At 40.5% G+C, this 120,666-nt stretch overlaps 1 protein-coding gene across 8 annotated transcripts; it reads left to right on the forward strand.

Moving 5' to 3' along the window:
- Positions 1 to 31,195: 31,195 nt before the first annotated feature.
- On the forward strand, positions 31,196 to 114,454 carry prpf4bb (pre-mRNA processing factor 4Bb). 8 transcript variants are annotated; one of them, XR_009507119.1, is made up of 18 exons: positions 31,196 to 31,345; positions 56,690 to 57,910; positions 59,803 to 59,973; positions 66,598 to 66,759; positions 68,891 to 68,972; positions 70,072 to 70,282; positions 74,045 to 74,118; positions 80,816 to 80,906; positions 91,799 to 91,946; positions 95,657 to 95,794; positions 100,109 to 100,262; positions 101,296 to 101,410; positions 102,816 to 102,967; positions 106,295 to 106,381; positions 108,469 to 109,195; positions 109,716 to 110,838; positions 111,146 to 111,199; positions 112,024 to 114,454. XR_009507119.1 is itself a non-coding variant. In XM_059945662.1 (15 exons), the coding sequence occupies exons 1-15, from the start codon at positions 31,245 to 31,247 to the stop codon at positions 108,670 to 108,672; spliced, it is 3,111 nt and encodes a 1,036-aa protein (XP_059801645.1). In that variant the 5' UTR covers positions 31,196 to 31,244; the 3' UTR covers positions 108,673 to 114,454. The 8 variants fall into 8 exon arrangements, 1 of the variants encoding a protein (XP_059801645.1); XR_009507120.1 differs by having other exon boundaries at positions 108,469 to 108,736; positions 109,067 to 110,838; XR_009507122.1 differs by having other exon boundaries at positions 108,469 to 108,688; positions 109,067 to 110,838.
- The last annotated feature ends 6,212 nt before the right edge of the window (positions 114,455 to 120,666 follow it).

Raw genomic sequence — 120,666 nt, forward strand, 5'->3', positions numbered from 1 at the left:
GTGGTGGTGGTGGTGGTGGTGGTGGTGGTGGCGGCGGCGGTGGCGGTGGTGGTGGTGGCAGCGGCGGTGGTGGTGGTGGTGGCGGCGGTGGTGGTGGTGGTGGCGGTGGTGGTGGTGGTGGTGGCAGCGGCGGTGGCGGTGGTGGTGGCGGTGGTGGTGGCGGCGGCGGTGGCGGCGGTGGTGGTGGTGGTGGTGGCAGCGGCGGCGGTGGTGGTGGTGGTGGCGGTGGTGGTGGTGGCAGCGGCGGCGGTGGTGGTGGCGGTGGTGGTGGTGGCAGCGGCGGCGGTGGTGGTGGCAGCGGCGGTGGTGGTGATGGCGGTGGCGGCGGTGGTGGTGGTGGCAGTGGTGGCAGCGGCGGCGGTGGTGGTGGCAGCGGCGGCGGTGGTGGTGGCAGCGGCGGTGGTGGTGGTGGTGGTGGCAGCGGCGGTGGCGGTGGTGGTGGTGGCAGCGGCGGTGGTGGTGGTGGCAGCGGCGGCGGTGGCGGTGGTGGTGGCAGCGGCGGTGGTGGTGGCGGCGGCGGTGGTGGTGGCAGCGGCGGTGGTGGTGGCAGCGGCGGTGGCGGCTGTGGTGGTGGTGATGGTGGCAGCGGCGGCGGTGGTGGCAGCGGCGGTGGTGGCGGTGGTGGTGGCAGCGGCGGCGGTGGCAGCGGCGGCGGTGGTGGCAGCGGCGGTGGTGGTGGCGGTGGTGGCAGCGGCGGTGGTGGTGGTGGCAGCGGCGGCGGTGGTGGTGGCGGCGGTGGTGGTGGTGGCAGCGGTGGTGGTGGTGGCGGTGGCGGTGGTGGTGGCAGCGGCGGCGGTGGTGATGGTGGTGGTGGTGGTGGTGGCAGCGGTGGTGGTGATGGTGGTGGTGGTGGCAGTGGCGGTGGTGGCGGTGGTGGCAGCGGCGGCGGTGGTGGTGGCAGCGGCGGTGGTGGTGGTGGCAGTGGCGGCGGTGGTGGTGGTGGCGGTGGTGGTGGTGATGGTGGCGGTGGTGGTGGCGGCGGAGCCAATCCGGATTTTCCTTCCACAAGGTGTTGCATTTTGTTGAGTTAAACCAAGGGAGGACTTATACAATAAGTGGTAGGGTCCTGGAGAATAGAGAACAAGGGTACAGGTACATAGTCCCTGAAAGTAGCAATATAATTAGAGAGGGTGGTGAGGAAGGTGTTTATCATACTTACTTTCATTGGCAGAGAGTGTAGAAATTGGGATGTCATGTTGCAACTGTACCAGTTGATTATGAGACCATACTTGTACAGTGTGCAGTTCTGATCTCATAGCTATAGGAAGGATATTATTAAACTATTGTATAAAGGAACACTTAGGAGGCAGTGATCATAATATTATAAAATTCACCCTCCAGTTTGAGAGGGAGGTGATAAAGTCAAATGTATCAGTATTACAGTTGAGTAAACGGAATTATAGAGGCATGAGAGAGAAGGTGGTCGAAGTTAATTGGAAGGGGACACTAGCAGGGATGATGGCAAAATAGCAATGGCTGGATTATCTGGGGGCAATTCGAAAAGCGCAGGATAGATACATCCAATGGAGGATGACAAAACCATGGCTGACAAGGAAGGTCAAGGACAACATAAAAGCAAAAGAGAGGGCAAATGACACAAAAAAATAGTGGAAAGGTAGAGGGTTAAGAAGATTTTAAAAACCAACAAAAGCAATAAGGAGAGAAAAGATGAAATATAAAGGTAAGCTAGCCAATATAAAAGAGGATACAAAAGTTTTTTTCAGATATATAAAGAATAAAAGAGAGGCGAGGGTGGATATGTGACTACTGGTAAATGACACCGGAGAGATAGTAAATGGCGGGGGGGGGGGGGGGGGGGGGGGCAGATCGATCAAAGAAACAGCCGATGAACTTAATAAGTATTTTGCATCAGTCTTCACTGTTGAAGACATTACCAGTAGGCCAGAAATTCAAGAGTGTTAGGGGGTAAAAATGAGTTAAATTGCTATTACTATGAGAAGATGCTTGGGTAGCTGAAAGGTCTGAAGGTAGATAAATCACCTGGACCAGATGCACTACACCCCAGGTTCTGAAAGAGGTGGCTGAAGAGATTCTGCAGGCATTAATAATGATCTCTCAAGAATCACTAGATTCTGGAATGGTTCTGGAGGACTGGAAAATTATAAATCTCACTCCATTCCTTAAAAAGGTAGTGAGGCAAAAAAAACAAAATTATAGGCCTGTTAGCCTGACTTCAGTGATTGGGAAGATATTGAAGTCCATTATTAAGGATGAAGTTTCAGGGTGCTTGGAAGCACATGATAAAATAGGCCATTGGTTTTCTTAAGGGGAAATCTTGCCTGACAAATCTGTTGGAGTTCTTTGAAGGATTTTTCTAAGGTCTTTAACAAGATGCCACAAATGAGGGTGCTTATCAAGAGAGGAGCATATGGTATCACAGGAAAGATATTAGCATGGATGGAAGATTGGCTGACTGGCAGAAGGCAAAAATTGGGAATAAAGGTAACCTCTTCTGGTTGGTCTGCCAATGAATAGTGGTATTCAACAGGCGCCAGTTTGGAGACCGCTTCTTTTCACATTATATGTTAATGATTTGGATGACAGAATTAATGGCTTTGTGGCCAAGCTTGTGGATGACACAAAGAAAGGTGGAACCGTTGATGAAGCAGGGAGTCTGCAGAAGGGCTTAGACAGATCCAGAGAATGGGTATAAAGGTGGCATATGGAACATAGTGTAGGGAAGTGTACGGTCATGCAATTCAGTAGAAAAAAATAATAAAAAATCAGAGGAACAAAGGAACTTGGGAGTCCTTGTGAAGATTCCCTTAATGTTAACGTGCAGATTACTTTGGTGAAAAGAAAGCAAATACAATGTTAGTGTTTATTTAGAGAAGACTAGAATACAAGAGCAACACACACAAATGCTGGAGGAACTCTGCAGGTCAAGCAACATCTATGGGAATGAATAAACAGTCAATAATTCAGTCTGAGACCCTTCATCAGGACCGGAAAATAAGGGGGAAAATGTCAGAATAACAGATGGGAGGAAGGGAAGGAGGACAAGCTATAAGGTGATAGGTGAAGCCAGGTAGGTGGGAAGGGGTGATGAAGAAAGAGGCTAAGAGGTGATAGGAGGAAAAGGCAAAGGGTTGGAAGAGAAATAATCTGATAGGAGAGGAGTGTAGACTATGGGAGAAAGGGAAAGAGGAGGTACACCAGGGGGAGGCAATAGGCAGGTGAGGAGAAAAGGTGAGAGGCTGAAGTGGAGAATAGAAGAGAGTAGGGGACATATAGTCAAGATAGCCATGGGAATTGGTTGGCTTATAAAATATATTCTTAGACAGCTTCTCTCTAGAGATGGAGGCAGAGAGATTGAGAAAGGGGAAGGAGGAGTCAGAAATGGACCAAATGCATTGAGGGTGGAAGCTGTAGACAAAGTTGATGAAATTGACAAGCTCAGCATGGGTGCATGAAGCAGTGCCAATGCAGTGCAGAAATACGTTCCTCATGTGTTATCCCTTTCATTCCCAGGATCATTCTCATGAAGCTTCTGGGGACCCTCTCCAATGCCAGTACATCCTGTCTTAGTAAGGGGCCTAAAATTACTCATAGTACTCCAAGTGCAATCTGATCAATGTCTTTTAAAGCCTCAGTATTATATCATTGCTTTTATATTCTAGTCCACGCAAAATGAATGCATTTGCCTTCTTTACTACTGGAATGCTGTTTCATTTGACTGTATTCATAGGCATTCAAGTATGGTTGAATGACAAGCAAACTTGAACATGACTCAACCTGCAAATTAATTTTTAGGGAATACTGCACTAAGACCCCCAAGCCCTTTGCAGCTTTGATTTCTGAATTTGCTCCTCATTTGGAATTAGTCTACACCTTTCTTCCTTCTATTGAAGTGCATGATCAAACACTTCCCAACACTGTACTCCATCTGCCACTTCTTGACCCATTCTGCTAATCTGTCGAAGTCCTTCTTCACACTCCCTGCTTCCTCAGCACCACCTGGCCCTCCACCCGACTTCATATAGTCTGCAAACCTGGCCATCAATTCCTTCATTCACATCACTGACATCTAACATGAAAAGAAGTGGTCCCAATAACAACCCATTGGTAACTCCACTAGTCACTGGAAACCAACCAGAAAAGGCTCTATTTGTTCACAATATTTGCCTCCTGCCATTCAGCCTGAGAACATTTGCAAGTTCTGTGGGAATGGAATAGCTATATTACTACTGATTCTTCAGCAGACAGAAAGCTCTGAATGACCTACCAGTAAAATCACACTGTGTGCACTTAAAAGCTCCCTTGGTGTGGCAGGCAGAATGTAAATCTCTCATGATCTCTGACGTATAGAAAGATGGACACTTGGAGCAGTAGAAAAGGCAAGGTTGCTGCTTGTGTCTGACTTCATGCAATTTCCACGATTTTTGCCTAGTGAATACTTTGCTGCAAAATGAGCAATGGTATTTCCTCCTGTCAGCATTGTGACTCTTGAGGTGCTTCTGCATCATTTTCCACTCTGTTGTGCAGGAACAGCAGTGGATGCATTTAAAGGATGCAACTCCATCATGACAAGTCATGTGAAGGTTATAAATGTCTTTTGACTTCAAGTCTAACTTGCACAACCTGCAAGAATAATGTTCAATTCTCAGCTTGGCTTGGGAGCTTCCAGCATCACTGAAGGGTCTGATTTCACTCCGCTTCTTCTTCCTGAGCTTCTTACGAATCACACGATCACTGTCAACATTTTGGTGATGGCTTCTTGAATTAACTGCGTGAACTTTGTTGCTGTTGGAAATCCGACAGAGACCCAATGACATAAGATGCTCTGACTGAGCTTCATCATCATCTTTACATATGCTGGGCACAACCGGAGATGACTGTCCCTCTGATGCAACAGAGTGTGCTCCGTCTAACTGGAAAGGTGCAGACTCCCCTTCAAATAATGTGCTGACCTCACATGTATCAGGAGCATGTAGGTGGTCACTGCGGCCCCCTAGTCCCATATCACAAGACACAGGACTAATATTGTGAAGCATCCTATACATGGGAAGAAGAAAAGACATCCTGTCTAAGTTGTCCACTATAATGTCCTCACCCGCTTTAGTCTCAGAATCCATGTCTAGCTCAGCATTATACGAGGTGTCATCTTCAGTGTGACATGGATCAGTCATCATCTTAGAAACCTGATGATTCACTTTGGGTTTGTGACGGCTTTCCATGTGAGAGTTCATTTTGATTTTTAGGCTGCTGGTGAATGCACAAATCTTACACCTGTAAACCTTGACGAGGAATACTTCCACAAAGCTTTTAAACTCAGTCTCAATTCCTTCCATATTGCTTGTGCATAAGCTTGTTGTGGTGGTCTCTTCCGACAAATGTAATGGTACTGGATGAATGTTGTGAAAGGCAAATCCTGCTTCAGTCATCTTCTTTAAAATAATCATACCTGCAAGAAATTTGAAATGGAAAATGGTCAAACACATTACATTACCCTTCAAAATGTGTAGCATTTCTCATTGATTAGCAAAAAGCAGCAGAATTTACCTCCCAAACACCAATTCAAAAGAGTACAAACTACTTCTGAGAAAAGGCTTACTGCAACATTGATTGAAGCATAATTAACTCTGCATTTTCAGTTTGCAAAATTGATCATTGGATACGGCTGGAAGCCAAAACACAACTACAAGGAAACTGAGGACTGAAATTCTCACCAATAGTAACTTTGTGAAGAAACAAGACACCCAAGAACAGTAGAGTTAGAAGCAGGATTATGACTGAGCGAATTCCACCATTGAATAGAATCATATACTGATGCTCTCATATAGGTTCCACCACATTGCCAAATCATCTTTACTGCTAACTTCCACTTCTTCAAAAGGCAGTGCTTCTGGAAGGCAGCATTCATCATTAAGGACCCTCACCGTCCAGGACATGTCTTCTTCTGATTACTACCACTGAGGAGAAAGTACAGGAGCTTGAAGACCCACATTCAACAACTTTGGAACAGCTTCTTCATCTCTGCCATCTGAACAGCCCATGAACACCACTTCACTAGTCCTCTTTTGCACTACTTATTTATTTATTGTAGGTTTTACATATTGCATTGTACTGCTGCCACAAAACAATAAATTTTATTATGGATAATGATGATAATAAACCTGATTCTGATTCACTCTGCTTTCATTTTCATCCAATCCATTTCTAATATTTGCTGTCCTTGATTTAGCTTACTTCCACAATGGAGGATAAACTAGTCACCAATTTCTACTAGAAGCACCACAGCTACATTGACTATACTTCCTTCAAACTGTTTTCTTGTCAACACCCATTCCATTTTCTGAGTTTTTTCCACCCCTGTGCATTTGTAATAATATCATTTTCTATACCAGGGTTTCCCAATGTTTTCCTCCATCATAGAGTTTTCAGTGCCATAGCCAACAAGAACTTGATCACGCCTATTCCATTTCCCCTGCTTCATATTCTTTTCTCTGATGGAAACTTGTCCTTACCTTCCAGTTCATCACCGTCCATATTCAATGGTCAATACAATTTCCAACACTGCCAATCCTTCCAAACATGATTTCCCCACAAATATAATTAGATATTCATGACCGCCACCCCTACCACCACCACCACCCTCCCCTATCAGAAAGTAGATCACTCAACTGCTCTGGAGATAATTGTGGAGTATTTTAACCTGCATATACACTATTTTGGGGATAATTTCTTACAAACACATGTTCTGGAGCTAACCAAACAGCTGGCTATATTGGATCAGATACAGTGATTTAGGATTAGTTAATGACCTCATTGAGAAGGTGCCTCTGGGAAGCTGTAATCATAAACTAATTAAATTTTACATTCAGTTTCAGCAAAACTTGAATGGGTCTGAAACTAGTATTTTAAATATAAATATAATTAATGATGTGGGAGTGAAAGCGTAGCAAACTTGTAAATTAAGGTAAGAGATAATTCAATATTGTGTAAAATGCTTAAACGGATCTTTTGGATAAATAGAATAGATATATTCCATGGAGAAGTATAAACTTCAAGGGGATACCCATCATGTGTGTTAACTAAAGGAGTTAATCAATGTATCAAACGTAAAAGCACATAAATTGTAGAAAGGTAGGTGGCAGAGCCAAAATTAACAAGGAAAAACAAGAAAATGGCAAATTTTGCCTCAAGTATTTTGTGTGTTTTCATTATTGAGGGCACAAGTAATCTCCAGAAGTTACTGTAAATTAGGGTTTGGAAAGGAGGGAAGAACTCCGGAAAATTAGTCACCAGGTAAGTGGCACTGAGCAAATTATTGAAGCTACAAGCTGGCAGGTCTCCAACCCTGATGGACATCATCCTAGGGACTCTAAAGAAATAGTTAATAGGATAGTTGATGCACAGGTTCAAGGAAGATTTCATTAGATTGAAATGTAATTCCAAAGTTCAAGAAAGGAAAGAAATGAAGCAGGAAACCACTAGCTACATAGTTTAGTATCTGTTAAAGGAAAATAAAAGAAGTTATATCAGAACACCTTGACAAACTCAAGATATCAGCTGAGGTAAATATGGTTTTATGAAGGGGAAATCACATTGTTTTCATATGCATATGCTGTGGATAAAAGGGAAGTGGTAAAAGTACTAATAGATTTCCAGAAGACACTTGATAAGGTGCATCAGATATTATTGCAAAAAATAAGAACAAGTTGGGTGGGTGGTAACATATTGTGCTGGAGAGAAAGTTGACTAGCTAACAAGAAACAAGGAGAAGCATAAGCAGGTCTTGTTCTGGTTGGAAGTTGTAACGGGCTGGTGATGGAGTCTCAAGTTTTTGCAATTTATTAATGACTTGAATGAAAAGAGTGTGAAGGTGTGTTTGCTACATTTATTGATGATGTGAAGATAATTGGGAAAGAATGGGTAACAATCTGACAGATGGAGTGATATGTGGGAAAATGTCAAATATAACATAAAACAGAACACAGAACAGGTCCTTTGACCACAATGTTGTGCTGATCTTTTAACCTGCTCCACGATCAATCTAACCCACCCTCCCATATAGCCTTCCATTTTCTTTCACCAAGTACTGACCTAAGGAGTCTCTTAAATGTTCTTGATGTATGTGCTCTACCACCACCCTGGTAGTGTGTTCCATGAAGTTACCATCCTTTGTGTAAAAAAACCTACCTTTAATATCCTCCCCCCCATAATTTCCTCCAATTATATCTACTCATATTTGCTACTGCCAGCCTTGGAAAAGGTGCTGGTTATCTGCTTTGCGCCTCATCATTTTATACACCTCTATCAAGATATTCTCATCTTCCCTCACTCCAAAGAGAAAATCCCTAGCTCGCTCAGTCTTTCCTCATAAGACATACTCTCTAATCCAGGTAGTATACTGGTAAATGTCCTCTGCACTCTCTCTAAAACTTCCACATATTTCCTAAAATGTGGCGACCAGAACTGAAGATAAATTGCTAAATTAATTCTAACATGTTTGACAATTGCGCAAACACTGGTGCAATTTAACGATGTGTGCTTAGCTCACTGCTCCACTCTCTCTACACTCATAATAGTTTAGCTAGGCACACTCCCTCTGCAATTGGATCCTCGACTTCCTAACTGGAAAACCACAATCTGTGCAGATTGGTGATAATGTCTCTTCCTCACTGACAATCAACACTGGTGCACCTCAGGGGTGTGTGCTTAACCCATTGCTCTACTCTCTATATACCCATGACTGTGTGGCTAGGCATAGCTCAAATACCATCTTTAAATTTGCTGACGATACAACTGTTTGCAGAATTTCAGATGGTGATGAGAAGGCGTACAGGAGCAAGATAGATCAGCTAATTGAGTGGTGTCACAGCAACAACATTGCACTCAACATCAGTAACACGAAACAACTGACTATATACTTCACAAATGGTAAGACAAGGTAACACACACAGAGGGTGTGCTCACAGAGGGTTCAGAAGTAGAAAGAGTGAGTAATTTTAAGTTCAGGGGTGCCAACATCTCTGAGGATCTATCCTGGGCCCAACATATCGACTCAGTTACAAATAATGCACAACAGCAGCTATATTTCATTAGGAGTTTGACTAGATTTTGTACGTAAGCAAACACACTTGCAAATTTCTACAGATGTACCATGGAGAGCACACAAACTGGCTGTATCACCGTTTGGGGGTACTGCACAGGATCAAAAGAAGTTTCAGAAAGTTGTTAACTCAGTCAGCTCCATCATTGGCTACCGGTGGCTAATTGTGTTCCACAGGGATCAGTGCTGGGATCCCATTTTATCATGTTAAATGTCAATGATGATGGAATTGATGGATTTGTAGCCAAGTTTGTGGACGATACAGAGATAGTCAGAGGCTTTTTCCCCACAGCTGAAATGGTTGCCACAAGAGGATACAGGTTTAAGGTACTGGGAAGTAAGTACAGAGGAGATGTCAGGGGTAAGTTTTTTAGTTAGAGAGTGGTGAGTGCATGGAATGGGCTGCTAGCAATGGTGGTGGAGGCCGATATGATAGTGTAGCGGTGTGCTACACGCAGCTCTAAAATTACGACACGGAGTCGGTAACTGCAGTCGAAGGAAAAAACTTTATTCGAAATCCTCAGCCTCACTTTTAAGCCTCCCTCAACCTGCCCCCTGTGGCGTAGAGGCTCCAAAGCTCTGTGCTCACAAACCCCCGTAGGCTATCTAATTGTGAGCCGGTTCGGATGTGCCAGGAAATGGGTCGCCACATAACCCCCCGCCCCCAGAACCGGCGATACACTCCCCAATGTCCACAGTCTGGGCCGGAACCTGCTTGGGAGTTCGGCCTCTGCACCGAGGTGCCAGAAACTTGGCCGGTTGCGCCAGGTGCACATGGGCCGGTTTGAGGCGGTCCATCATGAAAACCTCCTCTTTCCCCCCAACGTCCAGCATGAACGTGGACCCGTTGTTCCGGAGCACCATAAACGTCCCCTCGTATGGCTGCTGCAGCGGTGGCCGATGCCCGCCCCTTCGTACAAACACAAACTTACAGTTCTGCAGGTCTTTGGGTACGCAGGTCGGGTGCCGCCCGTGCTGTGAAGTGGGTATGGGGGCCAGGTTACCGAGCTTCTCACGTAGTCTGCCCAGGACTGCTGCGGGATCTTCCTCTTGCCCCCTTGGGGCTGGTAGGAACTCCCCGGGGACGACCAGGGGCGCGCCGTATACCAACTCGGCCGACGAAGCGTGCAGGTCGTCCTTGGGCGCTGTGCGGATGCCGAGTAGGACCCAGGGAAGCTCGTCCGCCCAGTTGGCTCCTCGCAGGCGGGCCATGAGGGCCGACTTCAGGTGACGGTGGAAACGCTCCACTAGCCCGTTCGACTGTGGGTGGTAGCTGAGTCCCCAAAAGGCTGGCCATAGCTGACCACAGGCTGGAGGTGAACTGGGCGCCTCTGTCGGAGGTAATGTGGGCCAGTACACCAAAGCGAGATATCCAGGTGGTGATCAGTGCTCGGGCGCAAGATTCGGAGGTGGTGTCGGTGAGCGGGACTGCCTCTGGCCATCTTGTGAACCGGTCCACGATAGTCAGGAGGTGCCGCGCTCCTCGCGACACTGGCAGGGGGCCCACGATATCCACATGAATGTGGTCGAAACGCCGGTGGGCGGGATGGAACTGCTGCGGTGGGGCTTTGGTGTGCCACTGCACCTTGGCCGTCTGGCAGTGTATGCACGTTTTGGCCCATTCACTGACCTGTTTGCGGAGTCCGTGCCAAACGAACCTGCTGGAAACCATCCGGATAGTCGTCCGGATGGAGGGATGCACCAAGTTATGAGTGGAGTCGAAAACGCGGCGCCGCCATGCTGTCGGGACGACTGGACGGGGCTGGCCGGTGGTGACGTCACAGAGTAGGGTTCTCTCACCCGGGCCTACGGGGAGGTCCTGGAGCTGCAAATCGGAGACTGCGGTTCTGTAACTCGGAATCTCCTCATCTGCCTGCTGTGCCTCTGCCAGTGCCTCAAAGTCTACCCCTTGGGAAAGGGCATGAACGGTAGGGCGAGAGAGCGCATCTGCCACGACATTGTCCTTACCCGAGACGTGCTGGACATCCGTCGTGTATTCAGAGATGTAGGACAGGTGGCGTTGCTGGCGGGACGACCAGGGGTCGGACGCTTTCGTAAACGCAAAGTTAAGCGGTTTGTGGTCCGTGAACGCGGTGAAGGGCCGACCTTCTAGGAAGTACCTGAAATGCCGGATTGTCAGGTAGAGCGCCAACAGTTCCCGGTCGAAAGCACTGTACTTGAGCTCGGGTGGCCGCAGGTGTTTGCTGAAAAACACCAGGGGTTGCCAGCGACCTGCGATGAGTTGCTCCAGCACCCCACCGACTGCCGTGTTAGATGCGTCCACTGTGAGGGCGGTAGGGGCGTCCATTCTGGGATGTACTAGCATTGCGGTGTTCGCCAAAGCTTCCTTCATTTGAACGAAAGCGGCGGCGGACTCCTCGTCCCAGGTAATGTCCTTGCTCGGACCCGACATCAGGGCAAACAGGGGGCGCAAGATCCGGGCAGCTGAAGGGAGGAAGCGGTGGTAGAAATTGACCATACCTATGAATTCCTGAAGGCCTTTGATCGTGGTGGGTCGGGGGAAGTGGCGGACCGCATCTACCTTAGCGGACAGAGGGGTTGCCCCGTCTTTAGTAATCCTGTGGCCTAGGAAGTCAATGGTATCGAGTCCGAACTGGCATTTGGCAGGGTTGATTGTAAGACCGTACTCACTCAGTCGGGCGCAGAGTTGACGGAGGTGAGACAGATGTTCCTGACGACTGCTGCTGGCTATGAGGATGTCGTCCAAATAGATGAACGCGAAGTCCAGGTCCCGTCCCACCGCGTCCATTAACCGCTGGAACGTCTGTGCGGCATTCTTCAGGCCGAACGGCATGCGGAGGAACTCGAAAAGGCCAAACGGGGTGATGAGAGCCGTTTTGGGGACGTCGTCAGGATGCATCGGGATTTGATGGTACCCTCGGACGAGGTCTACCTTGGAGAAGATCCGTGCGCCGTGCAGGTTTGCTGCAAAGTCCTGAATGTGCGGCACAAGGTAGCGGTCCGGTGTGGTAGCCTCGTTCAGCCTGCGGTAGTCGCCGCACGGTCTCCAGCCTCCTGTCGCTTTGGGCACCATGTGCAGGGGGGAGGCCCATGGGCTGTCGGACTGCCGGATGATCCCCAATTCCTCCATCCTCTGGAACTCCTCCTTCGCCAGTCGGAGCTTGTCCGGGGGAAGCCGCCGAGCGCGGGCGTGGAGGGGTGGTCCCTGGGTCGGGATGTGGTGCTGTACGCCGTATCGGGGCATGGCCGCTGTGAACTGTGGTGCCAGAACCGATGGGAAATCCACCAGGACCCTGGTGAAGTCGTTGTCGGACAGCGTGATGGAGCCGAGGTGAGGGGCTGGCAACGGGGCTGCACCCAGGGAGAATGTCTGAAAAGTCTCGGCGTGTACCAGTCTCTTCCTGGGCAGGTCGACCAGTAGGCTGTGAGCCCGCAAAAAATCCGCACCCAGAAGCGGTTGGGCTACGGCGGCCAGTCCCACGTGAACTGGCTGGAGCCGAACTGTAGCTGCACCTGACGGGTGCCATAGGTCCTTACTGTGCTGCCGTTCACGGCCCTCAGGGGGGGCCCCGGTGCCCTGCTGCGGGTGTCGTAACTTGTCGGAGGTAAAACACTGATCTCGGCACCAGTGTCGACCAAAAACCAGCGTCCCGACCTTCTGTCCCACACATACAGGAGGCTATCCCGATGGCCGTAGCCATCAGCGGCGGCTGGCCCTGGCGTTTCCCGGGAACTTGCAGGGTGGGCGACAACGGCGGGCTTCTGCGCCCCACCGTTGGTGGTAGAAGCACCAGTGTTCATTGGGCCGGGGGTTGGCGGGCTCTGCGGCCGGGCCTGGACTGGTTTGCTGCCGGGAGCGTGGCTGGGAGATCCGTGCGATGGACGCCCCGCTCACCTTTTTGGCGTTCCACAGCAAGTCCGCCCGGGCTGCCACCTTCTGGGGGTCACTGAAATCCGCGTCGGACAGTAGCAGGCGTATGTCCTCGGGCAGCTGCTTCAGGAATGCCTGCTCAAACATGAGGCAGGGTGTGTGTCCGTCGGCCTGAGACAACATCTCATTCATTAAAGCCGAAGGAGGTCTGTCGCCCAAGCCATCCAGGTGCAGTAAACGGGCAGCCCGCTCGCGCCGTGAGAGTCCGAAAGTCCTGAGGAGCAGGGCTTTGAATTCCGTGTACTTGCCGTCTGCCGGGGGCGACTGTACGAACTCCGCGACTTGGGCCGCTGTGTCCTGGTCGAGGGAGCTCACCACGTAGTAGTAGCGGGTGTCTTCTGAGGTGATCTGGCGAACGTGGAATTGGGCTTCGGCTTGCTGGAACCATAGGTTCGGTCGCTGTGTCCAGAAACCCAGCAGTTTCAACGAAACCGCATGAACAGAGGCAGCGTCGGTCATTTCTGGTCCAAAAATCGTTTGGACTGTCGGGGTCACCAATTGTAGCGGTGTGCTACATGCAGCGCTAAAATTACGACACGGAGTCGGTAACTGCAGTCGAAGGAAAAAACCTTTATTCAAAATCCTCAGCCTTACTTTTAAGCCTCCCTTAACCTGCCCCCCGTGGCGCAGAGGCTCCAAAGCTCTGTGCTCGCAAACCCCTGTAGGCTATCTAATTGTGAACCGGTTCGGATGTGCCAGGAAATGGGTCGCCACAATAGTCTTTTAAGAGGCTTTTAGACAGGTACATGGAGCTTAGTAAAACAGAGGGCTTAGTCATTTTTAAGGTAGGGACATTTTCGGCACAACTTTATGGGCTGAAGGGCCTGTTTTGTGCTGTAGGTTTTTCTATGTTTCTATGTTCTATGTTTGAGGGGCAGGTAGTGCTGAAGAAGCAGAAGATCTGCAGAAGGCTCTAGCCTTTATCTGCTGGTGTTTAGAAGAGTGAGGAAGGGGTCTCATTGGAATCTATTTAATATTGAGTAGCTTAGATAGAGTGGATGTGGGAAAGATGTTTCCAATAGTAGGTAAGCCTAGGATCAGGGGACACAGCCTCAGAACAGACAAACTCCAATTTAGAATATGGATGAGGAGGAATTTCTTTAGCCAGAGGGAAAGGTTATGGGAGAATGCAGCTGAGTGGGATTGAGAGCGGTAATAAATCGGCCATGATGGAATGGCAGAGCAGACACAATGGGTAACATGGCCTAATTTTGCTCCAATATGTTATGGTCTCAAGGTCCAAAAAAAGCATGTTAAATAAGTGACAGGAGATTTCAAAACTCTGATATTCAGAAAGATCAGTTTGTCCCAGAGAATGATTCATAACTAATGTGTGGGTACTGCAAGTAAACATGTAAGTTAATAGAATGTTTTTGTAGCTTGAAACATTAATTTTGTTCCTCTTTCCACAGATACTACTCTACTTGCTGTTTCCTACACTGGACAAACGGCACAAAGACAGACCTCTCAGGCCTATTGAGCACCTACTATAATCCCATTTGCCTAAATTAGGCTCATATCTTTCAACAGCCTTCCTATTAAAATATCTAACTGTCACTTAAACACAGTAACTGTAAATGATTCCAGCACCTGGATGGGAGAGGTGGAGGCTTTGAGCACATGAGTGGAAGAAGGATGGCGGTTGGCTAAACAACTAGATTGTGAATGGATGGAGAATGGCAGGAGGAAGTGACGATTTGGGGAGTGAGTTAGAGATGGAGGTTGGCGGGAAAGAGGAATGGAGTGGAAAAAGCAAGAAAACAGAGGTATGAGATGTCAAACTCTGAGGAGTCAGGGGATGACCAAAGTAGGATAGCAAAACAATGGAAAGAAGATGAGATTAAAGCAATTATAACACTGAGCGAATACTTTTGGTGATTAGAAAACGATTCGTTTGATGAAGGTAATCAACAAACTTATAGGCCAGGTCAAAAGAGCAAAGGTGTTAGGAAACGGATCTCTATCAGTGATTTGTCAGGATAGTGCTCAGCAAGGCAAAGTGAGAAGATTAAAATAGACGGAAGAGTACAATGTTCAATACCCAACAATAGAAAGTGGACTAGAGGAGCTATTTCCGGAATACCAACAAATGTTACTATGGACGAGATTAAACAGAACATAAAAGCAAAAATTATTGAGGCCAAACGTTTGAAAGTTACAAGAAACAGAAAAAAGTGTGATAGTTTATCGGTTATGATTAACTTTGTTGAAGAAAGATTGCCGACTAAAGTTTATTTAGGGTATATGTGTTATGAGGTCGGAATATATATTCCACCGCCTTTAAGATGCTTTAAATGTCAGAAATTCGGGCATATTGCGGCGGTCTGCAGAGGGAAACAAAGATGTGGGAGATGCGCTGGAGAACATGAATACGTGAAATGTGAGGCGGGAGCTAGGCTGAAATGCTGCAATTGTGGCGGGGAAAACAGTGCAGCTTATTGAGGGTGCATTAACAGCAAGGAGGCAGCTGAGATACAATATGTTAAAGTAACTCAAGGGATTAGCTACACAGAGGCAGTGAAAGGAATCACTGAAAAGGAGAAGGCTATCAATATATAATAAACCAGTGAACTATGAGGGCTGTAATATGATAAATAAGGATACACTAATAATGAGTAGAAAGGATTTCGTACTGTTTATGGTAGATGCAATTAACTGTTCAGCACAAACAGACAAGAGAACAGAGAAAATAAAAATTATAGTCAAGTCTGCAGAAAAATATCTTGGTATTACAGGGCTTAGGTGGGAAGTAGTTAAAGAAATGCTGAATGGAGGATCAAACAGTTCATAGGCAGGGGAGGTGGGATCTTAATGGCAGTATATATTTTACAATGGAATGCAAGGAGTCTTATCGCAAATGGTCAAGAATTTAAGAAATATGTATCAGAACTTAAGGAAAAACCTCAGATTTTATGTATACAGGAAACGTGGTTGAAACCACAATTAGATTTTGTTTTACAAGAATATATAGCTATTAGGAAGGATAGAAGTGATGGCAATGGTGGAGGACTAGCAATATTTATAACCAGTGGGATGAGGTATAATATAATGAACAGGGCAAAAATATGAATCAATAGCAATCAAAATTTGGATAGGCAGAGAAAGCTTGGTAATAATAAATTACTATAATCCATGTAGAAGATTAAGCAAAGATACATTAAACACAGTGGGTGGTGGGATGAAAGGGAAAATAATATGGTGTGGGGACTTCAATGGACACAGTGCACTATGGGGATGTAAAAATACTGATGAAAACTGATTAGTGATAGAAGAATTTATAGATGACGAAAAATTGGTATGTATAAATAATGGAGAAGGTACGAGATATAATACTTCCCAAAACACAGAATCCACAATAGATCTAACATTTGTAAGTAGAGAATTAGCAGGGATCAGTACTTGGAACGTATTAAAACAATCTGCAGTGGGAAGTGACCACTATCCCATACTCACAAAGATTCAGATTAAAACAGAACTAAATAAAGGAGTGTCAAGGTGGAAAGTAAATAAGGCAGATTGGGAGATATTTCAAAGAAGAAGTGAAGTAAGATGCATAAAGATTTTAGATGAAAATATACTGGATATAGAAGAAATGAATGATAAATTGGTCACAGCAATTATAAATTCAGAAGAAACAATTTTGAAAAGTAAAGGTAGAGGAGAGGGGAAAAGTGTTCCATGGTGGAATTGTGAATGTAGTAGAAGTATAAAAGTAAGAAATGAAGTGTTTAAAGTGTTAAAAAGACAACATTCGGTAGAAACATTAATACAAAATAAAAGAGCACAAGCAGTAGTTCGGAAATTAATCAGACAAGCAAAGCGAGCATACTGGAGACAATATTGTAACAAAATTGGAAGAAAAACTCAACTGTTTGAAATATGGGGCACGATAAGGAAAATGAATAATATAAGAAGTAGCAACGAGATTCCTGTGCTAAAAAGCAAGGACAATAAGGCAATTAACAATGTAGAAAAAGTAGAACTATTGGCAAAAGCTTTTGTTAGCATACATAGCTCGGAAAATTTGACAGTTGAGGCTAGACAGTAAAAGGAGGAGGGGCTTAAGGAAAATTCAGGAATGACGGACAAAAGAGCAATATCAGAAGAAGTGCTGGAGACACCTATTAGCAAAACAGAAAGAGAAAGAGCCATTATAGATGCGTGGCCAACTTCTCCTGGGAAGGATCAAGTATGGAGTAGAATGCTGAAGCAATTATCAAGAAATGCATTTCTAGTTCCACAGAGGCTGTTTAATAAAATTTGGGAAATAGGTAAAATACCATCTGCATGGAAACATTCCGTTATTGTTCCAATACTAAAATCTGGTAAAGATTCATCAGACCCAATAAACTATAGATCAATTGCATTAACTTCTCAGCTAGGTAAACCTATGGAACGAATATAACCGATCGGCTTACATACTTTCTAGAAAAAAGAAGTCTTATTTCTCCCTACCAAAGTAGTTTTCGCAAAGTAAAAACTACAGTAGATTCAATACTTAGCTTGGAATCTGAAATTAGCAAGGCTCAAACAAATAAAGAAATGGTCCTGGCGGTATTCTTCGACATAGAAAAGGCATATGATATGCTCTGGAAAGAGGGAGTGTTAATTAAATTAAAAGAATTAGGGGTGGAAGAAGAACATTCCAGGACATATTTGGTTGAAAATGGAACACCACAATGTAGTGTCTGCAGTCCATTACTATTTACCATAATGATAAATGACATATTTGTGCAGTGTGGGGAAATCCTTATATGCAGATGATGGGGTTTTATGGGTCAGGGGAAGAAATTTAATTTATATACAAAGGAAAATGCAGGATGCAATGAATAAACTGGAGGAGTGGGCAAATAAATGGGGTTCCAAATTGTCTATGAGTAAGTTGCAAGTGATAGGTTTCTCAAGAAATCACAAACCAGTTTCCGTGAAATTACATGAACAAAAATTAGAGCAGGTAAAGGTAATTTGGTTCCTCAGTTTGCTATTTGATAAGAAACTTACATGGAAACAGCAAATTGAGAAAATTACAAACAAATGTAAGAAAATAAACAACATTGAGGTGTCTGGCTAGACATGATTGGGGTGCGAGCAGGTTATCGCTATCAAGTATGCATCAAGCTCTAATGAGGGATACATTGGATTATGGATGTGTAGCATACATGCCAGCTGCAGAAAGTAATTTAAAAATGCTGGATGTTGAGCAAGGCCCTCAGGATATGTAATGGTGCAGTCAGAAGATCACCTGTATCAGCTCTTCAAGTTGAAATGAGGGAAATGCCATTAAGGCTTAGAAGAATAAAGCTAATGCTATATTACTGGGTTAACATCATGGGACATAACTATTCACATCCAGCTAAAGCTATATTAAAAGACGCTGGGAACATAATACAAATTATAATAGCTTTGGATGGATCGGGGATGCAGCAGCACAAAAATATAGTCTACACGAAATGGAATATAGCCCTACAGTTCCATTATCTGATGTTCCTCCATGGCTCTTTACAATACATACAGTGGATATAAACCCGCAACAACTTTTAAAAAGGAAGTCTAACTGTGGAATCAAACTGATAGTACAAGAATATACAGACCTGCATTTTAGAAACAAATTAGTAATATTTACGGATGGATCAAAAGACCCTAGCTGTGGCTACACAGGTATTGCAGTCTACATTCCTCAGTGCAAAACCAGTATTAGAAAAAGAACATCAAACCATTTATCAGTGTATACAACAGAATTAATGACAATATTGAAAGCATTATCTTGAATAGAAGAAAATAATGTCAAAAAGGCTGTAATTTGTTCAGTTTGTCTGCATTAACCTCTATCAAATCAAGATCATCATAAAGTACAAAGTGTAAAAAGGATATTTTATTGGAGATTCTAAGTTATATACACTGACTGAAAATGGGGTAGAAGTAAGCTTCTTTTAGGTTCCTACTCATTGTGGTGTGGAGGGTAATGAAAAAGTGGACATTATAGCTAAACAGTCACTCAAATCGTCTATAATAGAGGTCCAGATCCCTCTAAGAAAAGTGGAAGTCAAAAACATTATAAAAACACGTATTGAGGAGACATGGCAGAAGCATCGGGATGAGAGTGAAACAGGGAGACAACTGTACAAAATACAAAGGCAAGTCAGATACAAAAGAATATCAGGTGGGCATGAAAAGATAGAAGTGATCATCAGTCGTTTAAGAATTGGTCACATAAGTCTTAATTACACATTATACAAAATAGGGAAACATCCAACTGGGTTGTGTGAATACTGTAATCAACCAGATAACAGTTGAACATGTATTGATAGAATGTAAGAAGTATGAAAGAGAAAGAGTGAAGATGATAGGAGCGCTTAAGATAAACAAAAAAATTGCTGTGGGTACAGAAGACATTTTAGGTGGGAGTTCAAGAGAAATACGGATCTATATCTGAAAGACTCTGGCTTATTATATAGAATTTAGGGAATGCAATTCTTTTCTTCCTCCTGTTTATCAAACGATCCACACTCCAGTCTAGTAGGTGGCGGTAATGCACCTTAAAGCTGGTTTGTCAACCACCATAAAACAAGAAGAAGATTCCAGCACCTCCTTTTGTGAATGCCAGATATCAACTATTCTCTGTGTAAATGAACTTATCTTTCAGATCTGCTCTTGTGGGAGAACCTAGAACTAGGCCAACATTTAAACATGGGGTTTATCCATTTAAGACAGAAGAGGCATTATTTTCTCCTCTTCATGAGTTTTTAAAATTCTCTTCCTCAAGAGCATTTTAATATTTTAAGGTGGATTTTTGTTAAGCAATGGGATGAAAAGTTAGATGGAAATGTAGGGTTGATGGTTGCAATCAGATTAGCCATGATCTTATTGAATGTTAGAGCAATTTCAAGGGGGTGACAGACCAACTCATGTTCCTAAACTGGATGCTTGTAAACATGAACCCTTCCCAATACTGTAAGAATCACCCACCCATCCCATTATGTGACAGAAATCCAGGCGCGAATCTACAAACCCCATTTCCAGAAAAGTTGGGATATTTTCCAAAATGCAATAAAAACATAAATCTGTGATATGTTAATTCACGTGAACGCTTATTTAACTGACAAAAGTACAAAGAAAAGATTTTCAATAGTTTTACTGACCAACTTAATTGTATTTTGTAAATATACACAAATTTAGAATTTGATGGCTGCAACACACTCAACAAAAGTTGGGACAGAGTTAAAATAAGATTGAAAAGTGCACAGAATATTCAAGTAACACCAGTTTGGAAGACTCCACATTAAGCAGGCTAATTGGTAGGAGGTGAGGTATCATGACTAGGTATAAAAGTAGTGTCCATCAAAATCTCACAGTCTTTGCAAGCAAGGATGGGTTGTGGCTCACCCCTTTGCACCAAAATTCGTGAGAGAGTTGTTAGTCAGTTCAAAAGGAACATTTCCCAATGCAAGATTGCAGAGAATTTAGGTCTTTCAACATCTACAGTACATAATATTGTGAAAAGATTGAGACATCTCAGTGTGTAAAGGGCAAGGTTGGAAACCACTGTTGAATGCGTGTGATCTTCAAGCCCTCAGGCGGCACTGCCTAAGAAACCGTCATGCTACTGTGACAATTATAGCCACCTGGGCTTGGGAGTACTTTGGAAAACCATTGTCACTTAACACAGTCCTTCGCTGCATCCAGAAATGGAACTTGAAACTGTATTACACAAGGAGGAAGCCATACATCAACTCTATGCAGAAACGCCGGCGAGTTCTCTGGGCCCGAGCTCATCTAGATGGACCGAAAGACTGTGGAACCGTGTGCTGTGGTCAGATGAGTCCACATTTCAGCTTGTTTTGGGGATAAAAAACGGGCAGAGTTCTCCGAGCCAAAGATGAAAACGGCCATCTTGATTGTTATCAGCCAAAGGTGCAAAAACCAGCATCTGTGATGGTATGGGGGTGCATCAGTGCCCACGGCATGAGTGAGTTGCATGTATGTGAAGGTACCATTGACTCTGAGGCGTATATTAGGATTTTAGAGAGACATATATTGTCATCAAGGCGATGTCTGTTCTTGGGACATCCATGTTTATTTCAGCAGGACAATGCCAAACCACATTCTGCTCGGGCTACAACAGTGTGGCTTTGTAGACACAGAGTGCATGTGCTTGACTGGCCTGCTGCCAGTCCAGATCTATCTCCTATTGAAAATGTATGGCGCATCATGAAGAGGAGAATCAAACAACGGAGACCACGGACTGTTGAGCAGCTGAAGTCTTATATCAAGCAAGAATGGACAAAATTTCCAATTGCAAATCTACTACAATTTGTATCCCGAGTTCCAAAACGATTAAAAAGTGTTATCAAAAGGAAAGGTGATGTAACACAATGGTAAACATGCCTCTGTCCCAACTTTTGAGTGTGTTGCAGCCATCAAATTCTAAATTTGTGTGTATTTACAGAATACAATTAAATTGGTCAGTAAAACTATTGAAAATCTTTCCTTTGTACTTTTGTCAGTTAAGTAAAGGTTCACATGAATTAACATATCACAGATTTTTGTTTTTATTACATTTTGGAAAATATCCCAACTTTTCTGGAAATGGAGTTTGTAGTTAGTAACACTCAGTTCCACCCCCTCCCCAACAAATGTAGTGAAATCTGACAATAATAACCTAATACTAAATAAAGACCACCATTAATTGTTAAAATTCCTACTTATTTAAAGTTTTCCATCTCTTTTACCACCTAGGTACGAGAGTTTCTGTAGATGCTGCAAATCTTGAGGGGAATATCGACATTTCAAGCCCAGTCCTGATGAAGGGTCTTGGCACAAAATGTAGACAATTAATTTCCCTCCATTGATAAACTGCCTAACCTGCTGATTCCCTCCAGTATTTTGTGTTTGTTCTTTTATCACCCAATCCATTTTCTGTTTGTAGCTAGTCCAGATAACATAAAAGGTGGAAAACAAAGTTAGCTACAAAACCTTCTCCACTGAATAATTTCTTATAGTAAATATTTTATCCTTCTTTCTAAAATCATGTTAACCAAAATAGTCATTTTGCAAACAGACTGTGCTGTAATTCAAACAATTGTTTTAAATCAGCAGCTCCAGTGGCTTCCTATTAGCAGGTAAAAAAAAAATAAAGGCATCTATCACCAGGACTGGGTGCTGGAACCCCCTTATGACCAAGGAAGATGGTAAAGCCTCTCATTACCAAGAAAGGGAATTTATCGTTTTAACCAAAGAAGGCAGGGAGAGAGTTAACCCGTTTAAGCAAAGAAGGCAGGGAGAGAGTTAACCCGTTTAAGCGAAGAAGGCAGGGAGAGAGTTAACCCGTTTAACCAAAGAAGGCAGGGAGAGAGTTAACCCGTTTAACCAAAGAAGGCGGGAGGAGATTTAACCCGTTTAACCAAAGAAGGCAGGGAGAGAGTTAACCCGTTTAACCAAAGAAGGCGGGAGGAGATTTAACCCATTTAACCAAAGAAGGCGGGAGGAGATTTAACCCGTTTAACCAAAGAAGACAGGGAGAGAGTTAACCCGTTTAACCAAAGAAGGCAGGGAGAGAGTTAACCCGTTTAACCAAAGAAGGCAGGGAGAGAGTTAACCCGTTTAACCAAAGAAGGCAGGGAGAGAGTTAACCCCTTTAACCAAAGAAGGCAGGGAGAGAGTTAACCCGTTTAACCAAAGAAGGCAGGGAGAGAGTTAACCCGTTTAACCAAAGAAGGCAGGGAGAGAGTTAACCCGTTTAACCAAAGAAGGCGGGGAGGGAGTTAAACTCTTTAACAAAGAAGACGGGGTAAATCCCTCAGTTATTACGCCATTGCACGATCCACCGGCCGTCCACCACCACTAGCTCACCCACCTGAGTGAACCTTCCTTGGATCCGGCTGCGTCACCAGGAAGTTCACGTGACCCATTCGATCCTGGAAAACGTACAGCTCTGCCTTCCGTAGGGCATTCTGGGAATTGTAGTTTCCACTCTGCTCCCAACTCCTTTGTCGGAACGAAGCAGGCCAGGCAGCATCTATAGAAAGAAGCGCAGTCAACGTTTCGGGCCTATAGATGCTGCGTTCCACCAGCATTTTGTGTGTGTTGCTTGAATTTCCGGCATCTGCAGATTTCCTCGTGTTTTTGTTGGAACGACACGTCATAAAGACCAACGTAGAAAGTTCTGCTTGCAGAAGCTACTTTAGAATTGAGTTTAACGAAGCACAGCAGCACGCGTTCCTACAATTGATGTTAGGTTAAACCTTTCGTATTAATTCCGAGGGTTTAGTTTACATCATTGGATCGCATGTATTAAGTCCATCAGGAAGGTTATTAGTGTTCCCGTTGGTTACACTGCAAAATTAATTATTTACTTTTAGTTAGGATGAGAAGGGGAATTGATATTGGGTAATGAGGAAATGGCTGAGGCTTTGAATGACTAGTTTGTGTTAGTTTTCGTGGTGGAGGACACGTCTAACATGCCGAAAATAGATGATATGGATGCAATTGGAGGTGAAGACCTCGATACAATAACTGTCACTAAAGAGGTGGTGCTGAGCAAACTCATGGGCGTGAAGATAGACAAATCCGCTGGTCCTGCTATAATGCATCCCAGGGTACTGAAGGAAATGGCAGAGGTTATAGCTGAAACTTTGGCGATAATTTACCAAAATTCCCTGGTCTCTGGGTAGGTCCTAGTGGATTGGAAGGCGGCGAATGTTACACGCTGTACAAAAAAGAATGTAGGCAAAAGGCAGGTAACTATAGGCTAGTTAGTTTCACATATATAGTTTGGAAAATGCTTGAAGCTATCATTAAAGAAGAAATAGCAAGGCATCTGGAAAGAAATTGATCCATTAGACGTGTACGGGGCAGAACCCCGCCCCCACCTCGGATACTCAGACCACATCTCTGTGATGCGAATCCCAGCATACAGACCGCTCGCCAGGCGCTCCAGACCAGTTCTGAAGCAGGTGAAAACCTGGCCAGCAGGAGCCATCTCTGCTCTTCAAGACTGCTTTGAGAACACTGACTGGCACATGTTCAGGGAGGCTGCAACCGATGATGACTCTACCAATTTAGAGTACACAGCATCAGTGACCAGCTACATCAGCAAGTGCACTTTATGCAGTCCAGTGCAGGTCTGTAGTCTAGTATAGCTTTCTCTGATTTTTTTTTATTACGTAGTTCAATCTAGTTTTTTTTGTACTGTTTCATGTAACACCATGGTCCTGAAAAACGTTGTCTCATTTTTACTATGCACTGTACCAGCAGTTATGGTCGAAATGACAATAAAAGTTGACTTGACTTGAATTGCCACATGGAATTTCCAGGTGTTCAATAAGGTGCCACATAAAAGACTTGTCTGTAAGATAAGGATGCACAGAGTTGGGGGTGATGTATTAGCATGGACAGTGAATTGGTTAACCAATAGCAAACAGAGAGGTGGTATACATGGGTGTTTCTCTGGTTGGAAATCAGTGCTGAGCGGTGTGCCACAGGAGTCTGTGCTGGGCCTGCATCTGTTCACAATATACACTAACAATCTGAAAGAAATGACTGAATGTAAGTTTGCTGATGACACTAAATTGAGTGGAAAAGCAAGTTGTGCAGAGGATATGGAGTGTCTGCAGAGAGATATAGATAGGTTAAGTGAGTGGGCAAGGGTCTGGTAGATGGAGTAAAATGTTTGTAAATGCGAGGTCATCCACATGGAAAGAAAAATGAAAGAACAGATTATTTAAATGTTAAAATATTGCAGCAGGCTGCTGTGCAGAAGGACTTGGGAGTGCTTGTGCATGAATCACAAAAGGTTGGTTTCCAGGTGTAGCAGGTTATCAAGATTGCCAACGAAATGTTGGCCTTCATTGCTAGAGGGGTTGAATTTCAGAGCAGGGAGGTTATGCCGCAACAGTATGGGGTAATAGTGAGGCTGCATCTGGAGTATTGCATGTAGTTCTGGTCTCCTTGCTTGACGAAGGATATACTGGCAATGAAGGCAGTGCAAAAGGGAGTTCATCAGGTTGATTCAGAGATGGGGGAGGGGGGTTAAACTATGAGGAGAGATCGAGTCGCCTGGGATTGTACTTGCAGAAATTCAAAAGGATAAGAGGAGATCTTGTAGAAAGGGATAAGATAGAGGCAGGAAAGTTGTTTCCATTGGTAGATGAGACTAGAACTAGGTGACATAGCCTCAAGATTTGGGGGAGTAGTTAGGACAGAGATTAGGAAGAACTACGTTTCCCAGAGAGTGGTGAATCTGTGGAACTCTCTGCCCAATGAAGCAGTGGAGGCTGCCTCAGTAAATATTTAAGACAAGGTTGGATAGGTTTTTGCATTGTAGGGGAATTAAGGGTTATGGGGAAAAGGCAGGTAGATGGAGATGAGTCCATGGTCAGATCAGTCATGATCTTATTAAATGGTTGAGCAGGCTCGATAGGATGAATAGCCTACTCCTGCTCCGATTTCTTAAGTTCTTATGTAACTTTACAGGATCTTTCTACATCAAATAATTTTATTAATGTATGTGTTATTGATATATATGTAAATGTATCAATGTAACATCACAGCACAATTCCTTCATTACAAAATGCATTTTATCCATAACATTTAAATATATAATACATATGACAGTATAATTTATTTAAAAGATGTCAAAGTTTTGGTTTTGACAGACATACTTTATTGATCCTGAGGGAAATTGGGTTTCGTTACAGGCGCACCAACCAAGAATAGTGTAGAAATATAGCAATATAAAACCATAAATAATTAAATAATAGGTAAATTATGCCAAGTGGAAATAAGTCCAGGACCAGCCTATTGGCTCAGGGTGTCTGACACTCCGAGGGAGGAGTTGTAAAGTTTGATGGCCACAGGCAGGAATGACTTCCTATGACGCCCACTGTTACATCTCGGTGGAATGAGTCTCTGGCCGAATGTACTCCTGTGCCTAACCAGTACATTATGGAGTAGATGGGAGACGTTGTCCAAAATGGCATGCAACTTGGACAGCATCCTCTTTTCAGACACCACCATCAGAGAGTCCAGTTCCACCCCAACAACATCACTGGCTTTACAAATGAGTTTGTTGATTCTGTTGGTGCCTGCTACCCTCAGCCTGTTGCCCCAGCACACAACATCAAACATGATAGCACTGTCCACCACAGACTCATAGAACATCCTCAGCATCGTCCGGCAGATGTTAAAGGACCTCAGTCTCCTCAGGAAGTAGAGACGGCTCTGAACCTCCTTGTAGACAGCCTCAGTGTTCTTTGACCAGTCCAGTTTATTGTCAATTCGTATCCCCAGGTATTTGTAATCCTCCACCATGTCCACACTGACCCCTTGGATGGAAACAGGTGTCACTGGTGCCTTAGCCCTTCCTCAGGTCCACCAACAGCTCCTTAGTCTTTTTCACATTAAGCTGCAGATGATTCTGTTCACACCATGTGACAAAGTTTTGGTACCGTGCATTCTCCAAGCGAATAGCCTGCAGGAATCTCACTGCTTTAGCAACTGGGTTTGCCTTTCCCTGTAGAACTACCAAACTTCAAGACATCCCTTGGCAAATAGTTGCCCTTGGAGAGAGCCAGTCAGCAATATTTAATTGTGAGCAACTCCTTACACTGGAAGATCAGCAAGTGTCGATACCTTCACACAGTTAATTATCTTTCAATAGCAGTTACTGTGTGAATCAATGCGTGTCATGGCAACAGCCCATTGAGCACAGTTCTATATTACACAATCGTATAAAATGAACGTCAGCAAAGGTGAATGGATCGCCTTTCTGTCAAATGCACATTCCTGAATATGGATGATAGCTTATTGCCTGATACAGCATTTGTGAGGCAACATGCAGTACAGTGAGGTTCTAACTGTGGCAAGAAAGATCTGACAGAACCGCTGCTACTAAGTTAACAAATTTCATGACACATGCCAGTAATAATAAGCCTGATTCTGATTCTTGCTGAACCTCCTTCCTCAACTACATTGTGCCAGTAGTTTCTCACAAGAGCTCAAAGAACGTAGCTTACTGCCACCAACCCAGCTGCAATTAGGGATGACAAATATATGTTGGGCTTGCTGGCATTACCCACACTTGACAACTTAATTACGTATCAAGTCTGTGGTCAACAAAATTCACCTAAATATCTACACTGTGGGCAACTTTCTTTTTTGAAAATTTTCCTCCCATTTTGATGTACTAATATAGATAACTTTTTCCTTTTTTCCCTGTCTTTGACCTGCCCTCATATATCATACACTGTCGTCCACCTGGCCTTCATCTTTCAGCCTCTGCTCAGACCAGCAATCACCCAATGGTCCAGTCTCCCTCTCCTTTTTATACCGACTAGTTCCCCTCTCAGTCTTGTGCAGGCTTTTAACCAAAAGATGACTCCTTTCCTCTTGTAGATGATGCTCAACCCTCCAGCATATTTCCAGTATCTGCAGTCTCTTGTGAAGCAATTTTACCTTTTTCCAAATCCTACATATCAAAGTTCAAAGTACATACATGTCACCATAAGCAAACCTGAGATTCATTTTCTTGCACATACACAGTAAATCCAAAAAGCACTATAGAATCAATGAAAGACCACACCCAACAAGATGGACAAACAACCAATATGCAAAAGACAACAAACTATGTAAATATAAAGGAAGGAAAGTAATAAATAAGCAATAAATATCGAGAACATCAGGTGAAGAGTCCTTTGAAAGTGAGTCCGTAGGCTGTGGGAACAGCTCAGTGATGGGGTGAGTGAAGTTATCCCCTCTGGTCCAAGACCTGAAAGTTGAGGGTTAATAACTGTTCCTGAACCTGGTGGTGAGTCCTGAGCAATGTTCCCTCTAATTTTTAGTAGTCAAGTGTGCGCAAAAATCTTATGTTGTGCAAATGTTTTTCCTGTGACAAAAGTATGTGCGCACTGAATGCACACATGGCACAGTTTATGTAGGTTTACAAAATATTTAACATAAATCTGCACAGAACAACAAAATAACATACATACTTAAGTCACTCAGTTATTTTTTTCTCTCTCGTCTTTGGCATTTACCTATTCTTCGTAAACTGTATCTAGACTAATAGAACTTACATCCAATTGATAGCTTTTGATTCTCATTCCCGATCTTCACGGTGTGCTACACAGTGTTGCTGAACTAAGTGTGGAATGGCCTGTTTCAGTTTTGCTGCAACAACATTAACATTACTGATGCTCCATCAAACGTAAACATCACCATTTTATGAAGGTCAAGTTTCTTCTCTTCATAAAACTGCTTGACCGCTGAAACAATAGAAGAAGCATCACATGCCTGCAGCTGAACGATTCCGCCAAAAAACGTTTTATAAACAGTACAATCTTTAGATCTGAATTTGAAGTACAGAATGAGAAATTTGTTGACAGATATCTCTGTGGTTTCATCAACTGCTAATGTGTGAAAATCTGCTGATGCTATTTCTTCAAACATGTTTCTGAACAATATAGTTGAGTCTCCAGAAATTCAAACGCATAATTTTTGCTTCGCCAGCTGTCTGGGAGTTGAACATACATTTCCATATGTTCATTCATGTGTTGAACCTAATGTAAAGAGTTATTCATTTTAACAGCTAACAACACACTGTCGATAAGAACTTTGATCTCCTCTGGGTTTGATCATTTTCGCTCTTGCTCATCTGCACTCAACCGTAACATGTGTAACACTCCTGTAACGGGTAATGACGGATTCTGTTGCCAGAGCTTTTGTACACTGTCCAAATGCGATTTACTTGCCAAATGATGCTTCAAAAAGTTTCCAAATATCATCCCACTTCTTTCCACTAGCAAATTCTGCAGCAACTTTCGCATCACATTACAAACAGGTAACTCCAGTTTCCGAATCATACATAAATATTTCTCGTAGCTGAACGTTCCTGACCTCATGAGCTTTTGGTGTAGCAGTTTCTACTATTTTGTTAAGGCATTCAATTTTAAACAGATTTGCAGTTCTTCTGCGCTTCACACCCTTTGCTTCTATTTTGAATTCGACATAGTGAATCAATATTTTTTTCAATAAAAACTTAGTTAGCTATCATGAGGAAATCTGCAGATGCTGGAAATTCAAGCAACACACACAAAATGCTGGTGGAACACAGCAGGCCAGGCAGCATCTATAGGGAGAAACACTGTCGACGTTTCGGGCCGAGTCCTGATGAAGGGTCTCAGCCCGAAACATCGACAGTGTTTCTTCCTATAGATGCTGTCTGGCTTGCTGTGTTCCACCTGCATTTTGTGTGTGTTATTTAGCTACCTACAGGATTTGAAACAGATCTTTGTAAACTTTACGATATGAACACTGTCTGCCACCGTGATGCGGCTGTACAAACCGGAACAGGAAAGGTGAGGTGATGTAGTGACATGCATTGTGGTATTTGAAAAACCGACTAAGTAGTTAACAGAAACATTTAGCTAAAAGATTATTTTCATTAAGTATAATTATTAACTACTACATTATTTTAGGTAACTAACCTAATGTGCGCACATTAATTTCCTTTGTGCACTGGTTGAAAATAGTGTGTGCAGAAGCACACAGCTTAGAGGGAACATAGGTCTTGAGGCTCCTGTACCACTTTCCTGATGGCAGCAGCGAGAGCATCACCTGAGTGGTGGGGGACCTTGACAATGGATGCCGCTTTCCTGTGACAGCACTCCATGTAGATGTACTCAGTGGTGGGGAAGGCTTTACCCCTGAAGGACTGGACTACTTTTAGTAGCATTTTTCATTCAAGAGCATTGGGATTTTCATACCAGGCCATGATGCAACCAGTCAATATAGTCTCCACTATACATCAATGGCACTTTTTCGTAATGGTACTCACATGCTGGACACTGAACAAATGCTCTGAAATGATAACCCTGAGGGATGTAAAGTTGCTGACCTCTCCGCCTCTGATCCCCGATGAGGACTGGCTTGTAGACCTCTGGTTTCCTCCTCCTGAACTCAATAATCAGCTCCTTGGTCTTGCTGACATTGAGTGAAGGATTGTTGTTGTGGCACCACTCAACTAGATTTTCAATCTCCATCCTATATGCTGATTTGTCTGCATCTTTGATTCAGCTTATAAGTGATGCTGTCAGCAAACCTAAATATGGCACTGGAGCTGTGCTGAGCCTCACAGACATAAGTATGAAGCGAGCAGAGCAGGGGGCGAAGCACACACACAGCTTTGTGGTGCACCTGTGCTGAAGGAGATTGTGGAGATATTTTTGCTAATATGAACTGACTGGGGTCAGCAACTAAGGAAATCCAAAATCCAATTGCTCAAAGAGGTATTGAGACCAACCTCTTGAAACTTATTGATTAGTTTTGAGGGGATGACCGTTTTAAATTCTGAGCCATAGTCGATGAAGAGCATCCTGATGTATGTACAATACCTTCACTGTTCAGTCATTCAGGGTTAAGCCAACGAAACTGCATCTGCTGTGGACCTGTTGTGACGGTAGGTAAATTGGAGAGAATCCAAGTTGCTTTTCAGGCAAGAATTAATATGTTTCATCACTAAACTCTCATAGTACTTCATCACAATGGATGTAAATGCTACTGAATGAGTCATTGAGGGATGATGGCAGCACCATCATGACAAAATATTAACTCAAGCATGTTCAGAAATAACTTTAAAAAACAAGATATTTCAAAACAAGATAAATCGCGTTTATCTTCGCCTAATATTCGCTCATTACTGCTTTCAATGAGAATTTTCAAACGTTGTAACCTCTTACTCAGGTGTCAAGAATGTATTTAGCAGATTGAGCATTAACTAAGCCTCACTACCTGGACCTCAGCAGCACCACTCCCTGAACATGAGAAACAAAACAAATAGATTAACACAAACATTGTGCTAACTATGTCCTCAGTTCCAAAGCCAGGAGATTATCGATAGAGACATCTTCATGTGCCTTGCACGTTACACGCTTGGGCTATCATGGCTTTCCACGCAGCGTCAATGATATCTCGCACACGTAGCTCTCTTCGCTCATTCACATTGTCCGTATATTTTCTTCTTTGCCTTCCCCTTCCGCGTTTCCCAGGCATACGGCCTTGTAGTATAAGGAATTCTATTTCTCCGTTTCTGATGACATGGCCTAGGAATTTAAGTTTCCTCTCATTTAATGTTCTCGAGACAGACATAAGAGCAACAACGATCACCTCACTGAGCACGCGCAGTTTGTTAGTTGTGGTTTGGATTGTGGGATACTGGAGGACTGTTTCGAAGCCTTATGGGATAGTGGAGGATTAAAGCTGATGGTTAGAGACGGCCCCGGTGAAATGGCGGATGTTCAGAGCCAGGAGCAGGAGGCGGACTGGAGTACGAATGAACGATTAGTGGCCGCCGCGCAGGAAGAGTAAGCGAAAGCCAGATCTCTTTGTTGATAATGAGAGTCAGCGGCGAGTGAGCTCGATAGAGAATTTAAATAAATAACAGCCGCCAAACCTCGTGTGGGAGTGAGCCGCGCTGTTTGTGGTTTAAATAATAACGTGCGGCCTGGTGTAGTAGGCGGCACAGCACGCTCCCCACTACCCTCCCCCTGCTATCGGGACCGGGCTACGTGCCCTCTGTTGCCCGCAGTTGTTGTGTTGTCGGCGCCTTTGAATCTTGCTCGGCGCGTACTGATAGCGTTTGGAGCGCAAAGGATCAGAGCTAATTCTCTGTCCTTAATCTCAAGGCACCTCTATCCTATTAACTTCAGTTTTGTTGGTTATTCTTTCTCTTTTCATAGAAGCCGCCTGACCTGCTTCAGCAATTTTGGGTTTGTTTAATTATTACTACTTAATTATTACTTTCTACTTGGGTCGTTTTGCAAATCCCCCTTCATTTTGAGGTCGTGCCCGCCTCTTGTTTGTTTGCTATTTGACAGCTAACTTTTTGTTTAATTCTCAAATAAAATATCTCAGACATAAGAAATAAAACAAAATGCGGGAAATGCTCAGTGGGGCACGGTATCTGTGGACAGTAATTTTTTTCAGGTCAGTAACACTTCAATAAAGTGACCTGTTTCTTTTTCTTGCTTGACCAGTGTCCATTATGAACTAATTATAGTCTTATGACTTATAATTGGAGTAGACGTTGGCCTCTCCAAGTGTGTAGGAAAAAATGACATTGTGGACATAATGTAAGCAAAAGCAGCATTTATTTAAATTTTGTACTACTGCCTCAAGATATTCTAATAAGTTTTCAGAAATTTAAAGGTGTTGATTCAGAATTATATTTGATGGTTTAAGCACAAATGTCAAATAACCTACATTTGTGATTGTTGAAAGAGAAATCTGGAGCTCCCCAGCAGGTCGGATGGCATTTGTGGCAAAAGAGAAAGTTAATATTTTAGACCGATAGTTGAAAATGGATTGATTATTATAGTTAGCAAGCAAACAAATTAATGTGTATGAAGGCTGGGCCCCTTGGTATAATACTATTTCTGTTTTGTGTTGGATGGTGTTGCATTTGAACATCTTGGATTCTTAACCACTGACTGAGTGTATTATACTTAAGCAGGTCCATTCTCTTATACCACTTTCAACTAAACCAGTCAGTGTGGTATCTTTTTTAAAGCTGAATTTTTAAGCTTGTTATCATAGTTTTTTTAAACGTTGGAAGTTTTGAGGATCTTTCCCCATGTGACCACATTTGTATATAATGATATTTTTGTGTGTGCAGAAATAGACTGCAAATCTGACAACTCTGCTTTTATCCTGTGTATTTGAAAACTGATTCTGAATCCAAGCCTGATAGAAACAAAAATTGCAATAAGTATTTGCTTTAAAATGAGTTCTGGCACATCGAACATTGGCAGTTTTGAGAGGATGGGATTTTAATCAGGTTTACTGCTAGAATACAAAAGGCTGCGGTGGGTCAGTACAGCGAAAGCTTTGACTAGCGACCAATCACCGTTTGCAATTGATGTGCAAGAGCAAATTATAGGAAGACGGGCAAACGCAGCGGCCAATATCTGAGCAGACAGACTCAGTGGTAATAATGAGGCTTTAGCTCTTTTGAGGCTTCAGAGAAGAGGGGCTTCGGTCAGAGAAAGCAAAGGAAAGGAAAGCTCTAGATAAAATTTTTATTTCCTCCCTTTCCATCTGCTCAGCCAGATAGTAAAAAGCCCAGACAGGATTCTCCTGTTGCGGGATGTGGGAAGGCAGGGAGACCTGTGTCCCTGATGACTACAACTGCAAGAAATGCATCCAGCTGTAGCTTCTAACGATCTGCGTTATGGGATTGGAGCTGGAACTGGATGAACTTCAGATCATTTGGGAGGCTGCAGCATGATAGATAGGACATAGAGAGGCAGTTACACCCAAGGTGCAGGAAATAGGAGACTATATGACAGTCAGGAAAGGAAAAGGGTTTAAGGAGCCAGTGCAGTGTACCCCTGTGATCATCCGCTTCAACAACAGGTATCACTTTGGATACTGTTGGTGGTGGGAGGGGGGGTGGGTGATGAGGGGAGATGGTAACCTAACAGAGGAAAGTCTCTGTTATCCCTGTGACTCAGAAGGGAAGGTAAGAGAAAAGGCATTCTGTGGTGATAGGGGATTTGTTAGGGGAGTGAACAGGCAGTTCTGTGGGCTAGAATTAAATTCCCGGATGGTATGTTGTCTCCTGGGTGCCAGGGTCCAGAATATTTTAGGTCCAGTCCTCAGTATCCTTAAGTGGGATGGTGAAAGCCAGAAGTTGTGGTCCATGGAGGTACCAATGACATGGGCAGGATGAGGGATGAGGTTCTGCATAGGGAGTTCAAGGAGTTGGGTGCTAATTTAAAGGGAAAATCTTGTCTGACAAACCTGTTGGAATTATTTGAAGAAATAACAAGCAGGATAGTCAAAGGAGAATCAGTTGATGTAGGGTACTTGGATTTTCAGAAGGCCTTTGACAAGATGCCACACATGAGGCTGCTTAAGATATGAGCCCATGGTGTTACAGGGAAGATTCTAGCATGGATAAATCTGGCTGATTGGCAGGAGGCAAAGAGTGGGAAGAAGGTGAGCATTTTCTGGTTGGCTGCCAGTGACTAGTGGTGTTCCATGGGGTTGGTGTTGCGACCAATCCTTTTTATGTTATATGTCAATGATGGAATTGGTGGCTTTGTTGCAAAGTTTGCAGACAATATGAAGGTAGAAGGGCAGGTAGTTTTGAGGAAGTAGAGAGACTACAGAAGGACTTAGATTAGGAGAATGGACAAAGAAATGCCAAATGGAATACAGTGTTGGGAAGTGTATGGTCGTACACTTTGGTAGAAGAAATAAAAGGGTTGACTGTCTTTTAAATGGAGTGAAAATACAAAAACTGAGGCGCAAAGGGATTTGGGAGTCCTTTTACAGGATTCCTTAAGGTTAATTTGCAGGTTGGAAGGCAAATGCAATGTTCACATTCATTTCAAGAGGACTAGAATATAAAAGCAAAGATGTGATGTTGAGACTTTATAAAGCATTGGTAAGGCATGCCTTGGAATATTGTGTTTGGGGCCCCTTACCTCAGAAAGATGTGCTGAAACTGGAAAGGGTTCAAAGGTTCACAAAAATGTTTCCAGGATTGAATGGCTTATCATATGAAGAGTGTTTGATGGCCTGTATTCACTAGAATTTAGAAGAATAAGGAGTGACCTCATTGAAACCTATCAAATGATGAAAAGTCTTGATAGAGTGGATATGGAGAAGATGTTTCCTATGGTGTCTAAGACCAGAGGAGACAGCCATAGATGAGGAATTTATTTAGCCAGAGAGTGGTGAATCTGTGGAATTCTTTGCCATGGGCAGCTGTGGAGGCCAGTTCTTTATATTTAAGGCAGAGGTTGATAGATTCTTGATTGGCCAGGGCATGAAGGGATATCGGGAAGAGGCAGGATACTGGGGCTGAGAGGAAAAATTGGATCAGCCATGATGAAATGGTGGAGCAGACTTGATGGGCCAAATGGCCTAGTTCTGCTAATATATCTTGTGGTCTAAACTATTCATTTTTAGCTTGATTTATCCAGGCATCAGTGCATTACAGTTTTTTGTAAGGTAGACTGATTTTATGAAAAATAACAGAATTTATCATGCTTGGGCAAAGGTTTGTTGGTGTGAGAGAAACTGAATTTTACATACATTCAATGTATATTATAGCATCCAAGTTGTACATCTCCAGTATTTTCTTGAGTTCATAGAGCAGGATTTTTAGCTCAGCCATCTGTGCTGATTGAGATGCCACTGAAGCTAATATTTGTTCCTGCTTTTGGCCTAAATTCCTCTAAACTAGGCGTTCTCAGTCTTTTTTATGCCGTGGACCCTTGCTATTAATTGAGAGGTCGTGAACTCCAGTTTCCTGCTCTAAACCCTTCCAATCCATGTACCTGTCTAAATGTCTTTCAAGTGTCTTTTAAAAGTTTTAATTATACGTGCCTCTACCATCACCTCTGGCAACTTGTTCTATTTGCTTACCTTCCTCTGAGTGGAAGCAGTTTCCTTTCAGATCGGCTTTAACTCTTTCTCCTACCTCCTTAAACCTATGACCTCCCTGGGAAACAAGTCCCTGACTGTCTACCTCATCAATGCTCCTCATAATTTTATAAACCTATAATTGTCACCTCTATGCTTCCTCTGCACCAGAAGAAACAGTCCCAACCTTTCCCGTCTTTTCACTCATCCCCTTCAGTCCCAGTGACATCCTTCTGAATCTTTTCTGTAATCTCTCTAGCTTAATCACATCCTTCCTAATCAGAACTGCACTGAATACTCCCAACTACATCTACACCAATGTTTTGTAAAATGGTAATGTGATAATTAAACTTTTGTATTCAGTGCCATAGCTGAAGCAGGCAAGCATCTTTATTCACTATCTGGCCTCCCTGTGCAGCCACTTCGATGTAAATATGTATGTACTCTCACCCTATTGTCTGTTGTTCAACAACATTCCCCAAGGCCTTGCGATTCACTGTGTCTATCATGGCCTGGTTTAACTTCCCAAAATACATCACTTTTTGCTTGGTTGAGTTAAATTCCATGTGCTATACCTTTGCCCACTTTCCTAGTTAATCAGTATGTTGTTATAACCTTCCTTGCTGTTCACTAGACCACCATTACTAACTATGCTTACATTCTGATCTAAATCATTAATATATATATTACAAATAATAGGACATCCAGCACTGAACCCTGTGGCATGTAACTTGTTACAGGTCTCCAACCTGAAAAACAGCTCTCCACCTCCAAACATCAAGCCAATTCAGAATCTAATTAGCTAGCTTACCCTGGAAACTACATATCTTAACCTTCCAGACCAGCTTGTTAAGGGCCTTTCCAACATCTACTGCCCTGCTAACATGAATCCTCTTGGTCACCTCTTCACAAAGAAACTCAGATTTGTGAGAGGTTCCATATAGAAGGTGGCATCATTTATTTGCAGTTACAGTGTTTGCATTGAGACCATGTATATCTCTGGTGTTAATATTTTTCAAAAATGCATATTTGAGACATTTTAGGAAAATTGCCAACTAGTTCTGCTCCTATACCTTATGGTCATAGAGCATGATAGATTGTTGATTGATCAGGGCACGAGGGATACAGGGAGAAAGCATGAGATTAGGGCTGAGAGGAAAATTGGATCAGCCCTGATGAAATGGCAGAGCAATAGGCCAAATGGTCTAACTCTGCTCCCGTATCTTATAGTCTAATGACCAAAGAGATTGAAGTTCAGTCCTTCTTTATTCCTTCATGAGATGTAGACTTTGCAGCCTGAGCAATCATTCAGTTGCCCCTTGAGAAGGCGGTGGTGTGCTAGCTGCCTTCTCGAATCACTGTATTCCATGAAGGGTGGGTCTACCCAGCAGAGAGAGTTTTGACCCAGCATCAATAAAGGAATAACACTATATTTCCAAGTCAAGGTGGTGTGTAGTTTCCAGGTAGGTGTTGTTGTTCTTGTCCTTCTAGCTGGTAGAGGTGATGGATTTGGAAAGAATCTCAGTGAGTCACTGCCGTGCATCCCTCATGTTGCTGGTGGAGTGAGTGAATAATTGCTGATGGGACACCTATCAGACAGGATGATATGCCCTGTTGGCATCTTGAAGCTGCTTGAATATCTTAAATCATTCATCCTGATTGATCTGTACATTTTCCCGTTTAGTAACTTGAATTACTCAAGGAATGTGTGGATTTTTCTTGGTCACTCTTAAAGGAATTGTCAGGTGCCCTTTGTGAAATGTGCTTCCTATGTTGCAGCATGTTCTATTTCCACAATTGAATATGTTGGGTTAACCCCTAGTGACTCCCAACAAAGGGAGCACCCTCCCCCCAGGGGGGGGCATTTGAGTGTCCTAAGGGGATGTTGAAGATTCTTTTGGGGAGGGGGGGATTAAGTGGCTCCCTAACCTGAGGCACTGACCGTGTCAACTCACTACCATCATCGATATCCGATAGGATTTCCAATTTGTGTTAATTTTTTAAATTTAGTTTAGCCCTACTAATGATGGATAAATGCATACAGCATGATCTGTGTCTGAAGGTGATTAAGCTTTGAATTCTAATCCTGCTAAGAAACAGAAACTACCGAAAGTGTATCAAATCAATGTTATGTACCTTGAGTATGGCTTTATTCCATTCCCATCAGATAAGCGACACCCTGTGTATTTGTAATACTGCATTGTCTAATGAAGCCGTGAAACCATCAATATAGCAGCAACACTTCTGTAAAAGACACCCTGAAAAGACTTCTTATGGTATTGCTCAGTTCCAGATGATGAAGTATTTGAAAGGCATTGCACACTCGAAACATTTGCTAAAAATGACTTTGATAGTGGCCCCAGACCACTTCCAGGTGAGGCGATACTTCATCTGTGAGTCTGTTTGGGTCATATACTCTGTCCGACGCTCCTGGTGTGGCGTATATCAGTGAGACCCAATGTATTTTGGGGGACCGCTATGTTGAGCACCTACGATCTGTCCACTCAAAAAGGCGGGATCTCCTCATGGCCACCCATTTTAATTCCACTTCTCATCCCCATTCTGATATGTCTGTCCATGGCCGCCTCCACTGTTGTGATGAGGCCTCACTTAAGTTGGAGAAACTGCACCATGTATACTGCAGGCCAGGCAGCATCTATAGGAAGAAGCACTTTCGATGTTCTCTGTCCGAAACGTCGACAGTGCTTCTCCCTATAGGTGCTGCATGGCCTGCTGTGTTCCACCAGCATTTTGTGTGTGTGTTGCTTGAATTTCCAGCATCTGCAGATTTCCTCATGTTTACCATGTATACTGTTTGGGTAGCCTCCAACCTGATGGCATGAACATCAATTTCTTGAACTTTCGGTAATGCACCCCCCCCCCCCATCCCTCCCCTCTCCTTTACCATTTCCCATCCCTTTTTCCCTCTCTCACCTTGTCTCCTTGCTTTCAACCCCCCCCCCCCAATTCCCTTTTCTTCCATGGCCTTCTGTCTCTTGCCCCAGTTTACTTCCCAGCTCTTTACGACATCCCCTCCGCCTTCTGGTTTCAGCTGTCACCAGGTGCAGGTCAATGGGACTAGGCAGAAAAGTGGTTCGGCACAGCCAAGAAGGGCCAAAGGGCCTGTTTCTGTGCTGTAATGTTCTATGGTTCTAAGAGATTGTTTTGCAAAAGGTTTAAAAACAAATATAAATCTCTGGCAATCTCAAAATTGTATATTGAGGATAAAAGTATTTTGATTAGGAAAATGATTTCTTGTGCAACAGATGGAGCACCATATATGATAGGTCACCATGCTGGTTTCGTTGCATTTATTAAAAAAAAGAATTCCAGGTTCGTTTGCAATCCATTGTGTAATTCATCATCAACATCTTGCAACTAAAAAGCTCAGCCGGCAACTTTTTTCAAACGTGACTCTTGTAATATCTGCACTCAAAATTAAAACTCATCCATTAAATAGCAAAATATTTAATCTGTTATGCCAGTATAAAGATGAAGAGTTTAATCGCTTCTTCACTCTAAAGTACTTTGGCTGTCAAAAGGCTGCTGCTTAAAATGTTTCTTTGATCTTTTTGACACTGGTTGGATTTTTGCTCAAAGTCGACAAGAGCTTGGGAAACAAGATTGAACTTCTACATGGAGATGTGGCATACCTATCCAATCTGTATGACAAAATGAACATTCTAAATATGAAACCACAGGGTGAGAATTTCAATTTAATCCAGGCAAAAAGAGCAGTGTCCACTTTTATCGGAAAATTGGAAATGCATAAACAAAACATTGCAAGAAAAATATTCTCAGACTCCCTGCATGGAAACTACGGCACTCTCTTTCACAGCTGGTGATTTGTTGGAGTATTATTTATACCTGCAGTCACTGAAGAAGGATGTTCCGAAGCATTTGAACGATTTGGATAATGAACCCATTTCTTTGCAAGGTTAAAGAACAGGAAGAGAGTTTGTAAGAAATTATTGAAATTCAGAATGCTGAAGAAGCAACAATGCTATTTAAACCTGTCGGCTTTTGTGGTATGTGGCTACATTGTCATACAGTTTCCTGGTCTTTGCTCTTCATTGCCTTTCCATCCTCCTAACTTGTTGAAAGAGACTTCAGTGCAGTGAACCAGATACTCTCAAAAAACCAGAAACAAGTGAGGACTTAAGACTTCTGCTGTCACAGCTTGAACCAGATATTTCAACTCTTGCTAAAAGCCATCAAGCTCAAGAGAGACATTGATAATGAAGCTGTTGTACAGTGCTCAGGTACTGTGTAAGATAGGGTGAAAGACGGATTAAAAATTTAAAGCAGAAACTGTACATTATGGGGCGGATGCCAGAAAGTATATTGTGCTTTGGGGGTGTTGGCGAGTATGAAGGTGCTTTAAGTTTAAGGGCTTAAAAAGTTTGGGAAACACTGAATTAACCTTTTGTGTACCTGTTAATAAAGTCTTATCTCCTTTCCAGACTGAGATTTTCAACATTATTGGTAACATTGAAAATAAGTTATGTAGCTCTTCCTGGCATTTTGTCAGCGAGAACTGATTGAAGTTGTTGAAGTTTAATCTTAAAGGTGAATGGTAAAGTTTTTTTCACTACTTGTACAATTTTTTATGATGCCCTGCTATATTTAGACACATGGCTTTGACAAATGGCTGTTGCCTGCACTGCTACAGTTGTCCCAAAATGTTTTGAGACATGAACAGTATTGTAATAACTGTTTTTATGAAATTGAGTCTAATACAACTCACAGGACTAATCGGTATCCATTAGCAGCATAAATAATGTGTTCCTTCAATATGTAATATTGTATATTTATTTGTATTAAAGTTCTTCCACCATTGCGCTGGACACTCCTGTTTTATAACATCTAATTTGTTTGAACTGCTTTCCCAGATTTCCCCTGTATCTTGTTTAGTATTGTGCTCAAACATGATCACCTTGTATTATGCTTACAAATCCAGAGTATTTACTTTCTTTGCCCTGTTCTCCTCACCCTGACATCACTTCTAAAAATACTGGCCTAAACTACACTATCCATTAGCAGGCCATGTGAACCCATGTGATTTTTGATATCTAATGGATATTGCGTGTGACTCTCCAACCCATTTTGAATTTAATGTGGAAATTTGCACATCTCTTGCTCTCCTCCACACCCCCCACTTCCTTATTGCTGACCTCAGGTTGGCTGTACAGGTTTCAAACTAACCCTGTGACTCATCTTTAAGGATGACATTACGGAGTGCCTGGGGGTACATGACAAGATAGGCCTAAACCAGCCTGGTTTCCTGAAAGGAAAATCCTGCCTGACTAACCTACTGCAGTTTTTTGAGGAAATAATAAGCAGGGTAGTCAAAGGAGATGCAGTAGACACTAACATGGGTGGAGCATTGGCTGATCGGCAGAAAACAGCGTGGGAATAAAAGGATCCTGTTCTGGCTGACTGCTGGTTACCAGTGGAGTTCCACAAGGTTTGGTGTTGGACTATGGGATTAATAGATTTGTGGCTAAATTTGCCTATGATACAAAGATAGGTGGAGGAGCGGGTAATGTTGAGGAAATGGAGAGCCTGCAGAGAGACTTTGATGGTTTAGGGGAAAGAAGTGGCAAATGAAATACAATGTTGGAAATTGTATGCTCATGCACCTTGGTGGAAGAAATAAATGGGCAGATTAGATGGGGAGAGAATTCAAAATGCAGAGATGCAAAAGGGATTTGGGAGTCCTTGTGCAGGATACCCTAAAGGTTAACCCCCAGATTGAGTTGGTGGTGAAGAAGGCAAATGCAATGTTGGCATTCATTTCTAGAGGTATAGAATATAAGAGCAGGGATGTGATGTTGAAGCTCTGTAAGGCACTCATGAGACCACACTTGAAGTATTGTGTGCAGTTTTGGGCTCCTTATTTCTTTACATTATCTTTAAGGATATATTGACATTGGAGAGGGTTCAGAGAAGGTTCACGAGAATGATTCCAGGAATGAAAGGAACATATAAGGAATATAAGGAACATTGGCAGCTCTAGGGCTGTATTCCCTGGAGTTCAGGAGAATGAGGGGGGAATCTCATTGAAACGTTCTGAATGTTAAAAGGCCTGTACAGATTAGATATGGCAAAGTTATTTCCCATGGTAGGGGAGTCCAGGACAAGAGGACACGGTTTTAGGGTTGAAGGATGTCCATTTAGATCAGAGATGTGGAGAAATTACTTTAGTCAGAGGGTGATAAATCTCTGGAATTTGTTGCCACAAGCAGCTGTGGAGGCCAAGTCGTTGGGTGTATTTAAGGCAGAGATAGATGGGTTCTTGATTAGCCAGGGCATGAAAGGGTATGGGAGAAGCCAGGGGAGTGGGAATGACTGGAAGAATTGGATCAGCCCATGATTGAATGGCAGAGCAGATTCGATGGGCCAAATGACCTACTTTTGCTCTTATACCTTATGTTCTTGTCACAGACAGCCACAAACCAAAGAAAACCATGGGATCTGTTCAAAGCAAAAAACATCACCCCACCTCATATGCAAAAACAACCACTATAATCACGCAAACAACAAAAAAAAAGTGAAAAACGCAAAATATAAAACACCAAGGGTTCAGGCATGTTCAGTTCAATCTAGCGATGTATTGTTCATTATCCGCAGATTATCCCTATCAAAATCGCACAAAGTAGCAACAAAAATGGAGCGACGGATACACATCATAAAGTGAACTTCAGAGTCTAATCCTCAAACCAAGTTGATTGAACCATGTCCGAGATCCAGGACTATGACAGTATCGAGGGAGAGAGAGACTACTTGAATGCTGGGACCTTCCCCTGGAGTAGTGAGAGAGAGGGAGACAACCAATCACAGATACCTTCCAGCAGCAGTGAGCAGGAGGTTGGTAAATGCTGCTGAACACTCATTCATTTCCCACACTTGCCTCTGATTTCAACCTTCTTTGATGCTTTGATTGGCAAGAAATGGGAGTCAATCGTGAGTTCACACCCTGTCACCAGGCTTCTTGGCATCAAGGCCATATGCTACACTCAAAACATCACTGAATACCGTCGGGAACAACAAAATACCAGATTGCTCAATCAGCCTGAAAACACTACCAAAAATGTACATCACAGGCTCCAATAGTAACAACCACATTTGAACAAAAAAGACGTGAAAGAAGTAAATTGGAATTGCTGGGAAGTGGGAGCAAGCTGAAGAGATGGAGGAAAGGGCAGTTGGCTCACAAATTGAGAAAGCTTGTAGACAGTGTGAGAGGGAGGATAGGCAGGTGATGCACTCAGACTGATAGTTTGAGATGCGTCTATTTTAATGCAAGGAGTATCGTGAACAAAGCAGATGAGCTTAGAGCGTGGAACAGTACCTGGACCTATAATGTTCTGGCCGTTACAGAGACTTGGTTGGCTCAGGCAGGAATGTCTTCTCAGAGGGCTAGGCTTTAGATGTTTCAGAAAGGACAGGGAGGGAGGCAAAAGAGATGGGAGCGTGGCACTGCTGATCAAAGATAGTGTCACGGCTGTGGTTAAGGAGGAAGTCCTGGAGGGATTGTCTCCTGAGTCACTGTGTGAAAGTTAGGAACAGGAAGGGGTCAATAACTCTATTGGGTGTTTTTTTAATATGTATAGATCACCCAATAGTAACAGAGACATCGAGGAGCTGATTCTGGAAAGATGCAATAATAATAGGATTGTTGTGGGACATTTTAATTTCCCCAATATTGATTGGCATCTGCCTAGAGCAAAGGGTTTAGATGGGGTGGAGTTTGTTAGGTGTGTTCAGGAAGGTTTCTTGACACAATATGTGGATAAGCATACAAGAGGAGAGGCTGTACTTGATCTGGTATTGGGAAATGAACCTGGTCAGGTGTCAGATCTCTCAGTGGGAGAGCATTTTGGAGAAAGTGATCATAATTCTATCTCCTTTACCATTGCTTTGGAGACAGATAGGAACAGACAAGTTAGGAAAGTGTTTAATTGGAGTAAGGCAGCAACTTGGAAACATCATTTGGGAACAGATGTTCTCAGGGAAATGTACAGCAGAAATGTGGCAGATGTTCAGGAGATATTTGCATGAAGTTCTGCTAGGTGCTTTCCAATGAGACAGGGTACAGATGGTAGAGTACAGGAACTGTGGTGTGCAAAGGCTGTTGAAAATCTAGTCAAGAAAAGAAAAGCTTATGAAAGGTTCAAAAATCTAGGTAATGATAGAGATCTAGAGGATTATAAGGCTAGCATGAAAGAGCTTAAGGATAAAATTAGGAGAGCCAGAAGGGGCCATGAAAAGGCCTTGGCGAGCAGGAGTAAGGAAAATCCCAAGGCAATCTACAAGTATGTAAAGAGAAAGAGGATAAGATGTGAGAGAATAGGACCAATCAAGTGTGACAGTGGAAAGGTATGTATGGAACCGGAGGAGATAGCTGAGGTATTTAATGAATACTTTGCTTCAGTATTCACTGTGGAAAAGGATTTTGGCAATTGTAGGGATGACTTACAGCGGATTGAAAAACGTGAGCATGTAGATATTAAGAAAGAGGATGTGCTGGAGCTTTTGGAAAGCATCAAGTTGGATCAGCCTCTGGGATTGAATGAGATGTACCCCAGGCTACTGTGGGAGGCAAGGGAAGAGATTGCTGAGTCTCTGGTGATGATCTTTACAACCTCAATGGGAACAGGGGAGGTTCCAGAAGATTGGAGGGCTGCAGATGTTGTTGCCTTAGTAGAGGTAGCCCAGGAATTACAGACCATTGAGTCTTACTACAATGATTGGTAAGCTGATGGAGAAGATCCTGAGAGGTGGAATTTATGAATATTTGGAGAGGCATAATAGGATTGGGAATAGTCGGTATTGCTTTGTCAAAAGCAGGTTGTGCCTTATGAGCTTGATTGAATTTTTTGAGGATGTGACAATACATTGATGAAGGTAGAGCAGTAGTTGTAGTGTATATGAATTTTAGCAAGTTCATTTGATAAGGTACCCCATGAAAGGCTTATTGAGAAAGTAAGGAGGCATGGGATCCATAGAATATAGAATAGTACAGCACAGTGCAGGCCCTTTGTGCCAACCCTTAAACCCTGCCGCCCATATATCCCCCCACCTTAAATTCCTCCATATACCTGTCTAGTAATCTCTTAAATTTCACTAGTGTATCTGCCTCCACCACTGACTCAGGCAGTGCATTTCACGCACCAACCACTCTTTGAGTAAAAAACCTTCCTCTAATATCCCCTTTGAACTTCCCACCCCTTACCTTAAAGCCATGTCCTCTTGTATTGAGCAGTGGTGCCCTGGGGAAGAGGCACTGGCTGTCCACTCTATCTATTCTTCTTAATATTTTGTATACCTCTATCATGTCTCCTCTCATCCTCCTCCTCTCCAAAGAGTAAATCCCTGGCTCCCATATCTAAGAGGACCATGCTTTGTGGATCCAGAACTGGCTTGCCCACAGAAGGCAGAGTGGTTGTAGGTGGGTCATATTCTGCATGGAGGTTGGTGAACACTGGTGTGCCTCAGGGATCTGTTCTGGGACCCCTTTGTGATTTTTATAAATGACCTGGATGAGGAAGTGGAGGGATGGGTTAGTAAATTTGCTAATGCAAAAGGTTGGGGGTGTTGTGGATAGAGTGGAGGGCTATCAGAGGTTACAGTGGGACATTCATAGGATGCAAAACTGGGCTGAGAAGTGGCAGATGGAGTTCAACCCAGATAAGTGTGAGGTGGTTCATTTTGGTAGGTCAAATATGATGGCTGAATATAGTGTTAATGTTAAGACTTTTGGCAGCGTGGAGGATCAGAAGGATCTTGCGGTCCAAGTCCATAGGACACTCAAAGCTGCTGTGCAGGTTGACTGTGTGGTTAAGAAGGCTTATGGTGCATTGGCTTTCATCAACCGTGGGATTGAGTTCAAGAGCCAAGAGGGAATGTTACAATTAATGTTACCCCACTTGGAGTACTGTGCCCAGTTCTGGTCGCCTTATTACAGGAAGGATGTGGAAACCATAGAAAGGGTGCAGAGGAGATTTATAAGGATGTGGCCTGGATTGGGGAGCATGCCTTTTGAGAATAGATTGAGTGAACTTGTCCTTTTCTCTTTGGAGCGACAGAGGATAAGATGTGACCTGATCAAGGTGTATAAGTTGATGAGAGGCATTGATCATGTGGATAATCAGAGTCACTTTCCCAGGGCTGAAATGGCTAGCGCGAGAGGGCACAGTGGTGCTTAGTACAGAGGAGATGTCAGGGGTAAGTTTTTTTTTAAATGCAGAGAACGGTGAGTGCATGGAATGGGCTGTCGGCGACTGTAGTGGAGGCGGTGCAATGGAGTCTTTTAAGCGACTTTTGGATAGGTACATGGAGCTTAGAGAACTAGAGAGCTATGGGTAACCCTAGGTAATTTCTAAAGTATGTACATGTTCGTCACAGCATTGTGGGTTGAAAGGCCTGTATTGTGTTGTAGGTTTTCTATGTTTCTAAGTAGTTTTGTGAACTGTCTGAAGGAAGTTGCCCTTGGTTGCAATGTTCGCTGGTGACATTTTCTTCCAGTAGTTGGTTTTATCACTTTGGCATAAATTTTAATTAATTTACAAGTGCTAAATAAAAGGCATTTATTTCATGTGTGTTTTGTCTATGCTCAAGCTAATAAGAGCTTTTGGGTAGTCAAATTCAATCTTGTAAAATGTTTCTGAAGAAACTTTTTTTTGTATTGTGTTACTGGCAATAGTAATGCAGTATTACTGAACAAAAGTTATGCCATGGAACTGAAACTTATAAGTTTCTTTTCCTGAATGGAAAGTGGGGCAAAAAGTAAACTGCAGGAAGAACTTGGCATCTATGGAAACAAAGGAATGATAGATATTTTGGGTTAAGACCCTGCATCACAACCAAGCACGGAGGGAAGATAAACAGTACAAAAAAGTGAGGAAGAGGGATGAGACAGGCTAATAGGTGGGGGAGGGTAGATTCATGTGCTTAATGGACAGATATTGGGCAAATGGAACCAGAGGGGGCTCTGAGGAGGAAAGGTGAATCAAGAGAAGAGAAACCAAAGTAGATGGGCATGTAAGTGATGGACTGACCTGAATTGTTGACCATCCTTTTGCCTCTGCAGTTAATTAACTTTTTCCACTGCAGATTTTAGCATCTGAGGTTTCTTGTGTTTCCAGTGAATGCAAAGTGCAACGAATGCAAGCTTGTTTTTCAAAGCAGTGAATAATATCACAATCTTTTTCTTTGTAGAGGTTATTTGAAATGGTTATTACTTGTTGCTGTAAGATTACTTTCAGAAGATGAATTGGGAACAGAAATAGGATTTTCATTAATCAGTATGAAAAATTTTGCAAGGCATGCATTCATTTCCTTATACAAGTTATTTCCATAAAGTAATTTCTAATAATAAAAAAATACAAGTATCTCCCATATGTTTCCTGGAATAAAGACCAATATTCCCTTTGCTTAATTGCCTGCTTGGATGTTAATTCTTAATCATTTGTCTGCAAGGATACTAGCAATTGTATTTGTCAACAGCAATACCTTACAACCTCTTGTCATTTGTTAAAAATCTCCTCCTTTCCATCAAAGTGGATAACCTCACAGTTTTCTATATTCTATTCCATCTGCTATTTCCTAGCCCATTCACTTCACCTGTCGATATCCTTAAAGCCTCCCTACATTGGTCTCTCAGTCCATATGGCTCATTTAATGTGTTTATTGGCACTGCTATAAGCCCTTTCTGTTGATCTGGCTTTGGATTAAAAGGAAAGTCAACAACTGGGCTGCAAGATGAAGACAGGAGGGTATGGAACTGAGCAGGGTGTATCTGGGACGCCAGGTAGCACCGTTGAGCCCTCTGGAGATGTCATGGGCTTATCAACGAAATGTCAAAGAAGGAGGGTGCCCACCTGATGACCCCGATGAAGTAGCTACCCTCCTCGTCACCACTCCAAGCCTACTGCCAACATCGAAAGTGCCGACTTTATCATTGGGATTGAAACATCAAGTCCTAGTAGCTCTACTGGTGCTATCTATCTTAATTACTGTTGCTGGAGCTCTTTTCCTGTTTTATTCCCTTAAGGATATTTATTACTTTAAAATTATTTCAATGTTATCATCGCTTATTTAATGTGAGCTTTTAATTGGTTTCCCAAACTGCCATAGTCCAATGCTCAGTTTATATCTTCATAGCTTTTTGTTGAACTAATTTTCATATAAAATTCATTTCATATAATTATTGTTTCAAATGGCCCCAAATCCATTCTCATGTAATACCTGTTGTCCTGTCTCTTATTTTCAATGGTGTCTCGTTAATGAAGAGGGAAAAGTAAGAGCATTCTCAAACTTTGAGATGCGGAACCTAGTAGTTGCTGGAAAGCTGAAATGAGTCTGTTGGAAAGGCCCAACAAATCCAGCAGCATCTATGGAGGAAAAATGAATTAAGTTGATTGACTTTGCATCAGTAGTAGTAGCCTTGATACAAATAGCAAAGGGCAATTATTTGAAATTGCTGGGTTCGGTTTTGGGACCCTAAGGGCTGCAATATGCCTAGATGCAAGATGTTCTTCAAGCCTATATTGGGCTTTGTTAGAATTGTTTGAGAGGTTAGTGTGCAAGTGGGATGGAGAAGTAAAGTGATAGGCTCCTGCTTACCCTTATTTCCAGCAACCTATGTACTCTGCCTAATGTCACCAAGCATGTTTTCCCCCTCTGTAATTGCTTTCATTCACAAGTTAACTAGAAGGAACAAAGCATTTTTTCTTCCAGTTGGACAACCATAGTCTCCACCCTACCATGGGCATTTCATTTGTTCTCTTAATCTCTTTCTCATTGCAACTTAGAATGGATGGCACAGCTACCAGAACTACTGACTCACAGCCCCAGTCATCTATGTTCAATCCTGACCCTGGAAATTAACTGTGCAGAGTTTTGCATGGTATCCCTGTAACTGGTGGGTTGTCTCCAGATGTGCAAATTTTCTCCCACGACCCAAATATGGACTAGTTGTACAGTGGCCAATTAACCTAACACTGTAACTTGACTTTGGTGTTAGTATCTGAGAAGTTGGTAAGAGTGTGGGGAGGATAAAATGGGACTAGTGCAGGATTGGTGGATGACAGTCAGTACAGACTCAGTGGGCCAAAGGTTTCCACTAAACAATTTTTTTTTGTTATCAGTCACCCTGGTAGACCATATCATTCGTGAATCATTATTAATGATTTTTTTTAATCAATTATGAAGCAGATTATTAACAATTTAAATTCTGTAGCTTTTGTTGCTAGGATTTGAATTGCTAACCTAAACCTGTTGATTACTAGTTTCATAACTACTATGCTACCATCATCCCCATGTTGTGTTCCATAGACTTCAACCTTGACACTCTAGATATATATTAGTGCATTCTGTTCATCCCTTTAATATATTAGTCTCTCATTGAGGAAGCATCAACCATTGACCATCTACAGGCTGCCCCAGCTAATGATCTGGTTCTGTTTTTACAAATGTCCATAAGTTGAAAATACATAAAATTCACTCTTATGGTAAGCATATCTCCCCAATTTTAGCATCAAAGACTGATGTTAAAAAATAACAATTATAAAAAGTGGAGGAAGGTGAAATTAATTTTGCTGTTCATAGGAATGAATGGTTTACTTCTGAATTTAATAATTGTGTGTAGAGGTGTCTATAAGTTGGGCACTTCTAACACAGGAACAACCAGTACTTAAACTAATTTTTCACGAGTCTCATTCTATTCTTCCCCATATCCCCATTAATTTCTCCCAGGTGGGGCAAGTTACAGTGGCCAATTCACCTACCAGCCCACATTAATTTGGGATGTGGGAGAAAAACCCACATGGTCACAGGAAGAATGTACAAGTTCCACATAGTTAGTGTCCTGAGGTCGGGACTTTATCCAAGTCGCTAAAAACTACAATGCCACTGTTCCACCCAGTATCTTTCCATGTGATCTGGACATCAGAAATATTTGTTACTAGGTACTTGGTAGTTGCTTAGCTTTGCTACTGTTTGTATGAACTTTTACTTTGATTGTGTTTGCGGTAGTAGAGGAGCACCGTTCCTGTGTTCAAGGTACTTCAAGTATAGGGCTCAAATGAGAAGAGAAACTAACATTCACAAACAAAGTTCTTCAGGTGCAGAGAATCTAATTAAAACCTGATGCTGCTGCAGGTCAGGCAGAATCTGAAGAGAGAAACAAAAGAAACAGAGTTAATGTGTATGATAAGATTAATGACCTTGTGTTGCCTTTATGGCATTTGTTTAGTTTATAATATTTTCACTTTAGTAATTCATTTGTTAGCATTTTTTAGTTAAAGTTAGGATTGTTTAAAGTAAATTCATTGTCTGTGATATATTGCGGCATGCGATGACATCACACCCGGTTTCGCCGCATCTTGTGGGAAAATACTGGTTTGGAGAAGCGGGAAGGAGGGGGCTCACATGTGCAGGATCAGCTCAAGAGAAGTTTTCTTTCTACGCACTAGAAACATCAGTGAAGCAACGCATAAGTTCATGAGATAATCGATGTGTTGAATTAAAAATGTTAACGCTGATTCTGTTAAAGGTAATGACAGTTGATAAGGTTTATGTTTTCGTTAGTTAAAGAGTTGCGGATAGTTTGTGTTGAAGTGTATTTAAAGCAGTCAATGGCGTAGGTAGATTCTGACTATGTTGCATTTTAATGTAATGTAGTTGTAGTTTTACTTTTGCAAGTATTTACGATGTAAATGTGATATCAAGAAGGAAACGAATACTGTATACATTTTGTATTGTTTTATCAACAGTTTTCACCATACGTTTATGTGGAAGAGTGAACAGTAAACGGTTAATCTTACTGTGATCCTGTTTTCATTGACTACGGTTTACCTCAGTGTTTAGTTCAGAGTTCTCTTACACCTGAGCGAGAACTCTACAGACCTATTAACTGTTTTTCTCTTCATAGATGCTGCTAATGCACTGAGTACAATAATAGCATTTTCTGCTGTTTAAAAAAGCATTATGGTTGGAGATCATGGTTTTTAGAGTTTTGCTCCAGGAAATTATAATAATGCAAATAAAATTGTATTAACTTCATTCGTTGTGAAGAACATTTCCTTTTAAAAGTGCAAATTCAGCCACTTGTAGCAGGTCTTTTGGACATAATGATTATGTAAAGTAAATGGCTTGTATAATTTAAAAAAAAATTGACAAGAATTAAACTATTGCCCAACAGAGATGCCTTCTGAGATCGTGTGAATACAGATCATTTCCCAAAGGTAAAAATAATGTAACAATAAAAGAATGATTTGCTAAGACTGCATTTCTGAGTTGACTTATTCACACATTAATTTTGAAGTATATCTAATAGATACAAACTGCCTTCTGATCAGTTCATGCTAGAAATAACTGAGATGTTGATAGCAATTATTATGCAATCCATATTAAAATTTGCTTGCTGTTACTTTAAAATTTAAATGTGTACTTTTTAATGTAGTACTACAGATTTAAACCTGTTGAAATATAATTATGTCAGTGAGATCTTAAAGTATAATTTGTAGAAAGCATCAGAGCAGGCTAAGAACACACACAAAATGCTGGTGGAACACAGCAGGCCAGGCAGCATCTATAAAGAGAAGCACTGTCGACGTTTCGGGCCGAGACCCTTCATCAGGCTAAGAGAGCAGTTTGCTTTCTTGCGTGATAAATCTAACGTTTTGTGAGTGGATTCATTTACAACTTAGCTCCATTTGTTTTTATTGCCTAATTGTTAATGCAGTTGAAGCTGATTTTTGCATTTTGCAGGTTTGACTGAGGTATAGATGTGTAGATTTGTTTAGTATTCCAAAATGATGCATTGAGTCATGATCAAACACGAGGAAATCTGCAGATGCTGGAAATTCAAACAACACCCACAAAATGCTGGTGGAACACAGCAGGCCAGGCAGCACCTATAGGGAGAAGCACTGTCGATGTTTCGGGCCGAGACCCTGATCCAGCATTTTGTGTGTGTTCATTGAGTCATGATGTTCAGTTGTTAGAAAACATTATTTTTAGGCATTATGGGCATAAGAAAGAAGGCCCAGCTTGCCACTATCTAAAAGAATTATCAGAAATTCTGTTGCTGAAGTACTAATAGGTCATTTCCAGTGATGCCATACAACAGTTCAAGGACAATCCTAGTCTTGACATTACCATTTTCTCATAACTCAGACTCTGGAAAATGCATTGCAGGTAGACGAAGTAAAAGGGCATGCAAAGGTAGATTAGAACATCAAGAACTCATCAAATGAATGAGAACCTACTAACAGTTGGGGTAGAAACTCCTTGAATCTGGTGGTTATTGCTTAAAGCTTTTATACCTATTGCCTGATGGGATAGAGGAGAAGAGCGAATGACTTGGTGGGAGGAGTCCTCCCACTTTATATTCACAAGTATATTGAATTGCCTTTTAAAATTGCGTAATTGGATATGCTTTTACCATCATTTGAGGCAGTGTTGTGGAGTACAGCAATTTTCAAAAATTTTCCTTGGCTAGTATCTAGAACTATGTAAAGTAATTAAAATCAATATGATCTTGGAATCTGCTGGTGGAAATTGTTTCCACTTATACTGTCAGCAATTCTATAACTTTTTAGAGCTACTTATAAAACTCCCCAATGCTGCCGCTATTCTAGAGTGAATAATCCCAGATCTTCTGTTCTCCATTAGGCAAATAGCATCAGAAATAGCATTCATAGATTTCTGTTAAGTTCCTAGTTCATTTTCATACTTTGGCATCCTGCCTAAAATGTGCTGTTATAAAATGAACTTGGTATTCTGGTCAGGGTGCAGACCAATGATTTATGCAGGTTATACATTACTTCCTTGTGTTTGTGCTCTGTGTCCTATACCATATGCTTTAACAGCTTTATAAGCTTATCATGTAGCATTCAAAGACTTTTCACACTGTTTTCATGTTACTTCTGCTTTGGTTCCTATTTTCCATCCTTTATAAATGTAAACAGCAGTCAAAAGTTCTCTGTCCAAGTCACCTTTAATCTTGTCTCATTGACTTGTCATTCTTTGGCTCAAATTGTTGAAATCATATGGCTTAATATCAGAATGTATACAGTATAAAGCTGAAATTCTTGTTCTTCACAGAAATCCACGAACCAAAAAAACCCATAGAATGAATGATAGAAACATAAGAAACTGGAGCCGCCACTGCCGCAGCCTCCTCCCCCGCCCCCCCCCCCCCCCCCCCCAAGAGATCTTGATCCAAAGTAACTCAACACTTCAGTATCTCAAACAGGCTCTCTTTCCATTGCGGGAGAGAGTTACTCCTGCAATAACAGGAGGAGTGAGCAGCCACGTCACTTCTACAACCACCCCCACTCTCCCCACCAACTCCAGGACTGACAGCCTCACTCACCATCAAGAGGGGCCTCCTTCCGACAGCAGCACACACCGCCTGCTGTCTCCTATGATGCTTCAGTCAGCGAGGAACTATGGGGCTCCTCCCTGAAGGTGCATGCCTTCCAGGCAGATTCTGGAGATCAGGATCAGATTTAATATAACCGGCATATGTTGTGAAAATTGTTAATTTTGCAGCAGCAGTATGACGCAATACATGATAAATATGGGGGGAAATCTCAATTACAGTAAGCATATATTTGTATATTCAGTAGTTAAAATAGGTAGTGCAAGAACAGAAATAACTATGTTTCTAAATGGATTCAATGTCCATTTTGAAACTGGATGGTAGAGACCATAAGATATGGGAACAGAAGTAGGCCATTCAGCCCATCAAGTCTCCTCTGCCATTCAATCATGGGCTAATCCAATTCTTCAAGTCACCCCTACTCCCCTGCCTTCTCCCCATACCCTTTGATTCCCTGGCTAATCAAGAATCTATCTGTCTTTCCTTAAATGCACCCAGTGACTTGGCCTACACAGCTGCTCGTGGCAACAAATTCCACAGATTTACCATCTTCTGACTAAAGTAATTTCTCTGCACCTCAGTTCTAAATGGATGTCCTTCAATCCTGAAATAGTGCCTTCTTGTCCTAGACACCCCTACCATGGGAGATAACTTTGCCATATCTAATCTTTTCAGGTCTTTTAATGCTCGGAACGTTTCTATAAGATCCCCCCCCCACCACCCCAGTTCTGAACTCTAGGGTATACAGCGCACGAACTGTCAGACGTTCCTCATACAGTAACCCTTTCATTCCTGGAATCATTCTTGTGAATCTACTCTGAACCCTCTCCAATGTCAGTATATCCTTTCTAAAATAAGGAACCCAAAACTTCACACAATACTCCCAAGTGTGGTCTCGTGAGTGCCTTAGAGAGGAGAAGATGTTCCTGAATCACTGACTGTGTGCCTTCAGCCCTCTGGACTTCCTTTCTAACAGTAACAGTGAGAAGAGCACATGTCCTGGGTGATGGGAGTCCTTAATTATGGACACTGCATTCCTGAGGCACTATGGCAATACTCTTTGAAGATGTATACTACAGAGGCTAGTACCCATGATGGAGCTGAATAGTTGTACTACTAGCAAAGCACCAGGTCGTACAGCCAGTCTGAAAACCCTCCACTTGTGAAGAACCATAGTTTGAACTGTAGATCATGAACTCTGATGGAACCCCAACCACCTTGAAAAGGCATGAGAAGAGGAATAAGCTGTTCTGTGGTCGAACTGGAAGTGGGCACCTGGGTCTCTCTTTTAAAAAAAAGACTGCTGGCTCATTCACTTAAAGCGCGTGTTACTATGACTCAATTTAAAAAAAAATCCACCATGACATCCCCCTTCCTGTCTCTATTTTAGCCTTGACACTCTCAAAGTTAGCTCTTATTTTGGTCTATTTGTGTATCCCTAACTTCATTTGCTCCCCCATTGGTTGCATTGTTTACAGCTACCAATGTGCTACACTGGTTTTGCCTCCTGTAGTCATCAATTTAACTGAGATGTGCGCAACACATTTTAAGTTAAGTATTTTAGGAGGTTCAAAAAGGGGAAAGCTTACATAGTAAGTGAGTGAGCCTTGGGATGTGCTGTGAAACCAAGAAATCTAGGAATAAAAGTACATAGCTTCCAAAAAGTGGCACCACAGTTGGACAAAGTTATGAAGAAAGTGTATGGCAAGGGTGCTGAACACTTTTTGAGAGAATGTGCCCAAATTGACAATAATCTGCAAAATTCTCTTGTGTGCCATGATATCTTGTTAATATCATTGCTCAATGAATTACTAACAATATTTATGGACTTTAAGGAAAAATAATGAATCCTGTTGCTAATTTACATGTATTCATTATTTTACTGTTAATAAAAGTATAATGGATACAGTTTGAAATTAAGCATTTTAAAACCTGTTCAAAAATTTAATAATCTTTAAAAAAAACATTGAAAATTGCATTTCTAAAGAAAATTGTTATTGGCCCTCTCACTTAAGAATTGTGAACATGAAACTATAAGCTTTGGTGGATATTCATAAAAGATTAAGGAAGGAAAAGTATACACTTTTAGTGTGTCTTTTGTTGTTGGCACTAATGACAAGAAATATTTTGTATCTAGCTTGTATTTGGCTGTTTTGAAGACTAATGCATGTAATACTAGCTTCATCAGTCAGTCTACTCCTTTAATTACTCTTAACTAAGTACATCACTTAAAACAGTGACTCATATGAATGTTGGTGGTAAAAGGCTATTAATATTGCCATTACAAAATCTTTCAGATAGTTGTTTCAGGAATGTAATTCCAGAATTTCAAAATTTTATCTGGATTTCTTTTGGTTTGATCCAGTCACTCACTTGATCTCTTTCAATATTTTCTAGTTCATCTTTTAAGTAGACAAATTTTTGCCTCCACATTGAACCCCACTGTAAATCTGTCAATTGTATTTCAAAATTATACAAATTAATCCACTGCAACATTTCTGAATTCAGTTTGTCTAATGTTACTTTCTGCACGGTTTATGAACTCTGTGGTGTCTTCAAATGATGAACTTGGTGAATCTAAAATAAAATTGTTTAGTAGTATTGGATCTGACTTTAATTCTTAGACTGAACTGTTTAATTGTTATTCTCTTTGCAGTTCAGAGTAAATTTTATTATCAGAGTACATGTATGTCACCACATACATTCCTGAGATTTATTTTTCTGTAGGCATACTCATCAAATTTATAGAATAGTAACTATAAAAGGATCAATGAAAGATCAACCAGAGTGCAGAAAACAACAAACGGCAAGGATATGAGATAATGAGAGTCCTTAAAGTGAATCATTGGTTGTAGGAACATTTCAATGATGGGGCAAATGAGTGTAGTTTATCCCCTTTTATTCAAGAGCCTTGTGCTTGAGGGATAGTAACTGTAATTGAACTTTGTGTTGCGCACCTTCCACCTGATGGCAGCAGCGAGAAAAGAGCATGGTCTGATGATGGATGCTGCTTTTTTACAGCATGTTTCATATAAATGTGCTCAGTGGTTGGGAAGGTTTTACCCATAAGACCATAAGATATAGGAGCAAAAGTAGGCCAATTGGCCTATCAAATCTGCTCCATCATTCAATGATGGGCTGATTCAATTCTTCCAATCATCCCCCTTCCCTGCCTTCTCCCCATACCTTTTGATGCCCCGGCTAATCAAGAATCAATTTATCTCTGCCTTAAATGCACCCAATAACTAAGCCTCCACAGCCACTCGTGGCAACAAATTCCACAGATTTACCACCCTCTGACTAATTTCTCCGCATCTCTGTTCTAAATGGACACCCTTCAATACCCATAATGTACTGGGCCAAATCCACTACCTTTTTATAGGACTTTCCACTCAAAGGAAGAGTGTTCTCGCCTGCCAGGCTATAATGCAGCCAGTCAGCATGCTTTCCACCACACATCTATAGAAGTTTGCCAAGGTTTTTGATGACTTGCATTCCTATTATACACATCCAATGCCAGAGAGCAGGTCAGTTGATGTACTGTTAAATTCTTAAAAGCTGATCATTGTAACCCTCATCAGGAAGCATTTGCCACGCTCCCAAACATTTGCTAGGTTATTTGAAATGTCACTATAATATTTTCTTAAAAAATTAATTTAAAGTGTATTGAATTATTAATGATATTCAATAGTTAGAAAAAGTGCTAGTCTGAAACTAGGATGTTCCTTACCTTTGTAACTGCCTTTTCTAACAAAGGAAGATTAGTGATTCTGCAAAGATACTAATTTATTAGCTTCTCTTTTGGAAGACTAATTGAATGATACACTTTTACCCTTGGTAATTCTTTTTCTCATGGTATCTCTCTCTTCTCTGTTTGTAGCCAAGATGCTGCAGATTCATCTGGGAAAAGTGGCAATGAAGAGAATGGGGATGTGTCAGATGAAAATCGAGATCCAAACACTGCACTTGTCAAATCCATGAAACACAAGAAAAAGAAGCACAAGCATCGGAGTAAACATAAGAAACACAAGCATTCTTCTGAAGATGACAAGGAGCGGAAACACAAACATAAACACAAGCATAAAAAGCATAAAAGGAAAGAGACTGAGGGTTTTGAGAAGGATGACGATCACTCAATCAAAAGACCTAAATTTGATGATTATGCTCTTCTGGAGGACTTAGAGAAACAGAGGGCACTAATAAAGGCTGAATTGGACAGTGAACTCATGGAAGGAAAAGTTCAATCTGGCATGGGCTTAATTTTGCAGGGTTATGTGTCTGACTCTGAGGAAGAGGGGGAAATTCATGAAAAAGCTCATAATGGTGAAAGAGTTGCATCCAGCCGTGACGTTTCTGAAATATTGCCTGTTAGAGACAACAAAGTGAAAAGGGAACCGATAGAATCTAAACCTTCTTCAAAGAGGAAAAGTAAAAGCAGGTCAAAAGACAGGACTAAACATACTAAATCTGAGAAAAAGAAAAGTAGAGTGAGTTCAGAACACCGAAAGGAGAAAGAGAAGGCAAGAAGTAAATCACATGAACGGAAGCGTTCAAAGAGTCCCATCAAAAGCAGTAAGACTGGAGAGAAAAGCAAGTCTCCAACATTGACTAAAAGACGATCCCAAGAAAAGAAACGAAAGGCAACTCCCACAGAAGATAGCTCCAAATCAAAAGATCGAAAAATTGTAATTGAAAGCAAAACAAGGGAGCGAAATAAAAAATCTAAGTCTCCTGTGATGAAAACCAGTAAGTCAGGAGACAGAAGTCAGAAATCTAAATCCAAAGAGCGTGAGAAGAGATCAAAAAAATCTGAGATGGAAAAAGATAAAAAATCTGCAAAGTCACCTCCTAAAGATGCACCTTCTGGAAAGGAGAATCGATCTCCTTTAAGGAGGTCTGCACTTTCTCCTAAAAGGAGAAGCCTATCTCCAAAACATCGGGAAAAGTCATCTAAGCATAGTCGCTCACCGATTATTAATGATCGTCCACCTAAACCAAGTCGGTCTCCCTCGCGGAATATGTCCCCACCCAGAAGAGCTAAAAGCAGATCTGTAGAACGAAGGAGAAGAGAGAATGAACGAGCAAGAGCTTTATCTCCAAGGTAATGAGCTCTTCCTATGTAACATTTATATTACAGAAAATTGATGAATTTCACTGATAGCTGTGCTAGAATTTGCCACACAAAGTTCATTTATTAACAAAGTATGTACACATACTACATACAGCTAAAGATTTATTGTCTTGCAGGCTTGTTTGATCTCCAGTCACAGCTTGCCCCTGTGATCCACTTCTATACACTACTTTTGTTAATTTCTGACTGAGGAAGTGTTTGAATTATGAATGGATCTCGGGAATGGAGATCTGTTGTAACCTGGGGATTATTTGTAGTACTCCAATAGAAATATATCATAATTGTTGTGCACAATCAAGCTAAATTCTAACTGATGTACCAACTGGTTCAACTCCTTGAAAGCAAGAGCGAACACCCATTCTAAGCCTCACTGACCTCTGATACAAAACTCATCAGCATCAGAATGTTCTTGAGCTATTTGGTTTAAATTTGTTTCCCATGTTTTTTGTCTATTGAATAGAAACTATTAATAGGCATGCCATTAATTATTTCACTAATCTCATCAGGCCACCAGGGAATTCCTTTTGCTCTCAATTAAAATAGATCATGTCCTTAAATTATGAACACCTAAGATGAAATTGGAAGTCATTCTTGTAGCTTTATGTTAAAATTCTTTGCCACTGAAGAGGGAAGCCAAAATTAAGCTCTATACTCTGGATGTAATCTGAGAATCGGCCTTCGTCTTTGTTTTGTATTGATCAATTCTGTGTAATGACCTAGTCTCCATTTCACTCATGAACAATAGAACAAGGAAAATGTATTTAAACCAATAAAGAGTATGTGAATTTTGATATTGGGGAGCTTGTGTTATAATATACTTAGTCCTTTTACCCATGATCCTTCAGCCATAGCCCTTAGGTCTTTTACTTTACAAATCTTTTCTGGATTCTCTGCAAATAATTCTGTTTTAGAGCCAGACATTATCATGATAACATTATCTAAAGAAACTGCAAATGCTCGGAACAGTAGAAAAATGCAGCCCGGGTACTGGCCCTTCAGTCTTTAGTGTCTGTGCCAACCATTCCAATCTACCTTAAGCCCAATTGCTTGCATGACAATCAGGCAGTATATTTTGAAAGTAAAACAGTTAGCGTTCCAGGTCCTTGACCCTTCATCAGAACTGGTAAATGAAGAAAACAGAAGTTAGTTTTCAGTAGCAAAGAGGGGAAATGGATTGAGCAAATGAGCCTCCAAGAGGTGATCAAATATGCTAATAGGGCCATTTGAATCAAACTATACAGCTTTAAAAGCAAAATGCTCAAGGAACTCAGCAGGTCAGGCAGAATCTATGGGAATGAATAAACCATCGACGTTTTGGGCTGAAACCTAGAGAAAACCCACACATTCCACGGGGAGGGTATACAGGTGGCGTCAGAATTGAACTGCGAACTCCAACTCCCTGAGCTGTAATAATATGGCGCTAACCGCTATGCTACCATGGCATCCACCCTGAGGTGACTTTTGTGCCTTGGTATAATAGTGCAAGCAGCCACAGACAGGTTAGAGTGGGAGTGTTGGTTGGGTCAGGGTAGAAATTAAAAGAGCAGAATAAACACAAATCTAGGGAAATCCCATGATTAGGCTAGGTTAAATGGTTACTGGGAGGCATCAGTCAAAGGGTCAGTAGGGTATATTCCACTCTGTATCTCAATAAGTAAATCTGTTGTGGCCTGAAGCACTCAATATTTGATTCTTCAACTCTTAACTCACTCCATCTTTCTGCTTGCATCAGAACTGACCATTTCTGCAAACCATACGATTCCAGGCTAATTTTGGAAATCTATGGAATGATAACTATTGAAATTGTGTTTGAATGCTGTTATTCGAAATATGTTACTGAAGTATGTGTTTGTAAACTTTAGAACACGGTCTCGTGATGAACCAGCAAGTAGGCTAGAACGTTCCAGAGATGTCAGCACATCTCGAAGGTCTCCAGCAAGACGAAGAGCCAGCAGGTCCCCTGTTCGAAGGCGATCACGTTCACTCCTCAGGCGAAGTCGTTCTCCAAGGAGGAGAAGCCGATCTAGGAGGAGGTAAACATTTTGCATCTTGTCTGAAAATAATTAGCTGTTGTAGATTATATTCTTCTTTTGCCATTAGGCTGCTAGCTTTTAGGGCAGCAATGAAGGTCCTCCATCTCTTTTGGCATTCAAGGCTTTCTTCATGGTGTCAGTAGCTTCCTCTCGGTTTACTGTCAGTCATGGAGGATTAGTAAGCCACTCTTAGTCTGGCCTCTACCTTTTGACTTGTTTGGCATTTATGACCCCACCAAAAGCCAAAGCATAAAGCCCAGACTCCAGCAAACATAGCTCTCTGGATCATTGAGGCACGCAAGCTGCCAAACCACAACAAGGTTGTTGTCCTCTTGGAGGAGATTATATTAAAATTAAGGAAAAGTTTAATTTGAAGAGCATATTTAACAGTACAGGAATACTGTGTTGATTTGATTGTTTTTTCACTTGGTTTCTTTGAGGTTAATTTCATTTTTGTCAAAGTGTGATGTGCTTCATTGAGAATTGTTTATTTCTTTAGCAAGTTCTTTGCAGGATTATCATAATAAAATGTTGACCAGGATAAGTTTGAACAGTTTGAATTCTGCTGTAATTTCCTATTTTGCATCCGTCATTGTGTGTGTGGTTGAATGTTTTCATAATCCTCCTCCATAAAGCATAACTTTTTCATTCTTTAATTCCTTAACAATTTTTAGACTTCCAGGACTAATGAACAATTCTTACACAATGAACAAAAGGAATTATTTTCAACCTAAAGCTATTTTCCAGAAAGTGAAAGTGTGAAAATCCTTGGCAACTCCAGTGTTTCCTGCGCTTTGATAGCTTACAGAATTTTAGCTGTCTTCTCTTTGACAACATCAGTCTTAGATTGTTTAGAAATTGAATCTGAGAACATTTCTTTTATAAAGTGTATTGCTTTCTTTGCATATGAGGCTTCAAATGGAAGTTAAGGTATTTACATCACAACTGGAGTATCTGTGGTATAGTCTTTGACCCTAGATTAAATGTTTGTTAAGAATTCCCTGGTTGATGAAACATATTTTCTATATGCACTTAAAATTACCAGTACCTTGCCTACTTCTGCCATGCAGGGCATTAATTCATTATGTGCCTGGTCTTGAAGTTCAAACATACAACAACAATACACTTGGAGTAAATGAGGTGCTCGAGGAATATAAAGAATAGAAGAAGAATCTTAAGAAAGAAATTAGAAAAGCTGAAAAGATATGAGGTTGCTTTGGTAAGTAAGGTGAAAATGAATCCAAAGGGTTTCTACAGTTATATTAATAGCAAAAGGATAGTGAGGGATAAAATCGGTCCCTTAGAGAATCAGAGTGGACAGCTGTGTGTGGAGCCGAAAGAGATGGGGGAGATTTTGAACAATTTCTTCGGTATTCACTAAGGAAAAGGATATTGAATTGTGTAAGGTAAGGGAAACAAGTAGGGAAGTTATGGAAACTATGACGATTAAAGAGGAGGAAGTACTGGCGCTTTTAAGGAATATAAAAGTGGATAAATCTCCAGGTCCTGACAGGATATTCCCTAGGACCTTGAGGGAGGTTAGTGTAGAAATAGCAGGGGCTCTGACAGAAATATTTCAAATGTCATTAGAGACGGGGATGGTGGTAAATCAGATTAGTAAGTATTGTTACGGATTCAAGCAACGATAAATATATGAGTCAGGCAGGAGTTTTTATAACAAATAACACATCTATTTAACACTGAAAACAAACCCCCCAAAAGTAAACAAACCACTCACGTAACCGGAAATCAGCTGCGGTGCGGCAGCTTAAACAGTTCTTAAAGCAATGAAGCTTAAACAGTTCTTAAAGCGATGTTGCCAAAACAGTTCTTTAAAGTAGTATTGCCAAAAGTTCAAAATACTCACAGTCCATTTAAGGGAGAGACTTATTAAGATGATTTAAATTCTCTTTCACGTCATGTTGCTTCTGTTCCCAAGATTGAACTTTTCCCACGAAGAATTTATGTAACGAAACGGCATCAAGGCACTGACCTTTCCTTTACAGAACTATTCCCAATCCTTTCTGCTATTTCGTAGGGATTAACACGAGAACAGTCAACGAATTCCTTCCGAATAAGTATCAAACAAGGTCGAACCTGTTTCACCTTGAAATCGATTCTCCTTGATCTTTAACTCCCGAACTCCACTGATTCTCAACTAGCAGTATTGTAAAGAAACTGCTGGCAATGACCTTTTACACTTTAGGCATTAGATAAAACTTCATCTTTCAACTAAACTGTGTCATCGCATTAAATCACGCAGTGGCATGAAGTCAACATGGCAAATCCAGCCACGAACTGCCCCTCCTCACAGGGAGGGGTCCTCCTTTCATACCCTGTTTAAAAAAACCCTGTCACATGACCTCTACTGGCGGGAAAATGACATCACTCCACCATCACAAGACCATTACCTCAAGTCCAGTATAGCTTCAACCCCAGTCATGTGACAAGGGTACCACTGTCACTTGTCACGAATACGTAACAGTATGCAAATGATACTAAGGTAAATGGCATTGTGGATAATGAAGTAGGTTTTCAAAGTTTGCGGAGAGATTTATGCCGGTTAGAAGAATGGGCTGGACGATGGCAGATGGAGTTTAATGCTGATAAGTGTGAGGTGCTACATTTTGGTAGGAATAATCCAAATAGGACATACATGGTAAATGGTAGGGCATTGAAGAATGCAGTAGAACAGAGTGATCTAGGAATAATGGTGCATAGTTCCCTGAAGGTGGAATCTCATGTGGATAGGTTGGTGAAGAAAGCTTTTGGTATGTTGGCCTTTATAAATCAGAGCAATGAGTATAGGAGTCGGGATGTAATGTTAAAATTGTACAAGGCATTGGTAAGGCCGAATTTGGAGTATTGTGTACAGTTCTGGCCACCGAATTATAGGCAAGATACCAACAAAATAGAGAGAGTACAGAGAAGATTTACTAGAATGTTACCTGGGTTTCAGCACCTAAATTACAGAGAAAGATTGAACAAGTTAGGTCTTTATTCTTTGGAGCGTAGAAGGTTGAGGGGGGAACTTGATAGAGGTATTTATAATAATGAGGGGGATAGATCGAGTTGACATGGATAGGCTTTTTCCATTGAGAGTAGGGGAGATTCAAACAAGAGGACATGAGTTGAGACTTAGGGGGCAAAAGTTTAAGGGTAACATGAGGGGGAATTTCTTTACTCAGAAAGTGGTAGCTGTGTGGAATGAGCTTCCAGTAGAAGTGGTAGAAGCAGGTTTGGCATTGTCCTTTAAAGTAAAATTGGATAGGTATAGAGTAACATTGGACAGGAAAGGAATGGAGGGTTATGGGCTGAGTGCAGGTCAGTGGGACTAGGTGAGAGTAAGCGTTCGGCACGGACTAGAAGGGCCGAGATGGCCTGTTTCCATGCTGTAATTGTTATATGGTTATATGGGATGTAAAAGCCCTTCGAGTGTACCCTGCCATTCAATATCATAGTGATGTATTGATCACATTTCATCTTTTGCAGTATTTCAGCATAGCCCTTGAATTCCTCAATCTTTCATACATTTATCAATCTCCATTCTAAATATATCTAATGATCTCAGGGTAGCAGATTTCTGAGAGTTACTATTCTCTGAAAGGAGATTTCTACACACCTCATTTTAAATAACTGGCCCCTTGTAACCATGTTCTTCTTGTTTGTGGAGCAGAAAACAATTTGCTGGAAGAACTTAATGGGTCAAGCACTATCTGTAAGGAAAGGAATAGTTGACACTTGGGGTCAAAACATTGTTTCAGGGCTGATACAGGGTTTTGATCTAACTGTTGACAATTCCCTTCCTTGCTCAGATGCTGCTTGACCTGCTGAGTTGTTCCAGCTGATAATTTGTTGCTCCAGATTCCAGCATATGCAATCTCTAGTCTTGTTTCTGTTAGCAGGAGAGTCACAAACATCCTAAGATTTTATCTGTTTGATTAACGTTACTTTCATTCTTCTGAACTCCAAGGAACGCAGACCCAAATTGTTAGTTTGTCTTGATAGGTTAATCCCCATCCCAGAAATTAGCTTGGTAAAACTCCTTTGGCCTCTTTTCAAAGTTCAAAGTAAGTTTATGATCATAGTAGATATATGTTCCCATATGCAGTACAACCCTGAGATTCATTTTCTTGCGCACATTCACAGTAAATACAAAGATACAATAAAATCAATGAAAGGCAGCATCGAACAAGATGGACTCACAACCAATATGCAAAAGACAAATAGCTGCACAAATACAAAAGAAAAACAATAAATAAATAAATAAATAAGCAATAAATATCAAGAACATAGGAAGAAGAGTACTTGAAAGTGGGTCCATGGGTTGTGTTCAGTGCTGAGTGGAGTTATCACTTTTGGTTCAAGAGCCTGATAGTTTAGGGGTAATAACTGTTCCTGAACCTGGTGGTGTGGGTCCTGAAACTCCTGTACTTCCTTCCTGATGGCAGCAGTGAGAACAGTGCATGGCCTGGACAATGGGGGCTTCTTGATGGCTGCTGCTTACCTGCACAGCACTCCACAGGGATATGCTCAGTGGTGGGGAGGGCTTTTCCCCATGATGGATTTTGTAGGTTTTTCGTTTCAAGGGCATTGTGTTTCCATATCAGACCGAGATGCAACCAGTCAATATACACTCCACCGCACATCTATTGAAGTTTTTCAAGTTTTAGATGACATGCCAAATCTATGCAAACTTCTAAGAAAGTAGAGGCATGTTGGACCCATAACAAGTCCTCTCAGATGATAACAGTGATGAATTTAAAGTTGCTGCCCTCTCCCCCTGTGATCCCCCTGATGAGGACTGACTTGTTTGATGTATTAACTCTCCAGCCTTGTTCTCAAGAGGCCTCACTGCCAACTTCCCCCTGTTTATGTAACCATATGTCCTCTTCCTGTTTAATTTTTACATGCAAGTTTCTATTGAAATCAGTTTTCTCCCTTGTGATCTTTTTAGACTCTCACTGCCAGATCCTAAAAGCTTCCCAATCTTCAGCCCTAGCACCAGCCCCTACTATTTTATATTCCCCAATTTCAGTTTGATCTGCTTTTATTAACCACAGATTGTTCCTCTTTCTAATGGAATCCTTTTTACCAATTAGAATAGAATCCTGCTGAGTTTTATGGGCTAGCAGTCTGAATATATATCTCTGTTCATCTACTGGCATGTCTCTTATATTACTTTCCTACTCCACTTGAGATATTATATTTGCCCTTATTTCTCTTGAAGACACTAGATTATGTCTGCCGTTCACCCTCAAATTACATCTGGAATTCTGTTCTGTTGACTTCCACCTAAGGATCATTAATCAAAAAATCTCTTACCACACATGACAGGTATAAAATGTAAAGCAAATAAGCCCCTTTACTTTTAAAAAGGCCTCTTTGGAGAAATCTTCAGGCTGAGGAAAGCCATGCAATCAAAGAGATGGCAAGAGAGACAAGTTTTTTACCCCATTCATGAGGAGATGATGAGAAAGATTGACAGATCTAAGCGGTTTCTTAACCTAGGATGCAGCCTCTTCCAGCAATGGCCCTGCCAGCCACGGGTCCCACATCTCAGTGCCTTGCAGCCCAGGCCAGCTCAACATCAACTCTTAAGTGTATCCTTGGCACATAGGTGCCTCACTCCACACTGAACCATACAGTGGTAAGATTCTCTTAATCCTTTCATTGCTTTTGGAGTGCTTGCAGAGTTCTAATCTCTGAACTATATTACTAGCACATCAGCAGGGAGGACGGCAATGTCACTAATGGATCTGTATGTTATCCTTTATTACTGCACTGTTCCTTAGAAGGCATTTCTTGCTTGAATGATCTGATCTGTCAGTGATGCACCATTATAGTATACTTTCCAGTTCACCATATTAGGGAAAACTCAAGAAACAAAATTAATGGTGAAAGCCCATGTCTTCCAGAGGAAATGATAAACAGATACACTTCATCAAATCTAAAATGTTAACACTTTTTCTGTTTCCGTAGACATACTATTTTAATTTGTTTATAAAGCCAGAAAGATCAAAAAGCTAATTTAATTCAATAGCCTCTGTTCTGCTCATCTTGGGATTTTAATTTTGATTGGAAAATCTTTCTAAAAGTTGTATTTGTTTATTTAGAACATTTTTAGCATGGAGATTTACTTAATTGTTTCTGTGTATGTTCTCTTAAGACTTCAAACTACAGGGTGGGTGCTTCATAAGAGTTTAAATCCTACAGACCTTTGTTGATGCGGAAGTAAAACCCCGCAACCTGGAAGTAGAAATAATGTATAAACACCGGGGGTACCCACCCTTTCTTTGCACAGCAGACCAGTTTAATATTGACAATATTCTTGCGGAACAGCCGACCGGAGTGGGGAGGGACGGTGGTGTTAAACACGACCGGTATACAGTGATACTCGAAGCAGGTTCCTTATGTCCAATTTAGTTTCCACAATTTAGTGACTCACACAAAACTTAATACACAGCATTCTTTACTTGGCTCACTTAGTGAAAGCCTATCTTAACTTTACTCCTAAATTCATTTGGTGCCTCAGAAAAAAATAACACCATACTTCATACATTCTTTTAGTGGCTTCCAGAGAGAAAGTTGGTTCACACCATTTTTTCCACTCTTCTCTCCCAGGTCTTTGGATAGAGACTGGAATAGGAGAAGCAGATCTCGTAGAAGGCGATCTAGGTCACGAGGTCGGCGTAGACGTAGAAGTGGAAGTAGAGACAAAGAAGATAAATTTAAAGGAAGTCTTTCAGAAGGCATGAAAGTTGAACAGGAATCTTCTGATGAAAAGTAAGAAGCTGATTAAAAGTTTCAATGATAAGGAAAAGGACAATGTATTTAAGACGTCAATTTAATCTATTAGTAAGTTGAAGTACCAGATGTGTCAACAGGGAACTACATTAAGAGTAATAGTCACTTTAGGAAAGGTCACCACCTGCTGAATACAAAGCTTATACTTGTGAAATGCTAAATGTATTGCCGTGAACTTTTCCCATTTGATTTTTCCTAATTTCATCACTTGAAGAAGAGAGAAGTTGGAAATAATATAGTCTTCAGTTTTAAATAAAAGAAGCAAATGTGATCATACACTATAAAGGTTAATGTATGTGAAGGAGCAAATTGTGAGAATTATTTGGTTGTAAAATTATAAGCATTGATGCACAAGTGAATTTTCCATAGGTATCAACCACTTCTGAAGGCAGTGGGAACTAAAATTGTTCAGATCTGGCATGAACCTCAAAAAAGCGGTTGGGAGGTTGTTGCCAGAGCTAGACTATTTTAACTATGATAAATGATTATGAAACAGATCAAGAGAAGATTTAGTAAAGATTTATTATAAAATTGCTAGGACTAGACATGGTAAACAGGTATGATATACATGGCCTAATTGAGGAGTCAATATCTAGGTGTTATAGATCTCAAGTTAATTAACTCAAAAATTAAAGAATAATTTAAGGAAGATTTATTCACAGGTGGAGAATAATAGGGGTCTGTAACTTACTGCCTGTAAGGTAGTGGTCACCAACCTTTTTAAGCCCAAGATCCCCTACCTTGGCCTGAGTAAAGGCCGAGATCGACCCCACATCAATTAGTTACGTGCACGCGCACTGGGGCAGAAAAGACCGGAAGTAAAACCCCACAACCTGGAAGTAGAAATAATGTATAAATACTGGGGGTACCCACCCTTTCTTTGCACAGCAGACCAGTTTAATATTGACAATATTCTTGCGGAACAGCTGACGGGGGGGGGGGGGGGGGGGGAGGGTGCGGTGGTGTTAAACACGACCGGTATACAGTGACACTCGAAGCAGGTTCCTTATGTCCAATTTAATTTCTGCAATTTAGTTTTCACGGCTCTCGGCTTTTGTCCCGCTTGCTCGCATTTTTTTCCGCTGAAAAAACTCAGTGGGTTTGTCTTTAAGCGCTGGGTGCTTGGACTCAGGGTACCAAAGCAGTTTTGAGACATTGCCTCATTAGACAGCCTCCGGGCCCAAGCTCCAGCTTCCCACCCACCTGCTGCCAGATGCCTTGGCCAGGTGCGGCTGGTTACGGGTGAGGTGAGAGGATAAGGTCAGTCAGGGCCGGAGGTCCCCATACTGCGACAGTCGCAGTCCGGAGCAAGCGGCCGACTGAGTGAGGAGTGCGTCAGAGCGCCCCCCCCCCCCCCCCCCCCCATAGAATCTATCAGCCAACAAAAGTTTGTTTCACTAGATCGCAGCGCGGTAGCTGCTCTGCTACTTACGAAGCGCTGAGCCCGAATTAGGTCATCTGCGAATATTTTAGCACCGGGTTCCCCACGAACATTCGGTGTGGTAAACAGGTTCAGAGGCAGCGCTCCAGGCCAGTAACAACGACACTTCACACCGGCCGCCCGAGGCCAACCAGTGATCCCTGGCGCGAGGGTGTCACTGCGGTTAGGCGACTGATGACCTCAAGTGCATTCAGGTTCAACAGTGAGCGTGACAGGGACTGAGGGAAGGTGCAGCTGACTCATATTGTTTCCTCGCGGCCCGGTGGTTGGGGACCATTGAAATACACTGTGTAGTATGGGGGGGGAGCTACAAGCATGCGCACTGGGCAAAAAGAACGGAACTAAAACCCAGAAACAATCTGTCAACAGTATTTGTGTATTTATTTTTCTTTTTTTTTCGGGATCAACTGGGAAGACTAGTCGACTGCGATCGACGGGTTGGCGACCACTACTGCAAGGGAATTGCAGGCAAAATGTCTCCGGGCGTCTTTAAACTATTGTAAGATGAGATTGTTCGATACACGGGAAAATGTTTCCAGTTTTAGACAAACGACCGTCAGGATTGCCACCAATAAGTCAATAGTAGATTTGAAAACAATTCATTTACCCAATTTTAAGGCCATTTCATTTGTGACATCTGATTAAATTTTTGTACATTTTTGACTCTAGTCTGGAAGATTTTGATGTAGAAGAAGAAGATGAAGAAGCTGTTATTGAACAAAGACGCAAAGAGAGACAGGCAATTGTTCAGGTATGGTTTTGGGTTTTAAATTCAAATGTGAAATAAATGCTTCAATTATCAGATGAATATTGGCTAGCAATGGTAAATAATCATAAAAGTAAGTTATTTAAAACAACACCCATGTTTTAGTAATGTAACATCTTCTAGTGTACAAGCTGCACTGATTTGTAATCATACCAAGTACTCCTCTGAGCTCCTTCAGATAAGTTCCTGAAAAATCAACATACAATGGATTTTTCTCTTTTCCTGTGCCTTATTTTATTCATTGAATTACTCCACAATTACTTTGCTTTATGGGTGTGGGTGAATTGGTATGTGGGGAAGGAATTGTGAAACACTATATTGAATGCCACATTCAATGTGAATTCAACCTGCTCCTATGCTACAATAGGCCATTCAGTCCAGCAGGTTTATGTCTGCTTCATCTACATGTACTGAGGTCTTCCTCTAGGTTTCAGCATAAGTAAATTTCTTTTGATAGCTGTGGAGACCACTGGAAACAAATTCTGACTCTAAACCCTTTCAAAATTTTAAACTGTATCAGATCAACGATTATCCAATATGTTAAGATTACAGATGTCCCCAGGTTTATGAATGTTCACTTTATGCCACTTCGCTTTTACAAGGACCTACATTGATAACCTGTTTTTGCATTACGAAGAGGATTTTCGCTTTTACGAAAAATTTTCCCATATAAATTAGTGATTCCTTGCTTTACACCATTTCGACTTAAGAAAGGTTTCATAGGAACACTCTACCTTTGTAAAGGGGGGGGGGGACGCCTGTGCATTCCTAATTTGTTCCATTTTCTCAAAACTGTTGATATCATTGAAAGATTTTCCTGCATTTTCTCAGTGTTACAGTGTCCTTCCTGAGAAATGTAGATATGCTTACCATTTATGTACTCATGTCTCCATATCAATAGTCTAGCCCTTTGGATGTTAGTTGGAGTAATGCAAAGTTTTGTGTAGAGTTGAGACCCTGAACAATTTTATATTATGCATTAGTATTGAAGTGATTGTGACAAATCTTGAACAGGAACCAAGCATGAACATTAATTTTTTTTAAAGTGTATTGAACTGAAAATAATTCTTCATCTGTATTGCAGAAATATAGAAACCCAAATGAAGACAGCAACATGTCTGGATTGTCTGAACCAAATAGTCCGCAGAGTAGTACACGGAGCCGCTCCCCCTCTCCTGATGATATTCTTGAGCGAGCTGCTGCAGATGTCAAGGAATATGAAAGGGAGAATATTGATACCTTTGAGGCTTCTGTCAATGCCAAACGAAACCTCATGTCACTCGAGCAGAAAGAAGGTGTGATTCTGCAATTGAATTATTATAGTACCAATTACCTTTGTATGTTTGAATATTTCCTCTTTTAACCATTTTTGATCCTAAATCTGTAGAGTTGCTGGCCTCAGCTAGGGTTGGGTAATAGAAAACAGGACTAGAATTTTCATCTCAATACTCCTAGACTAGCGAACAGAGAATTATCTAAGGCGTTCTCAATAGCGTTCTATAAACAATTATTTAAAATAATATACAACTTTGAAAGTATTTGGGCTGGCAGTTACCTCAGCCTGTAACAACATTCCCTCACTGTCCCAGCTGGAGTGTAATGTCATTCAGGTGTGGCCCTAAAACACATTTTGTCCCTTTGCAATCAGTGCAAATAGCCAGCATATTTTCATAACGAAGAGTTAGATGTCAAAATATAATTCAACAAATGAAAATTTAATTTGAGAAGTGGATAGTGTAGTCAACATTAAATCCAAATTAAATCATTTTTAGTTATTATGAATCTGTTAATGCTGTTCTCCCTATGCCTCATCCATGTCCTTGCCACTTTTAGACATGACTACCCCAACAATCTTCTGGTAGCCTTCCATTTAACACAATCCAAAACATTTGTCTCACCTAATCCCTATTTGTCCATTGTCCCTCTACTTGCTGACTTATTCTGGTTTTTAATCTGGTGAATTTAAAATCTCATCTTCATGTTCAGGTTTCTCTGTGATATCCTTCCCTTTCTCTGAGATATCTCCCAAGAAGATAAGAGATTTTGAAGAATTAAAGTAAATTTATAGCATAGAAGGATCTCGCCTTGTTTGGTGACAGTGAAAAAAGCTTCCTGGTAGCATAGCAATTGTTGTTGTTCGTCCTTCGGAGTCGAAGACGACCATGACTTCTGTCGGGTGGAGGGTTTGTGACTGTGGGTCCAGAGGTAACTGGTGAGGCCAATCCGGGCCCTGAAAGCTCGCCCACATGAGGGTATGTGGGACACATGAGGGTAGGTGCTGCAGTGGAAGTGGAGGTAGTTTGAGCCTTGCGCGCAGCGCGTTTCCTCTGAGCCTTTGTGGTGTGTCTAATTTCTGCTGCATATGCTCCTTTAGTGGTCCTGCTCCACCAGGTTGGGTGGTCCAGAGCAAGCGATTCCCAGCTACTGGGATTGATTTGAGGTCTTTGAGGGACACTTTGAGGCAGTCTTTGAAACGTTTCTTCTGCCCTCCAACTGAACGACTCCAAAACCTCCTTCCTCAGATCAAGTGGATTTCCTCTGAGTTCTTCCTACATATGGATTACCAAGCTACATTGGTGTCGGATGCATGGTGACACTTGCTTGCTGCCTCTTGCACCTATTCAAATTGTGTTGGTCGTTGACGCAAACGATGCATTTCATAGTATCTTTCAAATAAAGCTAGTCTTCAATTCAGCTTTCCCATATTGGGTCCAATACTCTCATCTTAGAGATCATCAAGTTAACATCCCAGTATTGTGGGAAGGCACCATTCTTTCATGCAGTAATTTCCAGACCTTTACCAGTTCCAACAAAAGTCAATTTATCATTTAGTTTAAACCATCTGCCAGTTACTTTAAAACTATGCTTCATGTTATAGACCTGCTAGTAAAGCGTACAGGGCTTATTTCTTTACATGAATCCTCCATAGTTTTACACACCTCAGTTAAGTCTCCCTCAACCAGTTCTGTTCCATGATGAATCCTTGCTTATCCAGTTTTTCCCTGAAACTAAATACTTCCCAGTCTTCCCGCTGTTTTCATAAATACATGTGTTGTAATATGCATTGTACAGGGAATTTAGACTATGGTATCTGGAACTACAGACTTGCTTTTCATTTCATGGTGGTCTGCACCAAATAAGGTATGAGAGAGGAACTGGTAGGTCAGTGTACAACACTGGCCTAGTATCCAGGGATTACACAAACTTTACACTGCCACTGATCCTTGGGTTAAAGTAGCTTAGTTATGTTGGTGGTTAGGGAGGAGCTCTGGAACAAGCAATTGACAGCAGAAGAGGCCAGTGGTAGTAGAAGGGGGTCTGAAGTGGGCAAGGGAGATCCAAGGAAGTAGGGGTTTAGAGCAGCTGGGTGAGGGAAAGGGACATAATTTGTGTATACTATCATGATTGGATAGTGGACATCTAGTTAAGGTAAAAGAATGTGTTGAGACTGTGACCTCCAACTATATTGGAATTCCTTGCCATTGGATCAAAGCCAATTTAGCTGCAAGGCAATATTGCACATTTAAAGAATAGCATATTGGCATCTTGCACTGTATGAAAACAAGTTATCCTCGAAATTGTGTTTAATTAAAGAAAAAAGTGAGAACTCAGAATCAGGTTTAATATCACAGTCATATATCCTGAAATTTGTTGTCTTTGTGGCAGTACTATAATGCAATACATAATCTAACTATAAATCTGTTTTTTAAAATTAAGTAAGTAGTGCAGAAATAGAAATAAAACTGTAGTGAGGTAGTGATCATGAGTTCAGTGTCCGTTCAGAGATCGGATTGCAGAGGGCAAGAAGCTGTTCCTGAATTGTTGAGTGTGTGCCTTCAGACTTTTGTTTCCTTCCTGATGGTAGCAATGAAAGCAAGGCATGACCTGGGTGACGGGGGTCTTTAATGATGGATACTGCCTTCTTGAGGCATTGTTCCTTGACGATCTTCTGGATACTATGGAGAATAACATCCATGATGGAGCTGACTTAAGTTTACAACTCTTGGTAGATTATTTCAATCCTGTGCAGTAGTGCCCCCCCCCCCCCCATACAGATGGTGATGCAGGTAGTTAGAATGCTCTCCAAGGTACATATCTGCACATACATGGAATAAGATGCACACCAATATTTGACTTCTAAACCTAACATTTTGGTTTGAGCTTACAATTCACCTAAGTGTCTAATTTACTAAGGGTTAACCAGGGACCAAGGTGGATATCAGCAGTCAAACACCAACATGGATTGATTTATCAGTCATGGATGTTGTTGAAGGACCAAGAGAATTGTCCAGGCTATCACTCTCTGCCACATTATTCATCCTCTTGGGTGATTCGGTGAGCTGTGTTGGATGTTTCATGAGGTATCAGCAAAGCAGTTATTTAGGATGAAACTACCCATACAGACTTTAATTAAATCTCTCCTCCCTGTCCAAGCCACATTTAGAAAAAAACTGCTTAAATGAAGTTTATGTAAAATTGAAATGGAATTGATTCGACACTTCAGGAATTAAACATTACAGTCAATGTTCCTGAGAGCATATCAATGAAATTTCAGTGAAAATTATGACAAGATTTTTGCTTAAAGACATTGTTTTTAACCAATTGCAGTGTAAATGTATCCATTTTTTGTAATCAATTGAAAATTGACATCTGCAACGTAACACTGTTTTCATTTTCTAACAAACACGAAAGCAAATAATAATCAAAAACCTTCAGATGCTGTAAATCCAAAATAAAAATAAAATTCTGGAAATGTAATAGTCAAGTAACCGTGGAAGGAAAATAAAGTATTGATGAAGGATCTTTCACAGAGTGTTAAATTCCCCATTTTTTTTTATGCTGCCTGACTAGCTGAGCATTCCCAGGAAAGTATGTGTAATTTTTTCTCTTTGTGTACTTCAAAGTGTAGTGGAGAGGTAGGAAGTGGAAGCATCGGTGTGTAGTGTATGGAATCCTGCTTTTCCTGTGCCTAATAGTGATTTGTACCTTTGTGAAATGCTTGTTCTATTTAAGGTTCTGGATAATGGTGACTGAAATGAGTTAATTCTTTCATGCAGGAGCTGCTCTGAAGAAACCGACAGTTCCAGATATGTTTACAGAATCCGATGACATGTTTGCTGCCTATTTTGATGTATGTATATTCTATAAAACATCACACGTTAAAGACAGTTTAGGATAACTTAAGTCTTTTGATTTTACTCAAAATGAATACGATAAACTGCCGTGCTGTTTTGTGCTTAATTTGGTTGTCAATCCCAACCTATTGCTTCAAGTATTAAGATAGTTAAGTTCCTTAAGGTTGTCATAACTGGGGCTAGCAGGGAGAAGCTCCTTCTACCTATTAAATGTTCCCTGTAGCATGCATCTCAATTAACCTCAGACAACCAAGTCCAATTCCAGCCCTTGGCCTTCACGTGCAGCTTAGCTACTAAGCCCAGGAGAACAGTTTCTACTGACAGGACAAGGGGCAAAGGTGGGTTACTGGCACCTTAAAAGCAGTCACTTTGGGCAAATGAAGCTCTTCAGTTGTGACTGGAGAATGAAAACTCTCGTCTTTAACCTTTGCTGCTTTGCAGCTGTACGCAATAATGGGAGAGTTTTTGGGAGTAAACCCTGAGGAAAAAGTCCTGAACTGGAGTCCCTAAGCTTAAGTTAGACCTGTTTTGAGTTCAGTGCTGACTGGTGACTCCTGCAGCGCCACTGCATTGGTCTCTGTTGGTCCTTTGAATTTATGAGGTGTGTGGAGAGGAGGAGCCGACTGCACGGGAAGTTGCTCTCCATATTGTAGTGCCCGAGCTTGTGTATTGACAGCCAGCACTACATCAGCTAGAACATCCATGGTCAACCCTGACCAACAGAGGGCTTCTAAAGATAGTAATAGCTATTTTGTTCAACAGACTCTTTACACAGAAGACATTCTGCCAGTGGAGATGGTGGAATTAGATACAATTGCTATATTTAAGGGCATTTAGACAGGCACTGCCATATTGTGGGTAGATGGACAAAAAGGTTGGCATCAACATAGCTGAAAGCTGTAATGTGACCCTTTGTAACACAAGAATAAATCTGTAGGATAGCAAGTTTTGTATTATATTTAACTTAACTCTACTGAACAATAATAAAAGGGTTTTAGCTTAATTTTTATGCTCTGGCCATTTTATTAGGTACAAGAGGTAAAATGGTCACTGATATATTTCTGTATGTTTGTGGTCTACTGCTGTCAACTTCAAGGTTCTACATATGCGTTCAGAGATACTCTGCTACACACCACATTTGTCATCTATGATTATTTGAGTTACTGTCACCTTGCTGCCAGCTTGAATCAGTCCGGCATTTCCCTCTGATCTTTCTCATTAACAAGGTGTTTGCCTTCAGAGCTGATGCTCACTGGATTTTTTTTTTTGCGCTATTCCTTGTAAACTGCAGATACAGTTATGTGTGAAAATGCCAGGAGACCAGTTTCTGAAATATGCCATCAAGCAACAACAATCAAGCCACAGTCTAACTCACTGGATCACATTTCTTCCCCATTCTGATGTTTGTTCTGAACAACTGGAACTCTTTACAATGTATGCATGCTTTTATGCATTTACGAGCAGATGTGCAGGTGTATCAAATAAAGTGGCCACTGAGTGAATCCACTGATTTTGCAAAATCTTTTAATATTTATCCACAGCTAGAGAAAGAGAACAATATTGGCAGTTTCAAATCTAAAACTACCTTTCCTCTGCTTTAAGCCTTCTATAGTATATATACGTGGACAACTGCAAATAGCTTGTCTGCTATTTGGTATGTACTTAATACAATACAAAAGGTTTTGCACAATAGTAGCTGGTGAAATCCCTGGCTGAGATGTTTTAATATAAAAAGAGCAAATGCTAGAAACATTCTACAGAACACATTGTATCTTTAAAAAGAAAAATAGCTAACATTTCAGATCACAGGACTTTACCTGACAAAGACGCTGCCTGATCTGCTCTGCTTCCATCACTTTCTGTCTTTTATTTCACAATTTCTACGATCTGTTGTTTGATTGTTTTCAAAATAATGCTGAAAAAAATAATAGTTTCTTGGAATCATAGAATCTTACAGTGTACAACGAGGCCCTTTTCCCCACCAAACCAAGCCAACCATTAATCACCATATAACAATTACAGCACAGAAAGAGGCCCTCTCGGCCCTTCTAGTCTGTGCCGATTCTTACTTTCACCTGGTCCCACTGGCCCGCACTCAGCCCATAACCCTCCATTCCTTTCCTATTGATATACTTATCCAATTTTACTTTAAATGACAATACCAAACCTGCCTCTACCACTTCTACTGGAAGCTCATTCCACACAGCTACCACTCTCTGAGTAAAGAAATTCCCCCTCTGTTACCCTTGAACTTTTGCCCCCTAACTCAAATCATGTCCTCTTGTTTGAATCTCCCCTACTCTCAATGGAGAAAGCCTATCCACGTCAACTCAATCTATCCCCCTCATTATTTTAAATACCTCTATCAAGTCCCCCCTCAACCTTCTATGCTCCAAAGAATAAAGACCTAACTTGTTCAACCTTTCCCTGTAACTTAAGTGCTGAAACCCAGGTAACATTCTAGTAAATCTTCTCTGTACTCGCTCTATTTTGTTGATATCTTTCCTATAATTTGGTGACCAGAACTGTTCACAGTACTCCAAATTCGGCCTTATCAATGCCTTGTACAATTTTAACATTACATCCCAACTCCTATACTCAATGCTCTGATTTATAAAAGCCAACATACCAAAAGCTTTCTTCACCAACCTATCCACATGAGATTCTACCTCCAGGGAACTATGCATCATTATTCCTAGATCATTCTGTTCTACTGCATTCTTCAATGCTCTACCATTTACCATGTATGTCCTATTTGGATTATTCCTACCAAAATGTAGTACCTCACACTTATCAGCATTAAGCTCCATCTTCCATCGTTCAGCCCACTCTTCTAACTGGCCTAAATCTCTCTGCAAGCTTTGAAAACCTACTTCAATATCCACAGCACCACCTACCTTAGTATCATCTGCATACTTAGTAATCCAGTTTACCACCCCATCATCCAGATCATTAATGTATATGACAAACAACATTGGACCCAATACAGATCCCTGAGGCACACCACTAGTCACTGGCCTCCAACCTGACAAATAGTTATCCACCACTACTCTCTGGCATCTCCCATCCAGTCACTGTTGAATCCATTTCGCTACTTCAATATTAATCCCTAACGATTGAACCTTCCTAACTAACCTTCCGTGCAGAACCTTGTCAAAGGCCTTACTGAAGTCCATATAGACAATATCCACTGCTTTATCCTCGTCAACTTTCCTCGTAACCTCTTCAAAAAATTCGATAAGTTTTGTCAAACATGACCTTCCACGCACAAATTCATGCTAACTATTCCTAATCAGACCCTGTCTATCCAGATAATTATATATACCATCTCTAAGAATACTTTCCATTAATTTAACCGCCACTGACGTCAAGCTGATAGGTCTATAATTGCTAGGTTTACTCTTAGAACCCTTTTTAAACAATGGAACCACATGAGCAATACACCAATCCTCCGGCACCATCCCTGTTTCTAATGACATTTGAAATATTTCTGTCAGAGACCCTGCTATTTCTACACCAACTTCCCTCAAGGTCCTAGGGAATATCCTGTCAGGACCTGGAGATTTATCCACTTTTATATTCCTTAAAAGCGCCAGTACTTCATCCTCTTTAATTGTCATAGTTTCCATAACTTCCTTACTCTTTTCCCTTACCTTACATAATTCAATATCCTTCTCCTTAGTGAATACCGAAAGAAAGAAATTGTTCAAAATCTCCCCCGTCTCTTTCGGCTCCACACATAGCTGTCCACTCTGGTTCTCTAAGGGACCAATTTTATCCCTCACTATCCTTTTGCTATTAATATAACTGCAGAAACCCTTCAGATTTATTTTCACCTTACTTGCCAAAGCAACCTCGTATCTTCTTTTAGCTTTTCTAATTTCTTTCTTAAGATTCTTTTTACATTCTTTATATTCCTTGATCACCTCATTTACTCCATCCTGCCTATTTTTATTATAGATCTCCCTCTTTTTCTGAACCAAGTTTCCAATATCCCTTGAAAACCATGGCTCTCTCAAACTTTTAACCTTTCCTTTCAACCTAACAGGAGCATAAAGATTCTGTACCCTCAAAATTTCACCTTTAAATAACCTCCATTTCTCTTTTACATTCTTCCCATAAAACAAATTGTCCCAATCCACTCCTTCTAAATCCTTTCGCATCTCCTCAAAGTTAGCCTTTCTCCAATCAAAAATCTCAACCCTGGGTCCAGTCCTATCCTTCTCCGTAATTATATTGAAATTAATGGTATTGTGATCACTGGACCCAAAGTGCTCCCCAACACATATGTCTATCACCTGACCTATCTCATTTCCTAACAGGAGATCCAATACTGCCCCTTCTCTAGTCGGTAACTCTATGTATTGCTGCAAAAAACTTATCCTGCACACATTTTACAAACTCCAAACCATCCAGCCCTTTTACAGAATGGGCTTCCCAGTCTATGTGTGGAAGATTAAAATCTTCCACAATCACAACCTTGCGCTTACTACAAATATCTGCTATCTCCCTACAAATTTGCTTCTCCAGTTCTCGCTCCCCATTAGGTAGTCTATAATACACCCCTATAAATGTTACTACACCTTTCCCATTCCTCAATTCCACCCAAATAGCCTCCCTAGATGAACCCTCTAATCTATCCTGCCAAAGCACCACTGTAATATTTTCTCGGACAAGCAATGCAACACCTCTTGCCCCTCCGACTCTATCACACCTGAAGCATTGAAATCCAGGAATATTTAGTTGCCAATCACACCCCTCCTGTAACCATGTTTCACTAATAGCTACAACATCATATTTCCTGGTATCAATCCATGCTCTAAGCTCATCCACCTTTCTTACAATGTTCCTAGCATTAAAATAGATGCAATCAATTTTATTATCTTTTTCTTCCTTCTCCCCTACATCTTTCGTCTGAGCCAGGGGTGGGCAAACTTTTTGACTTGAGGGCCACAAAGGGTTCTAAAATTTGACAGGGGGGCCGGACCAGGAGCAGATGGACGGAGTGTTTTGGTAATACACCTCATAAGAGAAAATAAAATATCATGGGATATGTAGAAAACATGTGCTTTAATTTCAATTGAAAATGAACAAATGCATTACAACAAAATATCTGTCTTTGAAGTCCCATGGTATTTAGCTATTTATTGAAATGACTTTTAAGACACTGAAAATTAAATGAATAAAATACAGCTTTTTTAATAGTAACAGTTACTATTTTAAAGCACTGAAAATTCTGTTATCCTTCAAGATATTATCATCATCACTCTCCTCCTGACTGTCTTTATTTCAAAAACGGTAGGAGATGCAGGTCTACTTGTCCTGCTCCTTCTTAGTCAATTGTCCCCGTGCCAAAACTCAACAACGACCAGCCAGTATGCGGAGCGCGTTATTTGATCTGGAGCGCATTTTTTATTTTGAGAACGTACGTGCACCTGCGCACTACTCATGTCCATCACTTAACAGAAATGACATGTAACATGTAAGGCTTATTGAAAAAAATATTTTCAAATGCATTTTTTCCATAACACAACAAAGAAACTTATTTTTAATTTCAGTGGGAACAGTGTTGTTGGTCTCCCTTTTTAGCCAGAGCATCAAAGTCTGGATTTAGTTTTGTTGTGGCGATTCTCAGGATGGACCTGAGGTGTTGGTCAGTTAACTTGGATCTGTGGCTGGCTTTGTTAATGTTCATGACTCTGAACACCTGTTCACACAAATAAGTCGAGCCGAACAAAGAGTAAAGCGCAAATGTGGAGTAATACACTGCACCTCAACAAAGGTCAATGTGTAGCGGTGTGCTACATGCAGCGCTAAAGTTACGACACGGAGTCGGTAACTGCAGTCGAAGAAAAAAACTTTATTCGAAATCCCCAGCCTCACTTTTAAGCCTCCCTCAACCTGTCCCCCCTGCGCAGAGGCTCCAAAGCTCTGTGCTCGCAAATCCCCGCAGGCTATCTTCCGTAGCCGGAACGCTGGCTAATTGTGAGCAGGTTCGGATGTGCCAGGAAATGGGTCGCCACAAATGTATATAGAGTGCGTCATCTATTGGGAAAACGCCAGAATTGTGGGGAGAAAACGTTAACAAGATTTATTAATATAATTTCATCAAGTTCTGCGGGCCGGATTAAAAAGCTTAACGGGCCGCATATGACCCGCGGGCCGTAGTTTGCCCATGCCTGGTCTGAGCACTCCCCTTCTCTATCACCTGCCTATCCTCCCTCATGCACTGTCTACTAGCTGTCTCTATTTGTGAACTAACCTCCTCTCTCCTAGTCTCTTCAAATTGATTCCCCCCCACCCAACCATTCTGGTTTAAAGTCTCCCCAGTAGCCTTAGCAAATCACCACTTGTAAAGAAGATACTAGCAGGGTAGTGAGATAAGCTGGGTGACGTATAGCTCTGACTCAGTGAAATGGCCTAGTACTTTGTTCTATCATTCCTAAAACAGCTGTCCCAGTGTAAGCATACTTTCTGGGTGCAATGACCCACACAGACCCATTGTTTTTAATTTTACCTGCCATTCCTTCTAGTTGGTGTTTTATGATAGTTTTGGAAAAACTACTGTAAAAGGTTAAGCAGTTAGTCTAAAACAACATTTTGAAAAGGTATTGCAGAATGGCCAAATGTTATTTATTATAAGCAAGCCTAGTGAACAATATTTAGAAATCTGGTCTGTATATTTGTTTCCAGAGTGCTCATCTGAGAGCTGCTGGATTTGGAAAAGATTTCAAAGAAAATCCCAATCTCAGGGATAACTGGACTGATGCAGAAGGCTATTATAGTAAGTATTTGTATCTTTTAACCTATGTCCTTTAAATATCAAAGCGGCATGGGAGGGTTTGATAAAAAGGTGTTTTGTCAACTTCAGCCTCCATAATCAAGTTGGTTACTTTATCATTATTCTGTAGAACTGTTGGAGGAGTGTTACTAAGCTCTTCAAATACTATTTAGCAGCTAGAGAATTCTTGCTCTTTGACCAGTATTTATCTCATAATTAAAATAATGGAGTATTACCCATAGTATCAAATTACACTGAAGTTTCCTTGTGTCACAATCAAAGGCATTTAATTAATTGAAAGGTAGTCTTTAACTGCTTAGGGCTCTAGTGAGACCACACCTAGAATATTGCATGGTTTTGGACTCTGTATTTAAGGAGATGCATATTAGAAGGCAATGTAGCATTGATAGGCTACGTCCACACTAGACCGAATAATTTTGAAAACATCAGTTTCACGTAAGAGCGATAGGCATCCACATCAAGCGTTTTTGAAAATACCTCTGTCCAAATTAAAACGGGTATTTGGGTGAATCTCCTACTGTGCACGCGCAGGACACATCTACAGAAAACAAGCGACATGTTTGGGGTCAAATCTCACAGTGAAAGTGCGCATTTGTGCAGTTACAGACGAGAAAAACTTAAAAAGAAATTGCTATATGACAGACAGCTGTTGGCTCTCTCGCAGGAGAACTTAAATTTAAAAAAAAACAAATACTGGAGTGTATGGAGGCAACCGATAGGGAGTTCACGGACAGTATGACCTGGCTGACGATGAACATTGAAAAACTGACTAAGTCTATTGTATTAATAAAGCACCTTGTTAAATGTATAAAACGTGTCTGCATCACTGTTATCTTGTATTTCCATACAATGTTACATTAGGCTGTTACACATCTATTGTCAGAGAAATACTTGCATAAATAGGTAAACCGCCTTCATCCAAGCAAGGACAGAAAACAGGAAAGTGAGTATACTTATTTATTTAGTAAGTTATGGGTCAAAGTATTTGGTGAGTACATTTCTATTTCTTCTGGCTTCAGTCTCGTTGCTGTCTGTTCTGAAATTGTTAGGTTGTGTGGGGGTTGCGTAAAAGAAAACAATGAAATGCCGCCATCTGTTCCGGCACGTCATGACAGCGTTTCTAGAAATCTCCGGTTACCCTGTCCACACTACTCTTGCCCAAATGGCGTTTTCAAATTTACACATTCTGGAGGGCGTTTCAGAAAAGCTCCGTTTTTGGGGGAGGAAAACGCCTTTTCAGTGTGGACAGAGGGTCAAAACCAAGAGAAAAGGCTTCGGTTATCCGGTCTAGCGTGGACGTAGCCTTAGATATCTGGAATTAGTATGTCTTTAGAAAAGTCCAAGTTATCTTATTGAGGCAGTTGATTGTGATGAGATTTGACAGGGTAGAACTAATCTTTAAAATGCTGTAGGCCACTTGAATGAGAAAAATGAAGATCAGGTGGATTCTCTTTGAGAGGGTTGTAAATTGCCAGAATTTCACACTTCAGAGGCCAGTGTGGTTGAGGGTGGGGGTGACTAGAGAGGAATTGAGGGTCATGAGAACTGTGTTTGCAGATACCAAGCTCGGATTAGGCATGATCATATTAAATGGAAGAGCAAGCATGAAAGGTCTTCTATTGTTCTTATTTATGTTCCTTCTGTAAATTTTATTTGATTATTAAATGGACATGATGCCAGAGGAACAGAGAAGATTAGAAATTCATAGAGTGAAAACTCCTTTCAACTATTAACTTCAAACAGTGACTTTCTATCAATTTCTAATTTTCTCTGTTCCTCTGGTGTCATGTCCATTTAATTGTGAACATAGAACAGTACTTTAAAAACAGGCCCTTCCACCATATTGCAGTGACAATGACGCTAATCTTAAAGTCTGTGTTCCCTGGCTGTCTATCTGTTTGTTTAAATTCCTCTGTTCTCTTGTAACTGCTTCTACCAACTCATCTGGTAGCACGTTTCAGGTATGTGCCCCCACGTTTCAGGTTTTCCTTACAAATCTCCTTTAATCTTTCTCCCTCCTTAATCCTTTGCCGTCTTCTATTTGATATTTCCAGCAATGGGAAAAGACTTTGACTAATCACCAATCTATGCCTCATAATTTTATGTACTATCATTTACCTCTCAGCCATTGACACTCCATGGGAAACAAACCAAGTTTGTCCAACCTCCCTTATACCTATGTATATTCTTCAATCCAGGCAATATCCTCTCCAAGCTCTTCTACGCTCTCTTTCCTGATATGTGACCAGAAGTGTGAACAATGCTCAGTGACCCAAGCAAAGTTTTTGACAGCTGCTACATGATTAGGCAGCTTTTATACTCAGATCCCTGACCAGTAAAGACATACATGCTGAACGTGTTCTTTACCACCATGTCCACATGTGCTGCCATCTTCAGGGGCCTGTGAACTAGCACCCCAAGATTCCTCTGAGCTCCGAAGGGTCCTGTCATTTACTGTACACTTCGTCTTGCTTTTGACCTCTCAAAATGTATCACTTTACACTTGTCAGGATAAAATTCCCATCTGGCATTTCTCTGCCCAAATTTTCAGCTGGTCTATATCCTGCTGTATTCTTTAACACTTTCCTCCCTATCCATAACTCCACTAATTTTTGTGTAATCTGCAAATTTATTGCTTAGAGCCATTTACATTTTCACCCATATTATAAACATCAGAGATCCCACACTGATCCTTGCAGAACACCACTGGTTGTACAGAGCTGCAGTTAGAAAAACAGTCCTTCCACTACCTTTGGATCCAATTTAAACAACTCATTGTGGATCCCATGTGACTTAGTTCTGACTGGCCTACCATTTGTCAAATGCTTTACTGAAGTTCATGTAGAGAACACCCTACCCTCATTAAGTCATCTTTGCCACTTGCTCAAAAACTCAAATTTGTGAGTCTTGACTTCCCCACGTGCTGACTCTCCCTAACAAGCTCATGGTTTTCTAAATGCAAACAAATCTTAAAAATCTTCTCCAGTAATTTCTCTATCATAGATGCAGGGTTCATTGATATATAATTTTCTGATTTATTCCTATTGCCCTCCTTAGGCAAAGTGACAACTTGGTTATACTTGTCTTCTAGCATCTTGCTTGAGCTAAAGATTTCTGTCAGGGCCCAACAATTTCCCCTGCTTTCCTCAGTATCCTAGCTTAGACCCTATCAAGTCCTGGTGACATAACTATGTTAATGTTTTTCTTACATCTAACATCACCTCATCCTTAAAATAGACAAGACATAGAATATCAGTTTATCCCTCCATGACTTCACCATCATCCATGTCCTTGATGAATACCAATGTGTACTAATCATTAAGGATCCCAGCCACTTGCTCTGAAGTAACAGAAAAAAAAAACTTAATTAGGGAATAAGAAGGCCTAAAAAGGATATTTATATGTTTGATTTTTATTCCTTAAGGACTTTGTCTGATTTCAGCTTCCTAGCGTTTACGTGCTTTAAAAAAAAAATTAATTGTATTTGTAATATCTCTTGTATTCCAAGGTTCCTGAACCTTTGCCATCTTTGCCTTTCATGCTCACCGGAGCATGTTGGTCCTGAACTTTTATCAGCTGGCCTTCAGAAGTCTTTTATGTCAGATGTGGGTTCCCAATTTACTTTTTCAATTTCCTGTCTAATATTATAATTAGCCTTCCCCCAATTTAGCAGAAAAGTGAAGCAGGAAAATCACTCAATTCTGGGACTCACTTTAGGCAAAGATAAGTTTGTTTTATTCTGTATCTGAGCAGAACATTAAATTCTGTAGTTGCCATGTATTCTGTTACTAGTACTGTCCTTGTTGAAGAACAGTGCAACACACTGGAGTGACAGGCAGCAGCTGTGGAGTAGAAGACAGTCAAAGTTTTGGGTGAAACCCTTCATCAAGACTGGAAAGGAAGGTGGGGAATGGGAAGGAGTAAGGATGGAGGGGGACCTCCGAGCAGAGACCTTTTAGATCTTCAAGAACTGAACAGGGCATGTTCAATTTCTGTCCCCTGCAATTGCCAATGAATTTCAGAAATTGTTCTGAAATTCTAACTATCCTTTAAGCTAAACAACTGCGATACAGCTGGCTGAATTTGACACTCCTGCATTTGAGATTTTGCCCCTCTAGTTTTGTTTCTGCAGTATTCTTGATGTGGGTCCATTTCTGTAACTTATGGAAATACTCATCTTTAAATAGCTTTTCCATTTTAAGGATGTATACAATGGTTAGAAAGCTTCCTGTGAACAAATTAACATCTTTCTGGATTTATTTGACCTAATAGATGTAATAGAGGAGCAGCAGTATTAATAGTTTTTCACTGGGACGATGGGTGGGGAGGGTGAGAGAAGTTGCTCCAAGCTATTATTTATCTTATTATTTCCTCTTCCCATATTCAGCTCTGCAAGTCAAACACCAATTCTAGCCAGAGGTGGGAGGAGGGGAAATAGTGAACTTTCAGACATCTGCCAGTACTGCTGGCCTTCAGGAAGCATACAAGAAGAATCCATGGTGATTTTTCTCTGGCACAAAACCAAATTTGTTCATGATGATGAGCATTGAACCTCAGAAGTTCTATGATTCTCTATTGCAAGTGTTTTTGAGGAAATGGAATAGATTTATAGATCTCTGATTAAACTTAGACTTCACTAGTTACATCAGTAAGCTGTATTATAAAAGACTGCAATATCTGGTTTAATGAACCTATGTGGGATTACCATTTGAATGTGATAAAATGTTTGGATTTGGTACCTTAACAAATAGCAAAAGTTTATATTTGATACACTACATGATTTACTCTGGATCTAACACTGCACATTAAAGTTGCTTCTGAAAAGGGGAAAAAATTAAATCTAGGAATTACTTACCTGGGAAACATGGCGATAGGGGACAACATAGGAGAGAAGATGTTGGTAGACTAACTACACGACAAGTAATTCTAATATTCGGCAGAACTTTGGATTAGGATTCCGGTGACGTCATCATCCAGAATGGCAGCTTAAGTAAATACCTCCTCTGGAAAGACCCATATTTTGCCCCATTAATCCATCAAATATAAAATCTTTCGAAGATATCTGAATTGGTAAGGGGAGCAAGAATGGGGAAAAAGAATGGAGATAAATAAAAGCATCACTGCAGAGCCTGTGGACGAGAGGTGTGCAGTGAGCGGCTCTCCTATCCAAAGGCGAGACTGACGAGGGGCCTCGTTCAGGCAAAGTGGCAAATATGATGAGAATTCTGGAAGATACATGGGAATTCCAAAAAGATATAAAACAGCAACTGAATGATATCAAGTCCGAGCTCGCCAACGTTAATCAAAAAAATAGCAGTGGCAGAGACGCAAATTGAGATGGTGGAAGATCGCATGCAAAACGTGGAACAGATACTAAGTAAGATGATAAAAATATTAAAGCAACAAGAAAGTAAACTGCTTGACCAGGAGGGAAGATCACGGTGGAAAAATATCAGGATATACAATGTTCCCAAAGGAGCGAAGGGCTTGTCTATGATAGGGTTTGTACGAAAGTACAAACCAGAGATTCCTTCAACTATGGAGCTTGAAATTGAGGGTGCATAGTGCGCTTACCCCACAGCCTACTGGAGACAGAGAAGATAAGGCATGCTCAATAGTAATTAGATTCCTTCGATACAATACCAAGGTGGAGATTCTATGAAGGGCCTGGATTAAGAAGAGGATGTTTTTGGATGGGAAGTTAACATATTTCGATCAGGATTACCTCCTGGCATTTCTGCAGAAACATAAAGAATACTCTGCAGTAAAACGAATATTACAGCAAGGAAGAATTAGATTCCAGACTCCATACCCTGCTAAACTGCGAGTGTTTTATGAAGATGGGATCCAACTGAATCAGACAGTGGAAGAGGCGACTACAGACATGAAGGCCAGAGGGTTGCCTGTCAGCGTGATCAAACCGAGGGAAAGCCTGGCTGAGCAGATATCCCGCTCTGCTTGGGAAATAATGAGAGAATCAAGAAAGCAGGGGACGGGAGGAGGGTGAGAGAAGTATATCAGGAAGAGACTGAGTTTTCTGAAGACAGCCCTCACCCCCTCCAGAAGAGCCATAAGGTTTGGCTAACTTTAAAAGTGTTGAGAAGCTAAACAGAAGCAAAAATAGACGGTGATATACCTATCGAGAAATATTTATTATAATGTGGATTTTATATTACTCAATTCTTTTTTTATTCCTTTTTCCCCACCAAAATGGGGGCCTTCAACTTACAGGAAGGAGGGGCTATCCCCCACAGTTAGACATTTTCTCTAGCTCAACCCAGGGTTATCTACTAGAGACCTCAGCCTTGGAATCACACCTTCATTGCCTTTTTTTATTATTCGCATTTCTTAGTTCTTATTTGTTCAGGGAGTAGATCGATTAAGTTTTATTCTGCTAATTTCAGTTATATATTGACAGATAATACACAAAGTAAAATTCATTTCTTTTAATGTCAATGGGCTGTTAAATCCAATCAAGCGCAGTAGAATTCTATCCAAAATGAAAAAAGAACAAGCCCGTGTAGTATATTTACAGGAAACTCACTTAAGTGATAATGAGCATGGAAAACTAAAGAGAATGGGCTTCACTAATTTGTTTTGTTCCTCATATAAATCAGGACATAGGAGAGGAGTTGCTATTCTTATCTCAAGCTTAATTTTGAGAAGTATTCAAAATGGGAGATAAGGAGGGCAGATATATTCTGGTAAGGGGGAATATAGACAGAAATTCAGTTACTCTATTGAATATATATACAGCCCCCAGCCCCCACCCCCCGGAAATGATATTAGTTTCTTTCAGAAAATTATTAATATTATAGTAATAGAAACAGAAGATCTCCTGATATGTGGGGGAGACTTAAATTTACAATTACAACGAAACTCAGATTCTTCCAATAGAAAAACCTATGAAACAAAATCTTTACATAAGAAAGTTAACATTCTTTTTGAGGATGTTGGTTTAATTGATATATGAAGGGGCCTTTTCCCCAACAGGAGGGATTACACTCATTATTCTGTATATAAAAGAATAGACTATTTCATAACATTTGGAAAAGACAAAGACAAAATAAACAAATGTGGAATTGGGACAATAGATGTAAATGATCATGCACCTATATATTTATCTGTTGATTTTGACCTAAAACCAAAGAATAGTATTTGGAAAATAAATTCAAGTCTACTCAATGATCCCTACTTTAAGAAACAAATTTTTAAAAAATTGTTCTTTACTTAGATAGAATTCAATGACAATGGAGAGGTTTCACCTTCCATTCTATGGGATACTCTGAAGGCTGTTTTAAGAGGGAAAATTAAAGCGATATCTTGATTTCAGAAAAAAATAAGGAATAAAACATTAGAGGAATTACAAAATGGGCTGAAGGAACTAGGAAAAAAACTAATTGAATTTGTATACAAGGTATACAGGATATTAAGAGGAATAGATAGAATGGACAGCCAGTGCCCCTTCCCCAGGGCACCACTGCTCAATACAAGAGGACATGGCTTTAAGGTAAGGGGTGGGAAGTTCAAGGGGGATATTAGAGGAAGGTTTTTTACTCAGAATGGTTGGTGTGTGGACAGTGGTGGAGGCAGATACACAAGTGAAATTTAAGAGATTACTAGACAGATATGTGGAAGAATTTAAGGTGGAGGGTTATATGGGAGGCAGGGTTTAAGGGTCGGCACAACATTGTGGGCCGAACAGCCTGTACTCTGCTGTACTAGTCAATGTTCTAATTTGGCATGGGATACGTTAGAGGAAATTTTAAAAATTAGGAATTAAATTAATAGTTTAGCTATGCAAGAGATCGGAAAAATGTAATGTTTCTGAAACAGACATTATGAAAATGGATCTAAGTCTATGAAAGTACTGATGTGGAAACTGAAAAACAAGTAGTAGAAAATACAATTCATAGAATTAGGAATCCAAGAACAAAAATTATAAAAAGAAATAAACTAAGTGAAATTCAAGAATCTTTTGAAGTGTTTTACAAAACTCTATATTCCAAAGTTCCGGGGGGGATGCATAATCCAAATTGAATTCTCTAGAGTTACCCACTTTAAGCGAAGAACAAAATAGAATGATGACTGCTGACATAACTGAAGTTGAATTAAAAGCTGCAACTAGTAGGCTTAAATTAAGCAAGTCACCAGGATCAGATGGGTATATGGCAGAGTGGTAAAAAGAACTTAAAAATACTCCCCACACTGAACTGGGCTCTTAAAAAAAAAAGGCATAAGTGCCACACAGCTGGAAGGAAGCGATAATCTCAGCTATACCGAAAGAAGGCCAGGATAAAATGGAGTGCGGGTCATTTAGACCAATATCTGTTCTTAATGTAGATTATAGATTATTTACCTCCATGATGGCCAAACGATTAGAGGAGTTTCTACCCATACTGATACGTAACAATCAGACAGGTTTTATACAACAACGCCAAACACAAGACAATATACGAAGGACACTTCATGTTATGGATCATATACAAATAAATAAAATCGAAGCAATAGTGATAAGTGTGGACGCTGAAAAAGCATTTGATTTGGTTAATTGGAATTTTCTTTACGGAGTTTTACATAGATTTGGTTTCCATGACAATTATTAAAACTATACAGGCACTATATGACAACCCTCCTGCTAGGATTAAAATCAATGGATATTTATCAAATAGTCTTACCCTGGAAAGGGGCATGAGACAGGGTTGTGCATGGTCACCGCTGCTCTTCGCATTATATCTGGAACCATTAGCTCAATACATCAGACAAAATGAAGATATCAGGGGAATTACTATTAAAGGGGCAGAGCATATGTTATGCGGATGACATTTTGATCTATCTAGGGCAACCAACATACTCTTTACCTAAATTGATGCGCTCCTTTGAACAATATGGTCAATTATCAGGATATAAGATCAACATAGATAAAACCCAATTACTTTCATATAACTATAGCCCACCAAGAAAAATTGAAAGTAGATATCCTTGGGCACGGCAAACAGAGTCTTTCAAATATTTGGGCATCATTCTGCCAAAAGATTTGGCAAAAACTATCAGAATGTAATTATCAGCCTATATATAAAAAAATTAAGGAAGATATAACAAGATGGAACCCAGTTCCTTTTTTAAGTCTCAGTTCAAGGACTGAATCTATTAAAATGAATATCCTGCCCAGACTATTATATTTCTGTCAAATTCTACCAATAGAGATTAACCAAAATCAATTCAATGAATAGAACAAAATGTTATCAGGATATATTTGACAAGGTAAAGGGCCTAGAGTTCGTCTCAAAACTTTGCAATTAGCCAAGGAAACGGGGGGATGGGGCCTATCGTCTCTTAGAGATTATTATTTTGCTGCACAGTTGAGAGCTGTGATATGTTGGTGCAACCCATCATATGACGCTCAATGGAAAAACATTGAGGAGGGGATACTTCCCATCCCCATACAGTCAATTTTGGCTGTTAACAACCTGCAAAGGTACATAAATACTGGTGAAAATCCATGGGTGAAATGGACTCTTAAAATATGGAAAACTATTATAAAAGAAAATAAACTAGAGGGAGATATTGCAATTCTTAAATGGTGTGCATATGACTCGTATCTTACGCCGAATAAACTGAATGCTAGATTTAAGGACTGGACAGCTAAAGGAATAACAGTTATTTGCAATATAATGAAAGAAGGAACATTGTTCAGTTTTGAAATGCTTAAAGTGAAACACTTTTTAGAAAAACAAGACTTTTATCGGTATTTAAAGATGCAACAGTATGTTAATAGGACAGTTAAAAATGTAACCAAGGCAAGTGCATGTTTGACAGAGCTATTTAGAAAAGCATATAATTCTTATAACGGTAGTAGAATCATTTCAAGCGTGTATAAGGGTTTGTCAAATCTTAAAACACATTCGACTTCATACATTAAAACAAAATGGGAGAAGGAAGGAGGGATAATTATATCTGAGGAAGAATGGACTATATAATATGGAGGTATCAGTGGAAGTGTAGCAGTTCACAGAAATGGAGGGAGTTCGGATGGGAAAACTTGATAAGATATTTTATTACAGCCTCTCAGAAATCCCATTATGCTCCCTGTTTGCTGGAGAAATTGTGGAAATCAAAATGCAAACAATTATCATATTTTCTGGGAATGCCCCATTATCAAAGACTATTGGAGTGGGATACACAGTGCCCTTCAAGACATCTTTAAATGTGAAATACCCTCAGAAAGTAAGACCATATATTTTGGGTATATACCTCAAGAATGGTTGAAAAGAGATTAATATTTAATGAATATATTGCTGGTGGCTGGTAAAAAGACTCTTACTAGGAAATGGTTATCACAGGAGAGCCCAACTTTAAATGCATGGATAGAAATTACAATGGACATTTACAAAATGGAGAAGATAACAGCATCTGTTAATCATAAATTGGAACAATTTGATTCATACTGGGAAAAATGGTTTAACTACATAGCACCTCATAGTCCTGATTTTATCCTCACAAATCAATGAATGTGTTTAAAAAAAAATCACTCCCTGCTTGTACATATTTTTCTCCTTTTGCTTGTTCTTTCTTTCCTCTGTTTTATATAAGTATATACCTCAGATAAATATGTGGAGATTTGTGGCATATATGACTATATGATAGAAATGTACAATATCTGAAATATATCTTATGGAAATGTTTGATGATGAACTTCAATAAAAAATAAATTACAAAAAAAGTGAACTTTGGATTCGATGATAGGAATATTATAGACCACTGAATTTGATCATTATAAATATTCTCTGGTCATTTGAGGAAAGATTCTCTTGCTTTACTTTCATGCAACTATTTATGTTATAGCCATTGTAATTGTTGATTTATTTTTTCAGGAGTAAATATCGGGGAAGTTCTGGATAAGCGTTACAGTGTTTACGGTTACACTGGTCAAGGAGTTTTCAGTAATGTTGTACGTGCCAGAGATATGGCAAGAGCTAGCCAGGAGGTGGCAGTCAAAATCATCAGGAACAACGAGCTCATGTAAGTCAACTGCAGGCTAAAGCTGGGCTGTCCTAAGATTCTAATCATTACATCAAGTATGATTGATTTAATTATCACAATGTAAAAGCACCAAGAGTAGACCAGAGGCAGTGTTGAAAGTGCTATTGCCCCAAGTTTCCTTTTACATACAATAGGAGTTATATGAAGTCTGCAACTGCCCTATGGCAATCAGCTTTGCAGAGTAAGGTGGATCCTTGGATCTTCTAGTGGCTTCTCAAGACCTGCAGACTATAATGGTGGGTAATATTGGGACACAGTATATGCTGCTAATAGAATTCATTTCCATCACAGTTTTTAAGGTTGGACTATCATTTATAACATGTTCGTTGTTTGCGTGTGGTTCATAGAAACTGGTGCTGCAAAAGATAACTGGTTCATATGTTAGGATATCAACATCGCTGGGAAGACAGATATTTAATGCCCATTACTAGCTGTGTTTGAGAAGTTGGTGGTGAGCCACTACTTTGAACTATGCACTTTCTGGTGAATATATTCTGATTATTAGATAGGATTATTTTCTACGTGGGTGTCATGTGTGACCAACAGGTGTGTCTGTTCCCAGTACCTGCTGCCTTTGTCCTTTTTAGAGTAGTAGATTTTTTGTGGTTTGGCAGTGTTACTTAAAAACAAAATGGTACATTGCTGCCATGCAACTTGTTGATTGCATTGACTAGATTAACAGTGATAAGAAAAAAGCAGACTGGTGGTATTCAAATAGCCTACCTTATTCTGGTTAGCCATGAGCTCTTGTTCTATTGGATACAAGCAATTGAACTTCATTCCTTTCCGCTATACCATGAACCTTGCAAATAATGGAAGGATTTTGGGGAGTAAGTGTATGAATTATTTGATTAGAATTTCTTGTGGCTACAGCAGTTTTGTGGCTTGAATTATAAGGCCCAATAGACTGATTTCCCCTTCAAGTAAAGGAAGCTGAGGGTAACCTTAGAAGTTTATAAAAATATGAGGGATAATTTGATTAGTCAGTCTTATTGCCAGTATAGGAGAATCTAAAATTAACGGACATAGGTTTAAATTGAGAAGGGAAGTGTTGAAAAAGAACTTTTTCCACAGAGGGTAGTGGATATATTGGGAAAGCTATAGAGATGATTTTAATTACAATGTTTTAAAGGCATTTCGACAATTACATGGTGGCTTAGAGGTTTTTGTCAGCATGGACAATCTGGACCAATGGGCCCAATTTCCAGGCTGTCTGATTCTCTGTCCTAGTTCAATCTGTGTTCAGTGGTATTCTCTGGTAGATTAGGTGAAGGTAATGCCATTGAACATCAAGGAGAGCTGGTTGGATTCTGTTGTGGAGGTAACAGCTGTCACTTAGTGAATATTACTTTTTGTGCCTGAATGTTACCAAAGTCTTGTTCCATATGAGAAGTGTTTGTGGAATTGTAAGTGGAATGGTATGAAATGCAGCCAGTGATCAACATAGCCAGTCCCCGACCATATGTTGGAGGGAAAGGGACAAAGATCAGTGGACACGAGGCATTCCACTTCTGAGACTGAAGGGTTAGTGTTTAACAACCACAGCCACTTCACTTTTGCCATCTTTAGCTCCACTCAGCATTGTTGTGTTTTCCATTTACTTTGTTTCTGCCAGAGGCCCCTTTTTGTAAATGGTTTCATAGCACTACCCAGCTCATCTTTCTCATTTAGCACAAACCACAACTGTACTGGCTTTGTTGTCTAATTGGGGCTTCATCGCATCAAGACTAGGTGGTACTCAGTCCTAATAATTTTGTTATAGGTAGGTAGATACGTCTGCACCAGCTCATAGATTTATCCATTGTCTTGGTTCTCTTCTTGCCCCCACCTGTACCTATGTCTTCCTAATCTTGGCCAACTCGGATATTTGGACTGCTAGTGAACTGTTCTAAATAATGGCTGTTGAAGTCTTCTACTCACTGAACACACTTGCTATGTGGTGTTTTGAAATAGTATTAACCCTGAAAGAAAAATGATTTATTAGCTCTGCTGGACCCTGTGTGTCCAGTATCTTGGTTGACGACCACATCATTTGGTATTTCTGTGTGTTGCAATTTAGTTCAACAGAGTGCTCTTGTGACCCATTTCTGAGGCCATATAAAGGTTATTTACCTTTCCTACGGATTTCAAGTCCTCTATGAAGGACAGTAGATTTCCTTCCTTAATGGATTTTGGTGGAGTTGATTTTTATAGCAATCTTGTTGTTTCATGTTCCTAAGAACTGATACCAGCTTCATATTCTGTTAATTGGATTTAAACTACATAGCTTAGTGGTAGGATTGGAGTTTGTTCCTTCAGAATGTTAATTCAGGCCCCTGGATTTTCAGTTACATGACCATAATGCTGTTGTACTTGTGACTGTTTGCCGTACTAATAGAGCAAGTCTCCCTTGTATTGTGTAACTTTTCTTATGAAATGTGAATGTGTATCCTTTGTGAATGTGAATCTGTCTGCTCTTGAATTGTGATCAAACTAGTAGAGTTAATAATAGCTCTGCATGTTGATTTCCCCAAAGTGCATTAATGAAATTCTAACAGAGAGTATCTCATTCCCTCAATCTTGTCTGTCTTCCTGAAAGCAGCTGCTGCCTTGTTCAGTGGAATCATAAAATTATGACACAAAAGTCAGCCTTTCCACCCATTAATTCTATGCTGGCAGCTAATAGTGAAATCCCATCAGAACCATTCCTCTGCTTTCTTTAATTAGTCTGTAGTTTATTTTCATTCAGTTGTTTATCCAACTTCACTCACTTTTATTTGCCACTTGCCTGTCTTGCAGTCTCTTCACTATCCTATTGTTGTTTACTATATTGCCAATATTAGCGCAATATGGAAATTTTGCCTTGCAGCCCAATGTCTATCATGTATACAGTATGTATATATTAAAGGAAATGGTAGTCTCAGTACTGGCCCCTGTAGAGCACTTCTCTACCATCCACTGCTCTACCTTCCTATTTATCCTGCTACTGATCCTGTGCTTCCAGGAATACCAATTTTGTGAATAAAGCTGTATGAATATTTAAATTTTATGGTTGTCTTTTAGTTAACTTAAATGTCTCCAAGTGTTTTATCCTCCTGGTCTGTTATCTCTAATTACTATGTTGCTAATTTTCTTGGAAATTCTTCTACCAAAGTTCAGAAAATTACCTGATCACTCCTACACTGCATATCACTAAGATACTTCCATTCCCTTTTATCCCATAAAAAATTAGATAAGTTCCATGTAGTTTGTCAAATGCTGCTTGAAATTCCATACATCTGCAGCTGTTTCCGTTAACGCATTTCCAAAACTTTATCAGTGTACTGAAACAGTAATAACTCTTCAATGGGGTAATTTATGAATTATATTCTGAATGACTATTGTGAACATTTCTTGCTGTGAATAACACATTTTAAGTGTAGACCATGAGATAACAGATTTTGAAAGTGCAGAAGTAGTACATTTGTTTATTTAATCACCTCTGTTTTCAGTTCTGAGGTCATCACAGTATCCATGTGTGCCCTTTAGTAGATGTCATGGTCAATTTCTGCTCTTGCCTGAACCTCCCCCTCGCGTTAAAAGCTCATCTACTTGTACCGCTGACTGCACTGCATCAGTAGACTCCGTCAAAACAATGTTCTCTTTTACTTTATTGGCATTCAGTTTTCTCCTCTTCAATAAAAATAAATTTGATTATATTTGTGTGGCAGGCAGAAGACTGGTTTGAAAGAGCTGGAGTTCTTAAAGAAATTGAATGATGCTGATCCTGATGACAAATTCCACTGCCTGAGACTCTTCAGGCATTTCTACCACAAGCAACATCTCTGCTTGGTCTTTGAACCTCTGAGGTAACTGACTGCTGAATAACTCTGTAAATTTAATCTTGACAGATCCCACTCAGTAACAATACTTAGCTCATATTTGATGGAGACAGATAAAAACTGGTTTGCTTGGTGGAGATGAATATAAATCAGTAAAACACAGGAACAAGCCCTTCAACCTACACCATGTCCATATCCCATCATTTTCTGCAGATTTGTTTGCCTATCTAAGATCCTCTGGAATGCCACCCTGGCAGAGTATTCCAGGCACCCTCCACTCTCTGTAATAAAAACAAAACTTTGCCCCTCACTTGTCCATTGAACGTAACCCCTTCACTTTAAATGAATGTGCAGTAGTATTAGAGATTTCAATCCTGAATAAAAGGTACCAGTCATCTGTCAGCGCTTGTGATCATCTTAAAAACCTCAATCGGATCTTCCTTTAACTCTAAGTAGCTCCTTCTAGCATGTGACCTCTAATTTAGGCAGCATCCTGGTAAGCATTTTCTATACTTTCGTCTATATCCTCCACATCCTTCCTATAATGGGATGACTAGAACTGAATGCGCTACTCCAAATGTGACCAAACATAGAAATTTATAAAGCTACAACATAATTTCCTGACTTTGAACCCAATGCTTTGACTAATACACCATCCTATGAACTTGTGCAGCCACTTTCAGAGAGCTATGGCCTTGGATCCCAAGATCTCTCTATACATCAACACTATCAAGTCTTGCCATTAACGGTGTACCGTCCCTTCACATTAGATCTAACATGCAATGCCTCATGCTTGCCTGGATTAAGCTCCATTTGCTTTTTTTTCCACCCATATCTGCAACTCGTACGTATTCTGCTGTATCCTTTGGCAATCTTCTACAGCATCACAGGTCTTGGTATTCTCTGTGATACTAATCCATTCATCGTAGGTCATTTTTATATATTACAAAAAGCAGAGTTTCCAGTATGGACCTCCAGCCAGTATACATTTACCATCAATTTCAAGCATCTTAATCTGCTGGATACCTGGGTGACCTGTCAGGAGAAGGAAAGGGAACAGGCAGCCTGTGGCCATTCTCCTAAATAATACCACTTTGGATATTTTTCTTTTGGGGGGGGGGGGGCATATACTAGCAGACCTGGCACTGAGTTTTGCTCCCGTTCAGAAGGAGAGGAGGAGAAGAGAAATGCAGTAGTGATAGGAAATTCCATAGTTAAAGGAGCATCTTGGAGATTCTGTGGATGTTAAAAAGACATCTGGATAGCATTTTGCTTTCCAGGTGCCAGTGTTAGGAATGGGTCGGATCCAAAGCATTTTAAAGGAGGAAGGTGGGCAACCAGAGTCATGTTACATGTTGCTACCAACGATATAGTTAGGAAAAGGGAGGAGGCCTGAAGAGAGAATATAGAGAGTTGGTACAAAGCTGAAAAGGAGGACACCCAGGTTGGTAATCTCTGGATTGCTGCCTCTGCCACACCCCAGTGACAAGAAGAATAGGATGAATATATGTCTGAGCAATTGGTGCATGGGGCAGCCTTTCAGATTTATGGATCATTGGGATCTCTTCTCAGAAAGATATGACATGTACGAAAGTGGCAGTTACACCTGAACTAAAAGGGGTCCGATATCCTTGTGGACACATTTGCTGGAGCTGTTAGGGCAGTTGGTATACAAGTAGATGCAGTGTGTAGTGAGGAAGTACAGGCAGATGATGGGGGCAAAATTGGGATACGTTGAAATGTAACCTTAGGATAAAATCAAAAAAGGCAATGAATACAGGACTGAAGGAGTTACTTGAATGCACACAGTACATGGAATAAAGTAGACAGTCTTACAGCGCAATTAGAAATTGGCAGTTATGTTGTTGTGGGCATCCCTAACTATTGGCTGAAAGAAGATCATAGTTGGGAGCTTGACATCTGAGGATACACATTGTATCGAAAGGACAGTGAGGTAGGCAGAGGGGATGGGAGGCTCAATTCACTAGGGAGCCGAAAGTGAAGGAATCCTTTGGAGGCAGTGATAATATGATATGGAATGATGGATCAGCCTTGTCAAATGCTTTACTAAAGTTCCTGTAGACAACATCCACAACTTTACTTTCAGTCAGTTTTGTCACCTCCTCAAAAAAGATGCACGGAATCCATAGTGAATTGGCTGTTTGGATTCAAAATTGGCTTGCAGTTCTCAGAAGGCAGTAATGGACTTACTCTGACTGGAAGTCTATAGTGGAACCACTGCTGTTGGTGATAGAAAAATGAACTGGATGAAAATGTGAACAGGTGGGTTAGTAACTTCACAGATGATATAAAAATTTTACTTGCTTGCACAAGTGCTGAATGTCCCTAATTAGGCCACGGTTTTCCAAATGTTCATAAGAATCCTCTCCGTTAGCTCCCTATCACTGACGTGTGACTCATCAGTGATTGCATCTTTCTTATTTTTACCCATATAGACTCAGTGGATGAGCCTTCTATTATGTTCCCTCTGGGTGCAGCGCTGAATTGTCCCTGGTTAATGGTGCAGCTTCCCCTCCCATTCTTTTACCTCCTCTGTTGAAGTATTGAAACATTGTAACATTAAGCATGCAGCTCTGTTCCTTTCTCAATCAATTCTCTACAGCTTCATAGGTCCATATTTTAAGTTTATCACCCTTTCTCCTAAAACCCCTAGCATCAAATGCATTTCAGCCCCATCTGTCCCATCATGTTTATTATTTTGCAGATGATTTATAGGTTTGTTCTTCCTTTATAGACTTGCTGGTTGTGACACTTACCTTCCACTTCCTCATCTGGAGTTCTGATTCCCATCCCTCTGCCAAACTGGTTTAAGCCCTCCACAGTGGCACTAATAAATCTTCTCACCAGGATGTTGATTCTCCTCCAGTTAAGATGTAACCTGGCCCTCTTGTACAGTTTGCTCTTGCCCCAGAAGAGGGTTCAGTGATCTAAGATGCTTAATTCTGTGCAACTATCTTGCAGTGGATATTTAGTAATCAGAAAGGTTGTCTACAAGAGCCTGAACAAATAAATTACTCAAGCCCTGTCATTTATAGAAACTTCCAAATGCAAGTGGTTTAGATAATCATAAAACTGCATTTGGCATCATGTGTACCTGAGGTGAATTAGGAAGCTGACTTGAGGAAATATCACTTCTTTAACATAATTGGGAGATTAACATCAGTAATGGGTTTATGCTTTATTAAAATCACTTTTTCTCCTCAGAAATCAAGCCACCATTCTGTAGTTGATTGTTAATAAGTGTTTAGGTTTTTCTTACTAGATGGCATAATCAGTTTCCTTACACCATTTAGAGAAAGAAGTCCTGATTAATTACTTCCCCATTAACTAACCCACCAAAAGAAAAATCCCTCAATCTTAAACTGTCAACAACAACCTGCATTCATGAGCCCGCTTAAGTGAGCAGACCAGAGCACCTGAGAATGAAGAATTTGCAATAAACCAGTGATATAGAAGTAAGCAGAACTGCTTTTTCAGAGCCAGTATAGGTATTATGAACTGATTAGCTGGACCTGGACATCCCAAATACCTGAGACATTGATTCTGTGGTGCTGGAGCTATTGAAGTTGTCTGGGTTGACCAGTGCCCTCCCACCCATGGTTCCTTATGATCTGTTATCTAAGAAACTTCAATATTGTAAAATTTGATAGAATTCATTACTTTTATGTCTATGTATCTGACAAACTTAAGAGTTTATTGAGGAAATCTCTACCAGAGTGGATAGACAAGAGTCAGTAGATCTATTTGGACTTCAGAAGCTGTTCAGCAAAGTGCCTCGTAAAAAGTTGAATCACAAGGTAAGTGCCCATGAGTTGGAGGTAATATATTGATGCAGGATTGGCTGACGGGCAGCGAATAGAATAAGGAGGTGAGTTGAGGTGCCACAACAGTATGTGATGCAACTACATCTGTTTGCAATAGCTTGATGGAAGGAAGTTGTCAAATTTACAGAGAATGTAGAACTACATGAGTGGTATGTTGTGCAGGAAGATACAAACAGCTTGTGGAGATATTAGTAGGTGTGTGGGCAGAAATTTAGCAAGTGGAGTATAACATGAAAAAATGTGAAATAGTTCATCTTGAAAGGAAGAATAAAAGAAGGGATTTTTAGCTTTTGGTTTGGTTAAGATTTTTGGCTTTAAACTGGCATCATTTGGTATATTAAAAAATATCAGTGCCATGTACAACTTGAAGCAAGTAGAAAGTTTATAAATTAATATAAAATATATTGTATACTACCAAAACCACATTTATGAGTAGTACCTCTGCTTTATTCTTTATCTAATTTCAAGTACTAAAATTATCTACTTTATCTTGCAGCATGAATTTGCGTGAGGTACTGAAAAAATACGGGAAAGATGTCGGCCTTCATATAAAGGCTGTAAGGTCATATAGTCAGCAGCTGTTCCTTGCTCTGAAGTTGTTGAAGAGATGTAACATCCTACATGCTGATATCAAACCTGACAATATTCTGGTAAATTACACTCCCCATCCCTAATAATAGCTCCAATGAAGATATGTTGATATACTGATGTTTTATTACTGTAATTGAGGTTCACTTTGGGTTAAATAGTAAGGAACGTAACCTTGCTTTGGAAAGAGCGCTACTTGTTTTGATGCACAGTTAATTCTTTTTAAATGAACTTTTAAATCATTTACATTATAACAGACACCTATGGTATAAAGATGCAGAGTGCAGGCAGCCATTTTAGTGCATTGCACATTGTATAATTCTCTACATAGGATCAGGACTGTTTAAATACTTTTATTTCAATGTGGCATTATGTCTTAAATAAAAATTTGGACAATCAGCTGTTAAGCCAGGTACAAATGCAAACATTTTCATTGACACAGTTGGTACAAAGACTGATAGTTACGTGGTTGATGATGATGCTGCAAGCATAAAAACTTCAACCTAGTAAAGTTAAGTAGTTGGAAATCTTTTTTTTACATTGGAAGCAAAAGTCTTTTAAGTAGTTTAAGTTGTTAGGTAGATGATTTTATATTATTAAATTTATAAAAGATTACTCTATTTCTATGTAGCTACAGTAAACCAAGAGATTTGTGTATATATTTATTTGTAAACTAATTAACTGACCTGCAGTTTTTGATTGAAATGGGTAACAAAACCACCAGATCCACCAGGTTTCTTTGAGGCTGGCAAACTCCGCTCCTTCACTGTTGACTGCTAAATTCAGAATATGTTGATGTTTGTGATTGTTTTGTTAGTGCCATAACACAAGATCTTTAGAATGCTGTTTTCTTTGAAATTAGCATCACTGGAATTGATCTTTTATAATATAACTTATTTTATTAAAAAGACATTATTTATGCTGTTATCAAATCATGTGAATTGATCTTTTATGTGAATTGATCTTTTATAATATAACTTATTTTATTAAAAAGACATTATTTATGCTGTTATCAAATCATGTGAATTGATCCTGTAGGCATTAGTAAGTAATTACAAATGTGCACACCAGTTCCAATTTATTTCTGTATTACAGGTAAATGAATCCAAAACAATCCTAAAACTTTGTGACTTTGGTTCAGCTTCACATGTGGCTGATAATGATATCACTCCATACCTTGTCAGCAGATTTTACCGTGCACCTGAAATCAGTAAGTTTTAAATCTTTATTTCTCAGGGAAAAAATTCTGTGTATGAAATTACAATAACTTAGTTGGAATTTCTCCTTTGTCCATTTGAGTCTCTTGATTACCAATGTTTAGTATGACCAAGAGGTAAACCTTTGCACAACTTCCAAAGTCTGCTCCTTTGCTATTTTGTAATTGGTCAATTGGAGGCATTTACGTGGCTAAACAGCCACTGTAGCTCCACATGGCCATGATGTGCCAGTATTAGAGAATCAAGCTTGTTTGGTGTTGGTGAAGGCAAAAGGGATGTTGGCTTTCATTGCTAGAGGGATTGAAGTTAAGAGCAGGGAGATAATGCTGCAACTGTACAGGGTTGCACCTGAGGAAGGATATACTGGCTTTGGAGGTGGTGCAGAGGTTGATTCCAGAGATGAGGGGGTTAAACTATGAGGAGAAATTGAGTCTCCTGAGACTGTACTTGCTGGAATTCAGAAGAATGAGAGGAGATTTTATGAAAGTGATAAATAAAATAAAGGCAGGAAAGTTGTTTCCACTATAGGTGAGACCAGAACTAGGGGACATAGCCTTAATGTTCGGGAGTAGATTTAGGACGGAGAGGAGATGGAATTACTTTTCCCAGAGAGTGGTGAATCTGTGGAATTCTCTGCCCAGTGAACCAGCGGAGGTTATCTCAGTAAAAAGACAAGGTTGGATAGATTTTTTGCACAGTAGGGGAATTAAGGGTTGTGGGGGAAAAGGAAGATAGATGGAGATGAGTCCATGGCCAGATCACAATGATCTTACTCTTATGTGATGTTAAGATCCATTCTGTTGTAATTTTGTTTCTTCACACCATTCATTACACTTTTTTGATGATTTTAGTGTTAGTAAACATTTAACATCTAGACCTTTGACCTGAAAGTAAACTACTCTAGGCTGCACTGCCTCAAAGGGGGAGTAGCAGACCACCCCCTGAAGCCCATTTGCAGTTGGAAGTCAGCACTGACACTTACCTCCTGCAAACATCAACACAATAAAGAGACTAAAGATTTTTTTTAATGAATTATGCTCTTTGCCAAGCTAATTCTTTTTATAGATTTCAATAATTTTCCTTCTAAAGTTTTTGCCCCGTTTGTAATTGTGTTAATAGTGCTACATAAATTCAGCTTATTCTGTTGTTAGTAACCAGTGTGCCAGTACAGTCTGAATGGATCCATGTTCTCCCCCTCTAAGAAATGTGTTTTTTGCAATGTATCCAATGGGATCAGATCATAATCATTTCAAGAATTGTTATTAATGTATTATCATAATTTGACATATTTCATTTGTTTGACAGTTTATATATCTGTAACTTTTAGCACTTGATGTTTCAGTTTAGTAAAGACATTGAACTCTTCAATCTGTGACTCCATTTGCTTCTCTTTTTCAGTCATTGGGAAGGTTTATGATTATGCCATCGACTTGTGGTCTGTGGGTTGTACACTCTATGAGCTATACACAGGAAAAATCTTGTTTCCTGGCAAAACTAACAATCATATGCTCAAACTCATGATGGATTTAAAGGGCAAAATGCCAAATAAGGTAAGAAATGAACTTGGAATTTGATATCCTTTTATTAGATAATGAGAACTTACATTTGCAATAAGCATTCAGGTTTGGTTATAGTGGAGTTCTGAGTTGTTATCTCATATTGCAAAAGGAGGCCCTTTTGTAAAATTGAAGTATTGACATGTCTAACTACAGCACAGTACAAAGGGGTTTCTCAACTGGGGTTCCCTGGAACCCTAGAGTTCCATGCGAGATCCTAGCACTGGCAATGGTGGGCAGTGACCAAGCAACCCTGTTAGCAATCTTGTTAGAGGTATCTCAGCCCAGTATGGCAGTGCGCAGTAGGACTGTGTTTATTTGGTTGAGTTCACTCTCAGTTTTTGACGCGAGATAGGAGAGGCCGTTATTCATTGGTGAGTGCTGTATTGCATGGATAGGGGGACAGCAGGCTAATAATTGGTGAGCACTATTGCACAAAGGAGAAGTCAGTAGGCTGATGAGCTTGAAGTGTGTTTTCTGAGCATTGAATGGACTCACCCAATTTGGCCTGTGGACATCAGCCTCTCCCTCCCAAATTACACCCCCCCCCCCCATCCCACACACACACACTTGTGCACTGCTGATTGACTTATAGGTGCAAACAAACTCTACTGGTATAGTAGAAAGTTGGGGGGAAATTCTCATTCTAAAGGAATTTTTGCACTCCACAATTCAACTGCTGGCCTGCTGCTCTGCTGTTGTAAATGTTGCAGAAGGTGGATTGTGTAAGTTAGAAGTGAATTGTACTGTGAAGTGTTTATATTTTTTGTAGTTTTCTTGCTTATTATGCCATTCTTATTATGCAACAACAGACACAAAAGAATGTCCGTCTTTACAATGAAAACTACTTATCAATGGGTTTTACATGGACTGGTGATTCAAGCTGTCCTGTTCCACTGTGCCTCGTCTGTGGCAAGCAACTTACAAATATTGCAAAGGCTCCAGCAAAATTGAAAAGACACTTAACTACAAGTCACAGCCATATGACACGTAAAAGTCCTGATTATTTTAAATGGTTATTGGAATCAACAGAGTAAAGCTTTTGTTAATAAACTCAGAGTAAAGAGCAGAAGTTATTAAACAGAAAAGGAAAAGTCACACAGTAAGCAAAGTCCTAATTATGCCATTGTGGAAAATTATAGTGGGTAAATGCTTGGACAAGATGCTGTACGAAAAATTGAAAAGGTTTCACACTCAAACAGTGCAATAAGTCAACTTGTAGATGACATGATGCTGAAGAGGTTTTGTGGGATAAACTGAAAAATAGCAACATCGATGTCCAGGTTTTGAGTCAACAGATTTCACCAATAAATGTCATGTTGCAGCATCTGTAAGGTTTGTAAATGATAGTGCAGTTCAAGAAAACTTTTTCTGTTGCAAAGATCTGCCCAAAACAAGCAAATATATACTTAATGTTTTGTCTTCATATTTGGAAACAAAAAGTATGTCTTGGAGGAATGGTGTTAGCGTCTATATTGATGGTGCCCCATCAATGGTTGGCTGCATGAGAGGTTTTGTTCCTCTTGTAGAACAAAATTCTGGCATTGTCACAACACTCGGCATCAATCTTCTCAATAAATGTTCATGTTGTAAATAGCATTAATTAAAATCAATTTACAACTTTTATTTAAAACAAATTACCAAGCCTACCTTTAAAAATTAAATCCCATTTTGGCTTAAGCCAGTTATTTAACAGAAATCCATTGTTTGACTTCGAGTTTTTAAAATTTACAAAAGAGAAATCAATTTCAAGAAAGGTAAGCTAAGCTTAACTACTTGTTTATTTTTCAAGAAAGGTTGGCTGAAAATTCATTCTCTACTTAAAAGAGCATTGTCAATTATTTTTGGATTATTGTATCTACAACTTACTGATACAGTGAGCTGTAGATATAATAATTTTTACACAGGGATTCCCTTGGTCCTGAAATTATTCAAGGGTTCCTTCGGGGCAAAAAGGTTGAGAAAGGCTGTCTTAGGTACATTCATATAGCTAGGGTCCCTAAGACTTTTCCACAGTACTGTATTTGTCAACATAGAGCAAAGAGCAAGTTTGTAAATCTGATGGAAACAAATGTTGTTTGGACTGGTGGATGGAGTGCTGCAGGAACAGTGTGGGACAGGTGGCAGAGAAGGAATGCCGGGGGCAGAAGGTGGCGTAGGTGCAGACACTAGTGTCTGAGACACTAGGCAAGATAATTTGATTTCAAACTATTGGCTTATTGATCATTACAGAATGTCTCTCTGGTGCTTTCCACTCTCTTCCCTCTGTCTTCCCCTTTTCCCAACCATGATTTCCCTCTCCCTGCCCCTTCCCACTCTCAGTCCACAGCAGAGACCATATCAGAATGGGGTTTATCATCACTCACATGACTCATCATTGCCATTAAATTTGTTTTAATTTTGCTCCAGTAGTACAGTGCAATATAAAAAGATTACCACAGCACTGTGCAAATCTTAGGCAACCTAGCTATGTATATGTGCTTAAGACTTTTGCACAGTACTGTAATTTTTGGAAAACCTGTGATAAGTTTCATGGAATTCAGTTAAGGGATGCTGGCTGTACCTGTCTAAATCTGAGTCAGACAGATATGTGTTAAGCTAATACAAAATTAGCCCACATGGCTTACAGGGATTCGAGTTAAACTTTTCTTTTGAAAAACTGAGATCAGTTGCATATCATGGACTAGAATTATCTATTTGTTTGGTATTTTTTTTATCAAAAAGTCAACTAACTGTTCCTAGCAGTTTTTCGTTAATATTAAAAACAATTTGGGTTCTTAGATGTTAGTGGAAAGTGGTAGATGTACTTGAATTTAGGACAGTCTCTGGAGATGATATTGCATCCACTAAGGGTGGAAGCTCTATTCAAGTTGTCTTTCTTTATTGCTTTATCCTTACCGTCTCATGAGCTCCTTGCCATTTCAGTGATGCCATTGAATAATTCAGATAGTCTTATTAAAACTAAGTCCCATTCTATGGATGTTGTATCTTCTATGAAACTTCTTGTCACAGAAACAATTCTTTTTACCAATGCATTTTTGTGCATATACATCTTCGAAGCAATGTTTGTATTCTTAGCAATGAATTAACTTGTTATGTAAAATGTTTTTATTTGCAGTCATTTTCTCTTTTGTTTGCTAAAAGGATCATATTTGTACACCATACCGAGTAGGAGGGCAGTAGGTTTGGCTTTTTTTCTAGTGTTGGCCTTTTGACTTTTCTGCGATTTGTAAAAGGTCATTCTGCATCAAATGATTAAGTAGCATCTATCTGGCTTAGTGTTTCTCTGCAGGTATGTGAAATGTATTTATTTCTTTTCAGATGATCAGAAAGGGTGTCTTCAAGGACCAACACTTTGATCAGAATCTGAATTTCATGTATATTGAAGTGGATAAAGTGACAGAAAGGGTAAGTGAATTGTAGTTTCTTAAAGTTTTTGGTTTCTACTTTTTTAAAAAGCTCATCTTGGCAAACAGTTGAAAAACCTAAAGGAAAATAGTTTTTTTTAAAAATCAGTTTGAGGATTACACCCTCCTATTTCAGTTGTTAGTCAAAAGCACGATTATTTGCTGAAGTGCTTTCATTTAGATCAGTATTTCATTTGTGTTGATAGCAATGAGCAACAGTTGAAATGAGAGAACAATTGAATTTTGGTTTGAAATTTGGCATCAGTGGCTGCGTGTAAAGATAGACAAAGAACAGATGCCTTCTTACAGCGAGAAGGGTAACCTTGAGATTTTACCTTTGATACCATTTTACACAAATGTAGGAGTTCTGCAAAGTGCGAGGGGAGACATTAGATAAGGCAGTGCTTTGTATCTTGAAACATTTTGCCAACACTTGCATTTCTCCATGTTCCAGTCATGTGGGTTAGAAACTTCCCAAATCTCTAGAAATATCAATTGGATAATGGCAGAAACACCATTTAGGTTGCCAACAGTGTAGGTTGTCTCATCTGAAAATAAAACTTCAGAAATTCTAGCTGCTATGAGGTCAGTATTTTATTGCAATCCTTGTTCAATCATTGCACATTTGGATTAGTACTAATTAAGAACTTATATTGAAAGTGCCATTGAGTATTATTTCTAGTATCTTGATAAATGAGATACTGAACGCAGTTTTCCATTATTCACTCCACAAATCCGATTCATGTACCAGGGATCTTCATGACAGTCTGCATTACTTCAGTTGTCAGAGACATAAAAGGAATACATTTTAAAAGAAATTGAAATGCTAATGATTTTCCTTTATCACATAATACTCTGCAGAAATCAAATGTTGAACATTAGATATAAAATTATGTGTGTTTTAAGTTGCCCTCAGATACGATAAAATTTAAAATGCTGAATGCAATAATAGACATAGAAAACAAAGCAACAGGCTTTATTTAAATTTTATTTTATTTAGAGGTGCAGAGTGGAACAAACCCTTCCAGCCCTTGGAGGTGCACTGCCCTGCAGTCCTCAATTTAACCCTAGCCTAATTACAGGACAGTTTGCAATAACCAATTACCCTACTAACCGGACTGTGGGGAACCCAGAGAAAATCCACACATTCCACAGGGAGCACGCACACACACTTCTTACAGCTGACATCTGAACTCCGCCCCGAGCTGTAATAGCTCACAGTAACTGCTACACTACCGTGGCACCCATTTTAGTATTACACCTACACTATTACACCAACAAAACCCTGGCGGATGTACAAAGAAGCTTTTCAAATTATATGTCATCATTTATGTCCTCAATATTTCAGCACAATAACAGATAAATATTATTAAATATAATCACTGCTTACATTCATGTACATCAGCCAAATGCATATTGTGTTCATTTCATATATATATGTGATTAGTTAGTCTATCCAGCTTTGTTAATTGACTGGCGAACATTCACCAGAACAGTTATTTGAAAAGAGTTTTTTGTAGTTCAATATCTCATCAAAAATTGCACTTCCAAAAATACAGCACATATTTTTCTAAAATAGTGATGTAATTCTTTTGTATCTTATCCTCAATACTGTGAAATTTAGCTTATTTATAATTGGGCAATTAGAAATGGTGTTCAATGCCAGTGATGCCCGGACACTGGAAAACAAATAAATAAAATCTTGGTTTCTTTAAAACTTATCCTAAGGATTTGTTGCAAATTTGTATCTGATTATGAAGCCAACGACTAACACAGGGTCATAGAACATCAACTATAAGCATATCATACTATTTACAAAATGCTTGTAGCTTTGTGGTGTAAACACAATGAGAGTACCAATAGTGGAGATCCTATAATATGCCAAGGATATCACTCTGATCAGGAAATTATTTTTTGTCCGGGCTGACATATTTTACAGAGCTACAGACTTGATTGTTATTGTACACAGCAATGTTTTTGGCTTCAGTGTGATCGCAACACAGATGAACAGGGCTGAGTTCTGAATGTTTCACATCAATGCATATTTGGAAAGAAGCTAATTTTTTTGTTTTGTTTTTGTTTATTTAGGAGAAAGTCACTGTTATGAGCACTATTAATTCTACTAAGGACCTGTTAGCTGACATGATTGGTTGTCAGCGTTTACCAGAAGATCAGCGTAAAAAAGTTCACCAGCTGAAAGACTTGCTCGAGCAGATTCTAATGCTAGACCCAGCCAAGCGTGTCAGCATTAACCAGGCACTGCAGCATCCGTTCATTCAGGAGAAGATTTAATCAGAGCATTTAACGGGTTTGAGCAATTAAACAAAGACTGGAAAAGTCAGAGAAAAGTATTTTAGTATGTGTGAAACATGATGTTTACCGTGAAATATGCATGAAGTTAAATTAAAAGAAAAATGTTACTTCTCACAGGAATATGAGTGACTGTAAATATATTGATTTGTTTTTTCCAAATTGTTTTCATTCTTTCACTGTAGTTTTAACTGCTAAGACTGCACACAAACCATTTATTAAAATTATTTTAAAATCTTATAAACAATGGTATTTTGTGGAAGACTATTAACTCCAAATCCGCAAGATATATCTTTGTTTTTGTGCAGGCTTAGCCCATCCTTGTCTCTGTGACAATGGCCGAGGTAAAATGATGTTTATATTCACATTTTCCTAGGTGTGTGTACGCAGGCCAGCATGCCCTTGGTGTACTCAGTGCCGAAGGGGTCTGTCCCTACCTGTGCCTGCTCGCAGGGATGGTCACATCATTTAAAGCAGGTTGTGTACCACTTTCAGTACACTGAAGGTAAGCTAAACCATCAACATTACTGGTATATTAGCATTCATTGTCACAGATAGGCAGAACTCATAAATTAGAGGTTATAGCATCATGGCAGAATGCCTTGCTCGCTGGTGACTGTGATAAGATATTAAGTAGCTTGTGAATTTGCTAATGTACTGCTGGAACTATGCCAGTTGATAGTGTTCAGAGCGCGGAAGCTTGATGAGTCTAGCACCTTCAGTGTACTGTTTACTACCATTTGAAGTTGTTATAGAATTGTGGTAGAAATTTGTCAATGCCAAAAAATTCTGTTTCTTAGTAAATCTGTACCTATAGTCCATTAATAAACAGAAGCAGTTTCATTTAGTCATTAAAATGGAAAAAGATTGGGGTTTTATATTTCTTTGTAGATGTCTAAAATATGAGACTTCACTGAATTTTTAAAAAAAATTAAAATTAAGAAATTGTTTTACAGTAAGAATATCCATTGCTGTGTTATGTGCATTGGTTTCATTATTTGTGATCATGTTGTCTCTCAATACAGGCAAACATAACCTTCCACTCTTGAGCAAAGCAGCTGCTTTTTAAAGCGGTAATTGCTTCTTTACCTTTCTTTTGTACATTTAATTTGGATTTTAGATCTTTTTCTTCTTAAGATGAGTTCTGATGAATTTGAATTATAGTTCTGTACTAATTCCCTTCACCAACATAAGGTACTATTTGAGTTCACAATGGGAGAGGATCCTTAAACAGCTGTCCCTCCCCAACACCACGAGATCCCACATCCCTCACTTCCTCTGTCTCCCCCCCCCCCCCCCCCCCCACCAGCTTCCACATGCCAATTATCCTTTGGAGAAGGAATTAAATTATATTGCACAATGCCTTTGAAGGTAAGTTGGGGCATTTTGTCAGGTAGCTGCAAGTTCTTCCTCCATCTAAAGTTACTTATGCATAATACCAGAGAGTTTTGGCAAATATTTCAGATCTATTTCGATGATTGAAGTATTAACTTGAGCAGATGTTATTACAGCTGCTTCACAAAAGCCCAAGGTGCAGTCAGACCTCTGTACAACTACAGTGGTGACTTGCTGAGTTGATCTCATTTCTTTTAAACTGTTATCTATCCCTGTTATCTTGGTATGGAATGTTTAATGGGCACCATTTTCTATGTATACATGACATTTTTATCCAGCAATCTTTTGTACGAAGTAATGCAAAAAATAAGATTATCAATTCACATATCAGTGCACTCAACATAAATTTCCTTTAGTTGCTGTAAACCTTTCACTAAAGAAATAAAAACTGGCAAAAACAATTTGTGCAAAGGAGTAGTTGATTAGTTTCCTAATGTCTATGCTCAGCATCAGTTTAGTTAATGATCTAGCTAATTGCAAAAGTACCTTTTTAAAAAATGACTTTATTTATTAGAAATGTCTCAATAATTTCAGTGAAAGGTCAGCACAGTTCACAAAGCTGTATGGAAGTCTGATCCGGTTTCTCTGTTCTGCAAAATAACTAATGATTTGTACTGTTTTCTTACTTCCTTCAATGGTGCTGAGAGAGAAAGGAAAGCACGTTATGTTGCTATGCTGGAGGGCAACAGGCCACGTCACCTGGTCCATGGGCCTGCTCTGAATGAGACACCTTCTCCTTCATCTCTCCACAAGGTCATTCCTGACAGCATGCCTAGATAAGCATTTCAAACCAGATGAAAAGTGCATTTCTTGCAACTGTTACCTTTTAAGAAAATAAAACACTTTGAATAGTGACTCTTCTAAGGATTCTTTGCTTTGCTTCATTTGTGATGTATGTAAAGATTTAAATTAAGTTTTGAGCATTTTAGGCTTGAGGCATTTTCTCAAAATTATTTAAATTCCTTTTATGGCAAATTCTTTCACAGGCTTTTATTTTTAAAGACAGCACAGCAAAATTTAAGGGATCAAGGTGTTTCTTTACTTGTTCTCTGTCTCTTAGGTGCAACCTGAAGGGAGACGATGCATATTGCAAGAGCGTGAAGACTGAATTAAGGTTTCTGTCCCATAAAGACATCACTTGCAGTGACTTTAAGTAACTGGATATCACTGTTTGCTTGGGATTTTTCAATTACATGGTGGCCTTAAAACCTTCGCTACTAAATCTCACTTAGCAGGGACCAGTATCTTTTTAATTTTACTCTTAAGTGAAAGGTTTATAATTTGATTACAGTTTCAAATGAACTGAGTACTAATTCATAATTTTGGGTAGTCTATTTAATAGTGTAGGATTCGACTATCATTGTTACTTTGTAAGATCGAAATACACAACATTTAAATTTTTATGAAGTGTTTGTGATTCCAAGACCAAAGTTAAAATCTCACCCTTTTGTCAGACGATCTCTTTATATTGAAATAAACTACTTTCTTGAAATGTAGCAAGGTGTTAAAATCTTTAACTATGTCTAATTTGAAGTCTGCAATGCTATTTTAATGGTAAATCTTGGTTTATTCTCATTGCATTCTTTTGGTAGAATATATTGAGGTTAAATGTGAAAACTTTACCAGTGAAATTACAATGACTAATAACCTGTAACTCAGTTATTCTGCATAAGAGTGTCACAGGTACCATAATGGTAAGCAGTGATGGGCCAAATGGTCTAATTCTGCTTCTATATCTTATGGTCTTTATCTTATTGTCAATATTCAGATCTGACTCCCCATTTCCCTGATTTAATATTGTACTGCACTATGGTTTTATTGGAGAGGATCTAGTAAACAATCTGTAAAAATTGAAAATTGAGAGGCAATTCATAAATAAGATTTTTTTTCTTATTTGAATCAAGTTAAACTACTCTTATCCTGTGTTTTACTCCATAGGTGGGGACCACTTTGTAAATTGCCTCCACCTACGAATGATGATTCATTGTCTTAGCATCGACACAAGTCACTGACATCAGAGTTCTACAGTGTTGAATGAAAGTGAAGATGGTTTCACACAATTATTTTTTCAATACATTTATACCTGAGAGTATATTTGTATTGTATGTTTTTGAAATATTGTATATATGTTAGATTTTTGCCAATTACTGATTGTTGGTAATAATCATTCTTAAACAGTTAAAGAAACCCGTAAATACTAAACAGTAGTGACAATACCACTAAAGGATACAGTTCATCATGTAACATGTAAATATACTTTGTAACATTTAAAATATGTTTTCATTAAATCACTTCTATAAAAAAAATCAATTTAGTATGAATGAATGTTTCATTTGCAGATTCATTGAATGAAGGTTGAATATAGCTCCTGGTTGCTGATGTCAAATCTGCTTTGGATTTCTTCCTTTGTAATGAATGTTGAGACTGCTCTATGCACTGTTTGTGACTGACAGTCTGAACAGAGGTTCCTGAGCTTTGTTATTGCACCCCACTTACCTTTTTGACACCCCTTTCTGTATCCATTCTGATGAAGTGTCACCACTGCACCTTAAAATGGAAAGATCAATTATTAAATGAAGCCTCCTGCCTTTCAGATTGATTCAGCCTCAGTCTTCAGCCGCTTTGGTCTTGCAGCCAGTGAAGGAGATGCAATACTGACCAGAGTCTTGAGGGGATGGGTTGAAAGTGAGAGCAGATCTCTTATGAGGGCTGTAGTTAAGAGTTCAGTGATACCTGCCCACTCTACCTGGTTGGCTTTAATTATGTCAAATGACTGCAGTGGAGGATCTCAAGTCTCTCCTAGACTACTTGAACAAGTGAGACCAAGTATGGCCTTTGTATGAAGTAAAATAGAAAATTCTGGGAACACTCAGCAATTCAGGCAACATCTGGGGAGTGAGAAAAGGAGTGAAATACGCATGCCTGCAAACTTATTAGAGTTGGTGGGCGTTTCACAAAAGTACCCTGACCTTCATACCTTTGCAGGCCTAAGGAGAACAGGATTGTAGCCAAAACATGACTTCTGACAAATTGTCAAGTGTTCCTTTTAACATTTTTGACCTAAAACGTTAATTGAGGTGCATTAGCTCCTAGGATGGAGCCCTGCAGCCAGCAGGCTAGCACATCATTGTTGCACAAGTCGAGCAAAAGTGGTCTGTTGCCTAAGCTGTGGGTGACACAGTGGGATACTACTGCTGCAGTTTCACCAACCCAGTGACCTAGTGTCAATCCTAACCTTAGCTGTTTTCTGTTTTCCCTGTGGGTTCCCCTTGGCTGCTCCAGTTACCTCCCACATGCCAAAGACTGCTTCATTGATCATCGTAAATTACCCCAAGTGTAATTGGGAATAATTAAGTGGACATATCAGAGAGAACGGGTTATAGTGGAAAGATGAGGATTAATGTTGCCATCTGAGCTAGCTTGGGCCAAATGGCTCCTTTCTAAGGAAAAACATGCCTCCCTCTCCCACTTTCAAATCTCTTACTATCTCTTCTTTCAGTTAGACCTGACGAAGGGTCTTGGCCCGAAATGTCAACTGTAGATGCTGCCTGGACTGCTGCGGTCCACCAGCATTTTGTGTGTGTTGCTTGAATTTCCAGCATCTGCAGATTTTCTTGTGTTGTGGAGTTTGCCAACCCTCCTGTATCCATTACATAAGAACCCAGTTTCCATATTTACCCAGTATTCTGGCCAGAAAGGTTCAAGGTACTACATGTCCATTAAAGACTGCATCCTAAAGGAGACCCCAGCAATAGCTTCAATTTTCAATTGACAGACACTGAAACTGGGGGGGGGGGGGGGGCAGTTTGTGTTCTCTCTGTCTTGGTAATCCATGGCAGGAGTGATCATACTTTTGTGTGATCTGAGTCCTCTGAGAATTATTTATTGGGTACCATGCCCTTCCAGCCCAATGACCCTGTGCCACCCAATTATGCCCATGTGACCAATTAACCTACTGACCCAAATGTCTTTGGAAGAGGGAGGAGTCTGAAACAGCCAGAGAAAACCTGCGTGGTCACAGGAAGAATGTCGAAACTCCTGACAGACAGTGGAGGAATTGAACCTGGGTCACTGCTGCTGTAATACCATTATGCTAACTGCCTTGCTACTGTGCTGCCCACCAGTGGACAGTATTTTGGCAGTGACTTGTTTCAGTGAAGCAACAACACAACACTGGACAGATAATGTTGGGGGACAGGGACAGGAGTAATGGTGGGGTCTTAGTGAAGCACAAAATGATGGTGTAGGTAGAGCAAGTATTTGCACATTGTGGGTGGGGGTAGAGTATAAAAGTGAAAACCTATTATAACTGTACAGTGCACATGTATTTTCATTATATTTCAAAATAAATTCTATTCATTAAAATATATACAAAAGAAGTGTGGCTTTCTTTCCATTTGTCAGTCTAGACATTGGTAGTGTTTCTTGTCACCCAAAAGGACCACATATATGGTAATATAGAGCACTATTACCATCAGTGTGGTCCCCTTGGGTGATGGAGACTGTTTTACACAGGGCCCAGTCCCTCAATGTTGGGTGGCAATTAGACCTCAGACTGCATTCCTTCCCTACAAAGATTTTGCATTGGCTGTTCCAAACTTAAGTGTGATACTCTGCACGACCTCCTTCAGCCTGGAACATTCCAGTTAGCAACATTCCCTTTCAGGCATCTTGTACTAGAAGACCAACAAGTTCTGGGTGGGCCAAAAGTCTTTCAACAATTTGAGGTATGTGCTATTTGGAAACAATTCTGATAAATTTTGAGTTGGACATTTGGGATGAAGAGGTTGAGCATGTTGGACTTGTGCTCTTTAGAATTTAGTAGAAGGGGAGAAGGGTCTGAGGGGGCTTGGCTGAGAAAATATTTTCCCTCTGGGGTAGAGTAAAGCCTTTGGTTTTCCAAATGACTGCCATTAATTTCAGAGATGAGATTTTTTTCTCTTGAGAATGCTGGGAATTATTGAAATATGAAAGCTGTGGAAGAGGAGTTGTTGAGAATGCTCAAGTCCAAGATATATTGCTCTACAGGGGAGGGGTAATACAGGAAGTGAAAGTTGAGACCAAGATCACTTGAGGCATAGTAACAAGTAAGAGGCTAGAAAGGCTAAATGGCCATCTCTGGTATCTACTTCTTATCCTTTGGTTCTTGCCTTCCTTTCATTGAAATATTTTCAGACCTATTAACATTGTAAAATAGTTTTGGAAGAAGAGCATCTCTTTATTTTTTTAAAAAAACATTGTAACCTTGAGAGAGAACAAAAGATCTCCCTAAAATGTTTATCTTTCCACAGATGAGATTTAACCTGTTGAGTATATTCAACATTTGTTTCACTATGAAGCAAGGATAGTACTAGTGCAATCATTCAAGTTGAGTACGATGTTTTTCTAAGCCAGTGGCTCCCAAACATCTATTTGCATTAGCTCCTCCTCGACTCCCAGCCCTCATCCTCAGTGCCCTCTCTCCTTTTCTCTGACATGCCTTTATGCAGCTCACCCAGATGAGCACAGTATACTTAAAGATCATCATCTGGTATTCTTTCTTTCTCTTCCAACTCAGGCTCGGAAATTGAAAAAGACTGTGACGGCCAATGTTGCATTTAATTAGGGTTTAACTTGGACAGAAATGTGGAGACAACTGATTTGACTTTGATAAGATTCACATTTCCTTTCAATTGAAGACTGATTTCATTTAACTTTGCAAATAATTCTGACAAATATCAATGTCGTGACTAATATTCTTGAGTTGATTACTGAATGAAGCATTTGAATCATCAAAAGAATTTTATCAGTTTCAAAAAGTGCCTCCAGCAGTTTCCTTTTCAGAGCCATCTGACTTCTGCATGCAATAGCAAGCATTCAGACTGCTAACTCGTTCTCAAAACAAAGCTCTGGAATGGTTGACAATTGAGAGCACAGGACTTGATCTTATTTACTGCTGTGATAACAGTTTTTAATGATTTGTGCAGCTGATCATAAGGTTTCTTGTGACAATACATTCTCTGTGAATTACACAGCGAATGGTAAATATATTCTGTACCGCTTTTTTTTCAAGAACGTAATCACTCCACGGTGGTGTCCTATCATTGATGGTGACCAATCTTTTGCACAAGCAACGATGTTGATGAGTGGCATGTGCTTCTCTTTGAAATATTGCTCAACCCAAAATATTGCCTCCCACTTCATATGATTCTAATGCCCTTGCAAATAACTCTTGAACTATACTTGCATCTTTTATAATATGAACATAACCAAGAGGCAAAGATTCATGTCTGGCAATGTTGGCTCATCCAACGGCAGAGCAGATTCTTTGTCCTAAGTATATTGCACAATGTGTCTGCCACATTGACAATTCTCAGACATTTCATCTTTGAGCAGAGTTGTCGCTGAGCAGAAGTGCTTTATGTTGTCTGGTGGCTTAGGTAAAATCATACTCAGAACCTCCCTTACTGCTGTCAGAATCAGTTCTCCAATTGTATGAGGCTTTCCAAATCTAGCAACAAGCAAGGAAATGTATTAAAGATGCAAACCATTACTGTTTTGTTGTGAAGTGCTGGCAAACATGTTTTGAAGTCTTCTCCATTTCTCAAAGTTTTCACGAAGTGACTGAAAATAAGCTATGTTCTTGTTTGCTTTATCAGAATGTAGAGAAATGTTCAAGGAGCCTCGACTGTTTCATTGCCTCATTTGGAAAAAAACATTTTTGCACAACAGACATACTGGATCCTGTTGCTTGCTTAATGCTGGTGTATATAGATATATATATATATATCCATAGTTCTGATACTCCACACTATACTGTCAACACTTAATAATTTCTGCTGGCATATTTGTTATGGATTAATGACCACGGTCAATTGGTGCTGCAATCAATATAGGGGAAAGTTATGCTATCATTATAGGTCAGGCAAAACCTGAATCTTTGCCTGAAGTACATAAAGTGGGGTAGCAATATCTTAGTAGGGCATTGTTAGAAAAATGCATTAAAGACCATTTGAAAGGGCAAATTCTGAACTTTATCCCATTAAACATTATACTCTAATTCACAAGGATTACATTGCTGTGTAATTAGAGTAGGGGAATCGTACTAGCTAACATTGTATTACAATAGTGAACTGCAATAATATGCAGGCCAGGCCCAGAAATAACAATTCCTTCAGCCCAGATTTCTCATGCTATGCCAACTGCTAAAGTGTCACATGGCTTTTTAACAACTCTAACCCATTTCAAAACAAAGACCAAGAGAACAATGGATTAGCATGAGATGAGGTGATTACGTAATAATTGTAATCAATTGTGAGGCACTGAGGATCAAATGCTTATAATAAGTATTCTTAGATTAAGCCTGTAATCCCACAGCTGTCCACTTGCAACTGAGTGCCTTCTCCCCCACGGCACCATTTATCACCCCCTTAGAAACTCCCAAATCCCCTGGGGAAGGGTGATGAGCCACTGTGCTAAGTGGTTGTCTGTTGGTGGGTCCTTGGGTGTCTGTAAAGGCTGATCTGGGATCCACATATTTTGGTGCAGTGAAGGCCTGAGTAAGGGAATTGAATTGACATCTTTCATATACATGAGGAGTAAAAAATCTTGATGTTACATCTCCATCTAAATGTGCAATTTATAATAAATAGCATGTACAACAGGATAGTCAATTTGGCATAGAAATACAGTTGTGTCAGCATGAGTTAAAGCAGTCTAATAGAAGCTGGAATTAAGGAGATTGAGAGGGGATCTGATTGAAACATATAAGATTATTAAGGGATTGGACAAGATAGAGGCAGGAAATATGTTCCAGATGCTGGGAGAGTTCAGTACCAGAGGACATGGTTTGAGAATAAGGGGTAGGTCATTTAGGACAGAGTTATAGAAAAACTTCTTCTCCCAGAGAGTTGTGGGGGTCTGGAATGCACTGCTTCAGAAGGTAGTGGAGGCCAATTCTCTAGATGCTTTCAAGAAGGAGCTAGATAGGTATCTTATGGATAGGGGAATCAAGGGATATGGGGACAAGGCAGGAACCCGGTATTGATAGTAGTTGATCAGCCATGATCTCAAAATGGTGGTGCAGGCTCGAAGGGCCGAATGGTCTACTTCTGCACCTATGGTCTATTGTCTGTCCTGGAGCCTGTGGTCCTGGCTTTTAAGCCTCGGTTAATGTTTGGATCTTTTGGTTGTTCAGTCCTTCCTTTCATAGCTGCTGTTTGTTTTCTGTGGCCACTCTCATGTGGCTTAGCTCCCAGTCTGCTGTTGCAATCTTCTATGCAGTGGTGTGCTGGAGCAATGGCATCAACATGGGTGATGCCAACAGGCCCAAAAAAATGATTAGAAAGGCTGACTCTGTTATAGGACACACTGAAGGCTGTGGTAGAACAAAGAACCCGATGGAAAATCCTGGCAGTTCTGGACAATGTTTCTCACCCTCTGCATGCCACCTTGGCTGAACAGAGGAGTATTTTGGATAATAGACTAAGACAACTGCACTGCTCCAAAGGGTGCTACATTTGGGCACTCTTGCCATCAGCCATTAGGCTCTATAATGAGTCGACCTACAGCCAGGGAAGTGATGGCCCCCTCCTGTTAGACTGTTTGAGTTAACTTATCTTTTATTCTTTCTTACTTCTCTTCTAATATTTGTATATCTGTGCACTTGTAATGCTAATGTGACACTAATTTCCTTTGGGATCAATGAAGTATCTAACTAACAGATTTCATCCAGGTGCATCTATTGAATGCAATGCCTTTCCAGTTTTTTGATTTAATGTTGAATTTCTTCAGGCTGATTTTCAAACCTTTGGAGTGTTTCCTTTTCCCACCAAGGGTTTGCTAACCTTCCTTCAACTGCAGTAAAGGACTTGTTTGGGGAGACAGAGGTTAGGCATTTGAGTAACATGATCTATCCATTGGAGTTGGTGCTGCTTTATCATAGTGGAGTTGCTCTTCATGTCAGCCTCTTCCAGTTTGTTGGTGTTAGGAGGTTCTGTACTTCCAGTTGATCCTCAAATTCTTTCATAAGGCTCCTTAGTGGCATTGTTCCAGGGCTTTAATGTGCCTACAGTAGATGGTCCATAATTCAGCTCCATACATAATGAAGGAAGGATAAACGCTCTATAGTCTGAAAGTTATTTTTGAACATGGAGGTTGTGGTCTTCAAAGATATTTTTCCTTAATCTTGCATAGGCTCCTTTAGTAATGTTGTCATCCACATACTGAAGTTCCACAATGGAGGTGGTGCTGACCTTGTTCTTGGCCTTGAACCAATTAAGGTTGAAAAGCCTGTTGTTATTTCTATACACAATTGGGATACTCTGTGGCAGGTCTTGGCTGATGAGGTGAAGGATGTCAGCAATAAAGATGGCAAATCGGGTGCAATGAAACAGCTCTGTTTGAGTCCTGTGTTGACAGTGAAGGGTTCTGACTGAGTCAGTACCACTATTGAGGAGTACTCTGGCTGATACACCATCATGCAGTAGCTCAGTACTTGTAACTAGTTGTCAGGATAATCGTATCTTGATAGTATCTGCCAGTGAGTTTGGTGGTCAGCTGTATCAGATGCCTTTGTTAAACCTACGAAAGCCAGAAACAAAGAAACATGACCTTTGAAGCCAGGAATGTGCGCACTCTGATAGACAGTACAACCAGTGATCAACTGGAGAGGAGAACTGATTATCACCAAAGAACTGAAGAGGTGCCAGATTAATTAGCTGTTCTTTCTGAAACCCACCTGGCAGATCAATGGCAACTGAAGGAGAAGGGTGGTTATACCTTCTTCTGGAAAGGGAAGGCTGCTGATGAGCCCAGGATCCATGGTGTTGGGTTTGCAGTAAAGAACCAGCTTGTCAGGCAATTCTGTGAACTTCCCATGGGGATCAGTAAGCATCTCATGATGATCCATTTGATCCCTGTCAACACCCAGATGGCAACCATCATGAGTGCTCATGCACCAACTCTGGACACGAGGCTTTCAGGCTTTCCTAGCCATGACACTGCCGGGCACACCCAAGGATAAGATCTTCTAATGGGGAACTTCATTAAAGCGAGCATAATGAAAGAGGGGGCAGCACCTGATTTAGCAGTAAGGAACGAATCCTGATAAATGGAAAAGATGGTCTTGGAGGAACATGTTGGAGAGAGTGATCATAAACTAATCATGAAAAAAGGACAAAGATTGATAAGCTATGGGGTCTAAATTAGAACAATCTATTTTACTGGGTTCAGCAATCTATTAGCAAAAGTGAATTGAAAACAGCTGCTCCAAAATAATCAGCGTCATAAAAGTTGGAGACACACAATTAAGAACTAATGAGAGTTCAGACAGCTGGATACTGAATAAAAAGATGCAGTTCTTAATTATAGACCCACATGCTGTTGAATATACAGGCAGAATAAAACAAAAATCACAATGTTAATACAGACACTAGGAACTCAAACACTGCAGAGAGCCAAAGGGTGGCAAAGACAGAGGGAAATAGAGGGGTGTACAGAATACTGACAGGTAAGATGAGGAAAAGCCCAAGATGCTCAGTAAAGATGTGTGAGTGAGTCTTGGCATCCTGAGTGAGGAAGATGCGAATAGCTTGTATCTGT

The sequence above is a fragment of the Hypanus sabinus genome, chromosome 20 (genome assembly GCF_030144855.1).
Source record: "Hypanus sabinus isolate sHypSab1 chromosome 20, sHypSab1.hap1, whole genome shotgun sequence".
Taxonomy (NCBI): domain Eukaryota; kingdom Metazoa; phylum Chordata; class Chondrichthyes; order Myliobatiformes; family Dasyatidae; genus Hypanus; species Hypanus sabinus.

Excerpts from the sequence above, each read along its gene's own strand:
- prpf4bb (XM_059945662.1), top strand. The coding sequence starts at position 31,245 with ATGGTTAGAGACGGCCCCGGTGAAATGGCGGATGTTCAGAGCCAGGAG. Across the intron at positions 80,907-91,798 it reads TGATGCAGAAGGCTATTATA|GAGTAAATATCGGGGAAGTT; the intron begins GTAAGTATTTGT and ends TTATTTTTTCAG. Across the intron at positions 106,382-108,468 it reads TGGATAAAGTGACAGAAAGG|GAGAAAGTCACTGTTATGAG; the intron begins GTAAGTGAATTG and ends TTGTTTATTTAG.